This window comes from Barbus barbus, assembly GCF_936440315.1.
Source record: "Barbus barbus genome assembly, chromosome: 39".
NCBI lineage: Eukaryota > Metazoa > Chordata > Actinopteri > Cypriniformes > Cyprinidae > Barbus > Barbus barbus.
Window position 1 is genome coordinate 6,931,401 of NC_136717.1, and position 136,591 is coordinate 7,067,991.

Consider the following 136,591-nt stretch of genomic DNA (forward strand, 5'->3'; position numbering starts at 1 on the left):
CTTTTAAAAAGCAACTGAAAAATAGATTGCGTAAGGTATGTATTAAAGGAAAAGCACCATCTACAAATCGTCACTCTTCGTAATCTAATTCATTCGTTTAACAAATTTTTCAGCCGGTCAGAAGCTTTTCAACATCCTCAAAGATGAATATTAAGTCTCGTTGTGAAACTATCGCGAGATACGCGATATGCGTCATGGGATATGTAGTTTCCTTTCCCTATAATTAATTAGTCTACAGATCCTGTACCTCTCTTAAAAATTATTTGTAGTCTACAATGTTAATACTGTATTTTAGTTTTAAGGTCTCTGCACACTGAGTCCGAAATTTTCGCATGCGTTTTTTCGCATTCGCAATCTTAAAAATTCGTCACGCACAGAGACCTTGCACACTGAGTCCAATGCGTTTTAAGTAATCCGTTGCGAAAGAATTCGCAAAACTATACAAAATGTCTTCAAGCAGTGAGGATGATTTTGTTGGCCTCTCTCTTTTTTAAAAAAAGAAAAAGGAAATATTGGGTCCATCCAATCCTTAGATTGCGCAGAGAGGAAGGAGAGTTCCACCTCCTTATCAAAGAGCAGCGGGATTATCCCGAGAGATTCAAAGTTTATTTCAGGATGTCAGTGCCTCAGTTTGATACTTTGCTAGCGATACTGAATCCACATATTAAAAAGAAGACCACTAATTTCCGTGAACCAATTGATCCTGAACAGAGACTGTCTGAGGTATGGACACACACACACACACACACACACACACCCCCCGAACTGCTGCATCGGAAAGGTGCGCGCCAGGCATAAAAAAATAGGCTACAGCAGTTCTTTATATTCTGTATCTTTGTATTCCGCAATTTGTTTGTCATAAAGTGCTCTGTGCTGCAAGAGGAAGTGTATTAATTTGTCTGACACTATTTTGGATTTCGCTTGTACGGTGGCTCTGAATTGTCAAAACACCTTCTCAAAGCATCTCAAAATGCTTTATACGGATGCGAAAAACGCAAAAAATCGAACCCGACCCGAATTTTTTTTTTGACGGACGACAATTTCGGAGGCAGTGTGCAAACGTGATTGACAACGTGAGGTCTTATTTATTTTTCAACGTGCGAAAATTTCGGACGAAAAATTCGGACTCAGTGTGCAATGGCCTTTACTGTGCGTGGCTGCTTCACTAAAAAGCTTCTTATATCACTTCCACACTTTCTTTTGGACATTTTGTTGATGTTTTAACATTTATGCTATAGGTAGCAACATTTACCGTTAACTAGCCTTTACATGTGGGGTGGGGGAGGAAAAATAGAGCTTTTATAAAAACGTCATAAAAAAAAAGATTCGTCAAAACAATTTCATTTATTTAATTAATAAAGGTAGTTTAACTATTTCAAACACAAATTAACTCTCATTCATGTTTTACACAAGGTTTTGCGTAGTTCAGGATTGGTTAAATTATTTGATTGGATGAGGAAACATTTTGTGGGCTTGTCTTGACTCTTGACGTAATGTTGATTCTTCGTTCAGCGCGTGCATTGATCACACCTACTTTTAGCAAGTTGTCCGGCTTATGCCAGAACATATGCAAGTAATTTGTCAGAACATATGCAAGTAATTCAAAGTAGAATGAATCGTAATACACACACACACAATAGTGCAATTAATGAATGCGCTGCAGCTGAGCTGACCATGAAATGGTAAGTTCACCATATTTATCTTGCGTATTTTGATTGATATTAGCTACCCTGGATGTGTTGTGATAAGCAAAACGTAACATTCACATTGTGAATGTTACGTTTTTCTTATTTGGATGTTTATAGACATATTTGTGAATGTGATGCATGTGGAAATTAAGTGCATTTCCAACTCTGAACTCAGTCCCCAAGTAAATTCGGTTATTAAATAAACAAATAGCAAAACGTTTTGTGCGGTGTCCCCACCACTTTTCAAAGCAAAGTTACGCCACTGGCCCAACCCTGTTCTTGGCGATCGACTGTCCTGCAAAGTTTAGCTCCAACTCTAATCAAACACACCTGCCTTTAATTTTCACGCGATCCTGAAGACCTTAATTAGTTGCTTCAGGTGTGTTTGATTAGAGTTGGAGCTAAACTGTGCAGGACAGTCGATCGCCAGGAACAGGGTTGGGCACCCCTGATTTGCATCATCACCTACATAATTTTTGGGTGAACTATCCCTTTAAGGCAGCATCTTACTCTATTTCAAACACCAGCATGATTGCAATTGTGAAATTGTTTAAAACAACAAACAAGTAGGCTTAATAATAATAAGTTACTATATTTGTATATTCGCTATTCTTCTCAGCAACAAAAATAGTTCCTGAAATAGAGTGTGTTAAACTCAGCCAGTAGGTGTCCTACTCTCCACAGATACTATGACGTACCATTATCAGCAGCACCTCACGTGTTTGACATTATAACACTAAAACCGGTTTCTCTGACCATGTTCTAAATAAAAGCATATTTGATATGCTCCACAATCATCTTAAAACCTTTTCATCCAAAGAATTACACTTAAGTGACTGAAATTAGTTTTGTCAACAAATATAAATTGCAAATTCTCTATAAAATTAAAACATATGCATTTCTAGGTTGAAGTGAAGTTGAAGTTTTAGGTTCAAGTTTTTTGTTTATTTTTAAATTTGTGAAATTGAATTATTTTACTTTATTTTACCTAAACAAATGTTGGAGAAGCATAATGCGTTTATTTAAAATACATTTATTTCATACTACAGTAAGTATACGTCAAATCCATTAACATCTATTGACATATCACATAAGACTTACTGATATAAAATTATAATTAAACTTTATTTGGAGTATTTCTTTATTGCACAATGCACATTTCTTAATACTATGTGTTTTAATATCAGTAGGATTGTATTATTTCGGTATAATATCAGTCTTAAATGCAAGCTATGTAACGTGTACCTGAAGTATACTTGCACTAGTTCCACTTTAGCAGAATCAGATATACTTCAGTATGTCTTTAGTTAGACTTCAGCACTACGTCCTTACAATTAAAGTGCATTAAGTACAAAATTAGTTCCAATTTAGCAGACTTAAGTATACCATTTTAGTATACCAAAAGTACAATTGCAGGGAATTTTTATTAAGCACATAAATATGCAAATATATTTGTATTTTAAATACATTTTAGTATTTTTTTCCAATTGGGGGAGGTTTTGTAAACCCTTGATGTAATTATTTGATCTAAAAAAAAAAAAAAAGGACACTGCCTTTTATAGTGACTGAAGGTCAAAGGTCAAATATGATAGACAGTGTAACAGTTCAGTTCAGATTAGTTAGACTAAAAACAATAGACTGACCAACTTTAAAAAGTGAAACTGCTTCCCATGTTTTGTTTGATGTCAAAATTTACGTATCCAAACACATTTTCATGCAACATTCATGTTGGTAAGGAGGCAGTCAAATTAGACTGATGCCAAGCAGTTGATTCAGGGTTTTTTCCCAAGCTTCGTCTGCTACCTTGTACTTTTCATATTCACATTTCATATATCATAATTCATATTACACATGAACATGGAAGTAATGGTTGCCAATCTGATATAGCAGTTAATTAATATGGTTAATCTAATGAATCAAGTCAATGTTTGAAATACCGTGAAAAATAAATAAACAGTAAGTAATTAACTGGATTCAGGGCAGGGTACCGCAGGGCACTGTTTACTGTTATTGTTTTTTTTCAACCTGATCTCTTAGGAAAACATAACTGTTTTATGAGGTAGGGATGTGGATCATATGAAATTATGATTTTTAGAAAGAGCAAGCATGAAGGTTCACCCAATCATAACTGTCATTGTGGCGCAAGAAGCAGATTGTATGAAAACATACATAATACAAATTAGCCATTAATCCGCCAAAACATAAAATATTGCCACGAGATTGTATTTTTTTGTTGGGAAGGTTACTTTGTAATGTAATAGGTTACAGATTAAAAATTACCACATTTAAAATGTAATACATAGTGTAACTATTTCAATTACTTTATTAAAGTACTGTGATTACATTTAATTACTTTTCTAAATTTCAACTGTTTATCATTTAGAAAAATTTGAAGCAGGCAGGGTTAACCTTACAGTAGTACTCAACACTGATTACTGTCAGACTTTCAAAATCCCTCAACACTTGAATTAAGATTATAATCTACAAGAATTTTACAAGAATTTTCAAACTTCCTAGGTGATGTTGTTCTTAAATGTGATAGACTTTTGATCGTGGGGGATTTCAATATTCATGTTTGCTGTGAGTCAAACCCCCTGGCCAAGGATTTTATTAGTTTGGTTGACTCTTTTGATTTTACTCAAGCAGTAAATGGTGCAACTCACAAACAGGGGCATACCTTAGATCTTGTATTGCTGCATGGTATTTCAATCTGTGAACTTGAAATCCTTGAGATAGGTTTTTCTGATCATATGCCTGTTATATTTACTTGCTTGCTTCCTATTGAAGTTTCAAAAACTAAGAGGTTACAACAGCAGACTCGTTTTTTTTAGCTCTTCATCTAGTGATGACTTTTCTGGGCTTTTTGAGGAGGCTTGTTTTATGTATAATCTTGATTCCCCATCAAATATTTTAAATGTAGATGAATATTTTATGTTGTTAAAATCAATCTGTAGTGATATTTTAAATTATATGGCTCCGTTGAGAGTAAAACGACAAAAATTAAAATCTGAACCTTGGTTAAATAGCACCACTCAAGAGCTTAGACGTGCTTGTCGAAGAGCTGAACGGAAGTGGAAAAAAGATAAATTAAATGTCATTAATCAGGTATCAAAAATCTGTTAAAGCTGCTAAATGTCAATATTTTTCAGATATTATAGCAAAGAACTGTCACCAACCTAAAACTCTTTTTAATATTTTGGATTCTGTTATAAATCCGACTAGTAATATCTGTTTAAATGCATCACCTGCAGTATGTGATAGTTTTCTTAAGTTTTTTACAGATAAAATAGTTGATATAATTATACCTTCAAATTATGACTGGTCTGTCCCCTCTCCTTGTACTTCCACTTTAAATGAATTTCAGACAATTTCTTTAAACACTTTTCAAGATATTATTAAGCAGTTGAAACCTACTACATGTTCGCAAGACATAATTCCCACATGGTTCTTGCTCCAGGTTTTAGATGTTGTTGGGCCAAGTTTTTGGGGTATAATAAACAAGTCTCTTTTTATAGCGACCGTCCCAAAATACTTAATAAAATATACAAATACAAATAAAGCATGCAATTGTTAAACCCCTGATAAAAAAATCTAATCTTGACCCTACTGTCCTATCAAATTATAGACTGATTTCAAATTTATTGTTTCTTTCAAAAGCTTTAGAAAAGGCTGTTTTATTACAACTGCAAAATTTCCTAGAGTCAAATAATATTTTTGAAAAATTTCAATCTGGGTTTAGGAAAAATCATAGCACTGAAACTGCACTTATAAAAGTGTTGAATGATATTTTATTATCTGTAGATTCGGGGGACTCTGTGATACTTTTATTATTAGACTTAAGTGCTGCGTTTGATACCATCGATCATAGAATCCTTATATTATTAAAATTGTGTGGGCATTACAGGTCGTGCTCTTGATTGGTTTAAATCCTATCTTGAAGACAGAATGTTGTCTGTTTATCTTGATGGTTTTTCTTCATCTAGCTCCATCTTGCATTTTGGAGTTCCTCAGGGCTCCATTTTGGCCCCTGTTCTGTTCTCATTATATATGCTTCCTCTGGGGTCCATCCTTACCAAGCACGGGGTGTCATTTCATTTCTATGCTGATGACACCCAAATCTATCTGCCCTTGAGGAAAAATGAATTTAATTTTAATTAAATTTAAAGCACAACCACCACGAAATCAGACTTTAGCACCTCGTTTTACTTTGAGATCGTTCTGAGGTTAAATCTGAGATTGTTAATTGCACATTTAAAATCATATGGTGTAGTTTGAAATCAAATCCTTTCATAGCTACAGCAGGAAGCACTGCCATAACAGTACATTGGAACAAAACAGATAATCTTAAAAAAATTAAGCATATACATAAACTAAAATAGGAAATCAAACAGTTATCAAATAAGCATGTGTCCTATTCTGTGTCCAAAGAAACTTTGGTGTTTCCTATTTTAAAGCAGTCAGTGCAATTTTGGAAAGAAATCAATCATATCTGTATGTGTGTGAAAATATTCAGATGTAACTGTTAAGATTCACACCGACGCACTGATTTTCGTATGCGTTTTTCTTTCGTATTCGTCATCTTTTCCTATCACAATGCTTGCTACGGTTGCGAAAATGCAGAAAATCGAACCTGATCCGAATTTTTATAACAGACGGAAGTTTTGGAGGCAGTGTGTAAACATGAATGAGGTCTTATTTTTTAAAGTGCGAAAACTTCAGACTAGAATTTTGGACTCTGTGTGCAATGACCTTTACTCCGCCACACTGTTTTTTAGTGTGTTGACATGCGGTTGGTAAGGAATAGGATTGTTAAGCCATTTTTGTGTATTACGCAGTCGTCAGGGGGTTGTAGGTGGTTGCCAGGGTGTAGCAATACATTTGCTAAGGTTTTCTGTGTGGTTTATAGCGAGTGCATGACCAATCATGCATGGTATTCTGGACAAACTCTAGATGGTTGGGTTACACTTTATTTTAAGGTGTCCTTGTTACAGTGTAATTATACATTTAAGTACTGAGTAATATTAATTAACTACATGTACTTACTGTACGGTTAGGGTTTGCATGTAATTATGCATAATTAATTGTTATTATAATAGTAAGTACATGTAATGTGTAACAAGGACACCTTAAAATAAAGTGTTACCGATGGTTGTTTACTGGCTTATATAGTCTCTAGACATGGCTCATGTGACTCCTATAGTGTAAAGCTGTGGGATTTTTTTTCACTTATTTAATTGTGCACCAGGTGAACATTGTAAAGTAGCAGCACATCTATCCACAATAAGACACATGATTTGCTCAGTTTACTAATAGTGATTGTAACTGGCACAGTAAATTTTCAAGAAGCACAAAAAGTGAGACAAGTCTTACAATTGATGAACTTCCATCAATCAACTTTAATAGATCATAAGATGATGTAAAAACTACATTGGCATATGTAAGACAAACACTCTTCTATATGTACTATCCACTGGACAGTCCCCTTCAGAATGACAAAGAAAAACACAGTCCAAAGACATCTAGCTAAACACCTCTGTGTTGTCTTATCCACTTCGCTTTGCTTCCTTCTCCACTGCAAAAGGACACATCACATATTGCAAGCCAAGTCAAAATGCATAATTAGCAAACAATAAAAAAAGTCATTTTTTTGTCTTCCCTCATTTGTTCATTGATAAAAGAATAGAATTAGATTTTTTTTCAACGTAGTGTTGAGTGTAGTAAAATAGATCTGTATAAGCACTGCACAGTTTCTCCCGGAGAGGATATCTGGATCATGGGCGACAACGGGTGAACAGAAATCAGGGACGTGCCGTAATGTAGATGGAAGTGATATGAAGAACAGAGCACAGATATACTTTCAATTTAAAAAATAATTAAATAAAAAATAAACTATTAAATAAATAAACCTATAGTATTCATGGAAAGGGCTGATATTAACATCACATCCCACTGCCCTGCCATTTTCTCAATCAGCATAGTCTTGTTTTCCAATTAAAAAAGACATGTAAACATCTGTAGAGCTAGACTAATTTACTTTAAAATAAAAACAATTTCCAGAAATTATTTTCTAAAAACAAGTATTAAGTAAATTATGGATGTTTACTTTTTTTTTTACTGGAAAACATGAAAGAATTTTTTTACTGATCTCAATGCATTACTTAGCAGGAGCGACTGTTATGAAACAATAGATGATATGCATTAAGTTACATTCTAAATATGATAATACAGGACCTCAAAGTAAAAAAAAAAACTTATGACGTCTGTATAAATAATGCTTTATGTATACATACTTAGGGTTATACCTTTTAAATACCTAACACAAAATAACAACAGTCTTGATCTCATTTTAATGTGTTGTAGTGACCATTAATAAGTATAACTGTGGTTATATTTATTTATTTATTATAAAATAATTTGATAATAACACCTTTTTTACAACATTTATTAATATTGGTTTGTTTTGAATTTCAAATCTGCAATTGGAAAAACATACATACATAAAAAAATATCATTTTAATCTATAATAGTATCAGTGAAGCTTAAGTTGTGTCTGTAAATTTGTTTAATTCCAGTTTAACATTAGGAACTAACAATGAACAATTATATATTTATAAATTAAATAAATAACAAAGATTAATAAATGCTGTAATAATACTGTTATTTGAAAGCAAGTTAATGCAATACCATATGTTAACATATAGAACCTGACTGAAATGGTACCACATAATATTACATTATATATACAGACTTCATAGAAAATGTTACACAAAAAACAATTTACAGAAGCTACCAAATGTAACACCCGAATTGAGCTGTATATGAATTCAGTAGATATTCCTTTTAAACAGGAGAAAGAAAAAACTAATTTTACTCCAAATGTTGTTAAATACAAGTCTGTTAGCCCTTAAAGGTATACATATATATTAATGATAATATTTCTTATTTAACACTAAACCAAAACTAAAACTAATGTTTGTTTTTTAATGAAATATCCTTTGTTGAGAAAACGATAGTGCTGTCGTTAACCGTGTGCGACTTGCTATTTCTTTTGCATTTTGTAGTAACTCCATCAGGGATGCGGCGTTTGTTTTTTCGAACCACAGAGGAAGACAAACCATTCAAATGAACATGCTAAACTTTCCCTCCAAACAAGTACTATCCATTCAAATCATTTCCTATTTTTCTCCATTGACCTTTTTAGATATGAATTCTTTACATTTATTCATCAGGCAGTGTTCACTTCTAACAATTAAAAAATATAAAAGAATAATAATAATAATGCAACTTGTGATAATCCTGGAGTGATGTGAAATAAGAAAATGAAAACAAGAGAGCAAGATGAGATGAAAACATTAAACAGTTAACGGTACAAAAACACTCAAGGGTTTTTGGCATATTTTATATAGTGGGGAGACAAAACACAAGTTTTTGGATTCCGGGATCAGGCACTCAAAGAACTCAAATGGCCTTTTCGTTTGTGTTGTTGGGACAGCCGAAATAAAATAAAAAATCATATATGTACAAAGATCCCTCTCTCCAATACTTATTTGAAATCAGGCATCAGCATGAAAATACTAAATTCTTCACTAAAAAGGCTAAATTCTGTTGTTATCTTAAATACTTTGTTCTTTTCTCTCTATTAATACTGAAAAATTATTTTGTGTTGTTGTTGGTTTTTTTATGTTTGTATGCTCGCAGGTACACACAAAATGAAAAAAACGAAAACATTTCCCTGTCTCGCTTTAACCTGAATTATTATGGCAAACATTGTTCATCAAAAACTGAAAACAAACGTTTATTCCGATATACCATTGTACAGTGCTCTCCATTTCATATGTCGCTTGTCTTCAACTATAACTACGCTAACCTTCTCAATAACTAAATGCGAACGATTATTCCCCCCCGATACTCACACACACCAAACCCCAGTAAAAAAAAACCGCAAAGCATAAAAACAAATGTTTCTAACTATGTAGAATACTTATTTCATATATTTGCAACAGCATCGTAATCTAGTCATAAATACATTAAGGCCAAGAAAAATAATACATTAAAAAACAGTGAATAAAAAAAAAATCTTGTGAGCACTGTGTGTTAGCTTTAAAAAATACTTATGACGCTCATAATTTCTTTTTAACTTTTTTTTTTTTTTTTTCTCAAAATTTTCCAATATTTTATGGTAAGACGTTACCAGAAGAAAATGCACGTTGGTTGGATATCACCGTCCGTGTCTCTTTACAAAGACGTTCGGTGGTCTTGTAGAGAGCTGTTCTGTGTGTTTGTGTGGACTCGGGGTCAGTTGTTCCCTTGCGGCTGAAGTGTGGTTTTGTGCAGTACTGCGGAGGAGCCAGCTGTGGGCGCCGTGGTGCTGGTGCTGCTGCCCGTGGCTTTGATCCACGGCAGCGAGAGCAGTGATGCTCCGGTGGTGGTGGTGGCCGTCATAGTTACTTGGATCATCTGGTCACGCTGGATAAGTCGGATCAGAGTCTTGAGACGCTCAAGGGACGTCTGAGTCTCCCGCTGCTGACCCAAAAGACGCCCCTTCAGCTCAATGCATTTCTGTTGAACACAGATTTAAAATTGTATGACAGAGCAATGTCAGACACAGTTTTAATGTTCTTCTATGTTCACTTGGTTTTCAGTTGCTTGGTTTAAAAATTAATGAACCTGTGCCCAGGTTATGTATCAACCCTGTTATCAGATTGCCCTTTTTAGAGTAATAATATATTCCAAAAAGCTGTAAAAAAATTAGGGATGCAAAAACAATTTTTTCAGAACCGATCTGATCTGATTTCTGTTGACCTGATTGTAACTCTTTGGTGTTTTAAACACAGTCTACTACACATAGACAACTTCATTTTAATGAAAAATAACAAATGAAAAAAATACATAATCATAATCTTTGACAAAAATACTATTATAAACTAGGTTAGTGGATAATTCAGCAGTAAAAGGTACTCTAGAAAAATCATAAAATCTAAATATTTGGTGAAACAACTTTATTTAGTGGGGAAAAGTAAATAAGTGTAGAACTAAATCTGGTAAAATGTTACAAATTGCTCTTTGTATTGTTACAAAATACATTCATGAAAAAAGTAAATATATTTATATATAAATATATACTATAAAATTAAAAGAAATTTATTTTAAATGTATAGCACAGTAGTGAAGGCAGCAATATATGATAGATAGGACAGAACAAGAAAGACTATTAATAATCATTCATTGCGCAAAAGTATTATAATACGAAAGGCTCTATACAGTGGCAAAACGCGCTTATGCGCATCCCATACAACACACGCTCCGCATAGAAAAGTTCAAAGCACAAAGGGAAGAGATATTGATGCGTATTATATCTGTGCAATAGTTTATTGAGCCTTTTCTTTTAACAGTTTTAAAACTCAATAATTGTGCGCTCTTGAAGAGAGTTTCTTCGTTTTGACTGCAGTAACCAAACGCAACACAGTTTGAATGCTGAATGGAGGATAACAGACAGCTGCAGCGTAGAGAAAAGTTTACGTTAACTTGTATCTGTACCACACATTGAACTATGGAACAGATTCAGAACACTTGAAATATTGTGCACAAAAAATGTATGGTACTTTAGAATGTTTTTGAGCCTTTCGTGGGGCTAAATAATAACACAATAGTATACGCAGAATATCGGATTTGGATTGTCCCCTCTGACCAATACTCGATCCAGCAGAAAATGTCAGTATCGGAGCCGATACCGATACCGAGTATCAGATCAGTTCATCCTTATAATAATGTCAACTCTTGTTTATAATCTTACAAAAAAATTACTTTTTATATTTAAGAATCAATATTGGTTTGTTAAAATCAAGATTAAAATTAGGTAGTCTACAGGTACATCTCAAAAAATTTGAATATCGTGAAAAAGGTCAATATTTTTTGTCACTCATTTCAGAAACTTTTCAACTTAGATTTCACAGGTTTTTCAGTTTGTATTTATGTTCCGCGTAGAATCGCCGAGACTGCGACGCGAACACTGCCCCAACTGCACAAAACGCCCCTGAATTACGAGAGAAAGCTGCAGCTGCACGGCGACTCTACTGCCCGCCGCGCCCCACGCAAAGGCTCTTCAACATGGGACGCGGCACGCGGCAGAACCGAGGTTGCGCTCGCGCCACAGTCCCGGGGCGGACATTATCACAAAAGCCCAAATGGCGCCACACTTCAGCTTTGTACATCGAAACGAGAACTGGAACAATTCTTTCATCCTCCATTACTGGAGCGAGCTATATTAACGCTAACATTAGTAGAGTGGTAGAGTGCCCTGATGTTAGTATTTCCAGTCACTGTTTAAGTTCAGAGATGAAGACTAGCGGTCGGGATATGAACTCAAAACGAAACAACTGCCATGAATCTTGTATGATTTTTTTTTTTTATATCGATATTCCGTTTTGGAGAATCAATACAGTATCGCCAAACAAAATATCGCGATACTCACGTGTATCGATATTTTCTTACACCCCTACATTGAACCAGCTTTTGGTACCTTTGGCAGAGTGGGCAGGTGCCAAGTCCTGCTGGAAAATGAAATCAGCATCTCCATAAAGTTTGTCAGACTCAGCAGAAGGAAGCATGAAGTGCTCTAAAATTTCCTGGTAGATGGCTGCGTTGACTGTGGACTTCAGAAAACACAGTGGACCAACACCAGCAGATGACATGGCAGCCCAAATCATCACTGACTGTGGAAACTTCACACTGGACTTCAAGCAACATGGATTCTGTGCCTCTCCAGTCTTCCTCCAGACTCTGGGACCTTGATTTCCAAATTAAATTCAAAATGTACTTTTATCTGAAAAGAGGACTTTGGACCACTGAGCAACAGTCCAGTTCTTTTTCTCCACAGCCCAGTTCAGATGCTTCTGTCGTTGTCTCTGGTTCAGAAGTGGCTTGGTAGCCCTTTTTCTGAAGACGTCTGAGCGTGGTGACTCTTGATGCACTGACTCCAGCTTCAGTCCACTCCTTGTGAAGCTCTCCCAAGTATTTGAATCGGCTTTGCTTGACAGTATTCTCAAGCTTGCGGTCATCCAAGATTCAAGATTTTTATTCGTCACATACACAATTATACAGAGTATAACTAGCAGTGAAATGTAAGTGATCCCTGTTGCTTGTGCACATTTTCCTACCCAATTTCTTCCTTCCAGTCAACTTTGCATTTAATATGCTTTGATACAGCACTCTGTGAACAGCAACCCCTTTCAGTAATGACCCTCTGTGACTTACTCTCTTTGTGGAGGGTGTCAATGATTGTCTTCTGGATCATTGCCAAGTCAGTAGTCTTCCCCATTATTGTGGTTTCAAAGAACAAGAGATACCCGAAATTTATACTGTAGGGATGGTCATTAATTGAAACTCAAATGTGAATATTCTAATATTTTGAGATACTGATTTTTGACTGTCATGTAAGCTCTAATCATCAAAATTAAAACAAAAACACTTTTGAAATGTTATACTTTACATGTAATGAATCTAAAATATATGAAAGTTTCACTTTTTGAAATAAGTTACAAGAAAAAAACTTTTTCACGATATTCAGATTTTTTGAGATGTACCTGTATATTTCAACTCAGCCCTATTTAGTACAGTTTCTTACCGAGAGAGAATCGCAAAGTCTCTTGTCCTCCTCACTCAGATGTTCACACTCAAGTTTCAGCTCAGTGTTTCTCCTCATTAGCTTCCTGCGTTCCTCCTCTCTCACTGTACAAACATACACGTCATCACCATCATCGTCAGCTTCATCATCCCTGAGAATTGAGTCCTGAAGAGTGCTAGTGCATTGAGATGTGTTCGACAGCTCACCTGTTTTATGTGTAACATACGACTGGATGAAGTTCTGTGGCCAAGACAAGTTCTCTTTGTTCAAAACCTTCAAAAAAGAAATAGAACAGAAAATGAGCAAATTCTGTTTGTCTTCTTTAGATGAACAAATCCTAAAGACTTGGGCACTATAGCTCTGCCTTTTCCTTTTTGTTCAGTGTATAATTTTGTATTATGTGTAAGCAAAAATTCATTATCTCTAATGTATGAATTAATAATTCACAAAGAAAATAAACAACACTTCAAACTTCTAAACAACACCAATAATGATTATATTGTTAAATATATAAAAAAACGAAAATTTAAAGTTTTATTGTAAAAAATCATGCTTAAAAAACAGTAAGTCTAAAAACATTCCATATATTTCTGGAGCCCCCTAAAGCAGGGGTGGGGAACGTTGATCCTGGAGGGCCGGTGTCCCTGCAGAGTTTAGCTCCAACCCTAATCAAACACACCTGAACCAGCTAATCAAGGTCTTCGGGATGCAGTTAGATATTTCTTTTCAGGGTTGGAGCTAAACTCTGAGAGTGGCCCTCCAGGATCAACGTTCCCCACCCCTGCCCTAAAGGGACATGGTGGCGGAAAAAAATTAGGCTGGGAGGAAAAAATATTTTTTAAATGTTTTGCGTTCTCTCAAAACTTTTGCGTTCATTGAAGAAACTTTGTGTTCCCTCACAAAACTTTTGCATTCTCTCACAAAGATAAATATAGGGGCGTGTATAAAAGACCAAATTTTATATTTTATAAAAAATAGTCTATACACTATGTACAGAAAAGCAACATGCTAACGAGTTTTTCATAATGTTTTGTCTACGGGGGTGAAAACACGTGAAACTGCATGTTCCGTTCTGTCCTCATCTGCTTTTCTGTGTGTAATATAAACTGTAAACAGATTAGGTATTTTTAAATCACCGTCTTTGTTCATTAGCCCACCTTAACCATTTCCTATAGGGGAGAAAAAGCTTAACATGCAGCATGTTGCGTTCATATTCTGGGCTATTCTGTTTTATTAATAGTAGTATTATTAATGTGAATGTGAAAGTGAAATGCTCCGGCGCCCGGGGAGCAGTTGGGGGTTCAGTGCTTTGCTCAAGGGTCTCAATAAGGCTATTAATATTAGCTTAAATGAAGCACTGATCTTATTTCTTTATACTTGAGTTTAAGTTCAAAATAAAACTGTATAAACCGCTCCTAAAGTTTCTCGAGGGAATGCAAAGGTTTTGCGAGAGAACACACAAAAAAAAAAAGCAAAAATATTTTTTCCTCCCACCCTTAATGTTTTCCACTCACCCCGATTTTTTTTCCACCATCATGTCCCTTTAGGGGCTCCGTATATATTGTCCTTTAAAATACAGTGTAATTTTATTTTACATGGTCCCAGATAGCACATGTACAAGATATCTGTTAAAAATAATTTAATCTGGAAAGTATCTGCTGTGTACAAACATCTAATAAACCTCTTTAAGAAGTAAGTTTTACATGCACTCTAAATCATAAACATCAACATTTGATGTCCGAGAAATGTCCTAGAGACATATTGCTGATGAGCAAATGCTCATAAAAAATACGTCTTCCAGACACACATCAAATCTGGGGTGAGGCAACTAAATGTAATAATGTTGACCAAATTACGGCTTTTACCAGTAGAAAATTAAAAAAAAAAATCTTCTAAAATTACTAACCGTCTACAGTAAAGAATATTAAGTAAAGTAAAGAGTAAAGAAGGGGGCAGTCGTGGCCTAATGGATAGAGAGTTGGACTTGTAACCCGAAGGTCGTGGGTTCGAGTCTCAGGTCCGGCAACCACGACTGAGGTGAGACCCTTGAGCAAGGCACCGAACCCCTCAACTGCTCCCCGGGCGCCGCATTGATGGCTGCCCGCTGCTCCAGGTGTACCTGGATGGGTTAAATGCAGAGAACGTCCCTTTCCCCCTTCCCCCGGGGGAAGTCGTGGCCTAATGGTTAGAGAGTCGGACTCGTAATCGAAAGGTTGCGAGTTCGAGCCCCCGGCCGGCAGGAATTGTAGGTGGGGGGAGGGAATGTCCAGCGCTCTCTCCACCCTCAATACCACGACTGAGGTGCCCTTGAGCAAGGCACCGAACCCCCAATTGCTCCCCGGGCGCTGCAGCATGGCTGCCCACTGCTCCGGGTGTGTGTTCACGGTGTGTGTGTGTGTGTGGATTTGTTCACTACTCACTGCTGTGTGTGTGCACTTGGATGGGTTAAACGCAGAGCACCAATTTCGAGTATGGGTCACCATACTTGACAATACGTCACGACTTTACTTTACTTTACTTTATAATTATTCCCAACCGCTTTTCCCCTAAATTATGTATTTGTAGCAGAAGGTCATTTTTTTCAATATGACTTAGGCACTTTCAGCAGAAATGTTGAATTTATGTTATCATTACAACATAAAAAGAGGACAGCTATATATATATTCTAGTAAAAATATCTAATTATTCCTAAAACAAGATCAATTTATTTATTTGGTAATTTCATTAGACAAAAATTTAGTTTGTATCCATGCAGATTATTACATTGTCCAGATGAAATGAAAAAAAAATAAAAAAATCAAATAAATCGCCTAAAGACATCCTTGTGCTGTTGGGGTTTTTATAACGTTTGTGTTCAAAGCAAAGAGGAACATACTTTCTTCTGGCACTTGGGGCACATCCATATGCCCCTGGTGGCAGTTTTGAGAGGTGGATGCAGGCAGTCGGGGTGGTAGGCGCGGGTACAAGTGTGGCACGGATGAAGATCTCCTTCCTGTTTACACACTGCACAGTGATCATCATGCTGCAGCTCCTCCTGTGTCCACACACATTTACAGAAACAAACCACACAACAGTCTGTCAGCAATTCTTCATAAACACTTCAAATATTATTTAATAGCCCTTTCACAAGTAAAAGATTAGCTAACGCTTTATTTTAAGGTGTCCTTGTTATAAATGTTACATGTACTTACTATTATAATAACAATAAATTATGCATAATTATATGCAAGTAACCCTAACACAAACCCTTATCCTCACCCTAACCATATAGTAAGTACAAGCAGTAAATTAATATTACTCTTTACGTAAATGTATAATTACACTGTAACAAGGACACCTTAAAATAAAGTGTGACCAAAATTTAAATAATTAACATTTTAAATATTCTGAGCCCTTTTGAGATTTCTCTAAGGAGTTCGTTATTTTACAACATATTACATTACTATTTCCACAGCGATGCATCAGACTGGTCACATGAAACTCTGCAGACACAAATAGTGCTATTTGACTAATATACTGGTTTTGATTATTTATGTTTTCTTTTATTATAATGACCATGTTAGTTGATCGGTAAGTTATAATGGGCTATGAGTATCAACAGTGTTTGTTTACGATAGAACACAGTTAGAAAGTTTGAAAGGTTTTTCATTTTGATTTTTGCCAGTTCAAAAAACATTTGGTCAAAAACAGCTTTTTGACCAAGGCTGTAAAGTACTTCAATTGTAATTTACTTAACTTGTATTTCAATTTTACTTAATTTTTTTTAAGTAGCTACTTTATGCCGACAACTGAATATTGTCATTTTACTCGTATGGAAAAGTACCGTAACTTTACATTTTTGTGTGTGTGTGTTCCACAATAGAAAGAAAGTCATACAGGTTTGGAACAGCAAGGGTAATTAAATGAGGACAGAATAAATTTTTTCTGATTTCTGTATATTTGTATTTTTGTATATTTAAAATAGGGCCAAAACAAATCTCAAAAACTATGTATATTCTTGCCACATGAGATTCACAAACACGGAGTGATGTTAAAGTCATACCTTCCAGCAGAGCTCCTCAGAGTCTAGCGTGTGAGTAAAAGCATACAGTAGGTTAGTAGCCGTCACACTGACAAAACTGAGTTATTAGAGTTAAACAGCAATGTTGGCGTGTATTCAGCAGGTTAAAGCAGTTAGGATTTGGCTTTATTAGTCAACCTTTCATGTCAAAGTCACTGGTTAAAGAACTATTAAAACATGAGCACTTTATTCTGTTCAAACATGTTTCTGTGCATTTCATGCATCATTTTTTCAGCTCAACTCCAAGACCATTATGTTGACAGAAGTAGAAATCTATTTTACCTCTCGCTGACAGGAACATCGCACTGTTCAGGTAATTGGAGGCAAGTCGTTTGCGCTGAAAAGCAAAATACAAGATGTTTACAAATGAACATAGCCATAAAATTATTTAAAGAAACTATGACTGGCAGACAGACCTCTGGTTCAAACAGTCCGCTGTACGCAGGGTTAGCTGTGCTTCGCCTTTTTCTCTCCTGCCGTTTACTTTGGATCTCTGACAGAAATGAAAACACAAACTTTAAACCCCAACATCTCATATTGAATCCTTTTCTTAGTTTTTGTTAAATTTGTTCAATTGTTTCATTCAAAGTTAAGCAGAAATCAGAATAATTGTCTCCTTTCAGTGTTAATTTAAATGTAATTGGTCACAACACACAGGATGTTGAATTGGAATTTGAAATGAAATCAATTTCAAACAATTCAACACAGTCATGTACCACCAAGAATGCGTTCTTTTGTTTGCTAAAACGTATAATGCATTTTTTTTTACTGACTAGACATATTTCTCCAAGATCAATACTATCAAAACAGTTAACAATCATCAAAAAGATTTTTAACAAACAGAACCACAAAATGACCATCACATTAATAACAAATATTGACATCAAAAATTCAGTCTATAGTCGGCACCGGTAGCCTTGTGAGCAGCACGCCAACATATAGAGTCGTTTGCGCTACAGGCGTCCCAAGTTCGAATTATGGCTAAAGGAGATTTCCAGATCCTGCCCACTTCGCTTCCTGACACTTCTACACTGTACTATACTAATAAAGTAAAAAAATAAAAATAAAAATCTTAATAATAATCATTTTAAAAAATCAGTCTATTGATTGATAACTACTTTGAATTTTATTCCATTTTAATTATACTAAATTTAATTCATATTATAATTACAATTCAGCATCTTGTTTGCTACCGCAGTTCAAATTCAGAAACTGAAGTGGCATTCATGTGGCATTTCTCGTACATTCTGCAACCCTCTTTATGCTTTGTTTTGCTAATATTGGAGGCTCCTGATTGGAGGACATAATTTATGATCATAACCTCAAAAAATGAATCATAACCTGCCAAACTGGCTATTGAGTTGATAAGTGTGTTCCCACCATGGCTGATTTCCCCCCGGATCTAGCAGGTTACCATCTAGTAATTTTAAACCCTGAATGCAACTCACCTTCCAAGTGTTCTGTAGTGACCAGGCCTAGTGCGACCATGAAGGCAATTTTCTGTAGGACAGAAGGTTAATAAAGTGAATGTATTAAACATTGAAATACCTTTGATGTTAACAACTCTTCAGAACTAATTTAACTTGAAAACACGTCTAAACACGACAACAGTTATTTAGCCTAAATGCCACTTCTCAGTTACTCAAGGTACCAAATTTCTGACCAGTTTTTAAGAACCAGTCACTCAATCTGACAAAAGATTTTGAGGATAATGGCAAATCCTGAATTCAAGTTTTATTTGAGCCATTAGTAATAAGATACCCTCAATTATACTGTATGTGACCCTGGACCACAAAACCAGTCTTAAGTCGCTGGGGTATATTTGTAGCAATAGCCAAAAATACATTGTATGGGTCAAAATTATTGATTTTATTTTTATGCCAAAAACCATTAGGACGTTAAGTAAAAAATTATGTTCCATGAAGATATTTTGTAAATTTCCTACTGTAAATATATCAAAACATAATTTTTGATGAGTAATATGCATTGCTAAGAACTTGAATTAGATTTTTTTGCACCCTCAGATTCCAGATTTTCAAATAGTCGTATCTTGGCTTTCAGATGATTCATAAATCTCAATTTAAAAAAAAGAAATTGACCCTTATGACTGGTTTTGTGGTCCAGTGTCACATGTATTCCACATGCATTAACTGTGGTTCTATGATAGACTAGCCCTACATCGATGTTATTTCCCTGCCTATGACCCAAGGCCCAAAGGATAGGCTCCAGCATCCCCAAATTCCAAGATAAGAAAGATATGGATGAACTGTAATTCAGGGTCACACTTTAAGGTCTAATTCTCACTATTAACAAACCATTAACCGACTTTTGCCTCGATAAACTAATTTGATGCTTATTAATAGTAAGTAAGGTAGTTGTTAAGTTTAGGTGTTGGGTAGGATTAGGGATGTAGAATATGTTCATTCAGAATATGTGCTTCATGAATACTAATAAACAGCCAATATGTTAATATTAGGCATGCTAATAAGCAATTACTTAATAGTGAGAATTGATCCCTATACTAAAGTGTTACCTAATTCACTGTTGTAGTACTCAAGACAACACCAAACTCAGACTCAAGTCCTCCACAAGTTCAAGTACTACAACACTGCTGTAATTAGTTATTGCCATGTCAGTCAGATGGTCTCTTCCTGTCAAAGTGCACTGGTCATGTCAACAATGTTTCTAATAGCCAAGACTAGTTGTGAGTGTACCTCTGGATCCTCCTCCTTTTTGGCTGGGGTTGAGGGCTCAGGGCTTGGCTCCTTCACAGGACTGTTAGTTTGTGAGGCCGGAGAACTCTTGGAGTTGCTGGGAATCTGAGGCTGAATGATTATAACCTGGATACACACATTAAGGGCCAGTTTTACTAACAGCTTGCGCCAGCGCAAACCACCTTTTGGGGTTAAAATTGTACTGTCAGTTTTTACTAAAAACGCGAAGTGATGAATTAGCGCTGAAAAGGCACAGTTATTCTTGCCCCTGGCTTTATTGAATATGCATTTGTAGGAGTTTCCCTTTCAGATGCAGAATTTATAGGAGAGTATTCAAATGAATCACGCAATGTATTTTACTAACGTTTGCGCTCGTCAAATTACTGGTATTTGCACCATTATTTAACACCCCAAAAAAGCATGTCTTAAACTATTTTGTGCTTGAAATGGCTGCAATTATTGTTGCTAGAAGGAGGCACAGAGAGTGCGTGGTAGAAGGGAGAGGATTTTTTCCACGTATTAATTTATTTGGAATGCCAGAAGAACAAATTGTTTGAACAAATCGTTTGCCAAGCCATGTTATTTTTAATTTGCTTCAGGAAATAAAAGACGACTTGGAACCCTCTACTAGGAGTCTCGCAATACCAGCTCTATCAAAACTTCTTGCAACCCTTAATTTTTTGGCCTCCAGTTCTTCTTAACTTTCTTTATTTGCGACTACGCTCATTTGTGCTGTGCTTGGTATATTACATTGGTCGATATGTAAATGAGATGTTGTGTCTGTGTTCTTTAATTTGCACATTGTTAGTAAATCACCCACAGAAATTTCCACGCCCATTGGCACGGTTTTGGAATTGCACTCTCGCGCCAATTTGCACTGTTTAGTAAAACTGGCCCTAAAAATCTTAAATCAACTGAACAGATAATGTGCATCTAATTTGTATTTGCCACAGCGTGACACTAACGGGATCATGCAAGTTGAAATCTAATTCAGCATGCTGAGCAGCATGTTTATTAGGTAAGTAGGTGATAAGAGATCTTCTGACCTTGCTGTCAGGGCTGAAAATCAGCGGTTGCACCTTAATGGCCTCAGTTACTCCTGACACCCCATGGGCCGCAGGCGAGGCTGCTGAGATGATGGCGTAAGCTACCCCTGGACTTGCGGAGGCTGTGGACGTGCTCGGCACAGACGAGGGCACAGAGGAACTCTCTTCCTGCCCGTTGTACAGTCTCTCGTGACTGAAGGTGCTGTTGGCAGTTGGCAAAGATGCGCCTTGGCTCTTTGGGCTGACCACAGCCATGCTCTGCGGCACGGCCAGCGTTTGACCGGACTGCTGCTCTCGGCATGGGCTGTGGGGAAGGCTGTCTGGAATGAGAGTCTTTGGCCTGACCTAAAAAGATACAGAACACAAAGTTTATTCCCCTAAGCAGCATATGGTTCTTGGCTTTGGCTTCAAATATTTTGATCTCCTAAACAAAATTGTTCAATCTTTCAGGTCAAGTTTCTGTCAGCTTTTGATTGGCATTTGCTTAGTTGCAGGTTATTTTGGATGAAGTTTAGCTTGTTTATGATCTCTTTAAATAAATCTCAGATGTTTATGTCATTAATGAATAGTGTGTGTATAAAAGTCTATGTGAGCACAAAGTTATGTGGTTATTTTCACTTGTGTAATTTCAAATGCATTTTTCCGTTACTATAAAAAGCTGATGTTGAAGGAATTTTACCCCTCCAATCGTCATTTATAGAGCAAGTGCCACCCATTAAGATGTAGATAAATTTTTTCTGCAGTAGAATGGTCAAGAAGATTTTTATCTGAAACTATGATTTTTGGTGATTCATGTTCAATTGAGAGTCAAAAAAGCATATACAGGCAACACAAAATTAATACCTATGGCTCCTGACAATATATTGAGGTCTTATGAAGGGAAACAATCAGTCTGTGGAAGAAAATAATTTGCAAAATGAGCCAACACAGGTCTGTATATGATCCAAGAATGTTTTTTGCCAACTTATTCAATTATTCCAGAAGTACATTCAACTGAGGAAACACTGGGGACCAAAGAACTGATGAGCAGTTATACAAACATCCATGAACCCGAGCTCTTGAATAAAGGGGCGATATGAAAGTTTTTATAGTGTTTCATGGTTTATGTAAAAAGGTGAATTGATTCAAACTATTTTACTCACTTTATCTGCTTTAGACATGTAAAACATCTGCGTTTCACATCATTATTGGTTGATTTAATAACATAATTGTGTATATGAGACTTAATTCCATGATTACACGAACAAGCTGAACAAAATAATGTATTTTCACAGGTATTAATTTTGTTTAGGCAGTATATGCTTTTTTGATTCTCAGAATGATGGTAGCCATGAACTTGCATTGCATGAATCACCAAAAACCAAGGTTTCAATCTTCTATACTGTCCTACTGAAGAAATACATTACCTGAAGGTGAGTAAATGAAAAACAAATTTTAATTACTGGGTGAACTATTCCTTTAAGGCATAGACTACCATAATTTTTTTCTCACTTTTAGCTGCTCCAGTTAGGGTTTGCTACAGAGGATTATCTACACTTGATGCTTGCTGTGCCTTTGACATGTTTTAAAAGTGCCTGCAATGAAAATTATTTGTAAATAATAAGGTTTCATGAATACAGGTTTGAGTGTTTTTCTAATGTTGTGTATTACCTGAGGTAGCACACTGGGTGAGTGCCCTGCCAGCCGCTGCAGAGAGCTGATGTGAGGCACCTTTATCGGGATCGCGGTGAGGGCTCCCAACATCTGTCAGACAGAAACCAAACATATGATGAGACAGGAATAGCAATCATTTCAGATGTTAGGAGGACAGAATTATGAAAAAACATCCATTAATTATGTAGTTACTTCATCTACTGCTCATGCTAAACAGCCGAACAGGACAGAAGAGCCAGATTCATTTCCATGAAGTGGTTTCTTCTAATTGTGCTTTTCAGAGAATTGAAACAAAAACTGGTACCAAAAATGCTCTTGGGATTGACTCATTTCATGGCTCATTTTGAGTCAGTCATTAAGTGGTGATTCAGGCGATGACTTTTGTTTTAGTGAGGTAGTTTAACTCATTTATTGGCCAGAATAAATCAGTGGATCAGAGGGTTGGAAGATTGATTTGGGCAGTTATTTCTATATACTAATTTGTACGTTTGACTGATTTATTAATCCTCTGAAACATGATCACACTGGTGTCATTTGAAAATTCAAATCTGCATATGAAACTGCATTATAAACGGTCAACCATTCAATATATTCTCTTTTTTGATACAAACATTCAAATTATCACAAAGTAACTAGCATAAGTTTATAGATATCTGATGCTGATGTCTACAGTAGTAGTCAAAAATAGAGTAAATCGACCTTTGATAGTAATTTGATGTTTCAATTTCAAATAAAGATTGTATTAGTCTGAAATCGCATATTGTAAGAGAAAGATATTATTTGAACAAGTTCTTACTTTGCACCTTTTAAAAAAGTATGTTCTCTATAAAGTATGCACTACAGTAAAAATGTGTATATTACATTTGTCATATTCTTACTCTCATTGAACCCACAAAGTCCGTTGCGTCACTTCATTGACTTTCACAACTTCTCTCCCATGGCCACATGGGATAGTAAAGTGTCCATTGGATGCAGTGTTGCCAAGTACATGGGTTTTCCTGTGGAATTGGGCTACTTTAACACTGTTGCCGTGGGTTGTTTTTCATGTCCGCAGGTTTAAGCGACCCCAACAACGTGATATTTAGCCCCTAAAATGCTAATTTTACCAGAGGAACCCCACCAAAAAACGTGTATTTTACCCCCCGGAACACGGTTTTTACCAGGGGACCCCCCTTGGAACATGATTGGGCTAGTTTTGAGTAACAATTGGGTGGGTTTTGTTGTGAAAACCTGGCAACCCTGATTGGATGCTCACTTTAAACTTTAGTATATCATCTGGGTACTTTAATGAGTACTCTTAATTCAGACATATTACTCTATTCACATATTGTTTACCCCACATGGTTAAAAAAGCTATTAAAAAGTACATTTTAAAATGTTTATTAGAATATATTTAAAAATAAGTATATCAGATGTTTTCTAATTCAGTCAAGAAGTTTTAACTTAACATTTTAAAATGTTCGCAGTAATTACTTTTCAAGCAGTGAAAAATTACTTCATTTTCAAGCAGTGCAGCTGGAAACTTGTTGACTGATAAATAAAAACATGAGAAGTTTGAGAAGAATGTCACTTCATTTTATTTATTTTAACAACTTATTCATTTAGTTTTGCATTTTAATGTTTTATCAAGACCTTGAGTGCCACATTGCTTAAATAAGGACTAATAAGCACTCTTGTGGAGATTAGAGCTATATATAATAGTATTATAAATACGCTCCAAGTATTCATTTTGCTTCTAAAGCTTTAGTTCGCTGTAATGTCATCCATGATTTTGCACTTCATGTCCTGCTGTCACAGGGGTCTTATATAACCAGAAGAATACAAGACAAGAGTTTGAGACGTACTGCTTTAAAATCCCTCTCAGTCACTCATCTCAGTCTATTGTGCAGTAGCGAACCGACATGAGGAGGTGGGGCAGCCTGCGGCCTGTTCCCATGACAACGGTCCGGATGAAATGTCTTGCTCCGTCAGGGCTGTGATTTTAGTAATTGCTGAATCCCAGCAGAGAGAGAGAGAGACGGCAGTAACCTTGAGCTGCGGCATTCAGCTTGTATTTTGTGAAAGTACTGAATTAAACAGCAGGCCTGCAGTGAATTACCCATCAGCCCCTGCAGCTGCCATAAGAACGAAATGTCAGGTGAACGCTAACAATTCTGCTCTTTCCTGGAACGTCACAAACCGTTTGAGGATTCAGAGGCCTGATTAGACCTGTGTAGGAGCGAAATGAGTGTAAAAGACTTCTCACACAATGATAGATGAACAAGACTGAAACATTTCCCGCAGGAGTTTATGAACAGTTAAAAGCTATAAAGCTTATTCTAGCCTGGAGCCCCATTATGCTTTGAAACGGTAAACTGAAGCACCTATTTTTAGCTGTTTATCAGAACATTTAAAATGCAATAGTCTATTTTTTTGGTCCACAAAAGAAATAAAGTAATTTAGGTTTGGAATGGCACAACTGTGAGTTGTCATAGATCTTATAGCTGTTTAAACAACCACTGTAATCACTGACAGACAAATCTGACATTTTTATAATACTGTATGAAACATTCTGTGTGGCCTTATATATCTTAATGTTATGAAAACAAAACAATTTTACTAAGTATTTTTAAGTATTTTGCTTGTTTTCCAGTAAAACAGCTTAAAATCTTTAAGATTAATTTACTTGTCAAGCAACACTGCAGAAGTTATTAAGCTTTGTAAAGAGTTCAAAAGCTTAGGGGAAGGGGAAGTCGTGGCCTAATGGTTAGAGATTCGGACTTGTAATCCGAAGGTTGTGGGTTCGAGTCTCCGGCTGGCAGGAATTGTAGGTGGGGGGAGTGAATGTCCAGCGCTCTCTCTACCCTCAATACCACGACTGAGGTGCCCTTGAGCAAGGCACCGAACCCCCAACTGCTCCCCGGGCGCTGCAGCATAAAATGGCTGCCCACTACTCCGGGTATGTGTTCACGGTGTGTGTGTGTTCACTGCTGTGTGTGTGCACGTTGAATGGGTTAAATGCAGAGCATGAATTCCGAGTATGGGTCACCATACTTGGCTGAATGTCACTTCACTTCAAAACGTACCACTAAATTAATTCAAGAAAATTCTGATTCTACAATTCACCAATCAACCAAAAATGCCAGTCTTCCCATAGCATTTTTAGCAAAATCTGTAGGACAAATGTAAATGTTGTTTGTTATATAGCTATAAACACGTTTTTCCTTGTTCAGGTGCTAAAATATTTACAGAAAACAGTTCCATGACAGAATATTAGTTCATTACTTTTCTCACATTACAACAAGCAATATAAAAAGAAATAAGCAAAAAAAACTGTACATGAAAAAACTAAAATAACAGTTGTTCTTATAATATTAATGTCACATTTTAAAAAATGACTTGTATTTCCTCTCTCACCAGTGGTCCAATACCAGAAAACACCACATGGAGGCGCTGTGAGCAGTTAAAATACTACATATAATAAAGCCTCTATCTTCAGCAGTTTGGCCTAAGAGGAAATGACACTTACATATGAGTGTTTTACAGACACAGAGGGAAAACTACAGTGACGTTTCTCTCGATACAGTTGGCCCCAAAGCATATACATAATATTTGATTTCCACACAGATTTAAATCATCCCTTTACTGAAAAGGACAGTTGACTTCAACCATGGAAACAGACAAACAATCAACCTTAAAAAGCTAACATTAAACTAACATCTATTATTTTACAGTACTGAATAATAAAAAAAACATAACATGTTAGCTGAACCAGGATAGAAATAATCTTTTGAAAATGAAATGAAGCAGTCAAAACAACCCTGTGCTTTTCTCTCCGCACATGTAGACACTGTGCAATTCAATTAACACTTGACACTTGCCGTGTCACTGGTGAGTGGGAGTTATTAGTGATGCTTTTTGGACTGGCGTGTGCTACTGTGGCTGTTTGTAGCACAGCACCCCAATGCTGACTTATCAGCAGGGCATAAACATCGGCACAGAGCCCATCTTCATTTAGGTGGCTCCTCTGTAAGTCTACAATAGATACAACTGATGGTCTACACTGGAAGCACAAAGCTGCAGATCATGTCAAAACATTTACTAACACTGATAAATGGAAAAGAAGGCAGGGTTTTGACATGGGTTTTGAATTTCAACCTTTAATTTGACAGCGTATTAAAGACAGTGTTCATGCGTGAGGTGAGCAAGATGTGACAAAATGGTTAAAGACTGCCATCTAGGATGTTTACTTAAAAAAAAAAAAAGGAACACAGTGCAGTGAAAAAGTGCATTTTGTGTGAACCAAATGTAAAATTTTGCATGGTTAAAATATTTTATAGTTAAATAAGATGCTCTCTCCTTGTTCCAATTTGTTAATTTATTTAAAAATACAGATTAAAAATAAAATTAATCTATAAATTGACTTAAAATACACTTTCATAAGAAAACCTTGTTTAGGTTTAAGATATTTTGCGTTATGAAAATTTGTATAATTTCATATTTAAGCATGTCAAATCAAAGCCATATGGTGCAACCAACAAGCAAAAACAAACAAACCCATAAAAATCATAGAGGACCCTCCTGGGTAGAGTTTAGGACCTGCAGAGTTTAGATCCAAGCCCAATCAAACACCTGACAGTTATTTTCAAGTAATCCTCAAGTTTTATTATGGTTGGACCTAGACATGCAAAACATTGGACGTCGAGAGCTTGAGTTGCTCACCCCTGCTCATGACTGTCTGTCAAGGTCAGTTACATAATTTTTTACTTTTTTATGCCAAAGCAAAGGTAGTTCAGGTTGTAAATTGTCATGTTGTAACTCGCCAAATATTTATGCTTGAATGAATGAATTCAATATATCTGTACACAATACTCTTTACCTTGAAAATAATGATAAAGATTAACATTTACTGTACATGTATTCATTTAGCAAATGCTTTTATCCAAAGTGACCTAAAAATGAGGAATACAGCAAGTAATTCATCTTATGGAGGCGATAAAATGAGAAGTGCTCACAAACATTGTCCAGAATAATAGTAATTAGAACACTAACTCTGTCTTACTCTGGCAGACTTTAAAAGCACCTAATATATATGCACACAAATGAACATGAACAAGTGATTTTATGCCATTTTTTTGAGTCACAAAATTGTATGTTTCAACAATGGTAATTAAATCTATTCAGCTGATTCCCGGAAACCAACATCCAAGAATTTCCACTCAAAATAAGTCTCTTTTGTTTGGCATTGACATCACTGGGAAACAGCAGAGAAATACTTTACTACTTAAAGACATCTGCAGAAGAACAGTCAGTGGGAGGTTGTAAATAAGCAGACAGAAGAACGATCTTTCTGAAAGATGTGCTGCTGGACTCCATTTTTATAGACTCTGTAAATAATGAGCCCAATCTCTGAGCTCAATCTGTTGCCTAATATTCCTCTTTTGTGTTTCCTGTGTTGAAATACATGTTGCCTCCTGAAGCAACCTTTTACATTGTTCATCTCATTTGCACATGGACACTAATAATCATGGTATTATTTGAGGTCTAATAATACACATACATATTATTCATAAATTGTTTTACAGACGGATAATAGGAAAAGAAACCCTAATAATAAGATGAAGTTATAACACTCAAGCTTTGTTATATACAAATTGTTTTGAAATAAAAATGCTGTAGTGATGTTTTTAAATCTGTTAACATTTACTGTGCTTTTAATTTACATTTGTGCAGTAGATTATCTAAAGCATCTCATATCGCATTCAAGGTACACATTACTTGCTTTCCCTCAGAACTGACCGTTGATAGTGAACATGTACTAAAGTTTAGGCTACAGGAAATTGTGTCTTGTTTCATCCGTTCACACTGTACATAAATCGAATTATCATTCTAGGTATAATATTCAAGCATAGATATTTGACTAAATGCTTTTGCCATCAAATTCTTCATTTTGACAAGCAATTTTAGCTGAACTTTCTTACAATTACAAATATTACAGTGATAAAATTACATTCCCTGCATGCTTTTACTATCCAGTTGTACAAACTTTCTGCTACAAATATGCTACAGCAAATTTTAATATATGTCAGGAGTGGACATGAAAACATGCAACAGTCCTAACCTTTACTGTTCGCTGGCGATGTGCAAGTCCAATCATACAAACTTTGGTAAAGATGTTGCTAATTATTATAACAAAACTTTCAAAATCCCCACCAACTACAACTATTGGATGTTTTATCCTTGTTGTTTTTGTAGCTTGTAAAACTGCTTCATATGGTCATATGGTGCATGTGTGCTGAAATGATGCTGTTAGTATGTGCATTCACACCGGACCACAATCCACTTATTATCCGGCTCCAAATGACTGGCCAGGTGGTCTGAGGTGTCTCCCCCCTCCCGTATTCATCAACAAAACAAAAAGGCTGTGATTGGTTCTCCTCCTCCAGTGTGATGGGTGTTTTAGTGTTTGAATCAGTGGGCAGCTGGGAGAGCTGAAAACAGCTTCACTCTCCCAAACAATACAGCCATAAAAGGCAGTAAAACAATCCCAGCGTTCCAGCATGAAGGAGGGGGAAGGGAGAGAGGAGGGGGAGGAAGAGTGAAAGAAGCAGTGGAGGGGGTGACTACTCATGCGAATAAAGAGTCTTTTCTGTTGTGGAAGGTCTTAGCTATTATTTATGAAGACCTACACCAGGACACTCTCCAACCAGAGCAGACAATATTTTTCATCTGATATAAACAACGAGGCGACTGCAAAATAGGTTGGAACATTGTACCTGTTCACCCAAACAATGAAAATATTGTGTTTTGTTTACAGAAGTTTGTGAACAGATTACGTTCCTATGGTTGACCGATTTTATAAGTGTGAGTAGCAAAAGTACAATGTGTTGCAACACTGCACTTTCAGTGTGTCCAGTGTTGTATGATCTCTGAGCAAATAAATCACGGAAATTGAGCATAAGACAACCAACAACAAAAGGCAAGACAGTGCTGTGAGTAAGTGAGTGAAACACAATACTCCGTAATACAGTCATATCTTTGGATTCACAAAGGCTGCAGTTTTCAACAACAACATCTTCCCAAACTTGTTATGAGAAGTGTTTAATAACCCGTTTTCCAAAAAAAGATAGCCTTGTATAAGTAAAGCATGTATTGTTGAGACTGTGTGTTCATTGTCTTCATGTTTAATCAAGGCGTTTCTCTTTACTTAGCTACAGCGATAGCTCAATGTATTCATCCATATTAGGGATCTCCTGGATCCAGCTTCCAGTATGAATTAAATTTTACATGTGTTTAGCACTCAATAATTCTCACATCCAACTTATTTTCTCTCCGAAGAAATTTTAAGTAAACATGAGAGAATCCAAGTGACCACACTTTTGGATGAAAAGGGACGTTTAGTAGATAACTCTGAGAAGGAGTTTTTTCTCAGCGGATGTATAAGAGGCTCACATTTCATTTTTAAGACGTGGATGCCTGACCTCCTGACAAAAAGTAAGAAATTGTTGTCGCATAGTTACAGTATAATACTTTATAACAAAACCTTAAGGCCTTTTCACACTGAATGCGAAAATTCTGTGCGATGATGCTTTTGAATCTAAACAATAGATCCCTATGGGGCTATTAGGCGCAAACATTCGCAGCGCAAAAAAAAAATTTCGGCCTGTGTGTCGATTTTTTTTTCCCTGTCGCTCCACGATGAAATTGGCCGTCCAACTAGATTTGAACTTAGATCACGTGTCTAATTACATGAATTTTCAAGTGTAGCTTGATGCTAATTGTACCTCTAATGATATTTTAGGATGTATTCTTGTAAGCATTATAGATATGTAGAACCAAACTTTATTTATCTTAATTTAATGCTGTATATTGAACAGTGGACGATGTTAAATCCATACACGAAACGCATATCTAAGGAAAAATACATTGTTAGTTGCCGCCACCTAGCGTGCAGGATTGAATTATCAGAAGGCGATCAGTCGTTTCACGCTCGGTGTGTACCGTTCGTTGGCGATTCGCCTCGCGCTCAGTGTGAAACGGCCTTTAGACCTCTCTAATGGTTTATAGTTATAGGCAGGGTGCGAACTACGGGGGAGCTCGGCTCCCCTTAATAAGACATGGGCTCCCCTGAAAACGTGATTTATGAAATTTTGGGGGGTCTCAAAAAATATTGACAATGTGTTATTTTGATGTGCAATTTCAGTTTTGTGTAATGTGATCATCTTGGATTATTATGACTTCGTCATAGTTCAGACGCGGGCCGGGCCTCGGGCCTGTTTTGGGTTTCTCCTTATTTTTATATTGTAGACATCCATCGATTAGTGATGAAAAAAATTGCCGCGCTGGTGGAAATAACACGAGACCGTGCCGCGACTGAGAGCAGCTTGATGGTGTTTAGTGTCCCGCAGCAGCAGCGAGCGCAAGTGACTTCAGCGCAGCTGAGTAGTTCTGCGTTCAAATGCACGCAATAGGCTAAAGCTTGCTGCAAAACCCCAGCAAACATAACCATGAATGTGTCTGCAGGAAATAGTAAGGAGATATTTGAATTATTTACTAATAAACTAATGTTTTCTGAGTCCGTGTCGCAAGGATGAAGTTGCTGATCCTGACTCGCCGTCTCCTCATTAGACGCGCCTTTAGAGAGAAATATGCATCTTTATTGATTATGATTAAGATTAGAATAAAAACAATTTTTTTTTTCGTTAAGTGATAATTTAAAGCTTTCTATAGATATTTATCATGTCTGTGAGACATGTATTCGCTCAGCTTCGGTTCATTTTTGTGAAGCGCTCCTGTTCAAGATGGCAGAAAGCGCATCATGTTTGTTTTCTTTGTTTTATAAAAGAACTACCTTTTGTTGGTATTGTGAGTGCACACAAATACAACCCTTTACAGGTCCGAATGATGTATTACTCTTACCTTTGATCAGGCTATGATCAGCTCATGCAGCTGACTGCTTGGTCATTACTTTAAAAAAACAAAAACTTATAGGCTATTTAACAAACAAAAATGTTCCAAACATTTTTCTAAATTAACTTGATAAAAAAACGAAACAAAATATAATAATTTTGCCATTACACACAAAACTGAACTATTTTAATAGCCGAAACAGTAATATAAACTGTTTTAGGAGAAGGGGTGGGGGGCAGGGTAGGCTCGGGCCGATAATCCCCCCCTTTAACAAATAAAAAAAGGTGGGCTCCCCCAAAGTCCACGGTATAGTTCGAACACTGGTTATAGGCCCCTCCATGTTAACAGATCAACTGCAGTTTTCCATAAAATAAAAGTTTTCTGTAAATTATTACTATTATGAATAAATAGCCCTAGTTTGTGGACAGATGAATGACCAACACACAAAGCACAAAAGTGCAACTTTGAAAAGTCATAGGTCAATTTTCAGTTGTGATAAATTACATATGTCATCTACTCTGACTTAAGTGCACACTTTACACAAGGGCACAATACCATATGGCTAGAGAAGGCCACATGGCTGAATGTATCATTTGTCACCACATGATGCTGTGCATTACTATAATACTATAATTTTGTGAGGTGGAGGGTCTGTTCCTGTTTCACACTAAAGTATTTGAGAACGCTGTACTACATATGTGCAGATGGATTCGTTGTATCTGTGGCTGGCTGATGTTAGTATAGAGTTGTGTAGTTGTACCTGTGAGCGACTGATGTGCTGTCTGGCGGGTGTTTGGAGGTTGATGGGGGACGTCTGGAGCGTCTCAGAACTCATTGCCTTTTGTCCATTAATGTGTGCCGTCACCATGGAAACGGGAGCCTTTGCCGGCACCACAGAGATGGCGATGCTCTGGCTGGGCGGCTTGATGAGGGCGAGGGGTTTGGCGACTGTCCCCACAGGACAACTTCTGACAGCCAGCTTCTGTCGCACAAAACACACAAACAGCAGCAGGTCATTAACCCCAAAAACACTGACAACCTTAAGACCTCTGCACTGGATTAAAACTTGCTGGTAAATCTAACAGGAGTTTTCTTTTTGAACCAGCGCCATTCATGTCAGTTGTGTACAGGCATGCTAATTATCACGAATAATCAAAGTATTGGCCCAATTACCAGCACACAGCAGCTCGTACATAATGAAGAGATGAAATATAAAATGCGAGGCTGCTTTGATTCTTGTTCGTGCTCTTGCATCAGCTCAAGTTCAGGGACTCGGATTTAAGCGTGCACTTTAATGCAAGTGTGTTTATTTGTTGTTCAAAGTCTTCTTCCATTTCCTCTCATTTACCGTGGGAAATAATACAGCAGATGATCAAACAGTCTATAAAAGCAGAAAGTAGAGCAGCATTCAATTTCATGTGTGTGTGTGTTGTGTAGAGTCGAGCACACTGCAAACAAAATTCTTAATCAGTGTTTTTGGCATTTGCCAGTAAAAACAACCCTAAAACAAGATAAATTCACATTTTAATTGGAAACTAAGATATTAAGACTCATTTCAGAAATACATGATGTAGTTTTTGTTATCCCTTTGCGATTTTTATGCATAAACTTCATATATTTGTTATTTTCAAGTTAATTCAACAGCTTTGCTTCAAAATGAAATGTATCTTGTTTTGTTTTTTTTAGGAATTCTAGGAAAACAAGTACTAGATTTAAGCATATATCATCAACTACAATTATTTAAGGTTTATGCTTATAACAAAAAAAACCTATTATAATAATTAATATTAATACTTCTCAAATGTATAGGCTGCATTTTATAAATATGATAAATATTAATTAATAAAATTGGAAGATCTTAGCATCTTACATAATTCCACTCAAGTAAATGTATCTTGTTTTAAGGATACTTCAATATTTTACTGAAAAACATGACTTAATTGATTTTTGACTGTGAATTATCCAATCTGATGGTGCATGAGAAAGTGTCGTCAGCGTTCTACACACAGAAACCCTCTTTTGCTCCGATCAGCACAGTTCACACTATAAGCCCTCTGAATATTTCATATTCCATTCCTGTTCTCATTTCTGAACTGCTTTTATGGTTTTCGGAGGACTGTAAGGGGGAAGGGAGCATGAGAAAGGGAGAGACAGGTCTTTCATATTCAGCTTTTCATATTCAGAGGCCGTCTATCTGTAAAGAAGCATTTTCAATATGTTCTTCACATGTGAGCACCTACAGCCAATAAATCCTGACTGACACATATATTCATAAATGTATATTCGGTTTATGACTCTGAAGAATCACATTACTTCTGCAGTGTGATGTGTTTGCACAAGACACACCATCCAGATTTTTTTTCAGTCACAGTCAAAGCTGCAAAACTGAAGGAAAGATTGTTTGCACTCAAACTTACTCACAATTACCCGTGACACACCGACGACCGTGTTCATAAGGAATGAGGTGTAAGAGGTTTAAGGGAGAGGATGGAGTATAGAGAGAATGGAGAGGTTCAGAAGATCTCCACAGAAACTAAATTCTTGATTTGTTTTACAAAATCCACTCAAATCTGCACATCGAACAAATGCTAATGTGGTAGAAACACATCAGGGTGCAGGCTCTCATTCCCTCACTTTATTTTAATTTTTTTTGTGTGTGGTGAAATGGGTTAACAATATAATGAATGAAATACAGTCGTTGATGCTCGCCGATGTGGCTGTAAGTAGCCAATATATTTATTCTTAGATCACATTGTATGTAAACTTTTCTCAGAAACTGAATTTAACATCATGGGTTTGGTGTTTTCTGTTAAATGCACAGCATTGTCACTACGTTGTTAAATCAGCAAAATAAAATGGGAAATCTGCTTATGTAGTTTGAATAGTTTTGGTGTTGAAAACTGTTTTAATGCATCGCTCTAATTTAGCATGTTTTTGTTCCATGTCAAGATTCTGCTTTTGGATCTCCTACACTGTTATTTTTCCATATGATTTCATGTTTAATTTAGTATTAACAGTTAAATCTGATTTTTCAACTAATAGTCTAATATTTTTACTTTCTTTCTATGAGAGTTTGGCTGAGAAAAGTATTTTACAATTTCTGTCACCAGTTTTGCATTGAGCTTCTCATTATTGCTGGATATGCTGGAAATGATATAAAGTTAAACACTGACAGATAAGGACAGGCTGTAGGGCTTCATAAACTCTTCCCCTTATTTATGACAAGAAACAGCACAGGTGCAGCTAAAGTCATTTAAAATCACCCCAAATGCTCACCAATGTAGCGTGAACAAGGAGATTATTCGTATGTTATTCATTAATTCCCTCACAATGCATGAGGTGAGCTCTATTGTTTCTGAGGATCAATGTAATCCACAGGAAACCTCACAACCGGCATCTGGACACAACCTTTCAATACTGCCTCATTCACCTTAAGACACTGCTGATTGTTTCAAAGGTCACCATATGAACCAGATCCACCCCCCAACCCCCTCAACAGCACAAGGAACATGGGTAAGAAGGTAAAAACCATTTTATGCGAGATATATCAGTATAAAACGGGCTGTTTATGGAGTAAGTGATACTAATATATGTATATATATATATATATATATATATATATATATATATATATATATATATATATATATATATATATACACACACATTTCAAATAAATAATATAAAATTTAGTCTATCTCAAAAATTGAATGCCACAAAGATGCCTGTGAATCATTTATCTCTGAATCACATTTTTGCAACCTGTTCATGTAAATCTAAACAAATTCACTCAAATGAATCAGGAGAGAGTTTGTAAACCAGTGTAGCATTTTGTCACGCTACACGGCAGCATATTAAAAAATGAGTCCATTACACAATTTTTAAGAACAGCTGAACTACTGTCATGCTTCTGGCTGACTTTATTAGTCAAATGAGCAGCATCACCTCCTGAAGGCAAATCTGGAGGAGATCAGTTAAGCGTCTCAATCCATTCGTTAAATACAGTAACTATGTTTGACCTAAAACTGACAATATTCCTCCACACAATAGTGTGATGTGCATATGTATATAACATGTATGGCATTATATATAACAAGGGTTATTTTCCAGCATGCTCAGCAGCAGTGAGCTGACAGGGTTGGTTGAAGGTCTGACATATAAACACATATTTAAGACTTTTACAGCGCTATAATGAAGCGATTGGACCTCTCTTGCCTCAGGCTAAACATATCAGCCATGTGTCTCATGTCAACACTGAGCTTCCAGTTTCATTGTTCCTGATGAATAGAAAGGAAAAGAAATTCTCTCAGAATTCTGTCAGAAAATCCTCAAATTAATCAATATCCCACTGTATCTTCTAATATCTCCTCAAAACTCTTTAAGACATCAGTGGTTTCTGTTTAAGACCTTCAGGTTTTATGGTCAGAACAGTACTGGGCTAGGTAACAGCACCCTGTTAGGGGAAAGGGGCATAATTTGGCATCAAACTCTCTTTGCAGAAGATCAAGATCCATGCTTTATAGAGATAGAGATCTGTAGAAGATGTAGAGTAGGTTCCATTCAAATAACCTGAGCACCTCCTCCTCCTCACATGAGGTGATCCCACTGGAGGATGGGATAATCCGGGTCGCTCTCATGCTGTGTGATTTGGCCTCAACACCAGCACCCTTCTGCCAAACAACAGGCCATGAGCCAATCCTCCACTCTCTGTGATGATAAAACTGTGTGGACATCAATCAACACATCTGAAGGCATAAACCCCTCAGTAAGAGCTTTAAGATGCCTTCCCATTTTTGCCTTCAAGCCATGACTATCCCATTAAATCTGGTCCACACTGCAGCTTATTCCAACCAAGATCAGCCCACTTGGACAAACAAAATACAACCACTGTTTACTGTTTTTATGTTGTGGAGAAGGTAAATCTTCTAAAGGAGACATATTTGAATTGGAAACTGGCACCATAATAATACACAGAAATACATTAGTGACACAAAACAGTTTGTGCCAAAGAATATCTGTTCAATTATTGAAAACTTTACACACATTTAACGTATGAGAGAAACTAAAAATTTCAAGCTAGGCATGTTTTATATTGTTATTAGTAGCAGAATTAGCCTACTAGTAGTAGTAGTATCCTTTCAGTATTATTGTTAGTACATTTTTAATCATTTTTTAGCATCTGAAGCACTACTACCTGCTCATAAGTTCTGTTAATATCACAAATAAGCATTCATACATTTTCAATCAACATGGTTGCTCCGTTTTAGTTGTAATTACTAAAATTCTAACATAAATTGACTGATTTTTGTTATGCTTTTAGACCATATCACATATGAATGTGCATCTTTGTTAAAAGCTGTGGATTTTATGAAGAAAAGCTGATATTGATTTGAAATGTACCAAACCATTCATATAAAAAGGTGTGCATAGAGGGTTGCAGAGATAAAGAATAATTCATATGAAGTGGAAGCTACTGGTTTCATCTAATAAACAACAAACAAACCTTGTCATGTGACTGTCTACAACAAAAGAAACTTATACAGGTTTGGAACAAGTGGAGGGTGAGGAAATGATGACAGATATATTTTTGTTTTGCCCATACTATCACTTTAACGTGACATAAGAACATATTCAATAAACAAATCAAAGTCTTTCAACTGCCTCCATTTCAATGATCTGAAATACTTTGTCTGATGTCTGATGAAAGCGCAGTTCTTTTTCAGTATTGTTTTGCATTCAGAAACTGATAATTTTCTTGCTGCAAGATCAATATTCAGACAGCTGCCGCTGCCTGTGAGATTCAACATGGCACTTCATCTCACAGTGAATCACTATTTCATTACACGCACACAAATGAAATGCCATGTGAGCTCCGGCAGCCTCTATGACTGCTAAAGAAATCAATCTTTACTGAACTATCACAGGCGTTCGCATGTGAATGTGACGAGTGAAACTACATCTTGTTTCTTTTATTGTGTGTGGTGGAGCACGACGGCCTGAGTTCAGTTCAGTTTGACTCTTCTGTTTGCTGTATAACAAACGGCTTGCATCATTTCCAGTGTCATTTTCCAGATGAAAATGTGCCAGGCGCTTAACATTTCCTCGATGTTTGCTAACATTTACTTCCACTGGAAGGGTACATGAAATCTTGATTGGATTTCTCTCCTAGGAAAACGGTCTTTTACATTGTGAGGGGGAAAACGGTTCAATTCATTTCTGGATCGATCCACATAAAAAAATTATAACTGGAATTTTATTTATTAATAATTCTGGTAACAACACATGAAGTGATGTATATACCATGAAAAGTGAAGAGAAAAAAGGTTAAATAAACCACTTTTTGCTTTATGAACAATTTCAAGTTTTATAAAAAAGAATAAATGTAAATAAAAATAAAATTGATCATTCTCATGCACATTCATAGAAAACAAAGAGCGCATTTCTTGATATGACCGAAGTTCACTCAGATGCAACATTTCATCTACAAGGAAACAACAGTTGTAGATCTTCATCTGATTCAAGGTTATTATAAATAATGACACTATTGTCTTTTAACATTAACACAGCAGAATCTGAACTGTCTCTTCCATAATTGCTTCTGCTATTTCCTGTTTATCTCTGTGAAGCTGCTTTGACACAGTCTACATTGTATAAAGCGCTATAGAAATAAAGGTGACTTTACTAAACTCAATCTCTATTTTATTACAACACAAGCTAAATCTTTACCTAGTAAAGAGGTAAACAGTTTAAAACCTGTCCCTTAGAGGAGTGAGCGAAATGAACAAAATCATATTTTATGGTATGCATTTCACAATAACGATATATATCTCAATCAATGCAGTTAGTTTTGTTATTTTATTTTAGTTATTAGAAATAAGAACAAACTAAATAATCATAAACAACAGGACTTACAATAGAACAAAGACATATTAATTCAACTAAGTTTTTGCATTTACAGCATCTAGATTTATTTAAATTCAATAAACAATTTAAACATCCACAAGTGATTAAGTTGAGGGCAGTGAGTGATTTTCTCTTTGTTTTTACGGTTTGATTAACATTAATGACACAGACAGCAGCAGGTTTATTGGGTTGCTGTCACTTTAAGACTGAATGCACCGATCCGATATATTGATGCCATCCAGTTTTCACGCAACTGATTATGTTCACTTACGACATAACCGACTGTGTTTATTTACTCCACACGCTGGGCATTTTGACATAACTAGTGTTTGTATTTGACTATTCAAGCCTAATACGATGTGTAAGAGAACTGATTTCGGGATTGCATGCGGTCTGAGAGAGGTGGCTTCCTGTGTGCAAGTCAGTCAGCGTGAACAATGCATTGAGTTCTTTTTCACAGCTTATTAATAATGGTTATCCAAACTCACTCTTTATTTTCTCATTCGTGCACGTTTCTTCATCACTGTTAAGTGTCAATAACTTCAAGTAATACTATTTGGATATATTTACATACAACTGATTAACTCTAGTTTTCCCTAAAGGGGTCTAAATCTCAAGGTATAAAATTATGCTGCTAGATGTATTGTTTAAAAAAAAAAAAAAACTCTTTGTTAAACTCATGCTTAAAATCATCTTGTTTTTTCACATCAGTCTCAATAACAGCGCAAACACCTTGAGAACATCATGCTGAAGAGATTTATTGACTGTCTCTTGTTTTCTTGTCTTTCTATGTTGTGAATAATCCACACGATGAGGCTACAGATGTGTTATGACAAAATCAAACTCATAACTGATTCATGAGATGTTAAAACACTGTCATGTTCTTTAGTCTTTCTAATAACTCCTTCAGCTTTTATTCAATCGTTTTGTTTTCAGGTTATGGTGTTAAATAATGTTAATGGATCCCAGATCAGGATGTGACAGGTAAAAAGCACATCCATAGGACACACATTAGTCTGACAAAGCTCTGTCTCAAGATGGATTATTCTCTTTAATCTTAATGCGCTATGCTCAATTTGTATTTTATACACCAATAAGGAAGCATGCCTCTTCCCTTAAAGAAACATACAGCATACTAAAATGCAACAACACTAATAATAAATACCAATGCAAAGAATCACAAAGCTAATTAATGAAGCTTTTATATCCTTTACAGCCCATGGTAACAGCTATGGCATTTATATGAAATAACTGCAACATGTTTAAAAACAAGACTACAAAATACACAGATGGAGGGTGAGATTTGGTCACACTTTATTTTAATGTGCCGTTGTTACTGTGTACACAAATAAGTACTATGTACTATCAATTAACGACATGTACTTACTATAGATTCCGGGTTTGGTTTACTGTTATTACAAGGATGCATAATTAACTGCTATTTCTAAAGTAAATATAACAGATACATTAAAATAAAGTGTTATCAAAGATTACACACTTACATTTGGCCCGTTTCGCACACAAAACAATCATGTGACTTTAGTGTACTTGGCATATAGTGCTATAGTTAATATAGTATAGAGTTACATATACTACTATTATGGTGCTTTTTTTAGCCTTTTAAGATTTACTTATAATGGAAGTGAATGGGACAATATCCATTTACAAAAAGTAAATGTTTAAATACTATTTTAAAACTATACAGCCACAAGACATAAACAATATGTACGTTACCATGATTTTGGCATTTACTGCTTTGTTATATGCAATTTGATTTCATAAGCCATAAACTGACCACAAAATAATATACAGTATACTTTTTAACAGAAGAATTAATGTAAGGGCCTTTATAAATGATAAGCTTCACATTTCTAACTCTGAGCTGTAAAGCTCGTTTTGAAGGTTTAAAATTGGATATGACTTATACACAGCAAATGCCAAAATCATGTCAACATGACCTCTTTGCTTCCATTGTAGGTTCCTCAACATAGCCTTTTTTTTTTTTTTAAGAAAAACAAGGCATGAGTCTTAAATTTTTAATTAATCAACATTATGCCACAAATGCGGTAAACTGAGCTTAAATTGTTTTGAATCTCAAATATTCCTACAATGATAGACCTTTTAAATTTTGGGGTGAACTACCCCTTTAAACAACACTGTAGCCAACTCAGGAACATGATGTTCTTCTCACAGATGCTGCTTTTAAACAGTAAATAAAGACAGAAACATGCATTTTGAATACACAGAGTTATCTTGAGTCACAGAGTTATGAGTTATCTTTTCTGCGTCTGTCTTTTTGTCCATGTTCAGGCAAAGTGGATTTTTTTTCCCCCTCACGGTGACCTTGTCAGAAAAAAACAAATCAAAGTCTCATTCATTATAATGGGTGGCTCTTTGTTCCGCCCGTGTCTTTAAGTGACAACACAAGGACAGCCTCTCTTTCCTCAATTATTTCTGTCCTCATCTGTTTTACTGCCACCCTACAAAGACAGACTATGAAACTGGAGATTTACAAGACACAAGCAACACCATTACTACTTTGTAGCAGTTCAACTACAGCTACTTTTCGCTGAGGAGTCTGGTGTCACCTGACCGCTCAGAAGGAGAATATATCTGATGGGTCGAGCTGATGTGACTATTGATTACCACAGTTAACATGTTCAGATTACCATGGTTTAAAGAATCCTTACAGATTCCAAAGCTTCCTGGGAATTCTCCCAGGATCTGAGAGGAAGTGCAATAAGCGTCCACATGAGACACTGACATCCACCGAACGCTGATCAATGAAAACGATCACATCACCCTTCAGTTGCATTGTTTTAAAGTGGTTTATTTTTGGCCTTGCATCACACTACAGGTTTTGAACTTCAGCTCCGACTATCAGTTCCATTACGTCCGCCATCATGTTAGGATATGAATACATTTCTGTGTCTGTAATGAAGATGTTACACTTAGTTAAAGGTCTTTAGTCACACTTTAACCAGCATGAGCAGGGGCATGTGGTGTTTTAAGTGATAAAGGGAAGTTAGATCTGCGGACAGGAGATGTGAAGTGTCTTTGAGAGCTTGTGAGGCTCTCTTTATTTACAGTGAGTCACTCGAGCGATCTCGCAACTCTTTCCCGGAGGGCGGTGTGTGTTTAAACTGTCCTCAAGCTATTAATAGCTCTGCTGCTTCATCTGTGCCTGCTGAATATGAAGCATGCCACCTTCCGGCTGCTGCACGCCAGCGACGCCAGGAGAAGAATGCCATGAACCCCGAAGCAGCATGTGCTAGAAATGCTAAATAAACAAGAAGCAACCTTTATCTAAAGTGACACTTATAACAGTCCATGAACACAATATTCTTCTGTTTCCCATGACTTTTTATAAACCATTTGAATCCTAAGTCCTATTTTTTGTTGGGAGAATCATTAGATAGGTTTGATCATCTATTCAAATTAACACAGCAGGAAAAGTAGCTTGTTTTACATCAAATTAAAGTTATGATTTTGGCCTGTCCCATCTCAATGATTTTTTTTAATCTAACAATCATAAAACAGTGTCATAACTTTAACATTATCAGTTAAATAATATTCAATTCATTGTACCTATTTTAAATTATTTAGTAAATAAGTACAAACATAATATCTAACTATGTCACACATTCATTTTAAATGCAACCATTACTACATGATTTTCAGCACATTTTAAATTAGAATTGTGAAGAAAACGTTACAGGTGTGGATCTTGAGACAGACCAGTGGCACTGACATAGTTTAACATAGTTTAAGTTGAGATAGCTCAAACATGCATTTTAGTCTGGGACTAGCCTAAAGCCTTGTTTGTGAAACTGGGGGGTTAGATTTTTAGTGCTAAAAAATTTCTACATCACACAAATCTGTTTGGACATGTCTTAAGTTTTATTACAAGCGTTTCAAAACTTTGCAAATAGTAAAAAAAAAAAATCATTTAAGAAAGACAAAAAGTCCTTGTAAAGGGATAGTTCAACCTAAAATGAAAATTATGTAATTAATTACTCACCCTCATGTTTTTTTTTCTTAATTTTTTAATTTTCAAACTATCCTTATTTTTAAGAGTATCAGGTACTATTTTACACCCTAGTCATTAAGAGTGTAATGGTCTACAAAAAGAGTGAATGGGTCTTTCGGTTCGAATGCATTTACCAAACAAATACAGGGTTGTTTTAACATATATGTGACAATACCATTCGTGTTCAAAACTTAATTTGAAACTCAAAATTAATTTTAACTAATCAATACCAATTCTTAATTTCCAAATTCAATCTTTTTTATGCTGTTTCAAACTTCTCTATACTTTATAAAGCATGCCTCCTGTCCAGTAATCCAATAAATTCCATGTATTTTATTCAAACAACAAATGCCATTTTGACTGTTTACTATTGTCCTCTTGCATTATTGACAAACCTTTCCTGTTTAACACTGTAAAGCTGCTTTGACACAATCTGTATTGTACAGTATAAAGCGCTATATACAGTCAGGTCCATAAATATTGGGACATCGACACAATTCTAACATGTTTGGCTCTATACACCACCACAATGGATTTCAAATGAAACGAACAAGATGTGCTTTAACTGCAGACTGTCAGCTTTAATTTGCGGGTATTTACATCCAAATCAGGTGCACGGTGTAGGAATTACAACAGTTTGCATATGTGCCTCCCACTTGTTAAGGGACCAAAAGTAATGGGACAGAATAATAATTATAAATCAAACTTTCACTTTTTAATACTTGGTTGCAAATCCTTTGCAGTCAATTACAGCCTGAAGTCTGGAACGCATAGACATCACCAGACGCTGGGTTTCATCCCTGGTGATGCTCTGCCAGGCCTCTACTGCAACCGTCTTCAGTTCCTGCTTGTTCTTGGGGCATTTTCCCTTCAGTTTTGTCTTCAGCAAGTGAAATGCATGCTCAATCGGATTCAGGTCAGGTGATTGACTTGGCCATTGCATAACAGTTCACTTCTTTCCCTTCAAAAACTCTTTGGTTGCTTTTTCAGTATGCTTTGGGTCATTGTCCAACTGCACTGTGAAGCGCCGTCCAGTGAGTTCTGAAGCATTTGGCTGAATATGAGCAGATAATATTGCCCGAAACACTTCAGAATTCATCCTGCTGCTTTTGTCAGCAGTCACATCATCAATAAATACAAGAGAACCAGTTCCACTGGCAGCCATACATGCCCACGCCATGACACTACCACCACCATGCTTCACTGATGAGGTGGTATGCTTAGGATCATGAGCAGTTCCTTTCCTTCTCCATACTCTTCTCTTCTACTCTTCATTAAACAGCAATTGAAAACAATTGAGAGCACCAAAAACATATTGAACCATGACTTAAATTTTTGTGTACCATTATACTATTTATGGAACGTACGTGTGCATGAATTGAACTTGCAAGGTTTCCAACTTCAGTCAAGATCTTAAACAACTACACCACCATACCAACATTCAGGACAGTCATTTTTTTCAGTTTCTCTATAAGCAAGACAGCTTTATCTAGCAGAAGTCTAAGCTGGATGTCTTACTAAACATGATCAACTACTGTTCCACCTGTTATGATCTTTTTAGTGAACTGTGTTTCATATGAGATTAATAACGCACATACTTCACTCTGATATCACTCTTACATCATCACTTTAAAACCTCTAGTGAAGTCATGAGAAAACTGTATTTATTAGAGTTAGTGATGTAACAACCAATAACACGAATATGCCAGTGACTTGCAGTATTGCTTCTAGTTATTTATGCATTCAGACTTGTATTCAGACAGTATATATGGTTCCTGAATATGTAAGCAGTTCAGCATTTTATTTAACTGAGAGATAAAATCTTAAAGAAATAAGCCATATAATATTTACATATATTAAAAAATACAACTTCTATTATCCCTCTCATTTTTAAAATTTGATAAACATCTTGCAGAGTCTGCATATGAATAACTGCGTAAATGGAGTCATGAGAGTTCAGTAAAACTGCAGAATTATAATTAGTTTGACTTCCCAGGAATATTAGTGACAGAATGTGAAATATGAACCAGCAGTCAAGCCTTTACTTTACTAGAATAAAATCAATTCTCTGAACACTTTGTTCCGTGCAGTAAAAACTCAAACGCTGCATGTTTTCTCCAGAAATGAAACTTCATTATTGTTCATTTACTCTCAACAGAGCTTTTCTACATGAACAATTTCCTGCTGAGCATTTGAATACCAAGGTAAGCATGACTGCGCCATCAAAAATGTTGTGCTTCCATCCTGTAATACTCAAATATCCTTGACAAGAATGTTTCTACTCAGTATATAAATGTTAATGTTTTAACGGTCTTCAAAGCCACTGCTCCTCCAATTGGATACAGATGTTTTGATATTCACTATGATTACAATGGTTTGGTGCTCGTCAAGCTAGAGAAGAAGCCTGGTGGGAACCACATCACACTACAATCTCATGCTAACTGAAAACCCTTCTGAATCAAAATACGACTATTAAAAGACCATAAAGTTTTCATGGACTTCACAAACACATGGAAGCAAAGGCCACAAGATCAACAGAACCAGTTGAGCCACACAATCCACAGAAAAAACACATGGGCTCTGGGTACCTCACCTGGCTTCAAGGTCAAAAGCAGGTCCACATGACTACAGAAAAAATCATAAAATCATAATTCAAACATTTTTAAGGATTAAAATCTCAGCTAATGCTGTGAACTATTTGAACCCTATTATGTGCACATTACTATAATATGTTACAATTGACAACATGCATTACAAAACAACACAGGTCACAAACTTATGTATGCATACCAAACTGAAAGACCAGAACATTTTTAGTACAAACAAATTTAGTCATAAGCATGAGTCATATGTACAATTTTGTTTCATAAAGGCTCTTTTTTGGACTAGAAATTATATTTTGAGCACTGTACATTACAGTATGTGTTCAGTTTTATTTCATTAAGATCAATAAAATCCATTTTTCATGGTATGACTCCAAAACTGAATTAGCACTTCAGAAGGAAATAAGCTCATAGATTGCAGCAGAAGCAGTTGTTTTATTTTAAAGAGAGTCCGTGGGCAGTAGTAAACACTTGCACACATGCGGAAACCGTATCAGCCTTTGGTGACCTACTAAAGCACTGCCCTGCCGCCCCAATAACACTAGAGGCAGCATCACAAAAGAGCGTAAAGAGACAACCTTATCTTATCAATCATTAAATAGTCTTTATGTATTTTAAGGCCACTTCAATAATGCATCCACTACTGACGGCCTAGAAAGCATGCAGATTAGAAGGCAGAAGAGGTTGGAACATCTGACAAGATACGCCCCTTCCTGAACTGTACTGTTGTGCACTAAAAGAAAAACACAACTTCAAAGCACACAAGCAACACTATACTGATATTGATCTGTGTCCAGCATCCATGCTGATTACTTCTAGCTTTCCAAAATTGCATATAAAGAATATTTAGGCCTAACTTAAGATTTATGTATTTGAATTTCAAATAAAATTTCCATCCATTTGGATTACAGTTTAGCATAAACAAACTTCATATGATGCATATCTGCATGTGTGTTTCAAATACACAACAACCAAGTTTATATATTTATCATCAATAAATCCAATTTGTGGCATGCAGAAATCTTACCTATTTCTTACCTTTTTCATTTAGATATGATGACTGGTAAATATGCATCACATTATTTATTTAGTTAATGTTAAAAATGTGTAGTCCAAATGGACTGGATTGCAATTCGAATATAAATCTTAAACTTAGGCCTATTTTTTTTCCTAGCCTAAAACAGATAACATTTTGGGGCCATAACCTGCAAATTTGGGTTGTTAACTAAGGTTATAGGTACAAATATCTGGAGAGTAGAACCTGTAGTACACATCATGTCATAAAAAGGGTTAGGGTTAAACAGGGTTCATGTAAATCACACAGGCTACATGACTTACTCTATCTCTGCTTCTGATGGCCAGAATCTGTGTAACAATAAATTACTGATCAAAAGAAAAGCTTTGACCAATCATAGGCCAGAGTACCACTGACACAAAAACATGCTACAAACAAATGCATAGATCAAACTCCTTAGGCAAAATGGACTAAATCTGACAGACAGTTGGGTTCTGTTCCAAAACCTACTGAGCTGTCTTGCTGTATATTATCTATAGGCATCTGCCTTCTGAAACAGCAGTATGACTGAAATTACACCATTGCTTGGGACTTTGAAAGGCATACAGTGTATATATAGTATAAAAAGGTACATTTTAATTAAGTTTAACCATTTGTACTTGCATTATATTACATTATTTAAGTCAGGAATATTGAATATTGCCTTTTTTCACAAGCTCATCACAATGCAGTCTTAAAGTGGGCACCATAAAGTAGGTTCTGGAACAGAGCCATACAGTCATCACTGAAAGTGTCGACTACGAATCAAGTAATCCTATTGGTCATCTAACGTGATCTAATCTTGTTACCTTATTAGCTCATTACAGTCTCACAGCACAGAAAGCCAAAGTGTTGAATCAGACATCAAGCTGAGATGCATTTCAATGACAGAACGAACCTCATGCACTCTGGAGATTTTTTTTTACAGTTCTTAGTGACCATTTTTCTGTCAAGCTCTGAAAAGGACAAAAAAAAAAAATCACCATAAAAGCATCATAGAAATGGTCCATATGACTTGTGCACTACATTCCAAGTCTTCTAAAGTTGTGTGAAAGCTCAGAGTGAGGAACAGACTGAAATTCACGATAACATTCCCCTCCACTGAAGCTTGTGTCTAGCTTTTGTCTAAAGTCTCAAAAGCTGTTTCTGTCCTCACTGAAATTCGAGAGCCACTATAGGAAAGAACATTATTTTTAAATAACTACATGGGTCTGTTCCTCCCACAAAAAAAAAAAACCTTCACTATGACAATTTTTAAGATATGGAATGTAATGTAATACACAAGTTTTGGAGTTGAGTTGCTTGGATGTTTTACTAATTATCACCTTTTTGTTTTTCAAAAGAAAGTCAAACAAGATTAGAACAACTTCTAAATGAAAAAATATGACATTTACATTTTAAAGGACTTGCGGTATAATTAATTACTGGCTGTTCATATGTCATATAGTTTTATAAGAATATGCAGTACATGCTTTTTTGGAATGACATTTAAATAGAAAACACATTAAATAGGCTATGCTACAAAAAATATTGTTTCGTTTACCATAGAGTCAAGACCATGTGTGCTGTTTTACATGCTGTGTCTTTACTGAGACACAAATCAAAAAACATACAGTTAAATTCAATTCACAGAATCTGGAGATATTTCCAACTGGACACAAATCACATCTTTGTAAAGCACTGCTATCTTGAGTAGAATATTAAGACAATGGAGATGACATCTTGAACACTTTGGTCTGAAAACCTCTAATGCTTCACAACCCTTTAAAAAGCCAGGCACGAATCCCTTACACAACTTAATGTCTTATGAGATTGTGAATGAATGGCTATAGCAGCGTTTCACAATAATAGAGTGAAATACATCAACAGAAATAACCGCATGAATGATTTACCGCAGACAGTGTTGCTATGAGACACGAGCACAGATCAAAAACGGTACAAACCAATTAGATTCATTAAAATGAAGCTTCTACTGGTCATCCATCATGTGCTTTTGGATGTTTCCTTCAGGCCTTATATCCTCACACACTGAGCTGGAGTCTGGGCCCGAGTTTGTGTAGGTAACACTGTCATGTCTGAACTTGAATGCTTCACACTACTGCTCTCAATAACATGTGTTACCATTAGATACGACCAGTGTGCCAAATCAAATCTGGATGAACTTTGCAAAATATCGATCTTGACAATATAATGGATTGCATGCACTTTAAATGAGGAGGCATGTTTTAACCTCTAGTAACTGTGATATTCTGCTCCAATAAGATGTTGAGAAAAAACATTGAGTGAAATAATTTGAAGAACAGTTTCATAGATTTCCCATATGTACCATGAAGAGCCGTTTCATGATGCAGACAAAAGCATGTTCTAACAGTAGGCCTAGTCTCTCCAAATCTGAATTTTCTGTACAAAAACATATGCGTCAAAAACAAAAAAAAAGAAGTTTTAAAGATTCTACTTGAACCTCTTTTACATATAATGATAGTCAACATTGACCACATCTGTCAGGTTTTACATGTCTACTTACAAGTGTATAATATGTATATGTGACCCTGGATCACAAAACCAGTCATAAGGGTCATTTTTTTTTAACTGATTGATTTAAGCATCTGAAATCGGAATACATAAGATTTCCGTTGATGTATTTGGTTGTTAGGATAGGACAATATTTGGCTGAGATACAACTATTTGAAAATCTGGAATCTGAGGGTGCAAAACAAAAACAAAACAAAAAAAAATCTACATATTGAGAAAATCGCCTTTAAAGTTGTCCAGATGAAGTTCTTAGCAGTGCATGTTCCTAATCAAAAATGAGGTTTTGCTGAATTTATGGTAGGAAATGTACAAAATATCTCCATGGAACATAATCTTTACTTAATATCCTAATGATTTTTTGCATAAAGGAAAAACCGATCATTTTGACCCATACAATGTATTGTTGGCTATTGCTACAAATATACCCATGCTACTTATGACTGGTTTTGTAGTCCAGGGTCGCATATAAATACAATTTTTCACAATTACAATCAGATGCTTTTACATATTAAAGCTGCTGTCAGCCTGCGGGACAGAGCTACACAAATCACTTTGGACAAAACGCTGAACTGCTTTCAGGCAAAGAGATACTCACTAGCATTTGTGCTAATGCAATAAACTTATGCAACCTGTAAACCTGTACTTTCTTGGCTCTCTATAAAATGAGATTTTGGGTGAACTATTCATTTATCACATGGAAATGTGGGTAACAGCATCTGAATAAACAGACAATGCAAATGTAGCCTTTCCAGCAAGCTAATGAAAACCGGGGCCATCTCTGCAGGACGGAAATCTTATTCCATTCCAAGAGGCAAAAACAATACAATTCATTTTACACTGTGCATGAGGGACACACATGAACACACACAGAGGGATCATTTTAGGAAGGTTTTGTAAGCCCTGAGAGAGACCAAAACTTGAGTGGAAGCGAGCAAATCAAAGCTCAAGACTTACACCAAGTTTATGAGCGTTTCTGGATCAGTGATGCAACAACTAGCAAGAAGACAACAATACAAAACCCTTTCACGCAATATGTATTAAAAACTCACGAGCTAAGATAGATATTTGTACATGGATGAAAGACATTTGCCCTGCGGGGAACACAAGATACTTACAAAGGCTTCACACAATTATGATGTTCTCAGCTAATAAATGCTGGAGGGTTTGCTTCCCCTGTTCATCTGCATTTCAAGCCTCCTTCAAATGAAAGTTCGAGTGAAATATAAAGAAGATGGGTCAGTACAGGCCCAGACACCGAAAAAATGTCCAATATTATGTTTAGTTTTAGTTTAACATATTTCTAGTCAGACTAGATATTCACTTAATACATAACCTGAATAAGCTTAATGACATTTAATTCCAATTACATGAATTCCCTCAACATTTGCATAAAAATGTAGTGGTTTAGGTTTGCAACACTCTGGATTTTCTATTAGAACACTCCACACTTTCCACACATTTATAATAGCCTACATAATTCACCTTTTAATGTAAGCAGGACTAATCTGTGAAATGAAAATGTAGAAATTGTACTGCAAAGACCCAGCTTTTGTTTGGGTTATGAAAGCCTATGTATTATTTTTTAAAAGGTTAACATTTAGTTGTGCATTAATAATACACTTTGAAATCTCATAGTCTTAGAGCTCTGAATGCATTATATGGGTGTTATTAATGCATTACAGAGACATAATCATGCCTTGTAATACTGTATACCCTTTGATATAATTTCACGATCTACAGTTGAAATAGGCATCATTTATATTAAGCAACACAACATTTGTGGTGTATTTTAAAGCCTTTCCTATAGTATTTAATACATTATTTTACTCTTAAGAAGGAATAAGTATATTAATATTAAGCATTCTAACTGTGATAGCCACTATTAATTACAAGAAGCTCATAATGAGTATTACAAGGCCTACAGAGGCTTGTGTGTAGTGTCTTGTGTGATGCTGACTAGTGTTTTCTCCTCCCTTCCCCCCTCTTTAGAATGGCCATGAATGAGCCCTCCCCCCAAGCCAGAAACTCTGCAGACTTTTGCTCCATGTTAGGAAGAAACCAACACCCCTTCAGCACAAAATGGAAGCTTCCACTATCAAACTGAGGTACACCAAAAAGCCTCACAACAAACATTTAAAACAAACACAGACAGCCGCAACATTTGACATGTCAAACACGTTGAAATGCAGGCGTGCGCCGCTGTCCGAGGTGCTGAACGTAACGTTATGAACTGAACGTCCATCGAACGAACTCAAAATTCTGTCGTTCTGAGGGATTCTTTCTGTGAAGGATTGAGAGGTTCTGTGACAAACGCATCGAAACAAGGCCAAACAGACGAATTACCTATAAACCTATAAATAAATGCTATAAGAACGCTATAAATGACCTTCCTCTTGAGTCGCGATTATAAAAAAAAAGTGAAAGTGAACTGCAGGGATCGAATCAAATTCGACCACGTCGTCATGTGACCAAGAAAAATAACCCCTCGATAAAGACTGTCGATAAAGTATCGAATAAGTACATTGAGGTTAAGTACACGCTAAACAGCGATGTTTTAATGCAACATGTCGGAGGAAGTAAGCAACTTTCCTTCACAAACTCCCTAGAAACATGTCGACCAACTAAAATGGACGTGTTAAACAATTTGCTACCGTACCAATACAATGTTCGTGTGTAAATACAGCAGATTGAACTGATTCTCTAGTAGTTTTAATCCACTTGATGGGGGCAACATGAAATTTAATCACTAATTACATCGAAATGCTGGAAACATGTTTGAATTCTTACTTGTTTTTCACTTAGATGTGTTATTCTGCTTTGCCTTTAATCGATTTGTTTCTTAAACTCAACGTCATAACATTATACACATAGGATCAATACGATTTCGGCCCCAAAAAACAAGCCGAATATTTTCAAAACTTGACAAAACCGTTTGTGTTATCTGACAAAGTCACATAAAGGACAAAGCGTAAGAACTATTGATGCCGACAAAGTTTCTCACCCAATGTAAATGTCCCATTCTTCAACGCTTCAAATAAAACGAATTACCTGTGGGTCCTGCTTCATCTGTGTAACTAGTTTCTAAACGAAATAAAACAACGAGAAGACGTTTCGTTTAAAGTGTTTCAAGTTAAGATATGAGGGAGGAACAAAGCGACGAGCAGTGAGTCCGTTTGAACCTCATAAATATTCAAGTCTCGTCCCGATCGCTACACAAAACCGCCGCATTATTAGTGCAAATCGCAAAAAAACACGCCGCACGCGTTAAAGTGCACCAAAGAGCGTTTTAACAAAGTGATTATGGCGTCATATAGGCGAAAGAATGTTGTATCTCTCTAAAAGCCTACGACTTCCAGCCAAATTAAAACGCTCGCTCGCGGCGGATTTCTGTCTTCCAGCGTGTATTCACATAAGAAGTCCCGGGAAAGCTTCAACAAAATGCCATTTTTATTTACCTGATGACATTGGACTTCTACTTTCAATGCTTCTTGAAGGCCTTGTAGCTCCATATTCCGACTTCAGAAGCACTTTTCCCCCACTTTCGACGCGATCCGCGTTATTTGTGGCGTAATACAAATAATTTTTAGCAACAATAACAATCGCAAGAACTACTCGGGCTGCACAGCAAGTTCTCGCTTCTTTACTGGCCGTAAGACTCATCACCCACTTTACGCCAGTATAAACAAAAGTGCTCAAAAGGCGAGCTAAAGATTTCAGCAGTCACATAGATCCACTCCGACATCCACACGGCAAAAGCCTATCCGAGCTATCCGATAAGCACGGCTTTATTTTTAAGACTTTGAGTTAAAAATGTGGAACTATATTTTGTCCGAGCGCGCGGCTTGATTTCACTTTGCCTGGGGAAAAAGTTGCGCTTTGGTTGTCAATGCTAATTCGGAAAGTTCCCGGATGGAGCAGTGAAAAGAAGAGCTCTCCCTTCCTCTGTCACGTGAACGCGCTCCCCCAGTTATGGAGTCATGCGCGCTCCCACACGTCTATACAAAACAGTGAAGTCAAGTCACCTTTATTTATATAGCGCTTTTAACAATGTAAATTTTGTCAAAGCAACTGCACAATATCAAAAAAGGAAAATAGTGTGTCAATAATGTAAAATGAAAAGATTAAAAAAAAGATTTTCAGTTAAAGGCATTTCATTATTGAATTCAGTGATGTCATCATCCAGCTCAGTTCATTTTAATATAGTGTCTTTGCATTCAGGTCGACGATATCGCTGGAAATGAAGTGTCCCCAACTAAGCAAGCCAGAGGCGACAAGGAACCAACACTCCATCAAAAAAAACTTTGGGAGAAACCAGGCTCAGTCGGGGGGCCAGTTCTCCTCTGGCCAAACGAACCAGTAGTTCAATTCCAACTGCAGCAAAGTCAGATTGTAAGGGCTCAACTGGTTCCAGTGGTCAAACCAGCAGAACTAGTTTCAAATGTTCACAAAAATATGTGTTGATTAAGATGCACTGATGGGCTGTAAATCAAGTGTGTCATTTTACTTTATGAAGAGAAGCAGGTGTTGAATTAATTGGAAACCTCTTTATTTTGTTTACTAAATACCATCTGCATAAAAAGCAGAAAACTGTTTTACAGTTGAAAAATCTGACATTTTGGCAAGGTGCTGTCATGAATCCTATCTATGTATATATTATTCTAGCAATTAAATGGTGTGTAAATCAAAGACTGTGGCTGTTCTTTATCTTTTTTGATTATTTTGAGAGACCAAAGAGTGTGTTTTGATTAAGCGTGAGCTGTATGAATGATGTTAAGGTTTGGGACTGTGTCTGCACCCCCTTAGCCTCTCACAGACCTCACCCCCACATAGCTTAAATTAACACAAATCCCTCCAGCTATTAAAATGCAAATATGAGCCTCTGAACTGCCTTTATTGGTAGTCTGTAACAGTGCTTCTACTTCTATGGGTCTGTATTGTTTGTAGATTTGCTCATGTATCTCCTTATCATAAAATATTTTATTGCTAAAATTATGAGTGTCTATCGTTGAAGATAAAGTTTATTGTGTTTACTTCTATGAACAGCTTGGTTCAGTTGCTTGTATAAACTAAATGAAGCTAAACTCTAACTGTGTGTTAATATTAGAATTTGCCCTTTACAGCAAAAGTTCTAAAATGAGCCTCCATACTAATGTGTTGTGCATTTCATGGTACTCTCCCCTTCAGCTGATCATTTTTATCCCAGTTGAAGGGTTTACTCCACCCTGCCCCCGTACCAACCCCCATCCACCCTCCCAGGCATCCGCCCTCCGCCCCCTCTAAACATAAGTCACAATGTCATTGGAGCATTACGCCATGTTCACTTGCTGCTCTGCCCTGCTGTCCTATCAGGAGTTGCAGCTGTAGCATATGCATCCAGACAGACACGAGCTGAATGAATGACAGCCAATCAGCTTTCAGAACAGGATGAATGTGATGTGGAAGTTAATGTGATGCAGAAAGGGCAGTCCATTGCATTTACTTACAAGTGACTGTAAATCGTTTTCTTCTTGACAAATGTACTTATGAAAGAAGTCAAAAAGCATTGTGAAGAGAGTATATTTTTAGATGTTTTAGAAGTTTTCCACTTTCACTTTTTCATTTCAAATGGTCCTGTGGTATCTATAAAACAATTAGCAAATTTTTAAAAGACATTTTAAAAAGCATGTCATACCACAACTTTCTAAAATAACTTCATTTCAATTACCTTTACGCAGTAAACATTTGACAGTAAACACTCCTGAAACAAAACAAACCCTTATTTTGGAAATGACACAAGATACTTGAAACCATGATCAACAATGGTGATTGGTTGCCAATGAGTAAGCAATATAATGAGATCATATACTCTTATAAAGTTAGATCATGAAGTCATTTTAAAAGTCATACATTTTCATTCAGAAATTTTTCGTTTTAGCTAAAGTTTTAGTGATTTTGTTGTGTGTTTGTCATTTATATATATACACACACACACACACACTACCAGTCAAAAGTTTTTGAACAGTAATATTTTTAGTCCTTCTTTAATAATTCTCTTCTGCTCACCAAGCATGCATAAAAAAATATTTGTACTATTTAAATTAAGTTTTATATTTGAATATATTTTAAAATGTAATTTATTCCTGTGATTTCAAAACTGAATTTTTAGCATCACTTCAGTCACATGATCCTTCAGAAATCATTCTAATATTCTGATTTGCTGCACAAAAATAAACATTTATTATTATTATTATTATGTTGAAAACAGCTGAGTAGAATTTGTTCATATTTCTTTGATGAATAGAAAGTTCAGAAGAACAGCATTTATCTGAAAGTGAAATCCTTTGTAACATTATAAATGTCTTTCTGAAGGATCATGTGATTCAGCTTCGAAATCACGAATAAATTACATTTTAAAATATATTCAAATAGAAAACAGTTATTTTAAATAGTACAATTTTTTTACTGTTTTTGCTGTACTTTAGCTCAAATAAATGCAGAGACTTCCTTACAAAACATTGAAAATCTTACTGGTCAAAAGCTTTTGACTGGTAGTGTATATATACACACACACACATATTATATATATATATATATATATATACACATACATATACATATATTTACATTTAGCAGAAAAAACATTTTGATTGTAGTTTTATTTAACTATAATGACCCTGGGTTTCACCATAGCATATTAAAGCTTTTTAAAACTTGCATTCTTACAGTATGTGGTTGAAAAAATACCAATAATATCATGCTAAATTTCAGTCGATCACACTGATTATTACACAAACTCTGTGTAAATAAATCCTGTATATGATGTCATTTGTGCATATTATTATAATACTAAATTATTACTGTCCTTGGTTTAACAGACAGTTCATAAGATTGATACAGCACCTGGGTCAGACAGTATCAACTCTGCTTATAAATCCACAATTTAATCCTGTTTACATTAAACAAACCTCTGGAGCTCATGGATCTGTTACTATGACAACAACTCTAAGATGAACAGAAGAATCCAGGCTCGGGTCTAACCCTAAAACAGTTGCCAAACACTAACTATAAGAACTGGCCATGCTTATAGATTCAGAAATGAAGCAAACATGTACAAAGATAATGGAGTACATAATCCATAAAACACATAATGTGATTAATTCCACCTAAGTTTCCTTTATATTTTATCTAACATGTAGATATAGTAGGTCATGACATGAACAGCATCAGACAATATCTTGTCTTGATACACCCTCTGACTTTACTAACGGAATTTCCTGGAATAGATGTGAGTGTGTCACTTGAGCTCAGCTCTTACTGTAAGCATCACGGCAGAGAGCGGAGATCTGATCACACTGTAACCTTCATCTACAGCTGCCAGCACTATGAGTATCACATAATCAACTCATGTGCCAGTCAGTGGGTGGAATTAACATGATAAACAAACATGAAATGACTAAAACACATCAATATCAGGGGCATTATTCATTTCTAAGTACTGTACTTCCACCACTTCTACAGAGCGGTAGTGTTCATGTGGGATCTACAGGTTTGAGTCTGAAGCTGAAGGTTTTAAAATATCTAACTTTTAAATATAAAGCTATGTTAGGTTGTCCTGAAACTACTCTGAGGTGGTTTGTGTTGCTAAACCAATTTATGTGAACACACGCTTCATCAGCTGTAAATCTAATATATGTGACATGACAGGCAGATTTATTTGAACATATTCATCACAGTTTTTAACATTTATGTTTCATCTCTCCTTGGAGAGGCAGGAAAGATTGAAACATCAGAAGCATCAGAATAGATATGAATAAAACATGTCATGGCATAACACATCTTTAAGAAAACAATACGTGAAAAACATTGTCTAGACACTGAATAATTCTTTTATGCAATATAACCCAGAGGGCTAAATGTTGCATATAAAGCATGCATTACAATTTATCACAGTAATGCACGTAATCTATAATTTTGCATCATGTTCTTCTTGCTTATTATTTGAAAAAAAGTGTTTGACCTAAGTCAGTAAACATTCATATTTAATGGTTGTAAATATACAATGTTGTAGACGGAGTTCTGTTTAGCTTTAATATCCACCACAATCACTTATATGAATGTCCAGTGCACTCTCCACCCTCAATACCACGAATGAGGTGTCCTTGAGCAAGGCACCGAACCCCCAACTGCTCCCCGGGCGCTGCAGCATAAATGGCTGCCCACTGCTCCGGGTGTGTGTTCTCGGTGTGTGTGTGTTCACTGCTGTGTGTGTGCACATTGGATGGCTTAAATGCAGTTAAATTCCGAGTGTGGGTCACCATACTTGGCCGTATGTCACTTCACTTCACTTATAGCTTTCACATAGTCAGGGAAGTTGTCTTTCTATTTTAATGTAATCGTTGTTTTCGATGACAACTTTCATTAAAAAGATTAAACTGATTGTAGTGCGGTAGCGTTATGGTGCTGAAATAATGGTCAAAGACATGCAGATAATGCCAGAGAGATGGTTCCATTAAGAGAAACCAATTAAATTTCCTCTTAATTTGTCCATTCACTTCTCTAATTACAGCATGTTAACTAAATCTGCATAATTAGACTTTCACTGATCTGTGCTGCCTGACTGACATTTAAATATGTCATCTGAACAAATTAGCAATTAGAGACGCATTCTGCAAAAAAATGATAATCAGCCCTCATGACTTCATTAAGAAACTAGAACCCATGACTGCTTTGAGTCAGAGTCATAGGTAACAGAAAGAATCAGATTCATGTTGGAATAACAGGAAAAATGGTCTGTATTATTACTTTTCAAAAAATCAGATTTTTTTTTAAGTCAGAATGTCTCCACATTTACTGCTATTTTTAGACTGTTAAAAAATGGTGTCTTCCTGTCTAAGTGGGTGGATCTTGGCTGCAATAAGCTGCAATATGGACTCAACCTTATGTTAATAGTAAAGGTCAGGCTACATGAGATTAGTGGAAGACTATTCCCATCAGATTTATGAACATTTTAGTCCTTTTGATAGTTGGATGTCAGATTCTATTTTAGCCTGTTTTAAGGCTGGTGCTCTAAAAACAGGGGTTTTCAAACTTTTTGATGCCATTTTTTGTTATGTTAACCTAACAGTGGGGAAGTCGTGGCCTAATGGTTAGAGAGTCGGACTCGTAATCCAAAGGTTGCGGGTTCGAGTCTCGGGCCGGCAGGGATTGTAGGTGGGGGGAGTGAATGTCCAGCGCTCTCTCCACCCTCAATACCACGACTGAGGTGCCCTTGAGCAAGGCACCGAACCCCCAACTGCTCCCCGGGCGCCGCGGCATAAATGGCTGCCCACTGCTCCGGGTGTGTGTTCACGGTGTGTGTGTGTGTTCACTGCTGTGTGTGTGCACGTTGGATGGGTTAAATGCAGAGCATGAATTCTGAGTATGGGTCATCATACTTGGCTGAATGTCACTTCACTTATAACAAGCTAAAAAAAGGTATTCAGTTTAAACTGAAATTATTTTAGCACATTTTTTGCTATAAATATTATTCAAAGGCAAATTCGAACTCCATAGGGTGACTATGGCGAGGAGAAACTCCACAGAAAGATGACACAAACTATTCTTGGAGGTATGTACAATTCAAAGAAAAGAGATTTAAAGACTTATTTTTTAACAAAAAATAAAAAATAAAAATAAATTATGTCTTACTGTTAAAAAAGGGGTATCAATAGAATAATAGCTATGATGTCCGTTCAGCCTTTAGAAAGTGGCATGAAGCAGTATTCAACTCTGTATTGTTAAAGCCATGTTAAACATTTTATTAATATCTTTAGTTAACTTTATCTGCCCTAAAAATCACTTTTTTTTGCAAAACTTCTTGCACCCCCTGGTGGCCCCATGGGGGGTCCCCAGACCCCAGTTTGAACCCCTATTGAGAACCTATTTTAAAATCAAGACTGTTTTCAATCTCTAAAGAACCATATTAATTTCCTGTATACCCCAAGCAGTAAAGTAAAGGTTCTCAACTCTGGCCTTCGAGATCCACTTTGCTGCAGAGTTTACTTTGCTCCAACCTTGATCAAACTCACCTGTCTGGAACTTCCTAGCAATCTTGAAGACCTTGGTTAGCTTGTTCCGCTGTGTTTGATTAGAGTTGGAGCTAAACTCTGCAGAAGAACCTCTCCAATGCCTAGCAATGCCATGGTCACAAGCTTGATGCCCATGAAATGCATGAACAAATCAAATGTTTACCTTTAACGCAACGTATATCGTTTTGGATAAAAGTGTCTTGCCAAATGTAGTTTTGACAGCCTAAAAACTTCTGGGGGAAAATGTGGTCTGAAGGCCTTCTATGTTTTTAAATTAATTGTCTTTTTCACTTTTAATTATTAGAAATTATTGTACACAGCACAGTCAGTCTCGTATGATGGCTACAGACCTCGGCTTTCTCACATCCAGCTGGTCCAGGGATCTCCTGTGGCCATCAGGACCTCTGGCATTACATCCTGCTTTCTGAAACACCTGCCTCTGAGTTGGCACAGAAGTGTGGGATCCTGAGAGATTGGAACACAGCCATCTGTTCCTCCAACCCTCTGTAACTGTGTCTACAGGAAGAAACAATGCTGGCTGAAGTAACCTGTCAAAATATCCTCTCACACACAGAATCATATAATTACTTTACTTACTTTATTTTTAGTCATTTAGCAGACGCTTTTGTCCAAAGCGACTTACAAATAAGAACTAAAAGTTACAACTCTATAAATACTATATACCTACATGTTTAAGAAAATAAAGAAATGAAATAAAATTGACACATGCATATAACATTTCAATATGAAACAAAATAATTAAATTGTGTTATGCCCCTTTTATGGAGACAACAGCAGGTGAAAGGCAGTTGGGGTGGATGAGAGTTCTCCTAAGGGAAACAATAGGTTAATTTACTTACTTAGAAATTGACACAATGCTCACAAACATGCTTGTTTAATAGAAGTAGAAGATAAGCCCATGTGATTATTCCAGCTACTATATAGCTATTGTGTCCAAGGACATTTCATGAATTAGATAATAAAATAATAAGGAACATTTAATATGTTTACTTATAACCACCAATACGGTATTTGACATTGAGTTACAGCCTAGCAAACACAGTAAATCTTATGTGTGTTGTCCCTTACAGCACCTTTTTAGTGTGACTCTAATAAAAACATCAGACATTATTACTTAAATGTAACAAGCTGAAACAAAACAACGTTATTTTCCTTAAAAGTTATTATTCAATAAATTTAAACATTCATTACGAATCCATACCGTCTATACTGAGAGACTACATTTCCCACAGAGCTGTGGCCTCTACTGCTTTTTGCACATGCGCAGTTTGAGGCGCGGGTGCCGCTTTTCTGTGCGCATGCGCAGTGTGAGACACGTTTGTAAGATGGCGGTGTGAGCGAGCGGCCTGGTCCTGTATGCGCGAGATTCCCGCGGTCATCATTCAAACATTTGATACTGTGTGTGTGGCGCGAACGGTTGGCGGGAGACAGTGTGAGGTATGTGTAGATCTTCATGAATTAGTGGTTTATTTCACACTGGTCCGAATTACATCATATTCATAAATACTCAACAACCGGCCCGACATTAGCACATTTAAAACATCATACTCGCATAAATGCACCTATCAGTAGTTAAGCATACCGTGGATATAATATAATGCGATTTGAGTCAGAAATGGAGCGATTAAAATCACGTTTGAGCTGTCTAATATTAATCTGCCGGTAGTTTCCGCAATCTGTAACGTCGTTCAAATGAAATGCGTTACCCAGACCTAATTAACGAGTCATGTTAGCATCTAAAAGTATTTTAGCACTAACGGATTGTTTTAGTTATTACAATGAAGGTTTGAATGTTTTCATCTTGAATGGGTCAAATTCAATAGTACGGTTAAGAACACAAGACTAAATCAGGTTTCTAATAATCGGTTGATATTTGAATATTGCTCCAGGAACTGGTCCTGCTTGTGTAACAGTTAAGATAGTTAACAGAACTGGCCAGCAAAAATAGCCAAGTTTTAAATCTAGCCTAATCTTTGAGTATACTTCTGTGGTGAAAGAAAAACATTTGAAGATTTATTTATTTTTTCTTTAAACAAGTTTCCTTTACTTTGTATTGTAATCTAGCCTTTCTCCATTTTGTTTGTATTTGACAGCTGAGCTGTGATGGCCAAGCGGATTGCTGAAAAAGAGTTGACGGACAGGAACTGGGATCAGGAAGATGAAGGCGAGGAGGTGTGACACTTTCCAGCATCTACACCCTTTCACTGTCAAACCTCTTTACATTCCCAGAGGAAATGCTTTTATCTATGGAAGCACGTTTCCGACACTGAATAAAAAAATTAAAAAGCTTATTGCGACTTTTTATCTCGCAATTCTGACTTTTTTTCTTGCAATTCAAATTTTTTTCTCAGAATTGTGGCATATAAACTCGCAATTGCGAGTTATGAAGTCCAATTCTGAGGGTAAAAACAGACAGATATGTACGGTGCCCGGAAGGGGCCGTCTTTCGTTCACTTAGTTTTGTCATGGCCACAACATATTAACCTGTGGGAACCTGATATGTCGTGGCCTCGAGATGCTATGTTGAGGGAACGACATATTTTTCTCATGGCCACAAGTTTAATGCATAAACAAACCTACTTGACCACAGCAACCGGGATTATCAGAGATGGATAAAACATTTCATTTAATATTTTTATTATTATTATTAGGTTATATTAACTTGTTAGGGCTATATTTTTATATTTATTTCATATATAGTATTTTATTTCCCCTTTCAATTCGTTTATCGCTTTACCTAATTAACGTTCTGTATAATTATGCTATTTGCTACCATATATTTTGCAACATAGCAAAATATGTTATAAAATATGTTGAGGGAACATATATTCCCTCAGCATAGCATCTCAAGGCCACGACATAATATCACACTCCCACGAGTTAATATGATGTTCCCACAAATTAATATCTCATGGCCACGACATATTATCACGTTCCCATGAGTTAATGTCATGGCCACGACAAAACTAAGTGAACCGAGGACATCCCCTCCCGGGCACCGTGAATATGATCTCAGAATTGCGACTTTATATTTCACAATTCTGACTTGACTCGCAATTGCGTGTTATAAAGTCAGAATTGCAAGATATAATCCATACTTCCATACTTATCCAAAGTATCTTACAGTTAATTGTTTCAAGCATAACTTTTTTTTTTTTTTTGAAAATGTCTTATGGTTTCAGGCAGGAATGTTTTCAGTTGCGAGTGAAGATGTGATGAAGAATCGCGCCATCAAGAAAGCCAAGCGTCGTAATGTAGGGGCAGAGGTAAGGCGTCTCTTGTGTACCAGCAGACATCTAGTTTTGTGTTCCAAGGTTGTTTTATTGATGAGTTTTGTTGTTTTGTCACAGGGAGAGAGTGGGGGGGCTTTCAAAGCATTTAAGGGGTTCTCTGTGACCCCGACCACAGGGACGACATCTTTCTCGGGCTTCGGTAATGGCGCTGGTTTCAAAGCTCTGTCCAGCCTGACCAATGGCAGCGTAGCATCGGTGGCCCCATCCTTTGGTGGTTTTAATGTTCCCACGTCTGCTAAAACTAACAGTGGTAAGTCTTTTACATGAACTGGGTGTGAGTAGTAAGTCCAACGTCCAAAATAAACACTTTGCCTTGGGTCAAATCTGAGTGAAATTCTGGTTGGCTGTTAACTTAAAGGGATAGTTCACCCAAAAATGAAAATTCTGTCATTAATTTCTCACCTTCATGTCGTTTCAAACCCGTGAGACCTTCGTTCATCTTCGGAACACAAATTAAGATATTTTTGAGAGCTCGCAGATCCTCCATAGACAGTAACACAACTGCAATGTTCCCAGGTCCAGAAACGTAGCAAGGACAGCGTTAAAATAATCCATGTGACATCAGTTGCATAAAACGCCTTAAGTGTAATTTTCCCTTATGATCGCCCTTAAGTTTTCCTTACAATTTAAGGGCGTTGCATAGACACTTAAGGGTTTCTTTAGGTAAAACGTCATAAACCCTTAGAATTTCACTTAAGTATTCCTTAAAGCCCGTTAAGTATTGCATAAAGCCCCTTAACTGTCATTTTCCTAAGTATAACATAAGGTATGGAAAATGTCACCTTAAGTGTTACACAGCGAGCAGATTCAATCCTAAAGTCTTCTACAAGGCACGCTTTATAACAGATTTTGATTTAGCCATTTATTCACAGTAATTAAATTACATACAGCTAATAGCTCAAACGTGAGTGCGTCATGCAAGAACACATTTATATTCTATATTACCTGGGTAATGACTTGGAAAAAAAAAAACACACAAGATATATTTTTGCAATCGTGTGTTTGTTTACATTTTGGCTTTTTATTCAGCTTAGCTGCAGCAATTGCTGCTGTATTCCTTCATAAGATACTTCTATGAGTCCGGATTGGACTTTCAGCACGACAGCGCCCTCCGGCTTCTCTTTGCTTTTAAATTTAGATTTATTCACGTTAGTCCCTGCAAATGTTATGTTTCTGTGAAAACTTACACAGCTATCTGAATTAAAAAATAACGTGTCCATGGCAACAGTAGATTTTTTTTTTTTTATGGCAAAACCTGGGTCGCTGTTGTGAAATACTTAACTGTTTCCATTAAGGGAATGGTTTAAGGGATTGTATGCAACACCCTTAAGTCATTCCCTTAGGTAAGAGGAAATAACGCCTTAAGTGTCATACTTAAAGGAACACTCCACTTTTTTTGGAAATTGGCTAATTTTGCAACTCCCCTAGAGTTAAACAGCTGAGTTTTACCGTTTTTGAATCCATTCAGCCGATCTCCGGGTCTGGTGTAATATCATTGTACCTGCTGCACCCATGGTACGGCAGTGAATTTCCTTGATTATTACGCCGGAATGAGAGTATACTTCCTATCCATATTGGCCTAGAAAATCACAACTTTTCATTTTCTGTCAGTCTTAAGGCCATTGCACACTGAGTCCGAATTTTTCGTCCGAAATTTTCGCACGTTGAAAAATAAATACGACCTCACGTTTTGTCAATCACGTTTGCACACTGCCTCCGAAATTTTCGTCCGTCAAAAAAAATTCGGATTGGGTTCGATTTTTTGCGTTTTTCGCATCCGTATGAAGCATTTTGAGATGCTTTGAGAAGGTGTTTTGACAATTCAGAGCCACCGTACAAGCGAAAGACAAAATCCAAAATAGTGTCAGACAAATTAATACACGTCGTCTTGCAGCACAGAGCACTTTGACAAACAAATTGCAGAATACAAAGATACAGAATATAAAGAACTGCTGTAGCCTATTTTTTTATGCCTGGCGCGCTCCTTTCCGATGCCGCAGTTCGGTGTGTGTGTGTGTGTGTCTGTTGGTGTATCCATACCTCAGACAGTCTCTGTTCAGGAATTGGTGGTCTTCTTTTTAATATGTGGATTCAGTATCGCTAGCAAAGTATCAAACTGAGGCACTGACATCCTGAAATAAACTTTGAATCTCTCGGGATAATCCCGCTACTCTTTGATAAGGAGGTGGAACTCTCCTTCCTCTCTGCGCAATCTAAGGATTGGATGGACCCAATATTTCCTTTTTCTTTTTTTAAAAAGAGAGAGGACAACAAAATCATCCTCACTGCTAGAAGACATTTTGTATAGTTTTGAGATTTTTTTCGCAACGGATTAATTAAAACGCATCGGACTCCGTGTGCAAGGTCTCTGTGCGTGGCGAATTTTTAAGATTGCGAATGCGAAAAAACGCATGCGAAAATTTCGGACTCAGTGTGCAGAGATCTTTAGTACACGATGTAACTACAGAAGAGTCAAGTTTTAAATAGGAAAAATATCGAAACTCTTGTCATTTTTGAGTGAGATGCTAATGGTCTAATCCGATTCAATGATCTGTGCTAAAAGTGCTACCGCCAGACCCGGAGATCGGCTGAATTGATTCGAAAACGGTAAAACTTAACTCAACTCTTGGGGAGTTGGAAAATGAGCCTATTTTCAAAAATGGTAGCATGTTCCTTTAAGACACAGTCTTAACATAGTGGCTATGTTTATGCAACTGGCCCATGTAATGCGTCATCCTCAGTTGTTTAGTGTATGTTGGCCAGTTTTTCATCTGTAACTATTTACATAGTTGGTAATTGTATGATACCAAGCCTTTTAAAATCTGTTCTGATTGTATTCGGTTTAGCTATTTACTTTTCTGTTCTTTTTTTTTTTTTCTTGTCCAGTGGTGTTTGAGACCTGCCATTTTCACCACTAAAATGGCGCTATTTGTTGTTATTTTTTACCAGTTATTATATTTAGTTTTTGCAGATCTACATGACAGAGTTCTGTGTATTTTAATGCGTATTAGAGTGTCGTGTTTTTAGCTTAGCAGTATTCTAAAAGTCAAGTCACCTTTTATTCATATAGCGCTTTTAACAATAAACATTGTCAGAGCAGCTTTACAGTATCAAATTGGAAAATAGTGAGTCAATAATGCAAAAGGACTATATTAAACACTCAATTTTCAGTTAAAGGCAGTTCATTGAATTCAGTGATCCCATCATCCAGCTCAGTTGAGTTTAAATAGTATCTGTGCGATCAAGTCGTCATATCGCTGGAAATTAAGTCAAGTTTGATGCGGTTGTAATGTAGGTCTCACTTTCAGGGTTTAGTTTCAAGTCAGATGCTGTCCATGTAGATAGCAATGCAACACACTACAGTTAATAATCTGTACTCTTTGTCCCAGAATAAGGACAAAACTGTTTAGTTCCATTGATTAGAAAACAGAAAAATTCATCCAGCAGGTGTGGCAAAATGGTTATTTTAGATTAGGCAAAACCATAGGCAGATGTGAATTGATAATTAATTGAATGATTTTGAATTTTGGACATAGAGCTTGGTCTAGCGCATATGTTGTGCTACTGTTTGCCTCAAATCTGAGGGTGAACTGATTGAATACTCTGACAATACTACATATCTTTTATATGTGGCTCTTTCCACCTTCATAAATAATCCAATTGTTTGTGGCTTACTATGTATCTGGTCTCAATTCATAGTCTATTTTGGGCAGCAGTGTTCTCAGCTGCTTCTGTATTTGTGTATTATTCCAGCTCTTCATTTGGCAATCACAGAGCCTGTTTACCCTATAAACCACAAACTGGTATTTTTAGTGTTGTGGCACCAACCCAGTCTGACATGATGCCCAGCACTGACCACATTGAGAATTGGCTTTCTTTCAGTTAATGAGTTCAACAGTCACACAACCATGGAAATTCATTAGTATGACACAAGTTTTGACATAAAACAATTATGTAATAAATTGGTGTGTCCATCTAGCTCTTTTTATGCAATAAACCCTTTATTGATTCACCGTTATTGGTTAGTGTTGCACTACTTGGGGAAACAATTCTGCAATTGTCTTTTAGTCAGTGCATACTACACTGGGATGTGTGAGATGTGAACATTTAAGGGAGACAGAATTTTGTCTGTAGCCTCCACCTTTCATTATTCTTATAATAGGTAGGGCTGTTGCGATAATCGGAATATCGCGATATCAATTTTGATGAGCATAACCGCAGAGGAAGGCAGCAACCGTGATATTTGCGTGTTTTCTTTTTTCGTAAAGTTATGCCCTTCTCGTTTTAAACTTCGTTTATGTGTACTGAATGTTAAATAAGTTAGTGATGATAACATGTACCATGCTGATTTGTACAAAGGACAAAGGCTCAGTAGATTTGCACTTAACAAGCCTAACCACAGCGAATGAGAGTGAGATCGACAATGTAATGTCATGAGCCTAGTCATGGATGTTTGTGAAAATAGGTTGTCATGTCCGAAGAAAGCGAAATCTCAATGCTCTGCTGGTCAGCTGAGCCTTTAAAAGTTGCACTCAAAGTTAAAATGATTTAAACTGCGTGTTTCATTGCATCTCTCTTTGAATGAATCAGCCTTTTTGAATGTGTAGTTGAATGAACGGTTTAAAGACTAAGTTAAAGGCAGTCTTGCCACCATCATGTGGCGTAACAATGAAACTACACTGACAGCCCGTCTAGAACACGCAGGTGAAATATCAACAGAAAAAGTCTCCTTGTCCTGTCAGATTCGAGGATCAGCACTAACTGTTATATGTATATATTTATATATAGGCTAACAATAGCCTAACGATTTTATTGTCAGGGTTATGTTCTGTCATGTGGACCATTATTTTGTCATTCTCTTCTGTTTACTTTTCAACGTGATTTAGTTTTGGTTTCTGAATTTCTTACATCATAACACACACAGATTTTATATATATATATATATATATATATAATTTTTTTTTATATACATATGGCGATAATATCGCACTATTTAGCCACTCAAAAATTACCACAAGGGAAATTCCTTCACAAATTCCGTGACAGCCCTAATAATAGGCCAAATATCTATTAATGACTTGGCATTAAATCAGGTCATATGACTTAAGTTGGCTGCACTGAACGCAACACCCTGCAGTCAGAAGAAGGATGAGCAGCGGTCATCATATTGTTAGCAAAGCAACATTTGCAATATTACAGCTCCGTTGAGTCACCTGACATCTCTCCTTTCATCCTCAGGTCCCTTAACGTTCAACAGCTCCACCCCCTCCAAACCCACAGATGATGTCTTCACCTCTAATGGCTCCGCCCCCAGCAGTAAAGAATACATCCGGCAGCTCACCGCACTAAACTGCTCTGTACGCGACTGGATCACCAAGCATGTCAATGACAACCCCCTGTGCGACCTCAACCCCATCTTCCGTGACTACGAGCGACACCTGGCCAGCATCGAGAAGAAATATGGCAGCAGTGCATCAGAAAATAAGGCGGAGGGCACATCATTCGGAGGGGAGCAGAAGCAGCTTCTGACGAGCAGAACAACAGCTTCTGTTTCCGGCACGAGTGCTGCTGTGACCGCGTCTGTCAGCGGTGCAGCACCACAGCTCTTTTCATTTAAAGACAAGGATGGTGCTGCAGCAGACAAGCCAGCAGCCGCGGCTCCTCCAGGCGTCTCTTTTAATTTTGGCCAAAAGGTGGACAGCTCTGTGCTTGGTGCACTTGCGTCCAGCGGAGCACCGTCTTTCTCGTTTTCATCCTCTTCAGGCGTCTCTGTGTTTGGAACAGCGGCCAGTAGTGTCAGTCCTGCAGTGTCGTCCTCTCTGAATGCAGCCAGTAACACCCAGACTGCAGGTACGTGAGCAGCACATGTAGAGCATGTTCACTTATTCACTGCAAACACACTGATTCACATTCAAGGAAGTTTTCTGTTTCATTTCAGTCTATCTAATAGAAAGTTGTTAGGGTCTTTTTCTTGATATGTTAGCCGTAATGGGGAAATTCTGTGTAATGGTCAAAACAATACGTTAAATTTTAAATGTGGGAGAAAATTTTATTCTCTCAGTAGAGATGCTGTGGAAATGTAATTGCAATGATGTGCAGGACAGAAGAAAAAAAGTTTAAACAATACAACAAACAAAACAAAATACCAAATTTAGGCTGTAGTTAACAACTATTTTGATAATTGGTTAATCTAATTTCTTCAAAATTTTACTTTGTTTTGGGGAAAACTGTTTTAAATAATTACATTTAAACATTTTTTTAATTCCCCAATATTGCACATTTTACTTTTTAAAGAATATGTGCAAATTGAAGGCTGTAAAAATGTAAAGGTATAACTATAGCATTCATTGTATGCAAAAATATATAGGTTTTCTCATTTATTTTTGCATGAAATATAATTTTTCCATAATTTTTTAAAACTAAAGATATGTAGAAATTTGTTCAAAATTGATTATTTGTCTAACCAAAGTCAAACTAGGTTGTAGGGATGTCACGATACCAAAAATCTAGTAGTCGGTACTGATACCTCTAAAACGGGTGTCCAAACTCGGTCCTGGAGGGCCGGTGTCCTGCAGAGTTTAGCTCCAACCCAATTAAACACACCTGAAGCACCTAATCAAGTTCTTACTAGGCATGCTAGAAGCTTCCGTGCAGGTGTGTTGAGGCAAGTTGAAGCTAAACACTGCAGGACACCGGCCCTCCAGGACCGAGTTTGGACAGCCCTGCTCTAAAAGTACTAGGGATGCAACGATATTATTTTTTTCAGATCCGATACCGAAAATTCTGAGTATCTGCTGATACCAATCCAATCCGATACCAGCGCAGTTTTTACTACTTTGTGTTGACCTGATCGTCACTCTTTTGTGTGTTACACAATCTACATATAGCCTAGATAACTAATAACTATAACAAATTAAAAACATATAATCATAATCTATGACAAAAATACTATTATAAATTAGGTTAGTGAATAATTCAGCAGCAAAAGATACTCTAGAAAAATCATAGGTGCACAATAATTTTATAAAACCTAGTGAAACATTTTTATTTTCAAATAAAAGTGAATAAGTGTAGGACTAAATCTGGTAAATTGGTACACATTGCTCTTTGTATTGTTGTAAAATACATTCATGAAAAAACAAGCCAATACATTTACACTTACATTTAGTCATTTAGCAGACGCTTTTATCCAAAGAGATAAAAATGAGGACATTAGAAGCATTTATACATAAATATATAGGCCTACTATAAAATTAAAAGAGAGAGAAATAACGTGATTTTGAATATTACTTTGACTATTAGAATAACATTTTACAATAAAGCAACATTTGTTGCTTTAATTACGTTACTTCAGTTGTATTTTTTTCTTCAAACTCAGTCAAAATGTAACCTATGTTCCCGGTAGGTTTTTTGTTACATTTTGAGACATTTTGTTTGCACTGAAAAGATCAAAAGATTTGAATATATTTTCTTTGTCTTTACTTCAGCTATATATATTTTTTCTCCGACATCAAAATATAACCTATGTTCCCTGTAGGTTTTCTTGTTACAGTTTGATACAAAGGTATTAAGACATGAATCTGATTTTATTATTTTTTAATAAAATGGTTTTCAGTTCACTTATCTTTTGAGGCTGGTTATTACGGTATGTTATAGATTTAGTATCGATACAGAGGTATTACATTCTGATATCGTATCGAAGCCAAAATTATGGTATCGAGCCATCCCTATCGTCTACAGTCGTCTGGCCTGGGCCAAGAATCTGTGAACGGCTTGCTCTGAGAAAGTGCTTAAGATTTGTGGGGATTGAAAAAAAAAAAAAAAGCACTGGGTGGATTTTTATCATTATAGGTTGGTTGTGTACACGCACTGCCAACACACATTTGTTCAAACTTCAAACACCATGTAAAAATACATTTTGCATCGGATGTCCTCTTTAAAATCAATATCAGTGGGAGTGATGTGTTCTCGATATTATGTTTTTAGATGTCCAATGGTTAAATCTTGTATTTTATGATGGTGTACTGAAGTACACGTACAGGATGGGGGAAGAATGCACATTCAATATGCAAGATGTGCAAGGTTCTAATTGATAATGAAATTGCCTGTGGAAAAAACAGAACTAACATTTATAAAAGGATTATTTTTTATTATTGCACAAATGTTTTTTTTCTCAAATTTACTGTGCTTCCTTGTTTTAGATGAAAATGGGGAGGAATCAGAGGAGCCCCCCGTTCCTGTCGTAAAAGAGATCAAGGAGAAAGATGCCTTCTACTCCAAAAAGTACACACAACTTCCCATCACTTAGTCTTTAAACAAACACATCATATATTTCTCTTGTATCTTATATTTCAAAATGATCTTTCTGCAGGTGTAAGTTGTTTTATAAGAAGGATGGAGAGTTTAAGGAGAAGGGGGTCGGAACACTGCATTTGAAGATGGTGGCTGAGAGCAAACTTCAGCTTTTAGTGCGAGCTGACACCAACCTGGGTAAGTGTCTGCATCTGTCATCACTGAACTGAATCCAGATACAGATTTATATTGAGGACTATAGTCGAGCTCTGTGACTTGATCTCACAATTTACATCTCATTAATTAAGACAGTCACGAGAAGTAATCACAGATATCACTGTGTGTGATAGTTGCAATTGCTAGATCTAATGGGATGTTTGATTAAGGGTGTGCTTTCACACTAGCACTTTTGGTGCGCACCCGGATTTGATCACAGTTCAGTTCGTTTAGATCAGTGGTTTCGAAACGGGATCGATTTTGAAAGCGAAAGTGAAACCGATAAAACGGCGCACATAAGAAAGCGATTGCACGCATTAGCGAGCATCGTTAACTGCACGCGATCACAGATTGTCCATAAATAATATTATAAATCTGGTTGGTTTCTTTTGATGACGTAATCTGTAAATGACATGTGTGCGGCCCGTGAGACTTGCACTTGGACCATAGTGTGGCCCGGTGGAAAAAAGGTTGAGAACCACTGGTTTGGATGATGTGAACGCTGACTTCCAAATTCGGGTGCGCACGTGCGAACCATACCCAAGTCCGCTTAAAAAGGGTACGGTTCAAGTGATCTCTGGTATGGTTCGCTGCTTATATGAACGCAATTGTACCAAATCGCGGAAGTGAACCGCTATTAATGACATATTATTTGGTAAAAATGTGTGTTTGTGTTTCACTCACTTTCCTGACGAGCGTGACTGACGCGCTGCAAGCAGTGAGCTGTGTCTCATTTCTGTTCACCTTTAGCGTTCTTTAGAGGATCTGCAGTACATTCGTAAAACAAGTGCCGTTATGTACTGAAGCTTTGGAAACAAAACCAATGCTTCATAAACAAATACATAAAAATTAAGAGCGCAACTATGCATTTTGCTGCCTTCCCCTGCGCCGTCGTTACTAAGCAACTGAGTAAACAGCTTGATGGCTTGATGTAAATGAACCGCGGTTTGGACCCAAATAAAATATTAACACAGTCCAGCAAGGAGAGGAGGGAGCTATCAAACTCTGGTTCGGACCAGGCAAGCGAACCAAGTGTGAAAGCACCCTAATAGAGATCAAGTTATTAGAGGAAATCTGGATACCCCTGCAGGGCATTTCATGAAATGCAGTCAACTAGTTTGTAGTTTAAAGGGATAGTTCGCCCAAAAATGAAAATTCTGTCATTAATTACTCAGCCTCATGTCGTTACAATCCCGTAAGACCTTTGTTCATCTTCGGAACACAAGATACAATTTTTTGATGCATTCCGAGAGCTCTTTGACTCTCCCATAGACGGCAAGGATCCTTCCACAATAAACATCAGGAAACGTAGCAAGGAGATCGTTAAAATAGTGTGACATTAGTGGTTCAACCGTAATTTTACAAAGCTATGAGAATACTTTTTGTGCAAAGAAAACGAATAACTTTATTCAACAATTCGTCTCCTCCCTATAGCGCCATTTTGGAGAGTATCACATACATTTTTTTCCTTTGCGTACAAAAATTATGCTCGTAGCTTCGTAAAATTATGGTTGAACCCCTGATGTCACATGGATTATTTTAACGATCATCTTGCTACGTTTCTGAGCCTTGATCGTGTTAGGATCCTTGCGGTCTTAATTTGTGTTCGGAAGATGAACGGAGGTCGTATGGGTTTGGAGTGACATGAGGGTGAGTAATTAATGATAGAATTTTCATTTTTGGGTGAACTATCCCTTTAAACTACAGTAGTCAGCATTTGAAGTGGGTCAAAATCTTTCATCAAAGTTGTCGTAAAACCTAAACAATACTTGTTTTTGTGTTAGGACAACTTTGATTAACTTTACTGATCTTTACTGATGGGAACTTTACTGAGACAAACTTTTACTTTTAAGTGATATAGCTTTAGTTTGTGTACAGAAGTTCACCTAGCATGTGATGTATGAGTGCTTACTGGCTTTTCTGTTTTTTCATAGGGAACATCTTGCTGAACATCATGGTGCCCTCTTCCATGCCTTGCACACGAACTGGCAAAAACAACGTGATGGTGGTGTGCGTGCCAAACCCTCCTGTGGACGACAAGAACCCCAGCACACCCGTGCCAGTACTCATACGTGTGAAAACAGCAGAGGACGCAGACGAGCTGCATCGAATCCTGCAAGAGAAAAAAGCCTAAAGCAGCGTCAACTCCCGCTCATATGTGTTTGACTGAATGTGGCTCGTACGACTCCAGTAACACGACACACACACATTTACACACTCTGTCTGATCTAGAACTGTTCGTCTGCGTCCTGTAAATCGTCTAGAAGAGTGACGGAAACCAATCGGTTCACCTACTGTGAAATCACTCGTGGTCCTACTGTAAATGCTGCTCGTATCAGAGATGGTTGAGAAACGAGGGCCACATTTTGTTATAGCAAAGACACGAGTCTGGATTCATCGACATTCCTTTGAGTTTTAATTTAGCTGCTATTTAAGGAATTCTTCGAGGTTTAGATGGAGCCGACTGTTTTACAAAGATCATTTTGTTGATTTGTTTTTAATTCTGTGACTCAATTTACAAAGGCAAGTGTGGAGAAGATCGGTGCAGTTTTCCATGCTTGCAGGAGGCATTGTTTAGAAGTCAGTATTACATTGAAGATCTTGAAATATTGATTTGCTTCAATGTTTTTTTTTTTTTTTGAGAAGTAAATACGCATCCGAAGATTTCTACTGCTCTAATCAAAAGTAAGTCCCCACAGTTTCAAGGAATATATGAGGAAGTGATCAGATAGACTTGATATTATATACATTTCTGTGATGGTATTTATTTTAGATTATGGCACGTGTGGATGTGTTCTGTACATTGAATGACCTGATGTATGTAAACCACAGAACTGCTGAGGTTGAGAATGAATGCTTTATGGCAATCTGTCCTGAAAGTGATCTCTGGAAGTTTTTTTTTTTTTATTCTTTCCCCTGTAAGTGGCCTTTTTACTGCCTTACATGATGAGGTATGTGTTTTAAGTGTTGAGCAGCACTAGATCTACCTTACATTCATTTACTGGTAAATCAAAAGAACCTGATAGGATTTGTTTAATTTCCAGCACATGCATGATGTAAATCACTTTTTCTTTTCTTTTCTTTTTTTTGTACAAATGGTTATCCTACTTACTGAACGAATCTTAAAGATTAAAAATAGTGTTATAATTGACAATCTGTTGTATTTGGTACCTTTTTTTGTTTTAGTAACATCCTATTTAAAAGAATGGATCTACAACCCAACATTTAGTCACAAATGTACTACTAGTAATAAACAGTAGTTCACACAAAAAGAATTCTGTCAGATTTCAATTAGACATTGTGGGGATTGTTGACTTCCATTGTATGGGGGGAAAAAAAGATCTTTTGTGTTACACAAAGTCAGGTTTAGAACAACATGAGGGTTATCAAACAGATTTTATTTTTGGATGAGCTTTCCCTCTGCATCCCTGTTACTCATTCTGACACAAATATCGATGCATATTGATATTTGTGCCAGAATTTAGATGAAAATATCAGTAATAAGGCTGCAAACTTCATTAGCTGTTATATTAATTGTCCTACTTAATGTAGTATTTGGTCTAATGTAGTACATTGGTTGTATGTATTTAACGGTTGAACAATACACCATATATTCTAAAGGTTAAGCATCTACTTTCACTGAGAGAACTGTCCATTTACTAAAACAGCTGATGATTTGAGTTGTATGATCAAAAAGATTGTTCAAGTGCTGCCCCCTTGTGTTTTTGCTGTTAGAACTGGAAGCACCGACTAACACACTCCATATCACAAGCTTGAATAGAATTAAAATCAAATGTATGAAACTGAAAGATAAATAGAAACAAATGTTTTCAAGTACATGCAAGCTAGTTTAGGACCAACATTCATTAACATTTCCTATAAGTTAAGGATATATGTATTTGAAATTATTTGTACCAGTTTAAAATATTTAGGTATCTTATTTGTAAATATAAATATTTGTGTAATTAGTGAAACTTTAACTGTGGCAGATATGTACACTACTGATGGGGAAAGCACTTTTCGAAACTTTGGATCAACTGGAATCAGTTGCTTCACAAATTGATTTACTTTTTCGAAGCGCACCTCCTGGTCAAAACAGTAAATGCGATGAAAACTCAGCCCAAACATGCATTATTACAAATGTTTTCATTGAGTATCTTGTAAACGTAACCTACAAATAATTAAATACTGATAAATAGAAACATTTAGTATTTTTTTTTTTTTTGTTCTTTAATGTGTAGTGCTTATTTTATGTTATTGGGTAGGGCTTGGCAAACATAGCAATTACATATTCTTTTTTGTATTCTGCATGCATAGGTATTCAATTTAAGTAAAATTATTTTAAAAGAACCAGATCGATGAAATCTAGTGGCGAAGCATCGGTGCTTTGAAACCTCTCTAAACCAAGATTTGAAACCGTATGACCAAAGAACTCTAAGGCCAGTAATAAGATCATGTGTTTTGCCCAGCAAAGCCTCATTCGCTGAAATAAAAAAACAAAAGATTCCAAGCTTCATTAAGCTGTTAGTGTTTCAAAATTGCCCATCAATTAATGTACAAGCGAGTTTAGTTTTGTTGTAGTACATCCATAATGTGGAGGCCAAATCAATTATTTTTACCCAAAATTGTATAGATATACTTAAGTATAAATTATATTGAACTTTACACAGTTATTGAATTTAACGGAATCAACACTATAGTGACTTTAATAACATCATATAGTTTTAGAGCAGCAGAATTTGAATTAGTCTCATTTGAAGAATTTTGCATCTGGTGTTTGCTTTGAAACCGTCTGTAGCCATATATAAATAAGGGCGATCCTACAAGTTTTGCAATCTCCAAGAAATCGCACGATATCCCACAATATACTTTTAGTAACTGGCCAATAAATTTGAATAAACTTTTTTTTTATAATGTGTATTTTCATAAAGATGTACAGAAAAGGTGTATATATATATATATATATTACAACATAAATCCGACACCATGCACATTTACTGCTAAATTACCACTTGATACAAAAGCGCATGTAAAGCGTTTAACAAACTGGGACTTCCTTAAAAACAGCCTTCCACTGAAAACTTTGCACCTAAAGCAAAGAATGAAATAAAAATGAAGACTAGGGTCTTAAAATAGTTCGAACAACATCTTCAAATGCTGCTGGCAAATCTGCCTATCAAATAGATATTAAAGCTGTCGGATCAGTTATTACATTCAGCTGACACACAAGTACAAAACAAAATAATACTGACACTTTGGGTTGGCTATATGTGTTCAACTCCAAAAGCCCTTTAGTGCAAAAACAGTTCTCAAAACTGAAGCTCAAAGACGACAGTCACCAAACTTGAAGAAACATGGCAGAGAACAAATCAAAAAAGCAACATCTGCTGGGTGGGATCGTGTGATCTAGTGTCATGTTCAAGTGTCTTTGTGGACAGAGATGTTTCCCAGAACTGTGCTCAGGTGGAGTCATCATCCATCTACTGGAAACAGCCTTCTCAGGAGATACGTCACGTTCACTAGTATTTGGAAATCAGAAATCCCCTCGAACATATCAAGTAACAGACAGTCATGTAAGTACAGGAGGACGTTTGCTGGACATCTGTGATTCACTCACCAATTGGCTATCAAAAGGACTACGTTTGATATAGATTAGCTGGTTAGCGAAGTATTAAGGCCTAGAGCTGCGAGGAAACATCCTTTGGAAAATATACTACACATAAAATTTGTAATATCGTGAAACCTACAAGTGTCTCTTGAAAGAGGGTTGAAGGGAGACGGCTGTGGTTGGTACAGTTCACTGAGTATCTAAGCAGCAGTGTATTTACAAGAACGACATTCGTTTATGGAGTTTCATCTCCCAATAAACATTTCTCTTTTGAGTCATAGTCTAGTGCCACTTTAGTTCCAAGTCTCCAGCCATTCTCTCTGAAGAACATGTGGAAGAGGCACTTCTTGATGGAGTTTGTTCCTTAGGTGTCCCTTTTCCTCTTCTCATTCGCTGTTGCGTATTGTTCATAGTTTTTGGTTATCTGTCCATACGCCACACGGCGGTTCCTCAGGGGCCTGATGTGAGGAGGCACTTGGTAAAATGGATTTTGAGGGGTCAGTAAATGTTATGTCATCAAAATGGGCTTTTGTCTCACCTCCAGTATATCTAAAAAAGAAAAAATGGAGCTACTTAGCCACTACAATTCACGGCTATAAGAGATGCAAAAGAAGCATGTTTGTATGGAGGGCAGGTGTGCTGTACCTGTGGTAATGCGATGCAAAGGAAGAGTCACGTAGGTGAGATGGGAATATAACAGAAAATACTCCTCTTTTCTGTTCAGCTTGAGCCAAGAACCGACTAGTGAGCGGCCCGTGCCTGACAGAGAGCGGGAGCGCAAGTTTGTGGCGTTGCACATGTCTGAGGAAAGAGGAAAGCACCTTTAATTTCACTTCAAAACTGAAACTATCACTGCTGCAAGGAAGGAATGCTTCCCCCCCACAAAACTGCATGCATATTTGTTTTTATTTCTTCCTGTTTAAAAGTAGGGCTGGCAATAAACTAGACACAACTAATCTCAAGATTACAGTCAGAATGAAAGTAAATATATAAAGCAGACTAACAATCACTAATATAATATAACATTTGACGGAAGTACTGTGTAATTGTTTTTCCTAAAAAAAACAAATCCAGAATTTATTTTATTTTTTTTAAGTAAAAAACAAACAAAAAATGTGTCTTTTGTTAAGGACCCCCGCACATAACATGCAGGGAAAAAAGTAAATAGTGCACACGATTTACTAATTCGTTCCCTTGTTTTAAGTAAATCGTGCGCACAATATAATAATTTGTTCCCTTGTTTTAAGTAAATCGTGCGCACGATATTATAATTCGCTACCTTGTTTTAAGTAGACTGCACTCAAAAAAAAAATCATTCTTTCCACTTCCTGTCCACATTCTCAAAAACCCGTTGCTGGTGTTACTGTATGTTATGTTATGTTATTGACAGAGACACTTTAATTTGAACGTTTATTTTGAGTTGGGAATGAGTTATAGACGCATTCTCAAAAGTCTTGCAGCATTGCATGGAATCATTTTAAAAGATATAGGCATCTACATCGGAGAGAATATGGACAGGAATTAGAACGAATTACTAGTTCATGCGCAAAATTTTATTTAAAAAGAAGGAACGAATTATTATTTCATGTGCACGATTTAGTAAATCGAAGGGTACGATTTAGTAAATCGTATGCACAATTGACTTTTTTCTGCATGTCATGTGTGGAGCTTTGTATTTTGTAAATATAAATTTTAGACATGCAGCATTTAATTTTAGACATATTTAAATAGCAAAACGGTTCAATATTGTTAAATGCGAGTACTGTCCCAGTATGACTGTGTACCTTCATCATCCTCTTCTCTGAAAAACTCCTCACTGTCATTTGCTGAGTGTGATTTCTTCATCTCAGCAATTCGGTTTCTGGGCACTTTCCGGCGGAGTGACGGTGAGAAGAAGGAAGGTCTGTTTTTTTCCGGGGTCGGGGGAGTGCTGAATGATGTCACCTATGAGGAAAACAGGGCTATAATTACTTTAAAAAAGTAAATTAATTACATCATATGTAGTTACATCATTTTAAATGCATAGAACAAATGTAAATTGTTCAGTAATTACACTTCACTTGAAAACATATAATGAATTGGGAACAGAAAATGGGTTTAACTGACCCTCTCGTGAAGAGGGGAGTCTTGGTCCTCTTCAGTGCCGCAGGGTGAGGTGTCTCCAGTGGGCACTCGACTCACAGCCATCTCAGCATGACCTTTCCCCTGAGGACCCTTCATCCGCACAAACTCCATGTTGTTGTACTTGTAGAAGCCGAATGACATCCGCTGGGCCATCTTAGCTGCCACACTTACCTATTAAAACGTACCATGAAATACACACCAGAAGCAAATGTAACAAATGTTTGGACAAATATAAAAGGAAGCATACCCGGTTATCATAGACCTTCTTGAGGGCCTCATAGCGGATGGAGCCCTGGAAGATGACGCCCTGAAATGTGTTGCTTTTGTCACTGGCCACCAGCTCCACACAAACCATTTCACCTTCTCCAACAGTCATATCACTGAACACCTGCCCAACACACACAACAATCACAGCCAATGACGACAATTACACCGCTGGTTACACAGAATTACTTAATTATTAGGGCTGTTAGTTAATGTGTTTATGTAGTACAGCTCACCAGTGGTACAGTTCCTCCTGTTTTGTTCAACAAATGTAATTTTAAATGACACAGAGTATAATCAAAGTCCCTTTCAAGGAAAATCTGTTCACTCGATGGCCATATTTGCAGCTCAAACGAGACCAAGTCCTATCTAAATGAATGGGGGAATCCTGAAATCTCAAAAAGCGCTCGCTGAACTCACAATTAAATTACATATTTTAAATCAGCAACAAAATCTGAAATTAACTGCCCCATGAATGTTGTTTCTCATGTTCAAATAGCGCTAAAAAGCTTATTTTACAGGCTAGACCAACCAATGCGCATACACAGTTCCAACATGCTTATGACTGCGCATGCGCATTGGCTGGTCCAGCCTTAGGTTTCTATAGGAACTGGAGATTATAATGGCCACTGTAGTGACACAATGACTTTACCAATCAGCGATTGGCTCTTTCATTTAGAAGGCGGGACTTTTCCACCATATTTCGCATTGCAGTTTCTACCATTCATAAGTATAGGAATGAACTGTCTTTGTATTTCTACAGTCTTTTGTATAATTCAGCAGCCACCTAGCCCTGTGTAACAGGAGGAAAGCACACTTTGTCTTAAAACTGCATGCAGTGCAAAGTTTATGAGCAGAAGCATTATCATAACATTACACAGCATGATTTTAATCTGATCAGCATGGAGGGGCTGATGAATCAAAGTACAAACAAACCATAAGCTAGAACTATCATGACTGTCTGGCAGTGAGAAGCAGGGTTATTATGGTTAACTAAAACAAAGACCTTAAAAAACATGTTCACTTCTTGAAATAAAATAAACATTAATGGAACTAAAAGATATATTTAAAGGGGTCATGTTATGTTGCTAAAAATAACATTATTTTGTGTATTTGGTGTAATGCAATGTGTTTAAGTGGTTCGAGGTTCAAAAAACACATTATTTTCCACAAACTGTACATTATTGTTGCTCCTCTATCCTCCGCCTTTCTGAAACGTGCCGATTTTTACAAAGCTCATCGTTCTGAGAAGCAAGGTGTGCCCTGACTGGCCAGCTATCCAGTGCATTGTGATTGGCCGAATACCTCAAGCGTGTGACGGAAATGTTACGCCCCGTACCATGTTGTGTCGTGTCCCAGCGCGACGAGATTAAAACAGTAAAACCCACAATAAACGAGGCATTCAGTGAGGACATAATTACTGATTATAATGACTCATACGGTATTTTTGCGTGTTGCGCCGCATAAACATAACACCATGTCTGCATTTGTGATCGTAGAAACGCAAAATAAGCACTACTCTACCACTGCTCAAAACACACGTTTGAATAGTCAGTAGAAAATTCTTAAAATTTCGAAACATACTTGCAGGCTGTGAATCAGAAGCACCAGACTGTCCTTGCGACATTGGAATTGCCCCACTTTGTTCACAGCCATTCATAGTGTTCACATTGTAAGCTACTCTCTCCCAGAATCAGGAAACAGTCCTCTGTAAAATGTGCTGCACACACTCTAATATTTGCGTTGAACTGTTCTGGAACAGTGTTGTAAATATAACTTAACCACTGATTTCTAGTTGCGTCCTCATTTGGAAGGCCAAACAATGTACTTGCGCTTTTACAACGAAACACACAGCATCTCCACGACATGGTGGCAGCAGCAACAATACTACAGCGAGAATAAAAGTTATGCCTTCTTTCATTGCGTATACATTTGGGTGGTGTTTCCCACACTACTTGATGTAGACAAGTGGGGGCATGTTTGAATGAGCTGTTTAGGAAGGTGTGGCAGAGTAACTTTTATAAAGAATATCTCTTTGGGTTTGAGACTTTAATCTTTGCAACTTTACAGATCTTATACAGTGGGTACGGAAAGTATTCAGACCCCCTTAAATTTTTCACTCTTTGTTATATTGCAGCCATTTGCTAAAATCATTTAAGTTAATTTTTTTTCCTCAATGTACACACAGCACCCCATATTGACAGAAAAACACAGAATTGTTGACATTTTTGCAGATTTATTAAAAAAGAAAAACTGAAATAATCACATGGTCCTAAGTATTCAGACCCTTTGCTGTGACACTCATATATTTAACTCAGGTGCTGTCTTCTGATCATCCTTGAGATGGTTCTACACCTTCATTTGAGTCCAGCTGTGTTTGATTATACTGATTGGACTTGATTAGGAAAGCCACACACCTGTCTATATAAGACCTTACAGCTCACAGTGCATGTCAGAGCAAATGAGAATCATGAGGTCAAAGGAACTGCCTGAAGAGCTCAGAGACAGAATTGTGGCAAGGCACAGATCTGGCCAAGGTTACAAAAAAAATTCTACTGCACTTAAGGTTCCTAAGAGCACAGTGGCCTATGGGGTGCTGTGTGTACATTAATAAGGAAAAAAAATGAACAAATGATTTTAGCAAATGGCTGCAATATAACAGAGTGAAAAATTGAAGGGGGTCTGAATACTTTCCGTACCCACAGTATATGCACAAACAGCTTGTAACACTCCAAAGACAAAGGAAAACATGAAATCGCATCATATGACCGCTTTAAAAAAAAAAACCTTAAGAACTTTTATTTCAACTAGCTGCAAGGCAATATTTCTGCTTTTCATTTAGCTTAAACTGAAGTACTAAACTAACTAAAATATAATTAAAAAATAAAATCTAATTTTGAAATATTAAAACTAGAATAGCATACAGTATTAATGATGCTAAAATAACACTGGTGAGAAGACAATTAAAAATAATCTTATGTTGACGTGTTGTCACACATTTTACTTCAGTGAATTTCAAGATTATATGTGCATCCCAATTCACGTACTTGTGCACTATTCTCTGCCGTTTTGTAGTATAAATAGTAAAAAAGCACCTTTAATACATGGATGATGCACTTAACCGAAGAAAAAAAGTGTGGAACTTTGGAACTTTTGGATATCATCTTCTGAAACCAACATACAATTCACTGCTTAAACATTTATGATTTAAAAAGTCAGTGTGAACTAGGTAGCAACAACCCCAGGAAAACCACGTAAACCTGTCCAACCTGTTCATACATACCTCAGAAATATATGACTTCGATATGATCTCAGAACATATAGTTTATTTCCTCATGTTTGATGACACTTTTCTCTTCTTTGATTAACCTGATGTTGCAGTACACAGCTCTTGAAATGACCAGCAGTTTCGTTCTAGCACCATAATGTGATTTGAGAGCTTAAACAAAGGTTACCTCCTCAAAGTTGTCAATCATGAAGAAGATGTTGGGGTAGCTCATTTTTGACTCCTCCCCTTTGCTGTCCATTGGGTGTTTGCTTGGAGAGGCAAACACTTGCTGCAAATAAATAAGATAAATTAAATTCATAGAAATAACTTTAAAATCATTTATAAGGTATTATCACCCTTACAAGGAAGCAAACTCTTCAAGGACTAGTTCATGTCTCTTTTATCAGTTTGTTTAGTTCGGGTTTCGGTTTAGATGTTTATGATGTGGAAAGAATGTATGCTTTATAAAGATATTTATCAGACATTTTGGAGATGCTTGTGTACTATCTGGTTGTGCCAGTAGGGAAAATGTCAGCATTTTTTACCATGAGTTAGTGTAATCAACGTTTTTTTCTAATAACAGCTGACTGAATGGTTTAACTATCAACCCTGTTACAAGTAAATTGATGTTTCATGCTTTAAACTTTAAGTATTAAACTACAATGTGCAGCTTTATAACCTTACGACCTTAGTCTAGTAACAGCCAGACTGTTATTATGACTTTGTATGAACAAGGCATTAGATTAATTAAGCATGACTAAAGGCCCATTCATACCAAGCACGATAACTATAAAGATAACGTTAGTTCTAAAAATGGTTCTCCATATTAAAGAATCGCAGAGTTTGCAAGGCACAGAGAAACGATATAGTTGGAATCACTCTCAGAACGATTTTTTCCAGCTGATGAGCGATACAAACATTGACAGCCAATCAGAATCCATCCTGCTATAACAAGCTTGAGAATTTAAAGCCGTAGACGAGTGTTCGTTTTGAATAAACATATCATATTGTCCACTGGTGTGGACGCTAATGTCATTACCTTTATAGTTATCGTTCTTGGTGAGAACGGGGCATAAGACTGTCAACTCTGTTACTTTTTTTTTTTTTTTTTTTTAACAACTGATTTCTAAAACGGACCTTAAATGATCTAGTAATAAACGCCTTCTGGTGTCAATCTTCAGCTAGGGCTAATAACTACAAGACTCTCAACCCTGTTACTATAATTTTGTGCAGTAAACACTTGATAATTGACAAGGATATACAATTCCTTACATAATAATCACCTTCTAGTATCATAACCCTGAGTTTAGACTAAAGATGGCTAACTAAACTTTGAGACTTCCTACTGTGTAACCTTGCATCTGAACTGCATAATTATATCCCAACACACAAACTGCACAAATGTTGTCTCACCTGGGATTTCTTTTTGTGGATGTGGATGTCTCCTGCATCTGAGCGTGTGCAAACTGCACATGTGACCACATAGTGCAGCTGTGGGACAAAAAGACTGTAAGCAAAACTACATCAAAAAGATATTATGAGGACTTCTATTGTCGCAGAGAAATAGTCTTTGGTTTATTGTTTATATTTTAGAACAATTAATTGTGTTTACATTGCGCCTCATAGCATCTGATCACTGAGGTTTGCTTACATTCTGCAGGACGAGATTGAGATAGACACTCTCCTCCCAGTCGATGTCAGGATCACCGAGTCCAGGCAGCTTTTTAGAGTCTCTTCTGTAAACCTCGACCTCCACCTGAAACCAACACAAGTCACAGTAAATCAAATCCCAATTCAGATGCTTCAAACTTTTGCTTTGATAGGACAGGGATTTTTGGTGGAACATCTGATTCTCCTCTGCATTCAGTTTAGTTAGTGCCATATGGGACATGTTAAAACAACCAGATGAAACGGAATTGTTCTCACACCCTTATTTCTAAACTCTTTCGGTGAGCTCAAATTTTCATAACATGACATTATTAATGTAGGCAAAGATTAACCACCTTGGAAAGTTTGTTTAGCTTTAGCAAGTACTTTTAAGTGCCAACTATTAAAGATGCAGCGATTGCACTAAAGATGCCAATTTCTTGGCTAATTCTGATTTTTGCCGATCCCGATTTTATTTCTAAGAATTTGACAGCATATAAAAACAAAAATCTACTTTTTTTTTTTCAATGAAAAAAATTATATATTTACATAATAAAATTAATTATTTCCCCTAATCTGGACTGTTACAGAGGTTCTCTCACTAAATTAACTCTCAAAATAAAATGCTCTGTAGAAATGAGTAGCTGTAACAAAACAGATGCAATTTCCACTGTTTATAAATGGGCATTTTTTCCCTAATCTTATTAAATGTATGTGTCATCTTTCACATCAAATCAATTAATTCAGTTCGAATAATAAGAAACTGTTACCATTCAAATGAAATCAGTATCAACAAACTCCATCTCTCCACAGCAGGAAACACAGAAGCTGCATCTGAAGTGGCATTAGATGCATTTACATTTGATGACACTGAGGTGCCATAAATGCATTTACACCGCAAAATTGCCAATGCATAAATGATGTTATAACATTTGTTTTAAATAATTTTTGAATATACAAATAAGAAATGATGGGGAAAATGCAATACTTTTAAATATGAAACCAAACCACCAGTAGTTGGCGGCAAATTGTTTTAATGAGTGAGTCATTCATTCAACCGATTTGTTCAAATGGCTGATTCATTCAGAAATGGGTTACTGAATCATTGAAAATGCTACAGTTTATACATTGTAGTGCTCAAAAAAGCTAGGGCATGCATGAACCTCTCTAACTATTAGGTGTGAAATTTTAGGATCCATTCTCTCAGTTTTCTCCTCTACACCTCTACAATGGGAATTAATAGGTTCATCTCACCTTCTTCCCTTCTGTGTTGTCTGCACTGACGTAGGAGAGCTTGCGGCGCACATAGAAAAGCATATCATCCTGACGTGGTGCCCATTTCTCCATGAAGTATGTGGAGAACATCCATGTCCAGAACACTATGCGGTCATCCTTGAAGCATCCTTAACAAAAACAAGAATCCAGTTTAATACAATTAATATCGTACAAGCGTTTTAATCAAAAGGCACCTGTGCAAAATTTCAGCCATATCTGCTGCCTTTTCTTTGTTAGAGACAAAAACTGACTGTAAACTTATTTTTTTGGTCAGATTTCACCTCAGGAAGCAAAAACTCTGGTGATTTTTCAATGTTATTGCAAGTTCAACAAACAGTTAAACAAATTACAGTAAAAATTAAATTAGAATTTATCCTATTTACTTGCTTATTAATACACATTCTTGGTCTTACTGTGAAAAATGTATTCATGCATATTCAAAATTTTCATAATCTTTAATCAAAAATTATAATAAATTGCTTCACCTCTGAAATAACTTTAATTTTCCACTGTATGAAAAGTATTAAACAAATTGAAACTGTCATTTAGTTATTGCTTTAGCAATTCTTGCATTCATTGCAGTATGAAAAGCCCACTTTTCACTATCCAATCAATTCCCAAAGAATAACATGGATACTTAAATAAATGAATATATGATCACAAGGTTTGAAAACATTTTTGAAACAATTCAAAAGACATTTAATTCAGTGTCTTTATGTCATCATTAGCTGCAATTGCAGCAATTGTACGTGTGATTAGTGACATCTTTATTGATGCAAATGAGCCATTTAGATTTCTTCTATGTCAATCCATCGAGAGTTGTAAAGAAACCTGGAACACTTCCAGATCTGCACCAGCACCCTGTCAGCTAAAAAGCGGCTACTGTAGTGCTTCAGTAACTCCTAGCATGACATTTACTTCCACGGTTATCAATCAAAAAAAAAAAAAAAAAAGAGAAATGATCACAGGACTTGGACTTCCACATCTCCGTTTAGAAAGAGGAAGATGCTGCTGGATATCTGATCAGTTCTGCCTGAGGATCCATTACTCAACAAGCTTAAAGGGATAGATTACAAAAAAAAAATGAAAACCACTTACCCTCAAGTTGTTCCACTGTATGAATTTCTTTCTTCTGCTGAACACATAAGAAGATATTTTGAAGAATGTAGCTGGCCAAACTGTTGCTGGTCCCCATTGCCTTTCACAGACATTTCAGTAGAAGAAAGAAATTCATACAGGTTTGGAGTTTTCAGTTTTGGGTGAACTGTCCCTTTCAGCTTCTTGAGTGGTGGATCATCAAGCAGAACTGAACAAATATTTATAAATACCACTACTATGTTTTGAATCCATGAGCTGAAATTACTTAATTTTCATAAACAAATTAACTGACCAGGACAAATCTGATGTTAAGATATCACGGTGAAATCCAGTATCTCTGACCTTTAAACAGACACTATAGATCAACAGTAACAAACTTCAACACTATCTAAAAGTGCCCGCCAGCACAACAACATGGCAACCTACTTCATTTTTCTCGTCAGTTCTTTTAGAGTTACTGAAACTTTTTGGTTCTTCTAATAACAAATGGCAACTTCTATAGAATTTAATCGGAGTAGATTCATTTGAATTGTAGATTCATAAGTAATTTGAGGATTTTTTATTTTTTTTTGTAAAGGCCATAAGGTCTAATTTTAATGTTCTGGGGCTTTTGTGTAGGGCTGCAAAACGATTAATCATGATTAATCGCATTCAAAATAAAAGTTTGTTTACAAATTATGTGTATTGTGTATATTTATTATATGTATATAAATACACAAATGTATGTATATATTTTAAAACATATTTGTATGTATATAGTATATATTTATAATTGTGTATAATTTTATATAATTTATCCTTAATATATACATGCATGTGTGTGTGTATATATATATATATATATATATATATATATACACACACACACATATAGTATGTAAACAAACTTTCATTTTGAATGCATTAATAGTTTTGTAGCCCTACTTTTGTCCACTGGTAATTTGTGGAAATCTTTTCAATATTTTGTTGGGTCATATAATTTCCAAGTTACTGTTACGGTCTAATTCCTAGTCCTGAATGCTTCCATGGGTCACACAAACTGAACCATTAGGACTGAAAGGTTTTCATGATATCACAGATCTGTTCCTTAAACAGCTTACTTGATTAACTGGATAATTTCAGCATAACTTGGCATAAAGTTGCAATATTTACTGCTGTAGATATAACAGGTTTCCTATATGATATCTTTCAATGTTAACACACCTGGATGAAGGGATGCAACATTTTAAAATATGATTATTCAGTTAATTTAGTTTGTGGAGTTGGTTAATACTGTACTTTTACAACATTTATTAATGTTGCTTAATGGTATTATCTACATTTTTGCCTTTTTAGATCTTTGACTAATGTTAATTTACACAACATAAAATGTTAATGTATTATGAACAAGCACAATGAACAATATTATAACTTAGCATTACATATATGATTAGTTTATAATACATAGTGCATTATTAACTAACGTTAATGGAATGAACCTTATACTATAGTGTTACCAAAAAAGACATGTGCCATCAAAAACAGCAAGAGATATTATGCGTGCCAGTTGTAACCAGAGGAAGCAGAAGTGAAGAACTGTGAACCACGCCAAACATTAATGTGTCGCACAGAGAATGAAATATTTCAAAAGGGACAAATCACCAAAGAAAGATGACAGAGAGAGAGAGAAGCACAAGCGCCACATCATAATCAAAGGTGTTCGGAAAAAATGGCTAAAATTACTTTCCTTTGTGCAGTCTGGCTCATTTGCGAGATGAGAACTGAAATATCTAGAGTATATGGTTTATAATTAATAAGAGCGTATCACTGAAACTTGTTTGTTGTGAGCTTAGATGATGAATTTGTATGTGACTCAAGTTACACAATAATCACAAGAACTCTGACCCTGACAACAAGACACAGAGAGCAGCTATGGGATCTCTCCTTAGAGGATTTTCAGGATTTCAGTAAAGAAAAGCTGGTCTTAATGGGGACAAACAGGTTCACGTTTACAATATGAAAGAACCAGAGTCAGTAGAACCTCAGCTTACCCTTAAATTACCCTGTAGAAACCACCTAACATAACCAAAAAAATAATCGAAACCCTTGCCAATAGGACGGAAAATCCCCAAGCCAAAGGGAATGTCAATGAAATCAACCAGCCAAAATGTAGTTTAACAAGGGATTTTACAAACATTTGGTCTAGTCGGTATTATACATCACACCACCATGCCATTTTCAACAGGTGTTAGCTAAGAAAGTTGATTACTATGATTTAATCAACCATAAAGTATAAAAGATTTTGACATGCTATCTGATAACACTGACTGACAGACATGGAGTCATAAAGGACAGACAGACAGATAGACAGATAGACAGATAGATAGATAGATAGATAGATAGATAGATAGATAGATAGATAGATAGATAGATGCTGAAAGGAGAAGACAGGACTATGACATCACAGGCGCGAGAGAGCGGCGGCACGCCTCATGAATTATGATGTCACAGAGGAGCATCAGCTGAAACAAAAGCAGATGACCGCGGCCTGTTTCGCCTTTGGTCGTCAAGATAAAACCAAGTTCTGCGGACGTGAATGAGGACAGGAGCTGTGACAGGCTCAAGGAGTGAGTGTTGACGGCTGGATGTACTGACCCAGTCCGCTGAGGTCCTGTCTGACGGTCAGGCGGTTCCGCTCGTCCGCGATGGCCTTCAGCATGTGCTGCAGGGACTGGTCCGGTTCGGCGGGATCATCGCTCTGACCCGAGAGAGCTGCCATGATGCGCGCGGATGTCATGACACGATCTCACCGTACATGACACAAGCCGAGCACAACAACACAAGCGCTCTGTGCTTCCGTCAGCGGCGACGCATCGCGTCGGGAACACCCCGTGATGTCACGCTGTAGGGCGTCACTTAAAGGGGGCCACTTCTAATATTGCCTCTCACCTCATAGGTGTTTTATATGGAACAGTAAATTATTTCTTAATTACCTATATATAATAATAATTATATGACTATATGATAATTGATCATATCAATACATTCAATATTGACATGATCATGTCAATATTTTCAAAATATGTACTGAGTGTATATACCTAATAAATATACACAGAACACACTCATAAAGTATGTAAACAAACAAAAAAATCGTTTGACAGCACTAATTATTAGCTGCAGTTCCTTCAAAAACCCAGTATTCAAAAAGTACTCTGATTAGGTTACATTACCTAAAAGGTGTAATGTAATGTATTACGTTACTAACTACAATTTTTGTCATGTAATTTGGAATCAGTAACGGATTACAATTTGTAAGCAGGCTAATCTACCCAGCTCTGTGTGTGTGTGTGTGTGTGTCACTGTCCCACAAGATAAAAACTAATATAATTAATATTGTCGTTATTTAAAATGCAGTAAATGGTTAAACATTTATTTGTCCTACAGGGACCTTTTGTTCTTTTTGTTATTAAATGTTTTACATTTTTGAGCCAAATCTTAAAATTGTCTTATTGTGTAACTGTCTCAAGCATGGTTCAATAAATTACTACTTTTATAAATGAAAAAGAAAAGCATAAAAATGGTAATAAATACCTCCGGCATAATTGTACTAGTGTCTATTTTAGAAAATGGCAATAATTTTTTTCATCCATATATTTCTGAAAGCGTAGGAACTTGATACATTTTGTCTCTGAAAACCATGTCCTCTGGTATGACACCATATCCTCATTTTAAATCGGCCAATTCCAGAGAAAACTTTAATTAGTTGAAAGACCCCATTCATGGTCGTATTACTGAAGCCCCCTGTGAAGCCTATGACATGTGCACAAGGTGAAATTTGGTCTCAGAATTGTTCAAATATTACATTTTTGGAACCACTACAAAAGTGTTATGTTTTGTTGTCCTTTGGTTGTCCTAAATTATATTTTTTTAATCTAAAACTGCATGTTAAACTACATAATCATGGAAAATTATGGAAATGTGTCTTGCTAAACACTAAACAGGTTAGCTTGGTATAGCAAGGTCATAAATTGACAAAACAGGCTGAAACGTCCTCTGGTGTGACAGAAAATGTCCTCTGGTGTGAAGCCTGTACTGTCACACCACAGGACAAAGATGTCACACCAGAGGACAAGGTCTCTTTAAAAACCATTTAAAACATTTCAGTAAGATTTGTTTAACTTCTTTTTATTCTTTTTTAAACTTTTTCAGTGTCCTTAAATGCAAAAAATACATTATAACAGTAAATGTTTTCTGTAAAAACATCAGAAAATAGTTTAAAGTGTCATGAAAATAAGCATAAAATGTGAAACTTTGTTTTCGAAACAGAAAGATTTGAGGGAGAGAAATTAGTGGAAGAGAGGACACGGAAATATATAGAGAAAATGAACAGGGATCCATGCAGTAGGGAGGAGATGCTAAGAGAATGATGCAGAAAGTAAATACAATAAAAAATTATGCCTTAAAAAGAGTATAGCCATAAAGTTTTTAAAAAATTAATTCACATCTTAATGAATATAGTTTGAATATCAATCATATTTAGCTGTGCATGCAGCGGGGGGCTAGAAGCGTTTTAGGAACTTACTGATTGACTAAGAGACTGAATTTTGTTGGTTAAAATTATTTTTTGTTTTGTTTAAAATACATGTTGATATTGTTTGTATCAAAATTAAACTTTCTTTCTCCTTTGACATGTTCAAAAATAAATAGAAATAATTTAATAATTAAGTGTGACACACATAAAAGTTTAGTGTGACATAATGTCCTATGGTGTGACGTAATGTCCTACGGTGTGACGTAATGTCCTACGGTGTGACGTAATGTCCTACGGTGTGACTTAATGGCCTAAGGTGTGACGTAATGTCCTACGGTGTGACGTAATGTCCTACGGTGTGACGTAATGTCCTACGGTGTGACTTAATGCCCTAAGGTGTGACGTAATGTCCTACGGTGTGACGTAATGTCCTACGGTGTGACTTAATGCCCTAAGGTGTGACGTAATGTCCTACGGTGTGACGTAATGTCCTAAGGTGTGACGTAATGTCCTACGGTGTGACGTAATGTCCTACGGTGTGACGTAATGTCCTACGGTGTGACTTAATGGCCTAAGGTGTGACGTAATGTCCTACGGTGTGACGTAATGTCCTACGGTGTGACTTAATGCCCTAAGGTGTGACGTAATGTCCTAAGGTGTGACGTAATGTCCTACGGTGTGACGTAATGTCCTAAGGTGTGACGTAATGTCCTACGGTGTGACGTAATGTCCTACAGTGTGACGTAATGTCCTACGGTGTGACTTAATGCCCTAGGGTGTGACGTAATGTCCTACGGTGTGACGTAATGTCCTACGGTATGACGTAATGTCCTATGGTGTGACACACATAAAAGAACCACAGATTTGTTTTTATCTCAAAATATCTTTAAAAAAACAGTTGAGTATTGCAATAGGGGAGATACAAATATCACTCAACTTAAAATGGTATAATTTTCAGCAGTTTTAAAAGAAGGACAGCAAAGTTTGTCTTGTTGTCAAAGTTTGTCTTGAAACTGTCCAAAAAGTCATGGGGAAAAAATTATGTTAATTATAATTTCATATTAAATAAATAGCACTATATGAAAATAAGTGTCTAACAATGAAGATAAACCTCTCTCTTGCTATATATGCAATATTAATAGGTTTTTTTTCTTTCTTAATTTTTGCTACAGTTCAGTAAAGATGTTTAAAAAAAAAGCAGGGAAAGAATTGATGTAGTTATTGACCCTTTATATTTTCTCAATGATCAGACTTCACACTACATAAATATATGCATTTCCTAAAAAAAAAAAAAAAAAAAAAGACAGGACCCTTTTCTATTCTAACATGACACGGTTCGAAAAGACATGAGTGATTCAGTCAGTGTGGAAGAACTCTGCAGAAAGCCAAGTCCTAATCCCAACTGAACACCTCTGGTGTGACTTTAAATGCAGACTTTGAGCTAAAAACTCATCACCAAACACCAATTCAGTACATTATGCAATGCTTATGCTCACATCAATGAGTGGGATGAACTCTAAAAGTGCTGTTCTTTTTATTTGGTAAAACATATATGTGTTGAAACGGCTAGTAATAAAATGTGACATTCTGTAGTTTTGTCTCATATTCATCTTTTAATCATATTTGCAAATGTCTTGACTCCACAGTCAACAGAGCAATTTTGTCTTTACTGTTCCAATACTTATGGAGGACACTGTATATATAGTCATGTGAAGTCCATGGTTTTCTGTATCAGGAGATAATAAAAAATTATCTTAAAAATAGTCTTAAAATTTGGAAATAAAGCCTCAGATGAACAATATCACATGACATATCACACCGTGTCATTATTTGATTAACAAAAATTAAGTCAAGATGGGTGTATATGTGTGACAAAGTTAGGACACCCTATGATTCAGTTGCCTGTAGATCCACTTTTAGCAGCAATAACTTGAAGTAATAATTTTCTGTATGACTGTATGATATCAGTCTCTCACATCGTTCTGGAAGAATTTTGGCCCACTCTTCTTTACAACGTTGCTCCAGTTTATTGAGGTTTGTGGGTATGTTTATACACGGCTCTCACCACATGATTTCAGTCAGGATGAGCTCTGGACTTTGACTGGTCTTTTGCAACACCTTTATTCTCTTCTTTTCAGCCTTTCTGTTGTAGTAGTGTGCTTGGGATCATTGTCCTGTTGCATCACCCAATCTTGGCCAAGCTTTAGCTGTTGAACGGATGTCCTCACATTTGACTCTAGAATACTTTGAGTCGACATTGAACTCCTCTGTATACCAATGACTGTGAGGTACCCAAGTCCTGTGGCTACAAAACAAGCCCCAAAATCATCAGCCCTCCCACCAGCATGTGTGACTTTTGGTATTAGGTGTTTGTGCTGAAATGCTTGTTAGGTTTTTACCAAACGTGCTGCTGTGCATTATGGCCAAACATCTCCACTTTGGTCTCATCTGTTCAAAGGTCATTGTTCTACAAGACTTATTGTCTGTTCAGATGCAACTTTGCAAACCTAAACCGTGCTTTTTTAGCTTTCCTCTGACAAGTCTTCCAAAACATCCCATATTTGTCACATATTTTTCTAACTGTACTGTCATGAATTTAACATGTTGACTGAGGCCTGTGGAGCCTGCGGTGAAGTTCTTGGGTTGTCTACCATTTCTCTGAACATTACACAATCTGATCTCGGGGTGAATTTTCTGGGATGTCCACTCCTGGGAGTATTGGTGTCTGTTTTGAATGTCTCCCACTTGTGAATAATCTACCTCACTATGGAATGATGGACTTCAAATTGTTTGGAAATCGCCATATTATTCTTCCCAGATTGATGGCAGCAACACTTGCTTCTCTAAGATCATTGCTGATGTCTTAACTCCTTGGCGTTGTGTTAACACACACCTGAAGGCTCCATACCAGCAAACTGCCAAAACATCTGCTTTAAAACAAGGCATTCGATTAGCAGTGTCTGACTCCTACTTACTCTCTTAATTCTTATGTTATGTCTTAAGGGTGCCCTAACTTTGTCACACATGGCTTTTCCATTTTTGGCATTGTTTTTGGTAAATAAACAATGACACTGTGCAATATGTAAAATAAGCAGCAGACAACACAATTTAATTCATAAGCAGTTTTATCAGTGTTATCCTGGACATGTGGCTGTTTATATTCATATTAAACACACACATCAATCAGCTAGTGTGCACATACAGCTCAGCACATCAGTACTCACGTACAACCTCAGAAAATACTGAAAAATAATGACACCACTCCAAAGCAACCATCTCATTGAGTGCTCAGAACATCAGTAGTAACACTGCCACCTATGAAACTTGTATGCACAGAAGGGCAAAAGGCTTCCACATCAGAACATATCAGCACTTTATTTAGTACAGTGACATGGACGGTTTCCAAGTGAATGCAAAACAAACTGGATGGTTGGAACATAGTATCCTTCAGAAGATTTTACTTCAGAAGTGTCACACGTAAATGTTGTCCATTATTAACTTCATCAGCTGGTTTTACTTCTTACGTAGGAGACTGGGGCTAGTTGTCACAGGAAATATTGTAATTTTGGAATACAGGTTGAGCAAGTGAAATCAAAAGTACACTGATATTTGTAGGTTTTTTTTTATGTTTTTTGTATGTATATGTGCATGTCAAAATGGTTTAAGAAGAAAAGCCATTTAACAGCCTAACTGTATATGTCACATATACAGTGTGACAGCACCGGTGAAAATATCTCAATAGCCTTCTCAAGACTTTAAGGTCTAGGTCTATAGAGAAACTGACTTTAAAAATTAACCCACCCTGAGAAATAGTCACTAAAGTTAAAAAAATAATAAAAATTGACAACTAGCCCAGGTCTGTTCTAATGGACCTGTAATCCTTAATACGAGTAGCACACATTCATTGCGTTTTTTTCATATTCTTTTTTTTTTATCTGCTCGTATTAGGCCCACAACTTACTCCAAGCATGTATGTAAACAAACACTTCTTCCAAAAATGATCACAATGCAATTGGTAATGCAATGCAAGTGCGAGTGCGTTCTCAGCTTTGCCACAAGGGGCTCTACAGAACATACGCGTGAACGGTCTATGGTCCGTTCCATCCAATAAAATAACACGAAATAAAGCAGCAGTCCTGTGGGTGAGGTCAGCTTATAAAGATGATCTCACAGGCATACTGTAATGCACACAACACAGACTGTAGCCTATTAAAAGCACTTCATTGATACACACGTACGCTGCCGAGATGCCTGTTGGAGAACGCATCAAGTTCTAAATACTGTGTACAAACATCTTCAAAATATCTGGTTCACAAAACTTCACAATCATAAATGTGATAAACTGCTGAGTGTCAGTATAACATCAGACAGGAAACGTTTTAGAGACGTATGGCATATGAAAACTGATACATAGATGTCTCGGCAACGTTGAGTTTGTGTGCTGTCAGGGTGGCAAAAAAGGCAAAATATCAACAGGAGCCTGAGTCAGACATGTTGTTGGCTGATAGTCTGCATACAAAGTAACTACAAAACACACTCATGACACATTCTGCTACTGCATCAGCATCAACTCCACTATCTTTAACAAATTATGAAAAAAAGAATAAGTCTGTTAATTAAGCCTGTATTTAAGTGCATAAGTCTGTTAGTGTGGTGTGTGATGCCCTCTGATGGAGAATGACAGTCAGTAACACTTAAATAACCATCTCTGTGTTAATGATGTGTTCACTTTGGCCTCTCGTTACGTATTATTGCCAGTCCGATGAATGAAGATCCCTGTTTATTACATTTGTTCACATCTGCATTACGAATGAACACATATCCAACTACTTCACCACACACAACTGTCAACACTGAGAAAAAAACCTTGAATCGAGAGAGAAAGAGAATAAGAGAAATTGCTGTAAACTGTTGGAGCAAATTGTTGACAAAGACAGACAAACAGATATGAACAGACTGTGAGAGCAAGAGAGAGTATAGAAGTATATAAAAAGTATATAAGACAGAGAGATATATTTAGATTGTTCGAAAGTTTGCTAGACAGAGAGATATAAACTGACAGATTGTTAGACAGACAGACAAACATAGCCATTGTTAAACAAATACCATTGTCCAAATACAAATACCAGATAGCCTTGTGGGAAGCATGTCGACATACAGCGCCATTGCGCTACAGGCGTCCCGAGTTCGAATCTCAACTCAAGAACTTTTCCCGATCCCGCCCCCCTCTCTTTCGCACTTTGCTTCCTGTCAGATCTGGGCCAGTTGCATAAAAGGTTAAGACTAGTCTTACAAATTAGTCACCAAATTTTTTTGAATCCAAAAATTGGAATGATTACCTCTTGGTTGACAGCTAGTTGGTCAAACTCATACTTAAGACACATCTTACGTTGTACTTACGTCTTAGCATAGAGGCTAAGTTTATGCAACTGGCACCTGATCTGTCTTATCATAATAAAGGCAAAAATTCCACAAAAAAACCTGATCTTGACAGAGAGATATAGACAGATTGCTTGATAGAGAGACCGTTGAGCTATATTGTTAGAAGGAAAGAGAAGAGACAGAGAGAGATGCAGACAAACAGATGTAAAGAGTTCGATAATGTTAGATAATGAGACAAATAGACATTGTTAAAGATATAGCCAGACAAAATGGAAGACAGATAGACAGATGCTTGGATATAGTTTGTTAGCGATATAGAGAGATAGTGTTAGATAAAGGTATAAACGATGTTAAACAGAAATAGGCAGAAAAACAGGAAGAGAGATATAGATAGATGGTTAGTCTGTTAGACAGGAAGGTGTAGACAGATATAGAAAGATTGTTAGATGGAGATATAAAGATACGGGTAGATAGACAGCGAAACAGACTGTTGATTGTAGAGATGAATAGAAAGATAGAGGGAGATAGAGGCAGAAAAACTAGACATGAGATTGATAAATCGGTAAGCAGCCCAAAAGACAGACTCTTAGAAAGAAAGATACAGACAGACGTATAGCTAGATAGACAAACAGAAAACGAAACAGGCAGAAATATAGACAGATGCTTAAAATAGAGGCAGAGAGAAGCAAAAAGACTGGCAGACACGCAGGCAAACAGTTAGAAAGGCAGAAAGATAGACAGGTTAACAGAAAGACAGACAGATTCAAGGCTTTAATCTGAAGTGCATCAGTGTTGTTGTCCATCATTTATAAGTAACTAACAACAGACCTTATTTATTCTAGAAGTTGCCATTTGCAGGATCTGCTTGCCTTCTCACAAAAGTTCATCAATGACTTCTAATCAGCAGTTTATTTCTCGGCACCTTTGTCAAACACCTCTGATAAACGTCTTATCGGATCCCTGAATGAATGGATGATCACGAGCCGTGCCTCCTGATGACCCTGCAATCTCAGTTTCACTAAACACGTCCATAAAGACGCTGTCACACAGCACTCCTTCATCAGCTCATGGCAGTTATTTTATCGGTTCGCTGAACAATGTGCTCGGCTAGCTGTTGTTATCCACTGTCATATATTTGAGCGCGGCGAAACCGTAGCGCCGAGACATATTCTGCTGAAACTCCTCCTTCAGCGTCTTCAGACAAGCACGGTACTGTTTGTTCGAGCGGAACTTGGTGATGTCAAAACTGGGCGCGTGGGGCATGTGGATCATGTAGGCGTTGGGCAGAACCACAAACTCGTACTCCTGAAAATAACACAACAAAGATCAGTCAATTCCCAGAAAATAAGACCATCAACTAAGCAAAAAGAGATTTAATGCAGCTGTTTTACATCACAAAGCATAAAATATTAATAAAAATGTCATTTATAGTTCAAGACCATGTAATGACTGAAGAATCATTTCAGTCAATTACACTGCGGATTTGTTTAGATATATTAGTGCTGTCAAACGATTAATTGTGATTAATCGCATCCAAAATAAATGTATTTACATGTCTATATATTCATATAATTGATTATAAATAAATATATTTAATATATAAAAATAAATATTTTTCTGAAATATATACATGAATGTGTGTGTATATACACATAATAAATATACACAGTACACACACATATATTATGTGAACAAAAACGTTTATTTTGGATGCGATTAATCGTTTGACAGCACTCATTTTAAGATTCTTTTCTGAGTTGTTCATCCAGTTCAGTTGTTGAGGGAGTCATTAGACTGATAACTCATGAGTTTAAGACTGACTGATTCATGACCATCAAACAATTCACTAAAAATAGTTCTCAATTCACACTCAATTCTGACCGTCATCTCAAATTGCACATAAACACTTACACAAAATATTTTTTGTGTTATAGTAATAGTTCGATCACATTGTAGAGAAGAAAGATGGAAAAAGCATGATTTGACAACATAATTAATTTATCAAACTGCTATCCTGAGTCAAGTAACACACCAAGGTTTTTAGCACACGGAGTAACATTAGAGCTTAAAAAGCCTAGATCCAGATTACTACCATCATAAAAATCACTTGGTCCAAACAATACAACTTCAGTTTTTTCCTCATTTAAGGCTAAAAAAATTTGTGACAGCCATGTCAAATCCTGCAGGCAAGCTAGCAAAACCTCAATGGAATGAAAGGTACAACTGGGTGTCGTCAGCATATAAATGAAATGATACTCCATGTTTAGAAACAAGGATCCCAGAGGCAGCATGTATAAAGAGAAAAGTGATCCCTGCGGCGAGGTGTGCTGCTGATGAAGAATGTTTTCCAATACAAACAGAAAACTTCCTATTGGTTAAATATGACCTAAACCATTTTAAAACTGTACCCTGAATGCCTACATAGCTCTCCAGTCGAGAAATTAAGATTTCATGATCAACCATATCGAATGCTGAACTGAGATCTAAAAGGACCAACAGCATTCCCATTATCAGTGGACAGCATACTGTCATTTGTGACTTTCAATAACGCAGATTCAGTACCATGTCATTTCCTATAACCTGACTGAAACGTTTCATATAGTGAATTACTCTCAGAAAAGACTGTAATTGAGAGAGAACAACCTTTTACAAAATCTTTGAAATAAACGGAAGATTGGAAATCGGCCTAAAATTACTTAGCACAGAAACATCAAGATTGGGCTTCTTCAGCAAAGGAGTGACGGAAGCATGTTTTAGACAGTCAGGGACAGTACCGGTACTCAGACAAATATTGATAAAAGACAAAAGATCAGGCCCTATGATATCTACAATTTGCTTTAAAAAACGTGATGGAATAAGATCATGATGACAGAAGGTGGGTTTTAAATGTGCAATAATATCTTTGCAGGTATGTAAGGAAATGTGATCGAACACACTTCAGGTAACTGAGCGACTAGTTATTTCAGACATGGCATATGCCATTTGCATTGATTGAGGTCTTAACAATTTTGTCTTATTAAGAAAGAAAGACAGAAAGTTTTCACATAGAGAATTGGACACATCAGAAAAAACATTTACAGCAGGGTTTAAAACAGAATCTATAGTTGAAAATATGATCCTAGGACTAATATTTTGCAACAATCTCAGTAAGGAATTTGGATTTAGCTGACTTAACAGCCTTCTGAAAAACAGAAAGAGACTCATTAACTTCTTGTAAATTGAAAAGCATTGTCTGTAAGAAGCAAAAGTGTTTTAACGTTTAACGCCTCTGCAAGTCAATCCCTTCAGTCCTCTCACGTCAAAATGCACCAACATGTTTGTTTAGAACTGAGCTTTTGGAATGTTTTTGCTTGTAAACAGTACTTGATATGTACATATTTCTCACCTGATTCAGATGAGACAAGTTTTTCACTAGAGAATCAAATATTATGGATAGAGGAATCATATTTTACACAGAAGCAACGATTTGAAATTAAAAATGCCTTGATGGATTTATTATAAACACGCAGGTTTTCATTTCACAAGACATTAACTGATGAACTGTAGTCGTGTGTAGTTTTGTAGTCGTGTAGTCACAATCCATACTTGTGGATTATTGTGATGCTATTATCAGCTTTTAGGACTCTCATTCTGATGGCACCCATTCACTGCAGAGGATCCATTAGTGAGCAAGTAATGTAATGCAGAATTTCTCCAAATCTGTTTCGATGACAAAAAAACTCATCTACATCTCGGATTGCCTGAGGGTGAGCAAACTGTCATTTTTGGGTGAACTATTCCTCTAAAGAATATAAGTGTTACCTGAGCGTCCAGCTCCATGATATGAGCTACTTTATTCCACCCAAACCCCACGAAGCGCCGGTCATACTCTGGGCTTTCTCTTCTGACCATAACATATGGCTCAAAGTCGGCCTCCCACTGAACTCGGTATGGTGTTGTAGCAGTTCTCCATTTGGCAAAGTCTGTTGGAGCGTGACCTTTTGTCCAGACATGATATCTGTGGACAAGCAAATTACTTCACTTTATTAAGTCAATATTAACTTTATCAAGCCATTGTGTAAAACTGTAAAGAATTTACTAAATAAATAAAGTTTGTGATTGCTTGGTTAAGTCTGATTTAACAGAATCATGAATGATTCAGTCGCATCTGAGAAAATCTCATCTGCCATTACTTTGGAAATAATTAATTAGAGACTTTTATTCTTAGATTAATCACCTGAATGTGAACAGAGTGCCCATGTCGAGCTGTGACAGGAGCTCTGCTTTTGATTTGGGAAAGGAGAGCCGATAACGCAGCGTTTCAAATGCCGGAACCACAAGAGCCTTTTTAGTGTTCCCCATATCAAGCTGAACAACCGATTTCCTGAGACAGAAACAAGATGGATTACTTGTGGAATGGATTGTAATGGATTGTACTCTTGTTCAAATCACATTCACAACCTAAGAACATTTTGTTGGCACCAAAACTGAAAAACACGCTAATATACAGTATATGGGTTGATATTCTTCTGATTTCAGAGCAAAATGAGTTTTGCAATCAGCTTTCATCAAATACAATAGCATTCGCTTAGTGTCTTACTTAACTTTGTTTGAAGCAAACATGCACTCCAGAGTTTGTTTTCAGTTGCAGAACGGTGTACGATTTTCTCCCCTTAATTTGTTTGTCTCACATCATATTTAACAAAGTGACAATTTAAAAATGTTTTTAAGCACATTATTTAATCAGAGGCAATTTCTCCCTTCTTAATCAGTATTTCATTGTTATATTGTCAAGCTCAGTTGTTGAACACTGTTTGACTATTTTCTTTAAAGAAAAAAAAGCACAATAATGTTAACAATATATACAGGGGAAAAGTATTAATTATCAATAATTAATTAACTGTAATATTAAGTGCAAAAATATGCTTTGTTGAAATAAGTAACATTTTAAAACACTAAATGATTAATAAAAAAGGAAAATTAATCATTCACAAATTGCACATGAGAATGATCCACATCAAGTTGAATACTAAAATGAAATTTTCTTTTGAACAAAACGGTTTAAGAGAACTGTCATGTTTTGTTGAATTATTGTGTGTGATTTATTGTGGAGAACACCAAATGGAGTGATAGTACCAGAATGTACTTAGTTCCTATGAAAATTATATGTATCAGTTGTGATGAGCTGTAACTAAAATTGACCAACATTGTTTTACCATTGTAAATGTAGGTTTTGTCTCACCTGAGGTACTCATAGAGTCCATACATGGGCAAAAAGTCAATATCCGACAGAAACATGTAGGGTGTGTTGACCTGCCCCATAGCAACATTACGCAGTAGGTTAACAGGGTAGAACTGGCCTTCTTTATAGACTATGTGGTATCCCACGTTGCTCCTGCTCATCAGGACCTCAGAGCCCTGAGCGTATCGCAGAAACTGCTGGGCTTCAGCGTCTGAGAGGTAGAGGGCCAGACTGATGGGCCCTTCCCAGTGTTTACAGATGGCCTCTAGCATCTGAAGTCTGGAACAAAGAAACACTCCAGTAACTGACCAAAAACATATAACATATACAACCACACACATTTGGTTCATATCCTTCTGCTTCAATGACAAAAGCTGGTGCTGACGTGAGCGGTTTTGGAGCTTATAATGGATATATTTTTCTTATTTGTCAGCATATCATTCCTACGTACCTTATGGTGTTTACATAGTAAAAAAAAAAAAAAAACTATTCATAACTTTACGTTTATTTCACATAATGTAAATTCTCTTATATTTTAAAGTGTGGTTCATTATGATGCAGCATATTAACTTTGTGTGGCAAGTTAATCTGTATACCAATAAATAAGTTTATAGAGCATATTGTCATGCGTATCTCATCAGTAAAGCCGGTTCCGTGATTAACAGTAAATCTCCATCACCTGCTTTCAACTGGAGCGGCATTTAATAAACAGAGTCGTAGTTCACTGACAAGCTACACAATATCATGTTCATTATCGAAGGCGATTCATTCTGCGATAATGAACGCGATATTGCGTAGCTTGTGAACTACGACTCTCTGTGTATTAAATGCCACTCCATTTGAAAGCAGGTGATGGAGATTTACCACTAATCACGGAACCGGCTTTACTGACGAGATGAGCATGATAATCACATTCGATATATCGCCCAGCCCTAATAGAGCATTCATATTTTTATTTATAGTCAAAAAATAACTAAACAAATATATAAAATACTATATATAAAATATAAAAAAATATATAAAATCACTACAGATTTTTCAGACCTGATTATACCCTAATATTTCCAGGTTATCTCAAAACTGTGGAAAAGTATACACAACAATTTGACATACTAAATTGACTGCAATTCAGTCCCTCAGAGCCACACTTTCATTCAAGTCAAACTTAATGCCCTTGAGTGCTATAACTTGGCTATCAAAGAGGCTATGCCCTCAAAGATGACAATGAATTGTATCCCACAGTGTCGACAAGGATGATAACCCTTTGCCACTGGCACTGACTGGTGCGTAGGTTATCTGGGATTCTGGAGTAGACAACACATGCCTGACTAAACAGCCAACACTCATTACACTGATCGCAAAAGCTGTGAAGCTTTGACTCAATACATTTGAATCAGGTTTATTTCCAGAAGCAATTTGCCATTACATGTCATCAGTGTGATTAATGATGACAAAGCAGCTTATTTTAAATGAGTTCAGCCCAAAGTGTGAATGCCGCTCAGTATGATCAAAGTAGATTATAGGATACAGTGTGGTTCATTTAGCAGCAAACTAATCTCAGTGTTGTTAATTTACAACATTAACACAGCCACTGTTACAGTTGCATGTTGATTCATTTTAAATAATATTCAATTTCCTTTGCAGCAAAAAACTGTAGGACTGATTAATGATGAACCATTTTGGGCCATATCTATGAAGTACCTAGTGACATTTGTCATTAAGGACAATTGAAAGCATTCAAAATCTTCAAAACACTTCAGTATAGGGATCAATTCTCACTATTAACTAGTTGCTTATTAACGTGCCTATTACTAACATATTGGCTGTTTATTAGTACTTTTATAGCAAATATTCTTCATGACCATATTCTACATCCCTAATCCTACCCAACACCTAAACTTAACAACTACTTTACTAACTATTAACAAAAGTCGTAGTTAAAGGTTTATTAATAGTGAGAATTGCACCTTAAAATAAAGAGTGACCAAACAGTCAATTAAAACACCTAGATTATTTATTATTAAATTAGCAGTCATGTTAGACAATACAGAACCCTTAACGTGAAACCCTCTTTCACATGTGAACAAGAAAAGTTCACACAAAAATAAAATTAAAAAAGCACTTTACATAGACTTTTTTAGCACAGCAAATGTCACGTATGGTGCTCCCTCTATATAGACTTTAAAATTAGTTTATTTATTATTTTATATAAAATGTATTTATTAAGAACTATTCTCTGTCCAGTTGTATTTTTGGTCACACTTTATTTTAAGGTCCAATGGTATTAACAAACCATTTACTATGACTTTTGCCTCAATAAACTCCTAATTTGATCGTATTAATAGTTAGTAAGGTGTTGTTAAGTTAAGGATTAGGGATGTAGAATATAGTCATGCAGAATATGTGCTTTATAAGTACTAATAAACAACCAATATGTTAATAATAGGCATGCTAATAAGCAACTAGTTAGTAGTGAGAATTGGTCCCTAAAATGTTAAAGGTTTTTTTTGTACCATAGCAGTACACAGTATAACTGTCAATTATGATATACCATGATATGCCAGAAAATCAGTGTACCGCTTCAACCCTGAGTGTTAACATGACTGTGTAAAGCTCCCTGTAAATCCAATTTTTATAACTACAGTTGCCATGATAACAAAAACCCTTAAATCCACTGTAAAATCATGATTTATACAGCTTTAATAAATAACTTTTAAATAGCGAATTACTATGTGCTTTTATAAAATTATTATACTTTAAAATACTCAAATTTTCTTTAAACACTGAAATTACTTTGTTAATCAACATTATACCACAAATGCTGTCGATTGAGCTTAACTTGTATAAACACAAATATTCTCTAAGCCTCTTTTTAGCATCGTGTATTAAATATCTGTCGGTGAGGTGATTTGTGCGCTATTAGTGTCTTTAAAGAAAGTAAATGTAAGTATGTTTTCCTACCTGTCCATAGACAGCTGGGCCACCAGTGTCACATCAGTGTTATCTAAGGCTGGTTCGTACTCGTAGTGCAGGAAATAGACATGTGTGCGGTGGACTGTGAAGCGCTCTCGACGAAACTCATAACATGGGTCATCTTCATCCAGCTCAGACAGGGTCTTTTGGAGCTGCAGGGATATTAAGAAAACAAGTGTTTTTCCGTCATGCTGCCTGAACAAAGGAATCATTGCAGACCTCTGCAACAATAAAAGTAGCAGTTGGCAACATGAAGCACAGTGAGGTGAAACTCACATTCTCTGAGTTGTGGTCTGTTTCGCTGGGACAGCCAAAGAGCTCTCTCCTCAGCAGATTCCCATCATACTCCAGGAATGTAAGATAGAGATTCCTGAAGAACTCCACGTGTTTGTTCTTTACTCGCAATTTCTTCGGAGAGTTCCAGTGAATCACCTGCACAATCAGATGCAGAAGTTCACAACTGTAGACCATGCTTGACCTCTATCTCAAACTGAACTGCTTGTGTTTCTTTATGTAGAAGAAACATTTCTACATTAAACACACATGCATATACAAGTTGTTTGTCCTGGCAGTTAATCATAAAATTGTTGTTTGTCAGATTTTTGTTTTTGACAGCTCCACGCTGATGTCACCTTGAGGTCGGACACATCTTTGTAGCACTTTTCGGAGCGGGTGTGATCCGACAGCTGAACATTCCAATAGCAGGGCAGCTGGTGCACCAGGAAAGGGTTCTGCTTGATCACAGCATTGAAGATGTCCTGCAGGCACAAAGTTATTCTAAATAATTCATAAAACAGATTCTACGACTGCTAGTATTAATTCTTTTATCAGAAATGTTCTTAATTTTCTAAGTCACCTTGATAAAATGTTCCTGATTATTTACCCACAAATCTTTGCTGACAATCAAATGCAGACAAACAACTTTCACTGTGATATGAGGTTCCTACATAAAATTATTTACATTAAAACACATTTCAACATATTTTCATGTTTGGTAAGTATCGTGGGTTTAGCTTAGCAACTTAACATCAAACTCAACTGAAATCAACACAGCAGAGAAACTATGTAGGATGTACCATATACCAATGTCCCTTGCAAATTCTGCCATTAATTACTCACCCTCATGTCGTTCCAAACCCGTAACACCTTCGTTCATCTTCGGAACACAAATTAAGATATTTTGGATGCATTCCGAGAACTCTCTGACCCTCCATCGACAGCAGGGATATTACCACAATCAAGGCACAGAAACGTAGCAAGGACATCGGTAAAATAATCCATGTGACATCAGTGATTCAACCGGAATTTTACAAAGCTATGAGAATACATTTTGTGTGCAAAGAAAACAATAATAGCATTATTTATTCAACATTTCTTCTCCCCGAGTTACCGTCTTCCGCCATTTTGGAGAGAACCCCAGAACATAATCAGCGTTGTTTACGTTCAGTAGACAGAGCGCACATGCTGAGCACAAACAATGCTGATTACGTTGATTAGTTCTGGGGTACTCTCCAAAATGGCGGAAGACAGTAACTCTGGGAGAAGAAATGTTGAATAAATTATGCTATTATTGTTTTCTTATTGTTTTGCGCACAAAAAGTATTCTCACAGCTTCGTAAAATTACAGTTGAACCCCTGATGTCACATGGACTATTTTACCGATGTCCTTGCTACATTTCTGTGCCTTGATCGTGGTAGTATCTTGCTGTTCCCAAGATGAACGAAGGTCTTATGGGTTTAGAATGACATGAGGGTGAGTAATTAAGGATTTTCATTTTTGGGTGAACTAATACTTTAAATTGTTAATAATATCCAAGTAGACAGCAGGGCAGATTAAAAAAGAGCTCATGTGTTTACCTGATCAGCGAGTGATGTAGACAGCATGCTCATGAGCTCTCTCTCTGCCGTCAGCCGCCACATCTGCTCCCACTTCAGCTTCCTCAAACGATCCAACAACAGCAGAATCACACCTTCAACACACACACACAACATCATTTGTTGGCCATTACACCAATTCACACTTATACCATAGTGTCCAGTTCAAAATCACAAAAACATAATTAAACTCATCATGAATTTTAGTATATATTCTAAAACTGATCTTCCCTTTCAGGCAAGTTAGATAATTAGAAACCTGGCTGGCGTACCGGTATTAAAGCCTCTGCCCAGCGCTGGCCATGGCCGATGGTTCTTCCACAGGTTCCCCAGGTACCAATCACTCTGATTCTCCACCAAACCAAGAACCTGCTGACCTTAAATGCACAAACACCCCACAGTGATATTAATGTATCTGTATTTAATGATCGGTAGCATTTAAGCTATGGTGAACTATGGACAAAAATCTGTGTAGTTCATTTAAAGCTCTCACATCTATTTTGGAAAGGAAATCTTTTTTTGCAAATGTACTCTTTTGTTGGATTCATATGACTTCAATGATATTTTCAACACCATTTTCTTGATACTGCTGCCAAGTATCAAGTAAAAAAGTAAGTTTCCTTACACACTGAATTAGAGCTGCACGATTCAGGACAGATTGAGCATCACGATTTTTCTTCTCAAACAGAGATCACGATTCGCCCACGATTCTGACCTAAACAAAATCATGTATAATGTACTATCTACTACAAATATATTACTTTCAAAAGATGACTTGCTCTATGGTAACGGTCTGCTCTCTGTGTAAACGCAGCACCGCAAACGTAGATTTGAACATTCTGGTATGATTTTTTCAAAGGTTTAATAGACACGGTCGAATCGTTGTCATTTAAAAACGGGATCGCATGGGTGTTTAAATCGAGATTGCGATCTTTAAATGATTAATTGTGCAGCTCTACCTTGAATACATGTGAGTGTATACATCCAAAAATGGTAAAAAGTAGTTTGGGGAGTCGCATCACATGACATGAAGAACAGAACAAATGGTCAATAAGACAAGGACATCTCTAGCTTTCCTAGCATCTGTCCTTCAAGACACAATAATCAAATGTATTCAACAAGACTAGAGTGTTTTGTTGTTTCTAAGCAACAGGATTTCATGTCAAAGGCTGGTACAGGTTGCACACCCGTATCTGGTTGGTGATGTGTATATGCGCAAATCACGGGCCATTTCTCTGTTGATAAAAGCTTCAGGCATGAGATCAAATGTAGTTAGTCACAAAGGCTGGTTCATTACTGAAATCATTGACGTCTTTGACTGTGGTTGCTGCGGTCAGTGTCTGGTGGAATAATCTGTGACATTATTGATCTGAGCTGCAAACACATATGCCTCATTGAACATTAATGATTGTCACGTCTGACAAAACGTTGTCTTAAGGCAAGTATTTCTGTGGGACTCACAGTTTTTAATGGGAATATTCTGAAAGTTCTTGCATTATTTAATTCACAACATTTGTGAAGTACAAATGACAAATATACTTAATCATTTCAATTGAATGTTAAGTCAAAAATACCCTTGAACTTGTGGAAGATGACCCACAGCTCAGCGATGTCAGTGGCAAAGGTGATGTCAGTATCCAAGACGATGACCTTCTGTAGATCAGAGGGCAGTGTCTTGGTCAGCACCAGCTTCATTAGGCCGTAGATGCCAGAATAATGCTTGTTAGGGATCCAAGACACCTCAGACTGAAAAACACAAACAGTGCAAATATAAAAAAAATTAATGAAATCAAAAACTTCAAGACAGCACTAAAGAAAAAAAGCAGGAAACAAATAATCATAAAGGAACACCAATGTATGTAACATCACAGCCCTACAGAGGGTAAAACGTAGGTTCTGGAAGTAAAAATTAGATTTCTTTTTTTAAGTCTGAAATTATTTTTGGAATAATTGTACAATTAGCAATTATTAACAGTTTTGAATTTATGATTGGTGATATTGGTAGTATTGAAAGAAGGGGTAGGCAAAGAGTTCTTTGTATTAAAAAAAAAATTATATACTTAGGACAAAAAAATATAAAAATAGCTGAATCCTCAGCGAAGAACCACCATAATCCTGCAGAGTAATCTACCAATTAAAGAAATTACCCTGGAAAACAGAAATGGAAAAAGAAATCTCTGTATTCCCATGAGGCACAGTGGATAATTTAGTGAAATCAGGCTCTTTAAACTTTCAAATTACTTTATATTTGCACACAAATTTAAATTTCAACTACAATTGTCTAGAAGTCAATAGTTTCATGCTTGTTATATTTGTTTATTTTTACCAGCATCTATGGCTATGTTTATAGGGAAAAAAACAAGTTGTAACAATAGTAATGAAAAACAACAAGATTTTTAAAAAAATAAAATAGGTTATTATTGGTGAAACATTTTTTGAAACATTCATTAGAGAGCTAAAAACGTTGCCTAGTGGCATTTAAAGAAGTAGTACATTCCAACAAAATAAGCTTTATAGACAGCAGGGTCTGACAAAAATGACTTTTTTTTTTATACATTACCTTTCAATAAAAACAAATGAGTAAGTCTGATATGACCAACTTGGCAACTAGTATAATATAACAGATTGTTATGACTATATAATATGCAATGATTCAAGTGATAAGGAGTTATTCATTCATAAACACTGCTTTAACGCAGTAAATTATTCATTTCAGAATCTACATAGAAAATTCATAGAGAAAAATACTTTCATCATCAATTCTGCTGAAAACGTGAGCTCTACTGAGCAAAGCAGTAGCTGCACAAACCTTCAGCTCATCAGCATCATAAAAGTTGACGTGAACAGCCGGCACCATCCAGGTGTGGAAGAGATCAGCCAGGATCTTCCGAGCGATGGAGTCCGTGATGAAATGGAAGTGGAGTGGGTTACGTCTGACACACAGAGAGAACAAACATTTCCTGTCTTTTAATATTGACTAGTTCACCCCAAAAAATGTAAACTCTGATATCATTTACTCATTGTTTTTTTTTTTATTATATATTAAAAAAACAGGATATTCTGAAATTCAACTTCTATGCCAAGAAGGTCATTAGTTTGAAATAGCATTAGGAATAAAAGATATCAATGTCATTACTTTTAGCCTTACAAATCAAGATGAGTGTAATACTGGCACCACAATAAAGCCATAAGAGCATAATAAAGTTATTTGACTGCATGTGATAAAACAGTGAAAAGTAATTTTATACACTACATTACAGGAGGGTGTATAAGCAGAGAGCAATATCAGTCAAGCTGATGATGAGAACTGATTCTAGCTTTACTACTTTTACATTGTATTGTAGAACGAAAGAATGGTCATTTCAGTCTGGTCAATAAGACACTCGAGCTCTGTTCAAAAACTTACTGAGCTATGTTGTATATATACACCTTTATAATGTAGCATCCTAGTTGATTACAAGAGCGAGTAGTAATGATATTTATCCTTGCAGACTTAAGAATGTAATGGGAAATCATTTTTATATTTCATAGTTCACCCCCCCCCCCCCCAAAAAAAAACATTCTGCTGTTAATTACTCACCCTCATGTCGTTCCAAACCCGTAAGACCTTTGTTCATCTTCGGAACACACAAAGAAAACAACTTTGTGCTCATTGAATAAAGTCGTTATTTTTGTTGTCTTTGCACACAAAACATATTCTCGTAGCTTCATAAAATTACGGTTGAACCACTGATTTTAACAATGTTCTTAATACGTTTCTGGGCCTTGAACGTTTCAGTTCCGTTGCTGTTTATGGAGGGTCAGAAAGCTCTAGGATTTCATCCAAAAATATCTTAATTTGTTTTCTGAAGATGAACAAAGGTCTTACAGGTTTGGAACGACATGAGGGTGAGCAATTAATGACAGATTTGACATTTTTGGGTGAACTATCCCTTTAAAAAATGGCTTTTTTATGTGAGTTTCTGAACTTGATGTTGATTGCACTCCATTTATGATTTGTTTGTCCATTTTTTAAATACCAAGGACTACAATGGAAATAAGCCTATGGCTTTTTGTGTACATTATCCTCAACAGTTTTTGAAATGTGTATGAATTAGTCTTTATGGGTTTGTTTGTATTATGTTTTAAAGGGGACCTATTATGCAAAAATCACTTTTATAAACTGTTTGAACACAGTTGTGTGGCCACAATGTGTGAAAACAACCAGCCTATAATGTTAAAAATCCACCAACTAATTTTTTTATAAAACCAATAAATCATGAACAATCATGGCATAATAGGTCTCCTTTAAGTTCAGTCAAATAAAACAAACAAACAAATAATGCTCAATGTAGGGAGCAGTGAATATTCTATGAATGTGGACAGACACAGACTCTAAATTTACCTGTGAAACAGAACTGACTTGACCAGTGTGACAACATCTCTGCTCGCATTGTACCCCGCACACACAATGGCAATATGAATGGTCTGTAATGAGAAAGACAAGTAGTATAACCTTTACCATTTTACATAACAATTCTGACTTTTTTTCCACGCAAATGCAAGTTTATATCTCCTAGTTCGGACTTTATAACTCAACAATAGAGAGTTTGTCAATTCTGAGGAAAAAAAGCCAGAAGTGTGGAATATAAACTCATGACTGTGAGCTGAGGGGAAAAGAGAGAATGAAGAGTTGATTTTTCTCATCAGAAATCTCGGAATTGGGAGAATAAAGTCAGAATTTTGAAATACAAACTCAAATTTACCTTGTTTATTATTTTATTCTATGGCTTCCATAGACTTCTACTTGAATTATTGATTCTACTTGGTCATTTTCTGCCACCAGATAGGCTCCGCCCACACAAAACCTCATCACTGTTTGCAAACACTGAATTGGTCTATTGATGCAATCATTGTTGGCGCCACGAGTGGGCCTAAGGAGGCCTGGCATGGCCACTTCGGCCCCTGTGTTCCCTCACCTTGCCGATTTCTACCAAGGGGGGAACCACACCGGGAGGTGATTTCTACCAAGGCCCCCTCTAGAAATGCAAATGCCCCCAGTTTGTGTGGGCTGGCGCCAACTCTGTGTGCAATGCATACATTTCAGTTCACAATTTCTGATACTACGATTTTATCAAATAAAATTTTTGTTAAATTCATGAAGTAGGGAAATGCCAATGAACAGAAACTATGTTTTCTGAAAATAAAAAAATAAGAGTATATTGCTATACAGTTTCCAGGGTCTTCTCAATTGTTGCTAGGGTGCTATTATGCAGTTGAAGAATGTTCTGTATGTTATCTAGGGTGTTGTCTGATCACTTAGTTAAGTCTCATCACATCTCTCCTCAACAAAACATATGATTCGAGGAATCTGAGTCAGGGTTAGGGTCTTGATAATGTGTAAATCTGTTCAGTGTAAAGTCTTGATTCAGCATACTAACCTCACATTTGTTCACCACAGGCTGAGGCACACAGTCCGAGCTGTTGCCTGAAGCTGCTCCTTTTTTAGCCTCACTATCACCTGTACCCTCTTCTGTGGAATGGGTGTGTAACTGGTTGCCTTGGCGACTGTTGCTATGATGGCTGCTATGGGTTGGAACCCTGGGCGACAGGCTAATCTCTCTCCGCAGCGCTTGGTTATGTTCCTCCACATCTCGCAGCCGCAGCTCCAAATCCTGATGCTCACCGGCTGCTCCAATCAGCACAGATGACTGCGGATCCAGCGGCGACAGAGGCAGCAGTTTGACTGAGGGGGAAACACAGAGACAGTTGAGGATCATTGAAATTCATTAATACAAAATCTCAGTTGTCAATTGGTCTTTCCCACATATTGAATAGCACAAGGGAAAGAAAGTAAATATACCCAATTTTTTGGAACAACATGAAATAATATGATTTCAGTAACTCACAAACGTTTGGACTTTATTTTAAAATATCACGGTATATTATTTCACAAGTCAAGTTTTCTTTATTTCTATAGTGCTTGAGATTGTTTCAAAGCATCTTCACAGCATTAAACTGGAAAGTAACAGAATCAATTATGCAAACTTCAAATATGAGGGAAATCTGAATCCTGTAATTAAGCAGCTAACAAGACAACAATATCATTATTTAGATCCAGTCAGTTCAGTGTTGATTAACAAATATCAATAGGTTTTGGCGCATCATACCATATGTGATTTTACAATCATAATTCACAGTATGACAAAAAAAAATGTGTATGGTGCAAAACCCAATAAACTCAACTCACACCACAATCAAAACTGCAACATAACAGAATCCCCTATAAGTGTGAAAATTTAAAATCAGTCAACACTAACAGATCTCTCACTATATTAATCTTGTGTGATAATATACAAACATTTATCTTCAATATTTACACAACTAATACAGTCCAAAGCAACACATAACATTCTCTCTCCCTGCGGACATTTGTTCATTTTGCCTATAGATTATTAGGTTTATCTATGCAACTCACTCAGAAGTTGTTAAAGTTAAATATGAAGAATATTCAAAGAGAATGAGCAACTATGAGCAATAATTGTAGTTCTTGAAACAGATCAGTGTAACCACTATATTCTCAAATATCTTTATTAAAATGTACCAAAAAACTAAGGATCTCTTAAAAGTATAATTTGTTAGTCAAATGCTAATTTCTTTTTGTGAAATTAAGTAAATTTTGAACTAAATTAACTGTTGGATTTATTTTAGTAAGTTCAACTCAAACAAGCACTTAAGTTATATTGAGATATTTAATTAAGGCAGTACAGATTTTTATTATTGTGATATTTACCGTTGCACTGAATTATTTTTTGATTGTATTTGATATTTTAGAGGTTGCTTGCTTGTATGATGTTTAAAAGGTTTAAAATATGTGCTGATAACGTGTTTGCTTACCAGCAGCAAAACTATATGCAACCAAATTACATTTATTACATTTGTCTTTAAAAAGGTTATTCAGCCCAAACTGTTTTTACAGGTACGATATAAGAATGTACAGCAAGAACACTCAAGAATGACCCTAGAGAAACAATCTACAATACATTATTTGAGCTGTTCAACATCAGTGAGCATGAATCAGAGGCATAATAATTAATTCACAGTAAATAAAGTGACAGCAAACTGAGCAAAGACATTAAACTTTCAGCCAAAAGTCATTAAAAGCCACTGGAGTAAATCATCAATATTAGACAGGCTAGAATGACTCCATTCAGCACACTGTGTAAAAATGCTTCAATGGCCCTAGAGTACTTTACCAACTAGAAAGGTACAAGACTAGTGGAATGGACATGAATATGTTTCTATCACTACATTTTGCAGCACATTACACAAAACATTGGCCATGTTTAACGGTTGGTGTAAGGATAAAAAATGAGCATGTTTACACACTCATTCGCCAACCAATTAGGCGTAAGCCAAAAGGACATGGTCATGTAAACGTGTTAAGTTTATTTCATGTTAAATTGTTACTGTGTTAAGTCATAAACGGTTTAAGCATAATCTGACTGACAGCTAGATTTTTGCTCAGTATCCAGATTTCGTAAGGCATGTAAACACTTTAATCTGTTTTTGAAGGAGAAGTGGTAAAGTGATGTAAACTACAAACCTAAGAAGAGAATAAATCTGTAAGTCTGTCAGTTTCCTTCCAATATTTTTAAATACTCTGTAGATTTTAATGCTTTAATATGACAATTCACAATGAATGTAAAACGCAGATACATAGAAGATTTCAATAAACTGACTGTTGGTAGCTAGCAACATTTTGGTGTGCAAAACATGCTCAATGTGAAATGACATTTTATAATTGTTAAAATGTTCTTCGATGTGTAAATGTATTGTTTTAACAATAAAGGTATTGTTTCAGAAGTTCCAAATATAACCAGAATTTCAGTCGCAAATACGATACAGAGACAAAATTGCAACTTAAGATAAGATTAAGATTCATCCATTATTTATGCACATTAGTGCCTGTTAATCTATATAGTGTATAAAAAAAATTGTCTATCAAGTCTACAAACTTAGTCTGGTTTCATTAATATCATCAATTTGCAACTTTGACACAGTTACTGAACTGAATCAACACTGAACTGACTCGAGCCGAATAACGTCACTACTCTCTTCACTGAATTGATCTCGTTTTATAATTGATGAACTTGATACACAGTTATTGAACTAAACTGAATCAACACGGAACTGACTGGAGCTACATAATGACACTATTGCCTTTTTAGAGCCTTATTTAAAGCAGAATTTGGATCTGTCTTATATTTGACCTTCACTGATATCAAAATGTGTACACTATGTTATTATGGTAATACAACAGTCAGTAGGACTATTCTAAGACATTGAAAGAATGAGCCAATGCAATGGTGGAAATTGCATCATATACATTTATGCTCAGAAAAGTAAATGGTGTTAGAGAGAAGAGGATGAGTTCTGGATGCATAAAACAGGTGAGGATTGGAATGAATAGATAGTGATTTGTTTTATCTTGTATCTCACTTGTACAGTGTGCCTAGAAACCCTGTAACCCTTACGACTGCATTGTTGCATGCAGGTATACAACAATGCACCCACAACTGACAAAGATCTGACCTTGGTTTAATTAAGTTAACATTTTTTATAAACATTATGTGCAAGAAGGAGCACATGTACCTATATTGTGTTCAATAATATATTGTTTCTGAATAGAACTTATTACGTTTATGTAGAATTGTGTAGAATAGTCTCATTATTTTTTTTCCTTCCATCTAATGTAACTATCTACCAAAAATGTACCAAAAGGTTTCATTTATGTTATATTTGAATCAAATCATTTAAGTATGAGACCTCAGAAAATGCATCTGTGATGTACGGTGTCATACCTGTGAAATTTGCAGATGACAGATAGAGCCAGGTGAGGGCTGGGATAAAGATCAGGGCGAGGGAGGCAGCCACAAACTTCCTGCGCCCGCGACACATTCCCAGCATCCTCTGCAGCCAGAGGGTGTCTGATCAGAGACCTCTATGTGGGCATCAGCTGTTTGGACAGGGGGTGCATGGCACTGCTCTGTAAGAATACAAAAAAATAAGTGTTAGCGATAGCACAAATATGTTCATAACAAAATACTCATCTACCAGAACACATAAAACTTTGTATAAATGTCACCAAAATGAATTCAAGCATTGCCAGCCCAAACAGTTTCAAACAGCCTTTTGCTTTGAATTCAAAAGATTCATAATGTGAAGCTGTTTGGTCGAGCCATTTTAAGACAGTAAGTGTACATGTTGTTTGGGACAGGGCCCAGGTTCCTAATTAAAGAGAAAATAATCAAACAAAGCAGAAAATTAACTACATTTTGACACAGTTACTGTGATAAAAAGCAATTTACACTACACTCTCAGAAATAAAGTTACAAAAGCTGTCACTGGGGCGATTCTTTTTTATAGGGTACACTTTTGTACCTATTAAGTTCTAATGTGTATACTTTAAGTACTAATATGTTCCTTTAAGGTACCAAAATGGACCCTTTCGGTACAAACATGTACCTTTTAAAAAAGGTACAGTCCCAGTGACAGTTTCTGTATCTTCTGAGAGTGTACCTAAATTCAGAAAAATCTTCTGAGAGTGTACCTAAATTCAAACCAAAAACCTTTCAGTCAGCAAAGATCTGAAACCACTACACAACCTCAACATTAAAGTGCCCCTATTATGGATTTTTGAAAATTACCTTTCATGCAGTGTGTAACAGAGCTCGAAGTGAATGAAAACATCCTGCAAAGTTTTAAATCTGAAAGTGCACCATGTATAAAGTTATTGTCTCTCAAAAGAAAGAGAAAGAAGAGTTTTTAAAATGAATCCCAAGCCGTTTCATGTTGACATCAACATGAAACATTAGTATATTGCCCACTCACTTGTTGGTCTTTTCGCATTGGTCTGAATGAAAATGCAACTTCATTCTTTGCCACTAGGTGCCACTTTTGGAGTGGTAAAATAGTGGCTTTCCCGGTAACGCTGTACACAAAGCAGCACTGCGCTCACAAACACTGCTTTATCAGGCATTGCAGGCAAGATGAAATGAAAATGAAATCGACCGATTGTACCCATCACCGCAGATTAGTGTCACGCAAAGGAGGGGTTTGAAAAAAATGAATCGTTTGAGCGAACCGTTTGAGAGTCCTTGAGCAAGTAAGGTAAAAATAAATACATATTATAAGACAATGAAAGTGTTTTTTGACCTTGCAAGCATGTCAACCTGTTGTTGGGGACTCCCAAAACCAAAATATGAACCTTTCATTACCCATAATAGGGGCACTTTAATTAACTACTACTATGTGTGTTCAGATTTCTTACTGCAGTGCTAAAGAATAGGCTGAAACATTCATCATGAGGTTAGTTTTTCAGCAGCTGCTGTGTCAGCACTAAAGACAACATTCAAGCTGTGGAAACGCAAAGCATCATACTGTATGATCATGCTGCTGAGACTAAATCTGTTCAAAATCTTCATAAACCCTGCTTATGAACTAAAAATACTGGTACTTTCTTCCATTATACCAATAATAAACACCAGATATTCCTGCCTACAGGACAGTTTTGTAACATTACTGAGCTGCTTTAACAGAAAACTGTGATGAATTCACCCTTTAACTTTATTATTAACCTTCATTTTAAAAACAGTGCTATAAAGATAAAGTCTGCTTTGCGTTTTGAGTTAGGGTTAATCTTTGTCCCTAATATTTTCATGCAAAAGTTAAACACTGATCTTCAATCAAACACACAAAGTCTGAATAGATTTCCATTTCCAAATTCAATCTAGAAAAATTGTATAGCCTAATAATTAGAAGGAAGACCTTTTATAAAACAGTACAAATATGTATATACTCAATTAGTAAAGCAATCATTTAAAAAAATAATAATAATAAAACCAAAGCCTCAGTATATTGAAAGTTTGAAGAGCCATTCACTCCAAAAAATAATAAAAAATTACACTTACAGTGACAACATCACAGTGAGTAAACTATGATAAATCACTGTAAATAAAAAAAAAAAGGAAGCAATCACTATTTCAAATGACTGATTTTGATCACTTAAGAACTACCATGATACCCACAAAGTCTACTACAAATTACAATAGTAACTATAGCAAAATGCCACAAATACTACTAATGCAGTAAAACTGTGGTAAATTAGTAGCACTTAAAAAAATTGTTTAAATGGGCTGACTGAACCCACACAATTATTGTTTCCTGGTAAACAAACACTGTTTATAAACTATTTCAATATTGTGCAAAAACAATACACAAATTAAAATGTCGCAGGTAACGTACAATAAAGAAATTAGCCGTAGCAAGATAAAGGAGTCGGCCATTTTATTACAAAAATGTTTAAAATGTATTTTCCTCACATAATGAGTGGTGATTTGAGATGTAATGATTATGCTTAAGGTTTAGGGGAAATGACGAGGGTGAGAAGTGTTTAAAAAGAGTTTTTAAGAATGAGTCCCCGAGAGCCATAGTGGCATGAAGAAACAACCATTCATATATTATAATTTACAGGGGATTTTGGTTGCAAATTGTAGGACTGTTATATCAATGCATGCCGTCTCACCTGTGATGTTGAATCACTTGTGACTGAACGAGTCCTTTATTGTCACTAAAATAAACCATAAAATAACAGACAAACAGATGATCTCCAGTATCCGCGCGATATGTGCATGAATGAAGAACTAACGCCTTTAATGCCAATCGTCTTCACAAATCCAGTCAGAATCACCGTGAGAGACACCACAGATATGTCAGTGTCTCAAGACGCGTTTGTGTTCATTTCAGATGCGAGATCAGCGCGTAAAATGCTGGATTTGATTGATGAGGTTTATCTTTAGTCAAGATCTGCGGGAAATATCGTCTCCTGTTTCCCTGCACGCTAGTTGTACATTGCATTCTGCCAAACGCGCCGTTTATTCGATCGTTTTTGTGATATCGATGCGTATAATATGAACACTGCGGCCTCTAGTCCACACAACACTCCCTGTTTGTTTCCCAGCCTTCTCCAGTTCTCATTCCCAACATATCCTCCAATCACTGCCTCAATCCGCAATCCACAATCCAGTCCAGGCGAATGTTTTCACTACGACCTGGAAAAACTGGACTGGATTCAGTAAAGCGCACTATTCTGCTTAGTTCTTTGGTATACTGGGCAGGCTACACCTACAGGTTAAATGAGCTAAGCTAAACGGTTTTGTGTGTGTGTGTGTGACAGATTTGTTTGTATACCCCTTGCAGTTTTGTCTTTCATGCTTTTAGCCACCCTTAGCCATATGACTATAGATGATTGAGACCTGGGTGTTCATCTACAATAAAAACATTTCATGATAGTTCCACAGTAAATGTCATTTATACTATTTAAAAGAAGATATGATTTAAAAACAAACATGATTGTAGATAATCATTGTATAAATGACTTGAACTAAATAAAACTGTATGACTATTAGATAACAAACTAATTACACCTTTATTACAAAGACTTCATGAACTGCAACATAAAGGGATTGCGAGCATGTCATAGAAGAAGGAGTAAGTTGTGTCATAAATGAGTGGAAAATGTGTTTATTTTTGTCAGTTTCATGCATATAAATGCGATATGTAAATAAAAATTTTTGCCCACCTATTAATTTTTTGAGAGACAAAAAATGAATAGGTGGGCAAAGTAGCAATAAAGCCTGGACTTTCCCCCCCCTAAATCTTTTATTAAGACATGATTTCATGAACCTTGCAATTATTCAATAATCCAGCGATTATTAAATTTGAATAAATCTGAATTTGAATTGATGCTCATTTTTAAAATATGTTAACATAAACACTTAAAACACAGAGGGCAGGAAAGTTTGTTTTAAACTGGTCTTAGATTGTTCACTAAAAAAAAAAATTATTTTTTATTCATGCATGCAAATACTTCCTTTGGATACAATTTACAGAAGAAAAATACTTGTTTTCTTTTAATTTTTGTTTCTTCACTAGTAAGAATTGTCATTTTTCTTTTTATTAGGCTTATAACTGAGTTTGTCTCCAATGGCTGCATGGGTCTGTATTCTCACTGTTCAGATACGACTTGGCTTTATTTTCCAAAGGATTTGTTCACAATAGGAATTTCGATATTACCACATAAAACTACAACAGGAAAACTAAAATAGAGAGGCGTGTTTCTCTGCAAGAAGTATGCTAATGATGAGAACAGAGGACATCCTCCTACTTACATCACTTCATTCACCTGCCCTCATAAGACGAAGGAAGGGGAAAAAAAGACGTTTTTACTTGCAGACAGAAGATGAAGATGATAATATGCTGACTGAACCCAAGGCGAAAATTTCAGCATTGTCTATTCATGTTTAATGTCAACTGCAGACACAGACTGACATTACTTCTGCAAAGTAAGTTAATTTGTCTGTTTATTTGTCCTAATTCAAAATAGTTTAATAAATTGGAGGAAATGTAATGTTTTCATGTTTTTCCCCCCAGAAAAATGGGATCAGATTATGGTGTCATGGACCGAGTGTCTCATCCCTTGACATTTAGCTTATCTTTAAACCACCAGTATTCCCCCTTCAAAGATGCACTGAACAATCCCCAGAATTATCAAGAGCAAGTCAACAGTCAACGTTACTTTGGGTGTTTTTCCTACCTTTCCTACCATGGGAACTTCAGTGTGCACAACTACAGTTTGGAACCTGCATATATCCACAAACGTAATGAGAGAGAACGGCAAAGAGTTCGATGCGTCAATGAGGGATATGCGAGACTCCGTGAACATTTGCCACAGGAATTTGAAGATAAAAGACTCAGCAAGGTAGAGACACTACGGGCTGCCATAAACTACATTAAACACCTGCAGAACCTTCTGGAGGTCAGTCTACCTCAGGGAATGTCAGGACTGTCTTCAGAGAAGGGCAGAGGAACTCAAGGACTATAGTGTGAGTGACAGCATTGATCTGGGCTACTGAAAACTGCTTGCCATTGAATTGTTTCATTGTTGATGGAACTTGATGCTTATTAGATGATTGTACACAAATGTAATGCTTTCCAGATGATACACTCTTTAACTGAGGTCTTGAGTTGCTTGTATGGGTTTGATCCCAAAAATGTTCTTAGTTTCCTCTCAGGAAAAACTAAACTAAAAAATAAAACTAAAAACATTTCCATTTCCGGAATTTTGTTTAAAATGTATGTGAATGTTCTTCTGACTAAATTTATTCAAGGAACAAACAAATAAAAGGTTAAATTGGCCCTATATTGCTTCTGCGTATTTGAGTTATTTTGAGGTTATGAATCCCCCTGCTGAAAGTCTTGAAAAGTTGGAAAGCTACATTTGAAAGTAAAACACTGGTCTAAATGTCATGCTGAGTCAAACTCTAATGATTTTTACAGTGCTTTTCAAAGCAGCTTTACAGAAAACCATGGTGTTATTGTCTTAATCTTTATGCTTTACATTTAACAGTTTAGAGCTTTTTAAATGTTTTTAAGTATTAAACATGTCAAATATGTAAAAATGTATCTTTTAAAATATATTTTTAAACATAAATATATTTAATGTTTATTTTGTTTATTTAACCCTCTGGTGCTCCTCATCTTCACAATCAAAAGTGACTGGGCACCTACAATTTATGCCCCCCCCCCCCCCCCCCCATATTTTTGTTCTATAATATTTAATGTTTTGTATTTTGAGATAATTTCATGGTACTAATTAATATTTATGCAATAATTATGATCAATTTCTTCCCATTGAAAATAATATCAATTTAAAGGGCACCTATTATGCAAAATCCACTTTTACATGGTGTTGGACATAAATGTGTGTTGGCAGTGTGTGAACACAACCACCCTACAATGATAAAAGTCCACCCACTCCTCATTGTTTAATCCACTTTAAACCGAGTCAGTCTCACTAGGCCTGCCATTTTGACTCTCACTGCAGTGTGACGTCACATTTCGGAGGTCACGGGGGGTTGACTGACAGTCCTGCATTGCTATAGTTTCCACCTGCAACAGTTATGCTTCGTTTTCTCCGCATTCGAGAAGATGTAATGTCAACTATGTCTCCTAAGCAATCGCGATGCTCTGTGTTTGGATGTAAAACTGAACATAAGAGTTTTTCTCCCAACATCCGAGCTGCTGAGGACGCTGTGGATTACTTTCATTTTTCAAGGTAATGCGCCTCAAAATCTACCTAAATACGTGTTATCACTCCAGACTCCTTTGTGAATGACATATGTGTGCATACATGAAGTATTTTTTAACTGATCAGCGCTTTGCTTATGAGATTAGTTTGCACTGTTTGTAGCACGAGATTGTGGTCGCGCGGCTCGGCCCATTGATCCGCGCCGATGACAGGTCAGCGTGGCACGAGCTCTGTAGCATCACACTGTTTCATCTCACTTTCAGTGCATTTGACTTCCCATATGTACGGCTGAACACCGGTTCTCTCGCTCTCAGTTATGTTGCTTCTACCGGCTATCATAGCTGTAGATATGCAATGCAGAGAGATGTATACAGGACGCCCTCTTCTGGAGACGGGGCGGGAATATGCAGCTCATTTGCATTTAAAACCATACACTCCAAAACAGCTCTTTTTTAGACACACTCAAAAAGTGACATTTTTCAGCTTTTATAATAAATGATCTGTTGGGTATTTTGCAGAGATGCTCACAAGTCTCTGAGCTAGAGTCCAAGTCAAGTCTCAAGTCTCTGAGCTAGAGTCCAAGTCAAGTCTCAAGTCTCTTTATTATATTAAGTCTCTGGTTATAATAAGTGTTGCATTACGTACAGCGACCCATCCAACACTGCATAGCTATACAGTATATAAGGAATTCAAAGCATGTAATATGTTATTATGACTCCTTTATCTATTAGCATACAGTATCAGCTTTGATTTTGGTAAATAATCAGTGTAAACAGGCTATTGCAACATGACAAAAACACCAAGAATGCTTTAATTTTAAGTTAATATTATCTGTATTTTGCCTTGTAGCATGAACACACAGTACAGTACAGACCAAAAATTAAGAAAGACTTAATATGGTCAAACATTACATTGTAGCTAAATGCAAAACACTATTGCAACAAACCAAACGATGTGAAATATATGAAGAGTTCAGATGCAAAAGCCATCTGAAATTTTCTTTAGAATGATCATTTTTATCAAGCTTGTATATTTAAGTTCAATAATTTCACTTAAATGACAATGAAAATGCAACTAATCATAGTTTATAAACTACTGTAAGTCAACACATCCCAAACTCTCAAACCAGTGTAATGTTACATGATCAACAATAATCCTGAAACCTGTTTGCAGACAACGTTAACCCTTGTATGGTGTTCGGATCTGTAGGACCCGTTTTCATTTTTTACTAGAGAAAAATTATACGATTAATATTTTTTTCAAACTCAGACTCATTGGCCTTGGCTCATTTTCTGTGAAGAATATATATCTGAACACATTTTCAATGACCACACTGGTCACACACTCTCTCACACGCAAGCACTCAAGCACACACGCGCGCGCGCACACACACACGCACGCACGCACGCACACACACACTCACTCGGATATGTGGTTTACGGGACTCTCCATAGGCGTAATGGTTTTACTAATGTACCAACTGTATAATCTATCCTTAAATCCAAAGCTAACGATGAATAGCACAGCAGTCGCCATGTTTGTTCGTTGTCCTCTAATGTATGGCGGCCGCGCCTAAAATAAAACTTAAAAAAAAAGTGTGGCCGCGCCTGTGCGCAGCAGATACCTAGTACGTCACGTGTTACATGGGCAGGTTATAGGTAACGGAGGGAGGGGAATAACAGCGAGCTCATCATTCCTAAAAATAAACATTGTTCACGAGTCCCGCAGCTCGAGTCGGAGTCGAGTCTGAAGTCTTTCGAGGACGAGTCTCAAGTCGAGTCTGAAGTCACTGTGTGTGCGACTTAAGTCGCACTCGAGTCCGAGTCTCAAACTCGAGTCCCCATCACTGGTATTTTGGGCTGAAACTTCACAGACAATATTCTGGGGACACCCAAGATCAATATTACATCTTGTAAAAAGGGGCATAATGGGTGCCCTTTAAAAAATATATATTTTTATATTACTTTTCAATTAATGCAGTATTTCATGTTAAAATAGAGTCAATGCATTTAAAATCCAATTTTTGAAGCCTGATTAGTGCCATCTGGTGTGAGTAAAATAAGAAAAAACATCTGCAATTCCATAGTTTAGCCCATATATTCCTATATAGCTCTATATAAAAGGCCTATAAATTCTCTAATTGTTTTTAGACATAAATACTTATTTTTTATTAAGTTGTGTGTTTAGATATATATTTAGACATTCACAAAGACGACTTTTTGTAAAGGTTTAGATTTTTTTTCTTTTTGAAATGTTGATTTGAAGTGTCAGTTTTTAATTATTATTACTACAGTCAAACCTGAACACAGAGCAAGCATTTTGGTACACAAAACATTATAATTCTATAAAAAATGTAACAAAAATTAACACACAAATTTTTTTGTGTGTGTATTCACATTCCAAATGCCATAAAAGTCACCAAGTTTCATACCATTCCGATGAAGCTGTGATTTTTAAAAATTCAAAACATACAATTTGTTGGTCAAAAGTGAACGAAGAGCACCAGATTAGTCATAAAAGTATTTTCTCCTTATAGATATCTTTGATGAAGTTCATTTTCAAACCCAACATACATTGAACTTATGAGGCCTTTGAAAACAAGCAATGAGAGGTTGTGGTATACTGTGAACGTAGTCATGGTTAAAGAGTAGCCTAGTGTTAGGCGTCTATTGTTAGAAGTGAGACTATATTCACGATACAGCACTGCCTTCAGTGTTTAAAAGCTTTTTATAAAACTAGCAAATTGCAATAAAATACACAAATGTAACACTGCATGGATCAGGACCAGAGCTGTCGAATTTCCCCTATGTTTGTATATAAAAAGCACAGACAGCAGAGTATCAATTTAAATCAATTTAAGTATCAATATCAATGGCCTAATTTGAATGAAAGGCTAGAAATGTTCCTGATGCTACTGTGTCTTCTAAGTTTTTATGGCAGGTGGTTATATATTTCTAACTTTCATTCTAATATTCTAATCTTCTATGCAAAGAAATTGATACAGATTTAATATTGTAAGAGAAAGAGTCCTTTATGCTTAAATTTTAGTGGACCCATTCTTCACTGTGCTAAATAGGGTTCCGGATTGATATTAGCTTCTTGTGTGTTTGTGTTATTGCTTTTATTATAATGTTATTATCATATTCACCATCTCTTGCCCCTAAACACTCCTCAAACACCCACAGCCTATGTGGACATGCAAGCCCCTCTGGATAATATGTTCTGGAATGTATTCTGTACTTAGGAAAAGGAAATGGAGGAAATATAAACCACATTAAGCTACAAAAGCCCTTCTTCATCTCATCTAATTCTTCACGCTTTAGCTAAACTACAGAGAAGTGGTATGCATGTCCTTTTCTTGCTAATGTACCAGCAAACTCTTAACTGCAGCAACTGACTGGGCATCAGTGAGAAACAGAAAACCAGCAAAAGGGAAAACCAATGAACCAGAAAGGCTGGAAGAATGCTCTGTCAAGGTGGAATGAGAGTGTCAACAAAGCGCATTCATGGCTTCCGTGTGAATAGAAGCTGGTAATTAAAAGAGTTGCTGGTACCCTGACTGTAATGGTTCAGTGGCAGGCAGAGGGAGGAAGGAAGTTAAATCACATTGCTAGCACAATAATAGCCTTCCTCAAGATCACAATCATAGAAACACCACCTAGATAGTAACAAAAAAAAAATGTTATTGGATTTTTTTGCACAAATTTGTAGAAGTGCATGAGTGCACAAGATCTGTCAGATGAAATATGAACCAAGTGTGAACAGACCTTTTGCTTCCTGTTGGCAAGATTTTAGTTAAAGTTCAGATTGAAGATAGCATGAATGGAATAGAATGGAATACTTACATTTACATTTATGCATTTAGCAGACGATTTTATCCAAAGCGACTTACAATTCAAGTTACAGTTTCTACATTTTATCAGTTCTTACTTTCCCTGGGAATCGAACCCATGATCTTGGCGTTGCTAGCGCCATGCTCTACTATTTGAGCTACAGGAAAGCCTACTTGAAGATTGATTACTAAATACAGCCCAGTAGTGTAAAAGCTATGCTTTTGCATCAATAAAAAGAAGTATAAAAAGCTCCAGCTAACAGATTTTTATTAGAATGGACATTTTGAGCATGCTGCACTTCCTCAGACTTTAAATATAGCCTATACAAATATGTGGCATCTTACATAGTTTGTCACATAATTATCCCACTGCAATGGTTCTTAAACTGGTGGCCATGAAGGATTTCAAGTGGCCCACTAACTTTATGATTTTAGGAAGTGTTTCTGTTGTCTCACTTCATTTATGTAACTGACAATAATACATCAGGATTCATATATATTTTTACAATAGCCTATATGTATGGTCCTACTTCTTAACTAGAAAACAGGTCGCTCATTTAGGTTTTAGCAACTAGCTAAGGTTTCCTATATGTGTAGCAATCACAGTTGTGTGTCAAAATGTTGAAATCTTGGGTAATGAATGTCCAATGTATTTATTTATTCATTTGAAGCAAACTAGCAGTCCAGTTAAATTAATTGAAATAAGTCTAAAACATCAACATCAATGGCTCAAGACAGGACTGGATATTGAAGAAGACCCTATGAAATTTCAATATCAATATCATTAAACAACAAAATATTTAAACATTATTTAAAAACATTTTTTAAAGATTATATAAATAAATTCAGCATAAAACAGTTTTAAAACATCCTTAAAGCCAGTTGCTAAAATTATTGCAAAAATGGCTCAGAAAAGAGAAGTTAGTTCTGAGAAGTATTTCATCCCTTTAGATATTTTGTGTGATTTACATTTACATTGTCATTTAGCAGATGCTTTTATCCAAAGCGACTTACAAATGAGGACAATGGAAGCAATCAAAATCATGTGATTTATGTGTCTAAAAACCTTCTGAGGCGACTAGACCGTGAGCTGTATTTGATATCTACAGCATGTAGTCACATGTAATTGTGGAAAGGCAAGGAGTCATATTTAGTCTTAGATAAGCAAAATGGCTTTGTGTGTGTTTTGGTGTAAATGTATTATATGATCAGCAGATAGGTCTTATCAGCTGCTGGAAATTCATTGCGAGACCACCAGGGTACGAACAGTAACGTGTTGTGACAGAGGCTTTATAAACACAGCCGGCAGAAAAGAGGGCACATCAGGAAGATCTCCGAACATGTGCTGGTACCATTACACTAATTCAGTGGCATCATTTCTTTTTTTTTCAGCACTTTGGTTTTAGCTAGAAAGCATCCAAGTTCCAAGACATTGAAATCATTTTAAACTTTCAGGCCAGGCTTTCTCAAGCCAACATCAACATTTGTCTTGATCAACATTACTCATCTAGTTTATGAATATAAACATATAAGTAGAAATTAACCAACTTAATTAATTTTTTATTCATGGTACCTAAAACACAAGGATGATTAGGATGTTTTTTTGTAGTATTTTGTCTTTATTTATCTTTTATTTAAAGTAAAAAACTTTTTTTTGTTTGCTTTTTCATTGGATCTTGAGAAATTTAGCACGAGACCTTACATTAGATTACAATCAAAAGTTATTAAACTTGATGGCGAGGTTTGAGTAAAAGTGTCATAAATTACCATGGTCTTAGAAAATGTTTTATAATAAAGCAGTAAGCCCCAAAATACTTTGATTTTACAAATCACTATAAACAGTGGCTTCAACTGTTACTACCTGGCAAGGTGTCATCAAATAAACACACAGCAACAAAAATGTAATACTTTATTGATAAAGAATTATTATTCTATTAAAAAAAATGTAGTTCTTTAGCAATGTTTAAAAAAGATTAAAAAAAAAAAAACATGAACAAACTTTTTTTCTTTTGTTCATCCATTTTGTTTCTGTGTTCATTCACCAGAGCCCCACATTTTATACATTTAAAAATATATTATTAGCCTTTTTTGTTTTGGGGTTCATATTATATGCCAAATAACATAACATAACCATTGATTCACAACTGATTCGCTAATCAGTGAATTATTTTATGGTTAGACACAGTTATAAAAACTTAGGACATAAAAGAGTGAACATCGCTTTATTGTGCCATCCCAAAGAGGCTCAAAATCACTTTCTCTGACGTTTAAATGAACTGTTCCCTCCTGGTGGAATGACCTGCCCAACTCAATCCAAGCAGCTGAGTCCTTTGCCATCTTCAAGAAATGGCTAAAAACACATCTATTCCATCTTTATTTTAGCCTCTAATTCTAGCATTCTCTATACTAATTCTATTCTTAAAAATAAAAAAACGTCCCCCTTTTAGACTTGCACATTAATTTACTGCTTGAACTCTTTAAAAAAAAAAAAACTAACACTAGCTTTTCTAATCTTTTTTTATCCTATCTGTTTCTTTTATTATATAATTAACAGAAAAGGTCTCTAGCTTGATCTATTCTTTTTCTATTCTACCTGTTTTCTTTTTATTTATTATATAATTTAAAAAAAAAACTTGCTACTGCGTTAAGCTAACTGAGACTTGTTATAGCACTTGTATATCATTTCTCTTTTGTTGATTTTGATTGCTTCTATTGTCCTCATTTGTAAGTTGCTTTGGATAAAAGTGTCAGCTAAATGACTATATAAAAGATTATATATAAATCTCAGTTTCGAAAAATTTACACTTATGACTGGTTTTGTGGTCCAGGGTCACATTTAACATTTAACCAAAGCATTAAATAATTTGACATTTGTAAAAGCATCCAAAACGTAAACAGAACACTACCAAACAGAGATACCCTTTACAATACCTTTTAGTGATCCAAAAACGAGCTCTGAAATTCTATAAACAAACTAAAATACAGTGACTCGAGCCCTGCAGTGTGAGGTGCTGAAACTCCATCCAAACCAACACCCAACCAAATTATACAAATATAAATACCAAATTACAGTACATTGGAAAGATGCCACAGAAGAAAATGGAACTCTATTTACAATTGAAAAGTGATTACAAGCCATACCTGAGCTGTGTGAAAAAGCATTAAGTGAGAAAGACACTAACCAAATAGAGACTGAATGATGACTGTCTAGAAAGTGAAAAGTGAAAAAAGTAAAAAAAATAAAATAAAAAAAAATAATGGATGGCACAGAGATGGTAGAGCAGAGCAAAGACCTGTAACTGAATTTCCTGCTGCACTGTGACCACTATGTTTACGATGCAACAAACAGCACTAAATTATATTTCTCTACCAAATCCAGAAAAATGTATGTATATTTTGGGAGAAAACTCCAGCAGTAAAATATAGGCTAGCACCCTGCCAGTGGACAAAACTAGCCTCAGAAATATTGTTACATCTTAATATGTCTGAATATGCATTTATTTATTTATTTATTTACGAAAGTGTTTGGCGTGTATATGATACACATCTACCCCACAACCCCTTACCCTATCCATCGCGTAGCATATACACGCCAAAGTCCATTTTTGCGTATCAATACCATATTTATACGCACTTTTATGAGATCGGGTTTGATTCAACGACCACACTACAATCGGAAAGGCTAAAAACTGGCTTTGGGAACCATTTACATGGTGTAGACCTAAGCAGGATCCCTGAAAATACAGCTTACAATTACAGTTGTCAATAATAATAATAATAATATTACAAATTATATTTTTTCTAGTGCTGCACAATTAATCGTATGATATCGCGATGTCAACCTGTGCGATTTTATTAATTAAAGTGCATGAATGGATTTGACAACACATACTTTCTGAGAACAGTTTGCCGATGTTCCGCGCCACTAACTAAAACAAACAAACAAAATAAGGACAGTCTCAGCAGTGCACATGTGTGGTCATGTGACTATATGGTGTGCAGACCAGAGCAAAGATGGACGCGGAGGAGATCGACGCTGAGCTGGGGCCCGTTTCAATAAGAAGGTTCAACCAACTCTGAGTTTAAACATGAACTCAGAGTTGACTTACCCTGCTTTCTCGGGTTTGACAAACCTCCCATTTTGAAACCGAAAACCCAGAGTTTCCCTGATTTCAGGGTTAACATACTCAGAGTTTTCACTTAACCTCCTTTCTGAAACGGGCCCCAGGTAGCCAAAATGTGCGTTCCGGCCCAGAATGTCTGTGTTTGTTTTGGTTTGTGAAACCCACCCACTGCCAGTTTACCCAATTGTATTTCGGAACTCCGGGTTGCCAGTTGACGGAAAACACAGCGTATTTAATTTCATCCATCGTTATGTGCGCTCGTTTCTGTTGGTGGTGTTAATCTGGCAACCTGCGCGTGCGTCAAGTCTGAGGAGGAGGGGCCGGGTGAAAAAACCCCTCTCCAGTATGTTGAATTCGGACTGTAATACCTAGGTCAACTGCTAGGTGTCAATCCTACATACAGCACCTTTAAACTGATTTAATCTTTTGTCATTCAAAAGCAAATATTTTAAACGAATGTACTTTTAAGAGCAATTAACTATGGGGTTAGGGAATTCTAGGGATAGTGTAATAGTAGTGGGGTTTACGATTTTCTTCCTTGGGGTCATATAGACCCCAAACTTTTAGAGAGCGATTGCATACAAAAATTTAAAAATTGAATATTGCAAACAATATATCTTCTTTTTTTTCCATTTACTTCTCAACTTTACATTTGTGCGGTGATTTCATGGATATTTGGTACTTTTATACATATTTACTGCACAATTACTCAACTAAGTCATCAAGTGGCTTATGAAAAACTATTTTTTTATGAAAAAAAAACACACTAATGATGATCTAAATTAAATCTAAATAATTTTTGGACATTGTTCTATGTGTTAGGGATAGAATACTGCCTTCTGCAGGTTATTTGAAAAACTTTCAGTAGCCCCTCACTGCAGAATAAAGATCCAGGGGTGGGGTTGGATTCACATGGTAGATTTAGGGGTGGAGATGGGTAGGTTTAGGGGTGGGGATGGGTAGGTTTAGGGGTGGGGATGGGTAGGTTTAGGGGTGGAGATGGGTAGGTTTAGGGGTGGGGATGGGTAGGTTTAGGGGTGGGGATGGGTAGGTTTAGGGGTGGAGATGGGTAGGTTTAGGGGTGGGGATGGGTAGGTTTAGGGGTGGAGATGGGTAGGTTTAGGGGTGGGGATGGGTAGGTTTAGGTATATTTAAGGTGGGAGGTGTTGGATCTAGATCCAACCACTCCCGCTGGATTGTGTGTTCTGCAGTGAGGACCATCTCAAAACTTTAGGAATTACAGTTAAAGAAAGAGTGCAATGAGCACATATATCCAGCAAAAGGGACTCATTTCATTTTCACTTAACTTTTTTGATGCTTCAACTTTTCCTCACAATTTTATGATATATATTTTGTGAATATATATTTAAACATTCGAAAATAAGTTAAAATTTGTACTTTTGGGGTGGTGTGTGTGTGTGTGTGTGCGTGCGGTGTATGTTATGTCATGTTTCACATGACATAACATTATGTCCCTTCACATTGTTGCGCATTTATGTCTGACTTTATTTGCCAAAATCTAAAAAATGCCCCAGACACGTGAGTGAGTGAACATCCTTGTTCCATGTTGTATTTGTGCTCTAGTACCAGTCCTTTATTTAAATGTTAAAAAAAATCTGATTTAAACTGGATTTACCACTTTTTTGTTTTGACAAACGAAAAAATAAATAAATAAATAAATATATATATATACATATATATATATATATATATATATATATATATATATATATATATATTTTACACTTTTTCCATTAATTTTCAATGTGGGTCAGTCTGACCGCAAGGAAGAAAAACTGTATTTTTTTTACACACCTATAGAACAACCAAATCAAGTTTAATCAAGTTCCTAAGGTTATTTAGGAAAAGTCACATGCCCCTGAGATGAAGGGAACATTTTTAAAAATGAATAAAATCCAGTGGGGTCAGCTGGACCCCAAGGAGAGCTTAATTAATAAAATAATTTTAAATACGATGTAAAATTATGTGTGCCACAAAAGATACTAGAGTGGGCCATTTATGCTATTAATATGGAATTGGCCATGTAATCAGAATGTGAATATTAAATGTTTTGCAATGTCACTGTAGTAAATAAATGTTTTGTCTTTTTATCATTCCATTCTCTTATCATTCACAGAAAATGCTCTGAAAGATAATGCACAATGTATTAACAGTGCTACTGGGATATGCAGGAAGATTGTGGGCCACTTCTCCCATAGTTGGAAGAAAAGAGTGGCCTTGAGGAAAGCACAACGAGAGCTCAAACTCCCAGAGCATGCCATGGAGACAGATTGCTCAACACGATGGGGTTCCACTCATAAAATGATAGCAAGAGTCCTGGAGCAGCAAAGTGCGTTGTCCAAGGTTCTCTCCACAGACCGCAAAGTACAACACCTACTCCCTTCATGGCAGGACCTGGAGGTCTTGGAATCTGTAAACAAGGCACTAAGCCCACTCCAGGACTTCACGGATGCCTTATCAGGTGAACGTTATGTGAGCATATCATGCGTGAAGCCTGCTCTGCATCTTCTGAACACCTCAGTGCTGGTTAAAGACGAAGCGGATACTGACCTGACCAAATCACTGAAATCAAAAATTCTTAGCTACCTCAACAACAAATATGTAGGCACGCAGGACTTGGTAAACTTGACCACTTTCCTAGACCCAAGGTTCCGAACACAATACATCTCTGCAGAAGTGATCGAGACCTTAAAGGAACGAGTCATCTCTGAGTTGATGGTAAGTAAAACGACAGAGTTTACTTAACTGGTGAGAATTCCATGTAACAAATTTATAAAACGGGTGCATTTTTTTTACTTGTTTCAGGAAATTCACCAGCAGCAGACTGTAGCCCAAAGCACTGCAGCGATAGAGAATGATAGTCTGGATGTGGAAAGTCCACCTGCTGCTAAAGTCAAGAAGAGAACACTGGCAAGTTTCTTCAAGGAAACCGCATACACAGCACCAAGAGCATCGTTGTCAACTACATTTGATCCCATGGCTCAGTTTAGAGAAGCAGTGGCTGCTGAACTCAACGCTTACATTTACATGCCATGTGTAGACCATGGAGAAGATCCACTGAAATGGTGGAAGTTCCACAAAGTATACTTCCCTAGGCTATGCAAACTAGCACAGAAATATTTGGGCATACAAGCAACAAGCTCCGCATCAGAGAGAGCTTTTAGCACTAGTGGTAATGTTGTATCGAATCATCGCTCCTGTCTGAAACCAGAAAAAGTGGATATGCTTGTTTTTTTGGCAAAGAACCTCTGATATCATAAGTAGAACTTTTTAGAAAGAGGATTTGGAAGTACCAGTTGGTCATAAAAAAAAAAAGATTTGGTGGTTTGAGTTTGATTGAGCGAACCACAATTTTATATTCCGTTTCCTTTTCAAAAGAGTTTATACTGCGTATATGTTACATCCTGCATAAATGTCCCTGTTTGTTTGGACAAAATGTTTAAAATAACTTGTTTGTGAACAAAAATGTTTGTGAAAATGTGTGTTTTTATTTAATTTAGCTATACTTTTGAGAAAATAATTTTACATTAATGCAAATGTGATTTCATTTTGTAAAAAAATATTTATTTTGAAAACATTTTCTAATTTTACAAATACACATTTCACCATTATTTGTGTGTGCATTTTCCTTGATAACCAATCAAATTGACTCATGGTACCATTTATAATATCACAATCGCAATATTGTCCTCAATCACAATATGAAGTTTTTCCCAAGTCATGCAGCCCTAGATTTTTCCTTAAAAATATTTAATAATAATTTCAAAAGCGTAAATTCAAAAAGTGCCACTCATACAGAAAAAAACTGTAATCTAAAACAGATAAATGCCTTTTTTTTTTACTACCTATGCAATGCATCTATTTAATTATACAGATTATGTTTCTTACTGTATGTTATTTATGTTGGTATGCACAGTTGGTGAAAACTGTGAAAAGAGTTTTCGTTGGCTTAAAAGTGGGTTTAGAATGGGCTTTTGGTTTTAGAATCTCATACAAATGCATTACCACTGAATCAGCATTACATTTGAAATGATACATTACAGTAATAAAATGCATTTTAACTATTAAAGCCTGTTTGTTAGGTGCATATATCAACATATTATCATTAATTTCTGTAGCTTTTGAATTAATAGTATGTTTTAAATACACTGTCACTGATTTCAGTCTGGATATAAATATTCAAAACATCGGTATCGCATTCATTATCGGCGATAATGAATGCGATGTTGCGTAACTTGTCAGTGAACTATGGCTCTAGTAAATGCCGCTCTATCTGAAAGCACGTGATGGAGATTAACTGAAAATCACAGAACCAGTTTTACTGATGCGATGCGCGTGATAATCGCATTCGATTATTTGCACAGTCCTAAATTTGACCATGGTTTGATTACTGTACAAGCTCCAAGCCAGAAGACTGTGGTGGTTCTGGTGGTGTTGGAGCCAGTGAAAGGGGCAGAGCCCAGTGTTGCCAACTGCTTTCAATTGAAAGTAGTTCAAACTGGTAGCTAAATGTCAACAAAAGACATCATAATGACAAATTCACTGATCTATATAAAGATGAATATAGATCAGTGGGCAAGATGAGAACTTAGATAAGGTTTGTCCAAGAAGTTGCTACATTTGTCCCTAAACTTTTGAAAAAAAAAGTCTCAAAAGGCGTGGGGAAGTCGCTAAATCTAGCTACAAAATTGCTAAATTGGCAACACTGCCAGAGCCAGAGAACCGGATGGAGCCAGCGGAAGAAGCAGGAAGCCAGGTGGAACCAGTGAAGTAGGCACTTGTGGTCTTGGCCGCTTGAGTCTTAAAAACACCAAAGCACTGTGCCCTTAATGCACACTAAGTCCACACACATCTCGAATACCTCTCCGGAGCGCTATTTGAGGCTTAGTGTATCTCAGCATGCATCATGTTTTAGAATAAATCATGATATTTTTGCCAAGATTTTGCAAGAGGTCACAGAAACCTAAATATGAATATATTAATCAGATGTTATTACACATAATTTGGTACAAAAACAGTGTTACATGTTTTATTTTGGTGCAAAATGAGTGATGGTGATATTTATTTTGTACAACATTTGCAACTGCTTTCTGTCACTTAATTAGAAGCACCACAAATTAAATTGTGTCATGTTATAGGGACTACTGAACAGACATTTAGAAGTTGATTTTAAAATGCAAAGATAAAAATTTAAGATAAAAATATAGCTCTGTAAATACTTAAATTTTTACAACACAATATGTCCCATCTGGTAATGAAAAGTTCTACACACAATTGTCATCTCCTCACTTGGACACTTGGGCCAAATTCAGGAAATATGTCATATAAGTAAAGTGGTCAAGTGCAAAGACCGCACGTATTTGGACAAGGGGTAGGTAGGACCAGTTGCAAAGAAAGAGGAGCTTGGAAGCTGGGCGGGACCAGAAGAGAAGGAGGAGCATGGCTACTGGAGGAAACCAGTGGAGGGGGAGTGCTTAGAAACAGTTATTGACTAGCAAGTAAATTAATCCTGACAGGACTGGCAAAGGCAAACACGCCTCAGAGGTGGAAGCATGAGTGAGACTCCACTCCAGGAAGTATAACTTAAACAATATTCCCTCCAGGACGGACACAGCTCAAAGTAAATAGGGCTACAGGCTCTAGCTCTGGGACAACCAGTGGAGGGTCCATGGAGGGCATAGGCTCTGGCTATTGCAAAACCACTTGTATTAGTTTAGATTTAATACAGACATGATCTTGTAAAGACCACCAAATGAACAGATATTATATTGTTAGTAGTGTTTCGTCAACATATAAAACAAAAACAAAATGGCGCCGCTGATGGCAGCTATTGTGCGTTGCTCCTCGGTGTTTGTATTGTTTTTGTTTGTTTTTCCTGTTTTTTGTTTTTCAAATAAGATCAGCTTTACCAGGGATGATCTACTGAACATTCGGCAGAACACACCACAAAATCTTCTACCGGTTTTTGATTTTTCGGACGTTTTGCTGGACATTGTAGTTGGCGGAGCTGTAGCTCTGGTCAAACGCTTCAGGAGGCGCAGACGGGGAAAGAGAGCCGGCGCGCTCGTGAAACTTCGTCAGCGCGGATTTAGAACGGCGTTGCCTAGCATCCATCTGGCGAATCTCCGCTCTCTACCCAACAAAACGGACGAACTCCTTCTGCTCTCCCGGACAAACAAGGACTTTTCTAACTCTGCTGCTCTATGTTTCACGGAAACCTGGTTGAATGGCGACATACCGGACAGCGCGATCCATCTGCCTAATTACCAGCTGATAAGAGCAGATCGGGACACAGAATCAACGGGGAAATCGCGCGGCGGCGGGACATGCTTTTACATCAATGAGAGGTGGTGTACAGATGTAACTGTTTTAAAGAAGATGTGCTGCTCAGATCTAGAAACGCTCTTCATTAACTGCAAGCCGTTCTATTCGCCGCGGGAGTTCTGCTCGTTCATTCTCGTGAGTGTTTACATTCCACCGCAAGCGCACGTGAGCACAGCTCTACAGAAACTCGCTGATCTGATCACAGAGAGTGAGCAACAACACCCGGACTCTGTTTTAATCATTCTCGGGGACTTTAATAAAGCAAATCTCTCCCGTGAACTGCCAAAATACAGACAGCATGTTACATGTCCCACCAGAGACAGTAATATATTGGATCACTGTTACACAACAATAAAGGACGCATATCACTCGGTTCCACGAGCAGCTTTAGGACTCTCTGATCACTGTTTGGTTCATCTTATTCCATCCTACAGGCAGAAACTTAAGTCTGCGAAGCCTGTATTAAGATCTGTTAAAAGATGGACTAACGAAACAGAGCGGGATTTACAAGCCTGTTTCGACCTGACTGATTGGACTGTTTTTGAAGCCGCTGCCACCGATCTGGACGAGCTCACAGAGACTGTAACATCATATATCAGTTTCTGTGAGGACATGTGCATTCCTACCAGGACTCATCTATTCTACAACAATGACAAACCATGGTTCACTGCCAAACTCAGACAGCTCCGTCAGGCCAAAGAAGATGCTCACAGAAAGGGGGATAAAGTCTTGTACAAACAGGCCAAATACACACTGGAAAAGGAGATCAGAGTGGCAAAGAGGAATTATTCTGACAAGCTCAGGAACAAATTCTCTTCCAGCGATCCGGCTTCAGTGTGGCTTGGATTAAAGGACATCACCAGCTACAAAACACCACCCCCCAGCACTCTGGAGAATCAACACCTGGCAGACGACTTAAACGAGTTCTTTTGTCGTTTTGAACGATCACCCCACACCCGCCCAGAACACCCCTCCACACAACCATTCACACCTCCAGCAACCCCTCTCTCCCCCACACCTACAATTCAAATCAGCGAAGACGATGTGTGCCAGGTCTTCAGGAAAAACAAAAGAAGGAAAGCACCTGGTCCAGATGGTGTGTCACCAGCCTGCCTAAAAATCTGTGCTGAGCAGCTGGCCCCCATCTTCACACAGATCTTCAATAGATCACTGGAGCTGTGTGAAGTCCCCTCATGCTTCAAACGCTCCACCATCATCCCCGTCCCAAAGAAACACAAAATTACTGGAC

General features: G+C 36.5%; 4 protein-coding genes across 4 annotated transcripts; 1 reads left to right on the forward strand and 3 right to left on the reverse strand.

Moving 5' to 3' along the window:
- Window positions 1-9,843: 9,843 nt before the first annotated feature.
- LOC306858643 (PHD finger protein 21B-like) lies at window positions 9,844-52,446 on the reverse strand. Its single transcript, XM_079399263.1, has 13 exons — window positions 52,251-52,446; window positions 32,434-32,655; window positions 22,782-22,874; window positions 21,132-21,476; window positions 20,086-20,211; window positions 18,820-18,871; window positions 17,788-17,864; window positions 17,654-17,708; window positions 17,354-17,376; window positions 16,187-16,345; window positions 13,518-13,584; window positions 13,312-13,415; window positions 9,844-10,247 (listed from the first exon to the last, which is right to left on the reverse strand). Exons 1-13 carry the CDS (start codon window positions 52,302-52,304, stop codon window positions 9,984-9,986), a joined length of 1,641 nt encoding a protein of 546 aa, XP_079255389.1. The 5' UTR covers window positions 52,305-52,446; the 3' UTR covers window positions 9,844-9,983.
- Window positions 52,447-60,151: 7,705 nt separating this feature from the next.
- LOC306858898 (nuclear pore complex protein Nup50-like) lies at window positions 60,152-74,856 on the forward strand. Its single transcript, XM_079399685.1, has 8 exons — window positions 60,152-60,299; window positions 60,956-61,034; window positions 62,045-62,128; window positions 62,213-62,405; window positions 67,394-68,005; window positions 70,357-70,438; window positions 70,527-70,645; window positions 72,598-74,856. Exons 2-8 carry the CDS (start codon window positions 60,966-60,968, stop codon window positions 72,795-72,797), a joined length of 1,359 nt encoding a protein of 452 aa, XP_079255811.1. The 5' UTR covers window positions 60,152-60,299; window positions 60,956-60,965; the 3' UTR covers window positions 72,798-74,856.
- A 700-nt stretch (window positions 74,857-75,556) lies between these two features.
- Window positions 75,557-88,825, reverse strand: LOC306858532 (uncharacterized protein KIAA0930 homolog). The gene is made up of 10 exons (XM_079399100.1): window positions 88,582-88,825; window positions 84,829-84,977; window positions 83,579-83,683; window positions 83,341-83,418; window positions 82,115-82,216; window positions 78,643-78,783; window positions 78,378-78,566; window positions 78,056-78,215; window positions 76,917-77,072; window positions 75,557-76,820 (listed from the first exon to the last, which is right to left on the reverse strand). The coding sequence occupies exons 1-10, from the start codon at window positions 88,721-88,723 to the stop codon at window positions 76,780-76,782; spliced, it is 1,263 nt and encodes a 420-aa protein (XP_079255226.1). The 5' UTR covers window positions 88,724-88,825; the 3' UTR covers window positions 75,557-76,779.
- A 4,745-nt stretch (window positions 88,826-93,570) lies between these two features.
- LOC306858775 (xylosyl- and glucuronyltransferase LARGE1) lies at window positions 93,571-117,952 on the reverse strand. The gene is made up of 15 exons (XM_079399491.1): window positions 117,478-117,952; window positions 114,755-114,939; window positions 111,332-111,636; window positions 110,296-110,378; window positions 108,721-108,844; window positions 107,486-107,657; window positions 106,184-106,288; window positions 105,894-106,006; window positions 104,669-104,794; window positions 104,313-104,468; window positions 104,025-104,188; window positions 101,064-101,342; window positions 100,059-100,205; window positions 99,644-99,839; window positions 93,571-97,147 (listed from the first exon to the last, which is right to left on the reverse strand). The coding sequence occupies exons 2-15, from the start codon at window positions 114,858-114,860 to the stop codon at window positions 96,950-96,952; spliced, it is 2,274 nt and encodes a 757-aa protein (XP_079255617.1). The 5' UTR covers window positions 114,861-114,939; window positions 117,478-117,952; the 3' UTR covers window positions 93,571-96,949.
- Between the last annotated feature and the right edge of the window lie 18,639 nt (window positions 117,953-136,591).

Bases quoted from the DNA above. Each gene is read 5' to 3' on its own strand.
- LOC306858643 (XM_079399263.1), bottom strand. From the start codon at position 52,304: ATGGAGCTACAAGGCCTTCAAGAAGCATTGAAAGTAGAAGTCCAATGT. The intron at 17,709-17,787 runs GTCTGTCTGCCA...TTTGCTTTTCAG, and splicing joins GCGGACTGTTTGAACCAGAG to CGCAAACGACTTGCCTCCAA. The intron at 13,416-13,517 runs GTGAGCTGTCGA...ATGTTTGTACAG, and splicing joins GTATGTTACACATAAAACAG to TGAGAGAGGAGGAACGCAGG.
- LOC306858898 (XM_079399685.1), top strand. From the start codon at position 60,966: ATGGCCAAGCGGATTGCTGAAAAAGAGTTGACGGACAGGAACTGGGAT. The intron at 68,006-70,356 runs GTACGTGAGCAG...TCCTTGTTTTAG, and splicing joins CAGTAACACCCAGACTGCAG to ATGAAAATGGGGAGGAATCA. The intron at 70,646-72,597 runs GTAAGTGTCTGC...GTTTTTTCATAG, and splicing joins GCGAGCTGACACCAACCTGG to GGAACATCTTGCTGAACATC.
- LOC306858532 (XM_079399100.1), bottom strand. From the start codon at position 88,723: ATGACATCCGCGCGCATCATGGCAGCTCTCTCGGGTCAGAGCGATGAT. The intron at 84,978-88,581 runs GTCAGTACATCC...GTTTTTGTTAAG, and splicing joins ACAGGACCTCAGCGGACTGG to GATGCTTCAAGGATGACCGC. The intron at 83,419-83,578 runs GTAAGCAAACCT...TTTGTCCCACAG, and splicing joins TCAATCTCGTCCTGCAGAAT to CTGCACTATGTGGTCACATG.
- LOC306858775 (XM_079399491.1), bottom strand. From the start codon at position 114,860: ATGCTGGGAATGTGTCGCGGGCGCAGGAAGTTTGTGGCTGCCTCCCTC. The intron at 107,658-108,720 runs GTTTGTGCAGCT...TGTGTTTTTCAG, and splicing joins ATGATGCTGATGAGCTGAAG to TCTGAGGTGTCTTGGATCCC. The intron at 97,148-99,643 runs GTAACACTTATA...TGTTATTTTCAG, and splicing joins TCATGGAGCTGGACGCTCAG to GAGTACGAGTTTGTGGTTCT.